Source organism: Anas acuta, chromosome 9 (genome assembly GCF_963932015.1).
Source record: "Anas acuta chromosome 9, bAnaAcu1.1, whole genome shotgun sequence".
Classification (NCBI taxonomy): Eukaryota; Metazoa; Chordata; class Aves; order Anseriformes; family Anatidae; genus Anas; species Anas acuta.
In genome coordinates this window covers 681,696-823,331 of record NC_088987.1, presented here as the reverse complement: position 1 = coordinate 823,331, position 141,636 = coordinate 681,696, and the positions used below count along the sequence as shown (strand labels likewise).

The 141,636-nt window shown below is 51.6% G+C and overlaps 3 protein-coding genes and 2 long non-coding RNA genes across 22 annotated transcripts in view; all 5 read right to left on the bottom strand.

The window, feature by feature from the left end:
- P2RY1 (purinergic receptor P2Y1) overlaps positions 1-3,362 on the bottom strand; it is a 3,652-nt gene extending 290 nt beyond the window's left edge. The window contains exons 1-2 of one of the 2 annotated variants that reach the window (XM_068691990.1): positions 3,129-3,362; positions 1-2,624 (exon numbers count right to left, since the gene is read on the bottom strand). The exon at positions 1-2,624 is cut by the window's left edge and continues 290 nt beyond it. In XM_068691990.1, coding sequence (XP_068548091.1) covers positions 1,465-2,556 — 1,092 coding nt within the window. In that variant the 5' untranslated portion in view covers positions 2,557-2,624; positions 3,129-3,362 and the 3' untranslated portion in view covers positions 1-1,464. The remainder of the gene's footprint in view (positions 2,625-3,128) is intronic. The other variant, XM_068691991.1, reaches the window with a different exon arrangement.
- A 25,614-nt stretch (positions 3,363-28,976) lies between these two features.
- MBNL1 (muscleblind like splicing regulator 1) lies at positions 28,977-95,291 on the bottom strand. Of its 16 annotated transcripts, none has more exons than XM_068692443.1 (11): positions 94,894-95,277; positions 73,921-74,500; positions 54,089-54,259; positions 50,605-50,805; positions 45,159-45,416; positions 44,277-44,330; positions 43,120-43,273; positions 38,125-38,160; positions 37,335-37,429; positions 33,966-34,040; positions 28,977-32,375 (listed from the first exon to the last, which is right to left on the bottom strand). In XM_068692443.1, the coding sequence occupies exons 2-10, from the start codon at positions 74,092-74,094 to the stop codon at positions 33,984-33,986; spliced, it is 1,200 nt and encodes a 399-aa protein (XP_068548544.1). In that variant the 5' UTR covers positions 74,095-74,500; positions 94,894-95,277; the 3' UTR covers positions 28,977-32,375; positions 33,966-33,983. The 16 variants fall into 16 exon arrangements, with proteins under 16 accessions (XP_068548544.1, XP_068548543.1, XP_068548542.1 ...); XM_068692442.1 differs by lacking the exon at positions 94,894-95,277 and adding an exon at positions 86,982-87,263; XM_068692441.1 differs by lacking the exon at positions 94,894-95,277 and adding an exon at positions 86,751-86,915.
- Positions 95,292-106,999: 11,708 nt separating this feature from the next.
- On the bottom strand, positions 107,000-113,981 carry LOC137861280 (uncharacterized). The gene is made up of 3 exons (XR_011099514.1): positions 113,733-113,981; positions 110,061-110,283; positions 107,000-108,493 (listed from the first exon to the last, which is right to left on the bottom strand). It is a non-coding gene; the product is annotated as an uncharacterized lncRNA (long non-coding RNA).
- A 15,792-nt stretch (positions 113,982-129,773) lies between these two features.
- LOC137861053 (uncharacterized) lies at positions 129,774-131,519 on the bottom strand. Its single transcript, XR_011099342.1, has 2 exons — positions 131,218-131,519; positions 129,774-130,854 (listed from the first exon to the last, which is right to left on the bottom strand). It is a non-coding gene; the product is annotated as an uncharacterized lncRNA (long non-coding RNA).
- Positions 131,520-134,865: 3,346 nt separating this feature from the next.
- On the bottom strand, positions 134,866-139,945 carry SUCNR1 (succinate receptor 1). Of its 2 annotated transcripts, XM_068692013.1 has the most exons (3): positions 139,468-139,945; positions 138,787-138,828; positions 134,866-137,561 (listed from the first exon to the last, which is right to left on the bottom strand). In XM_068692013.1, the coding sequence occupies exons 1-3, from the start codon at positions 139,468-139,470 to the stop codon at positions 136,620-136,622; spliced, it is 987 nt and encodes a 328-aa protein (XP_068548114.1). In that variant the 5' UTR covers positions 139,471-139,945; the 3' UTR covers positions 134,866-136,619. The 2 variants fall into 2 exon arrangements, with proteins under 2 accessions (XP_068548114.1, XP_068548115.1); XM_068692014.1 differs by lacking the exon at positions 138,787-138,828.
- Positions 139,946-141,636: the final 1,691 nt, after the last annotated feature.

The window sequence follows — 141,636 nt, the reverse complement described above, 5'->3', positions numbered from 1 at the left end:
AATATTTTACTCTTACTATGAAGACTGGAGGAATGAGGATCTGCTTAAATCACCCCTAGGATTACACAGAACTTAATTTTGTACACTAAATTTATCATTTAAAGCATGCCTTCATACTGCTTTTAACACACAATATTTTCAAACACATTTCTTAAAAATATGAGAAATGAATGACTGCCCATGTAAGGTTTCATCTGTGCTCTGATCACTAGCTCTTGTATTACACAACATTTCAGCTTGACTAATTTTAGATGACCTATTCCACATTTGGAGAAGATATACAACAAACGGGTAGATTTAGTCTGTAGTATATTGCAACATCTTGTTAATACAGTAATTTGTCACAATACCAAAAAATTAATTCCCTCCCAATTATTTATACATATATATAATATAAACCATATATATATCGTTTTTTATAGGTATATTCTTGGGAAACAACTTTCATGTTCTCTGTAAAGATTGCCAGGAACAGAAATATTCTGGCACCAAAAGAAACCGCAGGTGACTCGGGTGATGTAGTTCCACTCCTCTACAAGGCACGGCCAGTCCCAGCAGACATGTTTCTGGCGCTCTACCCGTAAAGACCTGCAGGACGACCGCAACCACGAGCGGCCAAGGGCAGGGGCTGCAGCACGCAGTGCCCAGGCAGGATCAGGCCGCCGGCCCCTGTGCACACACCGTGCTCCAGCAGCAGCTCACGGAGCACACCGCTGCCCGCGGGTGCGAGGCAGGTGCCTGCACCGGCTCCCGGAGCCACCCACCCGCCCGCGCGGCGGTCTGCTGCGGGTTCCGCGTCTGCCACGAGCAGCCGCCGTGAACTGAAAGCATAATCATGCACACACGTCGGCAAGCCTATCTTTTGTAACACGCTGGCATTCGAAGACTGAATCATAAACGTTACCAAACTACCAAATAATTATCAACACTAGAAGTAGATGAAGAAATAATGAAACCGTAAAGGTGTGCCAGCCGCACCAGGACCGTGATTTACACACTTGTTTACAATGGCAAGCGAGCGAAAGGACAGCACCGAGGCTCAGTATGTGGACTGAGCATCAGAAGAGAAGATGCTGCTCTTTCTTACTTTTATTTCCTATTTTTAAAGGGAGGCTAATGAAGATCGCTTTGAGTGTGGGAGACTAAGTCACTGAAACAGAAGCACTTTGATTGCTTTCTTCCTTTAGGGGATTTACTTCATTTTACTTTATCTGACACAAGTCAGAAAGAAACGAGAACATTGTAAGGAGAAGGAAAGCTGAATTTTGACATGTTATTCTCCATTAAGATTAAAGTTCTTCCACTTACTTTGTTAAGTTTTTTTCTAAGATCAGAAAAAGAGGCTTTATCTAAAATGAGTTTGAGAGACTGATAAATTTTCCTCACACACTTGTAGCACTATCGCGTCCTACTCTGTCAAAGTGGAGGATTTTTGCAAACCGTTCCCAAATCTTTCGCATTAATTCACAAACTTGTATCTCCATTCTGCTTATACTCTGATAAAATATTGAGAGTCATTTCCTCACTTTTGGACTGCACATTGTGTTCACTTCTTCGGGAGGATTTCCTGGTTGCCCTGGAAAGCCGCCTTCGAAAGGTGTCACCTGCCAGGAAATAAAGAATGGGGTCTACACAGCTGTTGAGGCTGGCCAGACCCCTCGTCACTTGGTAAGTGGCATAAACCTTATCGTTGAAGGCACACATTTGTGGAGTCTGAAAATCCACCCTGGCTCTTAGATTTAAGGTCTTCATCACGTGGAAGGGAAGATACGACACAGCAAAGACTGTCAACACAATAATAACCAGGTAAATCGACTTTCTCCTAAGAGGAGAGTTGTCCAAATCTTTGTAAATCAAAGCTTTCACAATTAGTCCGTAACAGCCAAGAATCACTATGAACGGGATGCAGAACATGAACACCGTGGTGCACATGCTGTAAATGAAGTAACTTCTCAGGTAATCATCGGTCGTGGTGTCGTAGCACGTGATGGTTTTATTTCTCCTTATCCCCGTTCCCGAGTAGAAGAGTATCGGCGAAATCACGGCCACCACGATGACCCAGACCAGGGTGCTGATGTAAACGGCGTTCTTCTTCTTCAGCCTCCCCAGCGACTTCAGGGGGTGCACGACGCCCGTGTACCTGTGCACGCTGATGCATGTAAGAAACAAAATACTGCCATAGAGGTTCACGTGGAAAATGAACCTCTGCAGTTTGCACATGATATCCCCGAAGATCCAGTCGGTTTTATTGAAGTAGTAAAAGATGAGGGCGGGCAGCGTCAAGACGTACAAGAAGTCGGCCAACGCCAGGTTGAACATGTAAACTGAGATGCCGCTCCAAGGCCTCATGTGGAAGACAAACATCCAGATCGCCACGCTGTTTCCCAAAAATCCAGTGATGAAGACTAGAATGTAGACGGTGGGCAGGTAGTAGAACTGGAAGCCGGTTTTGGTCAGGGAGCACTTGGTGGTGGCATTTCCCGCCGGCCAGCCGCTGCCGGACAACAGGTTGGGTTCAGTTCCATTCAAAGCAGCAGAGATGAGGGCTTCGGTCATGATCTTTCCAGCAGGGTCACATAAGCCTGAGGTGAAGCAGCAAAGTCTCTACAGGGCCAGCGGCGCATCTGAAAGACAGCGACACAAGCGCAAAGGGAGCCTGGCGGGATGCACGGGCTGCCGGGCCGCCTTCCGAGCGCTCCGGCCGGGGGAGCCCACGCGTGCGGCTGGGCGCCGGGCTCGGCGCTGGGCTCCAAACCCCTCCCGGGGGGCGCCCCCTGCCCGCCGCGGCCACGGCACGGCTCGGATCGGATGGGATGGGATGGGCTCGGCTCAGCTCGACACGGCGAGGCTGGACGGGACGGGACGGGACGGGACGGGACGGGACGGGACGGGACGGGACGGGAGGCGCGGAGCGCGCACCGAGAGCGCAGCGGCGGCCGCCCCGGGACGCGGCGCAGCTCCGGGCGGCGGTGCCGCGGGTGGGGGGCACCGCGGGTACCGGGGATGGGGGCACCGCCGCTCCGCCCGCGCCCCTCCGCCCCGCTCCGCTCCGCTCCCCCCCGCAGCCCCCGGGCAGCCGCCGCCGCCCTCGCCCCCCGCCGCCCCCCGCTCCCCCCCGGCGCCCCCACCTGCCTCCCGCTCGGCTCCGCTCTCGGCCGGGGCGCGGCGTCCCGCCCGCGGCTGCCATGGCCGGGCCGGTCCCGTGTCGGGGCCGGGGCTGCTGGCGGGTGGGAGGCCGGGAGCCGCGGGACGGCCCCTGCCTGGCGCCGCCGCGGGGAGCGCGGCCGCAGCCCCGGTGCCGCGGGAGGCTCCGCGCCGGCCGCGGGCGGGGGCGGGCGGGGGCCGGGGGGGGCCGGCTCCCGGCGCCGGCTCTGCCCAGGGGCGCGCCGCCCGCCCCCCGCACCGCCCTCGCCCGCAGCCGGGCGGCGCTCGGGGCCGCTCCCCGCCCTCGCCCTGCCGGGGCCGGGGCCGCCAGGGGACCCTCCCCCCGGGCAGGCGGACCCCCCCTCGGGACAGACAGACGCCCCCCCGGGACAGACAGACCTTCCCCCGGCGCCCCTCCCGCCGCCCACCCACGCGGGACACGATCGCGGGTGGGCCCGGCCCCGGCGAGCCCCCGGTGCTCGGTGCTGCGGGGGGCAGCGGCTCCCTGGAGCCCCCGGGGGGGTCCGGCCGGGGCAACCTGCTGGCTCCGGCGCACCGAGCCCCGGGCTGCTCCCAGCTGAAAGCTGCGCCTGAGCCGGAGGGCTGCTGGTGCCTCATGAATATGTATTCCTCTCAAACTTTTGAGGCTGCCTGAATGATAAAACTACTTTGTCGGGAGAGCTTAATTGGGAAATCAGCTGCGCATTGTGCCCCTGTAGGAATATGCAAGTGGCTGCAGATGGAGTCGCCAAGTTGGCATTTACTCGGGGCCAAGTTACGCAGACTACAGCTTTGAAGCAACTTCTTAGATTTTGTAATAATAAGACCTTTTCTTCTTATACATTCATGTTTTTTCTTTTTGTACTCATCCACTGACTGCACATTTACCGTGAAGAATCGTTTTAGTTTTAATACAATTGAATATGGAGAGAAAGGAAGGCTAGGGAGGGACCGAGACAAGCACAGCAGCACCTGTAAAGAATGGATTGTAAAAAAAAAAATAATAAAAAATTGCTAAACTGTTCAGTGGTGCCCTCTAGGATTTTAAAGTGCTAACAAAAATTACTCCTCAGCCACAGCATTGCCACAAGAGAAAGCGCCCAGCCCACAGAGCAGACATGCGAGGAGCACAGTATAACAGGGTCAAGCCCACAGTGCTCATTTATAAAAACATCATCTTGCTCCCCGGAGAATCAGCTGCACGGCCAAAACCAGAGTTTATTTGAATAAAGGACTTGGATTATCGTGTTAAAAATTAAAATGGAACAAACAAAGCAATGTTATTAGCACACAAGAGGTCCTTCAGTTTATCTTTCGCTGTGCAATTGTTATTTCATTAGCGATTTTGTCAGGCCCATTGCTAACGCCTCACTTCTTTTGGCAGCTCTCGAATTCTGTCTTGAGAACATTTTGAGTCATGCTGAAGCAGCACTGATAGCATCAGTAAACACGCACCACGATCTGCAGCCTGCTTGCTGCTGTGAGCTGAGCAGCGCCGGAAAGCCAAGCGGCAGAGCCGAGAGGTCAGTGCCCCAGCGCTGCCCAACACAAACCGGGGCAGGGGCGGCTGCTGGTGCCTGCCCACTGCGCTGCCGGACCCTGTGCCCGTGCTGGTGTGCCCCAAGGAGCCCAGCATCTGTTCTCATGGGGCCTTTCAGCCTTCTCTTGGATTAGGCTTGTGAGCAGAGCTGTGAAAGGGGCCGTGGTTCATTTACACGAGACCCTGAGATGCACGAAGTCAGCAGCGCGGGGGTGCTCAGCAGCGTGTGCTCATGTGTCCTGTCTGCCCAGGCACCCAGGGCAGTGGTTCCACCAACACCAGGTATCCAGCTCCAGCACAAAGTCACGGCTGTGTGGAAGTGGCACCTCTGCTGGTGTGATGTTCCTGTAGGGCTGGAGAGCATGTTAAGGAAGGATATGAATAACCTGAAGGTCAAAGGGAATCTCCACCAGTCATGCTGCTTCACATCACCCGGCTACAGCTCAGTTCATCCATTTCTGAGGACTCCAAGCTCACATTTACAATCTGGTCTGAGAATCTGCAGTGTCTTTTCTATGCCAGGGCAGGATTTTCCAAGATACCGGCCTCATCCTTCTAACTTTCTTGAGTGCCCCCTCATTTTTCAGGGCGGGAGCTACAGCGATGCAAGGGTGCTGCTCACGTGCATTGTGCTGCCGCCTGCCCTGTGGCTTCTGGCAGCACCCTCAGGGTGCCCACGCATGGCTCCGGCTTCTCCTGGTTAGGAGCCTGTGCCAGCAGCTGGCCAGGTGCTGCCACGTGCCACCAGCAGCGGCACCTTTCCAGAACAGCACTTGTCCTTGCTCAGAACATGGGAAGAGACGTTTCCCTTCTCTGCACATTTTTTAAATCCCTGGCATTCTTGTCTCCTTTATTGCTCCTGCTTCATCCAGGCTTCCCTTTTCCCTTTATACACCCCAGTTAAAGCAGAGGCTCGATATCTGGCTCTTTGCTGAGCGTTGCCCACCCCACCTGGTAGCTCTGCCTTCCTTACTTTGCCCCTCTTCTGCCAGCCAGGGGCCAGTCCCACTCCTGATGGGGGGCAGAGGGAGGCAAGCACAGGGCGGGGAGGCTCCCTCCTCCGCTGCTCCTCGGCACCACGGACCTGCCAAGGACACTGCCACTGCCCTGTGCCACCAGAGGTCCACGAGCAGCCACTGTCCCTCCTGCTTCATCCCCAGCCCATGTCTTGGCACCTCCCTTCAGAGCCTGGCAGTGCTGGGAGTGGAAATCTCACGTACTGCTAAGTGTGCACATCCTGCCTGCAGTGCTTCAACAGTTAAAGGTCCAAGCTCTTAAGTGAGTAAAGAAAAAGGCATATTTTTTAGCAGCCATACTGTTACATGACTTCATCTGCAGCCAGCAAATTAGCGTCTTCCTGCTTGTATCACTAATCTGTTCTTATTTTGGAGCACAACCATAAAACATGTTACATTAGCACCTTTTCCTCCATAACTCCAGCATATGCTTTTGTAGCTGAATAGGTTTCTAGCTGGTGTAGCTGAAGCTGAATTCCTTCCAGCTTTGCCTCTTAACGCACTTTCTGCAAAATCTAGGATTTTATACCACTGATTTCCATTAAACTGAATGTTTTGTTCTTTTAACAGCTGATTTAACTCAAAGGGATGATGTATCCCTAACCAGAGAAGAAAGCACGCTAGCGAGCAAATGGAAATTCCCAGTCAGCCCAATTAATGCTGAACTATAGCAGTGTGTGGGTGTGCGAAGGGAACGGGCTGGACATAAATCCAGCTGTTGCTACCTGTTGGTTTTGGTTAGCAAAACTTAGGCACAGATTTCAGTATTTCAGTGTGCCAGTAAGAAAAATGGACCCGAACCAGCCTCGGGCTGAGATCCATAGAAGATCACTGCAACACCTGCTTGCAGCGGAGGTGAACGTGCGTGCGGACACACACAGGAACATCCCCCCATGTGGGGCAGGTGGGGACAGGCACCGGGGGGCTGCCAGCGCCTGCTTGCCCTGCCTGGAGAGGAAGCCCCCACCATCCCCAAGATCCAGATCCCCAAGATTCAGCCCCCCCTTGCTGCCTTGGCAGGGGCCAAGCGGTGCCCGGGCTGCCCCACACACTGTGTGTGCCCCACAGCCACGGCAGGCGCTGCCCGAAGGCTGAGCTGCCCCTAGTCCCTAGCCCCACATACCGCCCGGGTGCGTGACGTGCTTGCCAGGCGTTATTTTTTGTCTCCGTGTTCATGGCTCCCCTTACCTGCTGTACTTCTGAGCAGCCGCCTGCACACAGCTGAGAGCTGGGGAAATTTTGGCTTGAAGGATTCGGGCAAATGCATCTTCGTACAAAAAAAGGGAAGCTCATCCTTGTCTGTCTAAAAATACCTTAAAATACATAGAAAACAGACTGTTAGCAATGGCTATTTACACCATCTCCTGTTTTCCTGCCAGCTCTAGCTTCGCATGCTGAAAATGCCCAGGTATGGCCTGAACTTGTGGGTGAACGTATTTGGAACATTTTGGGGGTGAGCAGGTAGGTACGGGGAAAGTTGCTTCTGTGCTGAGTGTGAGCAATTCCTGCTGCCCTCCTACAGGAGCTTGTGGCCATTAGCAACTGAGGCAGAAGGCTGGAGGCTGGCAAGGAAGCGGTGTACAGGACAGAAATACCCATAGCACTGCAGACAAAAGCAGTTCTGGCCGTGGTAGCAGGCACCGCAGTGGAGCCCTGCCCGTGCACACTGGGTGGGGAGGGCTGTGCCCGCTGCGGGTGGTGGCTGTCCCTCCGTGCCCCGGCACAGCACCGCCAGCAAGACCCATGTGTTGTGGGCAGCCCGGCGCCTCTCCTGGCCCACCACATCACACTCCTTCACACTGGGTGACGTGGGCGAAGCACCTGTCTGAAAACCCTGTGTGTGCATCTCTGAACCACTTCAAACCCTAATCAGTTTTGGAGTCACGCATTTTGCAGGTTCACTTCACAGAGGCTTGTAAAATCTCCCCCAAGAGGTGCCTAGCGCTCCTTTTCCCACCCCAAAGGGCTGTCACGGTGGGTTTCTGTGCTCTGTTGTGGTTCCAGCCCCAGCTCGCCCAAGCAGAGCAGGGCAGCAGCCAGCTGGATGCAGCACACGAGCCAGGTGCCCCGAGAAGCTGGGGCAGGGGCAGCGGGTGGCACAGACCCCGACCCCACACTGCTGCAGCTCCAGCCGAGCCCTGGCACGGTCACGGGCCCTGCTCAGCCCTGCAAGCCTCAGCTGCCTTTGTGTGCCCTTCCTTGGAAAGGAAACCTGGGAAATGGCAGTTGAAGAGCTGATAAGGATTTTCAGGCATGTCTGTTGCAGATATGACATGCACTGCTGGCTGAGAGCGAGCCTGAGCTGAGCTGCCGCCCCGCTCACAGAAACTGCCAGCAGAAGCCGTTCCCGAAGCTCAGCTGGTGCTTTTGCCAACAACATCTCTGCTTCTCTGCTGCGCTGCCCTCTGTGCTTGCTGTCCCTGTGGATCAGAAGTCACCGTCCTTACTGCTGCTCGTGGAAGCTCGGTCCCCAACTGGGGGGTGACAAAATCCTGCGGTCGCAGGGTCCTGGAGGAGATGCACCCCAGCGCGTGCTGCTCAGGCTCAGAAGCTCCTCTCCCCCGCCCCAGCGAGAGGAGAGTGCGCCTGTGTGCATTTTTAATATCTGAACTGACATTTTGCTGTCTTGAAAACAAAAGCTGTTCACGGGCTAATTAGCGAGAGATGCACACAGCAGAACGCAAGCCCCAAGGAGCTGCAGAGTCCCAACAGTGGGTGAACTTTGGAAGACAGAACGACACAGTGTTGAGCACGAAGGGTTATAATTTCATATTTATGGTTAGATTATAGATAGATTGTAATTTTATAATCAATAAAGGGTATGTCATGAAAGGAAAGCAAGAGAAATCAGAGTGCTTTATCTGTAACCGGAGTGCTTTATCTGTAAGGCCCAACAGACACCCAGCACGACTCTCGTATGTTCCCACACAGATGAATTATATGGCTTCTCTTCTCCTTCTTCGCCTTTAGTAACGTTATAAACCAACTAAACCTTCTTAAAATTATGAACCGAAAAAACCACTGAACTGCCACGCCGGAATGCCTTCTGTGTTTCAGCAAATGCAAACGGTTTCGGATCAGCCCTGCCGCTGCGATAGCCGTGCGGTACAGCCCGGCAATAACTAGAGTTAATGGCAGTGACTTACCAGTCCTAGCTGAACTGCTACACGTCCGGAGGCTAAAGATAACAGTATGCTGGGGAACTTGTTCTAATTACAGCAGGGAGCATCTTGCCTGCTTTCTGTATTGCCATTTTAAATTGAAATCACTATTCTCCAAAGAAAAGGTCTTTTGTTCAGCTACCAGCCACGAGAGACAATTCTACTGAGCTTTAATAGTGCGTTAACGCTCGCATTACGCAGTTTCCTCAAATGGCCGTAAGACAAACAGGCAGGAAACAGTGAAGATCGCAAAATTAAGTATTTCAATTAAGCACTTGCTACCTCATGTGCCGAGGGGAATGAACGTGGCGCTCGCTCTGAGGTGCTGCAGTGAAGTGCATGAGGCCACGAGGCAGGTGTCCCTGCTGCAGGGGCAGCCCGGGGGGGGATCAGGGTCCCTTTGGGTGCCTGCTGCCTCCTTCCAGCCCTGCTCGGCTCCCCCAGAGCCCTGTGCACCCCCACATCCACGCTGCTGCTGCATTGGGACCGAATTTCTCCATGCAGCCGAGCCCCTGCGCCTCCCACCCTGGCTCTGCTGCAGGAACTGGCTCTGGTTTGCACCGAAGGCAGCTTTGGCACAGGTCCTCACCTCCTACCCCAGGGCAAGTTTCAGCTCTGCTCTGCCCGCCGGGGGTGCCTGTGTCTGAGGGGTAACAGGCACTGGTACCAGCTCCGGAACAGAGGGAGGCAATCATTATTTAGCAAATACCTGTAATTGCATCGCTGGCAAATCATGGCAATGGTAAACAGCATCTGCTAATGTTTAGCAGATGTCAGAAAATATGATAATATTGGATTTTCAGTCAAGTTTCCCTTTTGGTATTTCTTTATAAACCCGTTTAAGTGTAGGCAAAATTGTTTCTTGACATTTTTATATGGTATTTGGATCAGGTCATTTATGTGGTTAAAATAAATTTTATCAACATTAAAATTAGAGGAGTTCTAAAATCAGAAGACATTTCCAGAGGCCAAACTTTCTCACTGTGTATGAAACACCAGCAAGAAGATTTTAAAACCGATCTGAAAAAAAATTGTAAAAGCCAAGGTTAAAAAATCAGAGAATAATAATAATATGATAGGCGAAAATCCAGTGTATTGTCTATGGATCAGAGGGAGCAACAACAGCAGTTTAAAAGGAGCAAGTGAACTCTTGTTGCTGGTAGCAAAAATTACACAACAGAGCCCTTCTGGGCTTTTATCCACCAGCTTTGCTTTGTTTTGTGCCCGCATTTTCTTTCCTGATCAGTTCTAAATTAGTTGATGGTGACAGAAGCAGGGCCCCTGGGAGCAGCCCCCCCCCCCCGCAGGCTCCTTCCCGCACGCTGCTGTCCAAAGGGCCTGACCCAGGAAAGGAAGGGCCTCAAAAATAGCACTCATGGAAATGGAAACTAAGTTATTCAGCTTAGTGCTGCTGCGTCATGAAATCCAGGCATTTTTAGCTTTCTTGATGCCATTATTCTATTTCATTTTATTTTGGGAATATGTGAAAGCACAGTAATGACGAAGAAGCGCCAGGAGTTCAAGCTAAGTGTTGGAAGCCTCTCTTTTTGGACTCTCTCGTGACAGGTTTGAAGCAGATCAGGGCAGGAGCACCCTGAGCAGTAAGGCTGCTCCAATGCCTGGGCTGGCAAGCCCTCTTTCATGCCTCCTGCAGCTATTGTTGCCGTTCTCATTATCCTGCCATCTCCACCTCTCGCAGCCACTCCAGGCTCCTTCTCCAAGCACTGCTGCTCCGACACAGCCACCCGGCTCCTTATTCCCCGGCTGTGTGGGTCGCAGGCACCTCCAATGGCTGGGAGGGGAGACCTCGCAGCTGTGTCCCCGAGCACCCCGACGGCCGTGGGCCCGGCAGTCCTACACAGCTCCAACACACCTCTGACAGCTCGAGGTAAATCAGGCAATTCCCACTGACAATTAGCAATAAGGTGATGCTAAGGAATCAAAAAGAGAGATATCAGTACCTGGAAGGGGGGGGAAGGGGGGAAGTGGGGGGGAGAAAAAAAAAAAGAGGGTAACAAAAAGGAAAAAGCAATGCCAAGTGGGGCATGCTGATAACAAATACCCTGGCAATCATTACTAAGGCCGTTTCTAATTTAACGTACAGTCACAGCTCCGCAGCTTCAGATTAAGCTACAAAAGCCGGAGCACTGTACTTATGGTAGGAAGTGGCAGTGCTGCAGGGACTTTTCTGTCACCAAGTCCCCAGCTCCCTTGTTTAAATCCTGCCTACAGACAGCCTCACCTGGCTTCCACCCGATGGGAGCTGCAGCATCTTGCTCCACGCTCGCCCTTCCTGCTGTCCCCCTATTGCAGGAGCTGGCCCTTTGCTCAGGAGATGCCTGGGGAGAGGAAACTGGTGTTGGCCATGGAGACCCCCAGGAGAGGGAGATAAACGAGGCCTGGAGCATCCAAACCATGAGGTGCTCCCCTGAGACAGTTCAGGCAAACCAAGCAGACTTCCCGTCCCCTCCGGTGACTCTGGGGCTCTTTTCTCCCCCCCCCGAAGAGCAGGTCAGCTCACCCCGGCCGTGCTGCAGCACGCCGATGGCCAGCAGTGCCAGCTCATCCCCTCCTTTCTGCCTGCACCCGCTAATGCTTTCCATCCCCGTAATGAGCATTTATTGAGCTCTTAAGGGATTAACCTTTGGCTTTCAAAATTGGAGCTTCAGAAGCTTATTTCAGGAGCCTACTCTAAAAATATACCGGAGAAAAATAATTGGAAATACAGAATCTGTTTTATAATCTCTAGAATTTATCTAAAGAATCTGTCATCAAGGAAAAATACCTCTGTTAATGTTCAAACACGAGTATGTTTGTTGTTGCTCAGACCTTTTAGAGTTATTAATGATTGATTTTAATGTCTTGTATTTAATGGGGGGAAGATCAGCCCTGACTTAAAAACATAATGAGCCTGTGTAGAAAGGCAAAAAACTCTGAGTGTTTCTATCTGCCACTTTGATTCCCAACACGATAAAGCCAAGAACAAAGACGGGTGGGTGCGGGCAGACAGCCCCCCCTCCCAGAGCCGCGGCGGGGTCCGTGCCGCAGCGGGGCAGGCTCACGGTGCTGTGTGCTGCAGGGGGCTTGGGAGGGGGCTGGGGGCCAGCAGCAGCAGCACCCCCAGCCTGCAGGGCTCTGGGCTGCCCCCAGCACGCCTTGTCCCCGTTCTGCTGCTCCCAGGGCACTCCTGCCCTTGTGCCTGTGCTAGGGATGGGACAGCGAGGACTCGGCTGCTTTTGGAGCTGGGGGGACTTGGATTGCGCCCCCAGACTGCACCCACCTGCTCGCCTCTTTCTTCCTGTACCCGTGACCCTTAAGAAACTCTATCAGCACACATAATCGTAATTTCTGCCAAATCTTGGTGTGACACAGTGGTAAACACTGAGAAAATGAGAGGTCTGCTCCCCACAGCTGCGTGGTTTTACAGGGGCGAGCAGTGAATGCAAACTGCTTCAGCCTTGCCGGGCACTGCGGTGTGCGGCCCTGCCAGCGCCGTGCTGCCGCGGGCGTTAAGTGCTGGGCTGAATCCCCGCTGTCTGGACGAGGGAAGAGCAGAGAAACTATTCCTGGTGATCGCTCCTTCGCTCAGACAGCCTGGGCGTTGCTGCCGGCTGCTTCTCCCCTTATCTCCAAGCGAGGAGAGTCACGGTGACAAAGGGGGGAAAACAATTCCTGCAGCCTGATTCACTGAAAAGGAAGAAAAAATGGCAGTGGGAGGCAGAGAGAGGTCTGCATGAAACAACCACACAGGCAGTAGGATGGCACGGTCCCGGTGCACAGGCTGACACCACTCGGTGCTCACGCTGCAGGCGTGCCCCTGCCCCGGTGCAGCCGTGCGAGGCTCTGCCCCCACCCCATTGGGGCATATAGGGCTTTGGGGAGTGCTGGAAGCTGCGGTGTGAATGCTGGCTGAAGGACGGGCTTGTGACAGGGATGGGAGGCAGGGGAAAACTCTGCAGTGCCCGAGGGGTGGTGCTGGGGTCCCCGGCTCGGGGCTGGGGGCACTGCACACGTGTGGGGTTAAACCAGGGGGGCAGCACGGCTTCAGCACACGGTGCTGCCCCACACCTGAGCCCTTTCCCCAGTATATGGGGGAGGAAAACTGATGCCATTTTCCTACAGCCCAACTGTGCTGGGGCTCAGGGTCAGGGCCCTGCACAGCGGGCCTTCTGCAGCCCCTCCCAGCACCGGGAGACCTTCTGTCCCTTCCACGGCCGCCCTGTCCCAGCCCTGTCCCCAATACACCGGGTGTCCTGAGCCCTGGGGCTGGCCCCGCTCAGTGCTTTCAGCAGACGGAGTCAAGTAGGTGCCAGGCGACAAGAGGAGCTCTCTGGGCAGCCAAGCAGGACGCCGTCTCCCAGCGTGGTTGTGCTGTTCCTGGCAGGAAGGCACCCCCAGCTGCCCTAATGGAAACAAATACCTGCCTGCTACAGGTGCTAATGAGGCTTCGCGTGTTTGGCTAAAGAACCTGCTGCAGGATCCGTGCCAAGTCCCCCTGCTCCTGGTTGCAGCAGAGAAAATAGCAGCCAGGGCAAAGGCTCGGTGCTTTTGTAGTGTAAGGAGAGAATAGCGATCACCTTGCCAAGCTGACTGGCCAAATAATGAGATTGAATCTCCGAAGTCATAATTTTGTGGTTAACTGAACAGGGCTAATTCTGTGTAAACTGACTGGTCTAATTACTGGCCACAGCTCTAGAAAAGCCTGCGAACATGTGGCTGGCAGCCTGTCCCAGCAATCACCGTGCCCCCCCTGCCCTCCCCGGGCTGGACCGGCGGTGAGTGCTGTGCACCCGTCCCCTCGCCAGGAGCACAGCCTGGCACTGTGTGAGCAGGACCTCCCAGCGATGTTATTCTGCCCCAGATCATGAGCACAGAGACTGGGGTTGGCAGCCCAAAACGCTTGCCAGTGTCACTGTTCCCTGCCACCAAGACACCACGCAGCAGGACGGGGTCAGGAGCGTTCCCCCATGTGCCCGCCGCGCTGCTCTGCAGGCAGACCTGGGGAGGCAACCCGAAGGGCAGGGCAGGAGGAAACCCATCGATCTGCAGCCTCTCAAAAGGCAAGGTGACACGTCTGTGTTGGGGAGGCTAGCTTGCTGTGTGAGTTATCTGGGTCAGCTCTTTCAGGCCCAGCATTTAATGGGTTCCCCCGCACAGCTCGGCTGTCGGCGTGGCTGGGCGGCCGGCGCGTGCTGACGAGCTGGAGCGCACCGGTGTGCTCAGCTGGATGGAGCCAGGAATCAGAGCTGTGAATGTATTTGCTCAGTAACGCAGCAGCTCCTGCTTGCTAGCACATTGAAGGATCTGTCAGGGAAATTTACGCTGCGCTGTGGCAGAAGCTGATCGTGCAGCACCTGTGTGAGGACGGCCATCGGGTGGGATACCCGGTGCAGGTCGGTGCCGCAGCACCTGCTGCACTGTGCTCAGCAGGAAGGAAATCACAGCACAGCACGAAGACGCTGGTGTTTCTGGAGGCTGAGACAGGCTAAACCTCAGTCCTTGGCCAAAAACGAGATGCAGAGGCCTGACGTGGTAACCGGTGACTGGTGAGCACGGTGCTGCGGGCCTGGGGGTGTCCTGGGGCTGCAGGGCTGCACGCTGGTGGGGTTGGGCACGGCAGCACTTGCAGCCCCTCCGGCTGCAGGCCTCCAGCCCTGGCAGCACAGCAGAAAATGGGCGGCTGTGTTCCCTGCATCCCTCCGGGTCTTGCACGAGCAGCATCTTCAGGGCTGAAGCCAAAGGGATTCATGCTCAGGTGACGCAGAACCCTAGAAGGCCCCCAAAAGGATTTGAAACCTGGCCACTTTTCTTTGACGAGTTTTCTTCAATATTCACTATAGTAAAACTTGCTGAGAAGGTGGGGAGAAAAAAGCTGGATGCCCAGACTGCCTGGCTCCAGCGGCTGCCCCAGCACCCGAGCACCGCGGGGCTGCCAAGGTGGGGCCCCCCCAGCCGCTGCCAGGACCTCAGCCCTCGGTGCCCCCCTTGTTTTCCTGAGCCCCTGCCGACCTGCCCCACTACTGCGGGCATCCTGTGTGCCACTTCCCACTTCACTGGTGTACTCTCCTTCAGTGCATAAAAAATGATTTTTTTAATGATTTTTTTTTTTTTTAAAGCAGTGATTAATATTAAAGTGCAAATCCTTGGGGCTTGTTTAAAAAATGGCAGAGCCTTTGAAGAGGCAAATACTAAAGTGCACCAAAGCACGCAATTTAATTTATACTATCTTGTTTAAATTAATGCTGGGTTTTAAAAGGATGTTTAAAATTGGGACAAAGAAGTCGCTGGCAGTGTTCGCTGTGGCACTTAGGGTTAATAGGCTTTTGTCAGAAATGTAAAAATAAATAAAAGTTCTTCTAGCGGTTGCACCGATCATTTCGTAATGAAACCAGGCAGGCAGACGAACTTCCTTTCAGTGAAAATAGAGCACAGAAAAAATGACAGGCTCGTGGTTATTTGCTTTAGATTTTGAGATGAAATTATGGCAGCTATTTTGCTCTTCAGAACATGAGGCCTCGAATTAATAGAGTTCATAGAAGATGAATATTCAATTATCCTGGTTTGGGGTTTTTCTTGTGGCTGGGGCTGCAGCAACAAGCAGCCGCTCCTTGTGGGAGCCTCCTCCCGCGAGCACGGCTGTCCCGGGCACTGGGTGCCAGGTGCCCCTGTACCAAACGTGGTTTTCCAGCAGGGACATTTTTCAGCGCATTCATCCAGCCCAGGATTTCTCTGCAGAGCCCCGGCCCCGCGCCCTGCCAAAATGCAGGGCGCGAAAACCGGCAGCTAAACGTGGCGGGACAGGGAAAGGAGTGGTTGGCCGGGGGCACAGCCAGCTCGGGGAGCTCATAACAGCAAGGTCATTTTTGTTTTGGTCTTGAAAGTGAGAAAATACCATCTGGGAGTTATTAAAAGAAACGGATGTGAGAAAGCGATCGTTGGAACAGCGAAAAACACAGAAACCGCGGCAGGGAAGCGGGGCACGGCGCCCCTCACGCACCGAGGCTCCCGGGGCTGCTCGCCCCTCTCTGCCCGGGGCTGGCTGCTTGGGAGGCCGCTCTCACCTTCCTCCCCTGCAGCTTCAACATCCCCAATTTAAACCCAGACCGTGCCAAAAGATGTGCTTCTGTTTGCCTCTCACGTGGTGTTTCTTCGTATGGGCTTCATGGTTGCCGTGGCCTGACGGAAGGAGGTCTTAGAACAGCACGAGCTAAAACGCTTGCGACTTCAGGTTTAATTTTGAAAGTGTGTTTTCCAAACTGATGGCTAGATATTTTCAGACCGTTCCAAAGTGCTTGCTTTTCTTTGTATAGCTTCTGCTTCATTATTCTAATTTAATAAAACCATAGCTAAGGCAGAGAGCAGACTCATTCTGGCTAATGACAGACTTCGATTTGTTTGTGCTTCTTGTTATAGATTTTTCCTAATTACAAGCATTTTTCAGAGGCAGTTGAAAAAAATAAATGAGCAGCTGGTTTGGATGTGCAACCTATTATTGTATTTACGAGAGCTGTGGAAAAAGTATTACATTCACAGTAGGACTGTTTTCAGCAGAGGAGGGCAGAAGGGATGCTTTCCAGTTGGGCATACAGCTCACGTGGCCTCACGGAGCCCCCCGAGCCCCTCCACGCCAGCCCGTACAGCAACTGGCAAACAGGGGGGAAGCACCTCTGAGGGAAACGCAGGCGTTTTTCCAGAGCAGCCGACGCTACATACTGCATACACGATTTGAAGTCGTGTGCAAGCTCTGGTGACCAGTGGGCGAGTTTCTGGCTGTAGGCAGCACCAGTGTCGAAGCAAACCTTCCTCACCAAGTACAGTTCTACTTTGGCAAATCACAGTTTTGGACACCTCTTGCAATGTAGCTCATTAGAAACCATGCACGTTATAAAACTATTGCTAAATGCGCCATTAACTCATCCAAGCCAAAGTCTCTGCATGTTTGATTCATTCTCTGAACAAAGACTGGTTTTCCTGAGAAAACAAACCACTACATGCTTTTCTTCACCCCTTAGGCAAGATGATTTCTGGAGGATTTTTTTTTTTTTCTTCTTATGATAGCATCCTTTATCAGAAAAAAGCATTTTAAGACTCAAAACAAAAGAGAAACAAGATTAGGAACCTATGATATTTTCTAGGGCAATCTGGAAAAGTTGTGTTTAAGTCAAACATTCTCCATTGGCAGCGTGTTGTAAAAGGGCTATAACCTCAGAAAAGCCAGCCAAAACTTAGAAAGGCTGCCTCTTATCTGCCCTAGTTTTTGCAGAACAGCAAAGAAGCACGGCAGCGATTACCAAGATAATGATGTCAGAGTTCCTCCGTGAATTCCCCGGTGCATTGCTGCTTGCTGGAGCAAGGTGCATTAGGTATCTAATAGTTTTTCTAGATACCAAGGTGCGGAGAAAATGCTGAGCATTACATAAAGGAAGAAACTTGATAGACTTTTGTGCATGCATTACAGTTGCGAGTCAGCTATTGATTGTGGGGTAAAAGCCTGCCAGTCCTTTTCGTGCTGAGCATGGGGAGCGCTGCACTGCGGGCCGGCACGGTGCTGGGGCTGCTCGCCCTGGGCCTGGGTGGGTTTTTGTTGTTTGTTATTTGTGCAGTTTGCCGGCTGCAGGATGCTGAGGGGATCGAGGTTTATTTCATCAGGGTCTGTGCCTCCTGCAGGGAAGGCTTCTTCTGCAAAATAAGCCTTCCAATCTCGATTCATGAATTTTTTAGAATGGTTCCTCTAAAAGGAGAACTAATTCCAGTGTGGTTGGCCATGCAGGGCTTTTCTGATAGAAACGTGGAGGCAGGGTAGCTGCAGGGAGGGCAGGAGGCAGCTGAAGGGCAGACCGGAGCTCTCCTCCGGCTGTGACCTGCTTTGACATGGCACAAGGGATGTCACTTGCCCCTTGTCCCTTCGGAAAACGGGGACAAGCAGAATTATCTGTCCTTGCACAACACAGGGATGTAGAAATGAGAAGGGCTGTGAGAGAGCTGAACCTCTTGCAGAGGGCCACTTCAACATTCAGTGTTTGTTCTGTTGCACAAGAGAAGTGCTGCGAACACAGACGGGCTCCACTGGTGGGGGCTGCACCGAGGAAAGCCGCAGCACCACGCGCCGGGGGGGGCTCGAGCAGGGCGCAGCGCTCCCAGCTCCCAGCCCCTCAGCGGGGCAGCGACTGGAGGAGGAGGAGGAGAACTTGGAAAGCCACTCTGAGGGCACGCAAGCAGTGTTAGAGCTCATTCAGGTCATCCTTGGCTGTCCTTCAAGCCACGTGTAGCCAAATTCTTTGAATTTTTTTCTCTGGAAACCGTGCTTGGCCATCAGGTGCCTCCGCTGCCAGCTCTGGGGAGGGCTGGAGGGCCCGGCCGGCAGCACGGCTGCGGTGCAGCTCTCCCACGAGTCTCCCTCTAGGAGAGCAAGAGAAACCTCGTCCTCCCTGCAGCACCCGGAGCACTCGAGCTGCCCCGCGAGGCCGGGCTGTGAGGGGCAGGAAGCAGCTTTGCACCGCGTGTGGAGGCCTCCGTGAGTGCTGCGGCCCGACCACAGCCGCCTTACAGATATTTTCTCCTGGCTTACACAGAAGAGCTGACATCCAGCACAGCCAGCCCGGTCAGGACGGCAGCACCACGGGGTTTCTGAACCTGATTAATGAGGTCAGTTTCAGAGACAAACACGGTGTTTAGCTGGCGAGGCAAACAGGCATTATCTCGTGTGTGTGAGGAGCCTTTCTGCATCCCTGCTCACATCACCCTCAGCACCTCCAGGACCTGCAGCGTTCGTCGGCTGCGCCTACCAGCCCTGGCAATGCATTATTAATGCCAGAAACTGCTGTGTGCGACGCGCCTGAAGTCAGCCTGACCTGTGATTACAGCCGGTGGAAAAACAGGCAGCTGGCTGAGGAGAGGCAGCTCCCTCCTGGAAGGTGAAGCCACGGGGCGAGCCCAGCAGCGGGGTGAAGCAGCCCGGCAGGACGCAGGGCCTTTGTCCTCTGCTGCTCTTTGATCTCCCTGCAATCCAGGTGAAGGAATTTGCTTACATCCGTATGGGGCTTTTTATTACTTATTTTATAGCAGATCTTTTCTGTTACTTAAACAACCACCGAAGGCTGTGCTCTCCGCATGGCTGGCAACCACACTTGCAGGTGCCCATCCTGGCCGTGATGTAAGAAATGCCGTTTGGGCTGTACGCTTGTGGTTCCCGCAGTCCAAAACCACACTTCTGAGTCAGCTCCCTCCCTGCCACGACCCCTTGGTTTTTGCTCTGCTGAGGGCTCGGCAGGGCCCCAGGCTGGGAGCTGCAGGCGCTGCCCCTGCACGCACCTCATGGATGGTGCTGGGTGGGAGGCACCCGGAGCACGGAGCTGAGCTGTGCACACACGGTGACCCCTGAGGTTTCACGGGCAGACAAAGCTGGGTTTACTCTAGAAGAAATCCAAGCTGGTTCTCAGAGGCTGAGAAAAGGAGTCCATAAAAGTTCCTGTTTTGTTTGAACTTTTGGCCATTCCTAGCAGAGCCTTTGTTTATGTTTAATAACCTTTTTATTTAGAAATGTTCTTTCCCCCGCAGTTTGCCGCTCTGGAGAAACAGATGCTCTGCACAAATAGCTTTGCAAACAGTGCCATATCTGCTCGGCTAAGTTATCTCCCTGACCCCGGACACATGTCTGCTCAGTAATTGATGACTCTTTCTCCTCCTGGAATGCTGCTCAGATTCCTCCCGTGCGCTGAAGGCAGGAAAGCGCCCGGCGCTCTGAATTTTAATTGGAGCTGACAGATAAGGAACCAGAGGGAGGGCGAGGGCGAGGTCCAGCAGGAAGCTCTCCTCTGTGCTGCTCCCTGGTGCTTTCCCTGCGGCCACCCAGGGCTGGACGGGGCCCTCACGGCTCTGCTGCTCCTTGTTCAGGTGCAGCCAAGGTGGGGCTGCAGCCCTGCCCTCGCTGCCACTGCGCCCTTTGGTCCTGCCCTCGCTGCTGCTGTTCCCTGGGGACCTGCAGGACGGCGTGGGGAAAATCCCGGCAGCCTGCTGCAGGCCCGTGGCAGCCCCGCCTCAGAGACCTGTTACATCTGATGATTAAAATCAGAGCTGGTCAAAAACTCGGTATTTCTGTTCCATGGGAGATTGTGACATATTTTGAAAAGAGCTGTGAATTTCTAGCATTCGTATTTGCTATTCAGTACGTTGAGTCAAAATATTAATTTTTTCACATTGAATGGTGTTAAAACAAAAAATGCTAGAACATGGCAGCGTTTCAAGATGTTGACAACGTTTCACTCCAAAATGTTCCTGTAAATAGGAAAGACTAGACAAAGTATGCCATATTACTCCATAAAAGTAACCTATGATCATCAGCAAAGCTAACAGGAAATAAAAGCCCTCCCAACCACCACTTCTTTCTACACTGTAAGTCTTTGGAATTTTCCTTATTTAACCCTCTTTTTAAAGGACTGAAAATTTTCACAACTTTTTCAAAAAAAAAAAGGTATAGTTTTGCAGAGTGATCTACAAGGATTTTTCCTCTCAAATGGTGTTTTCTCCCAGGCTAGCTGTGGTCCCTGAAAAGAGATGGCAGGCTTGAGATTCAGCCTAGCTGGAAAAAGAAACAAACACATAATCAGAGCTGCTCCTTCCCAGGCCAGGTTTAATACAGCTGCCCCAGGCGGTTTGGCCGTTCTGTGTTGATGTCCTTCAAGCAGCCAGGAGAGCACCAGCCTCTTGGGAGGCGCGAGAAGGGGCGTCTCTTCTTCCCTGACAGACGCATCACATATTTTTATTTTTATTTTGTATTTTATCACAGCGATTCTGCATGGATTTAACATCCGTCATGCTACAGGAGTGGAGCTCTGACTGAGATCTGGCGTTTGCTGTGCAGTTCTGCACAACGCTGCAGAGCAAACCACGTTCCCGCTGCTGCTGCAGGGCGGCAGCTACAGAGCCCCTGCCCCCAGGTCCGGAGGGCGCTGAGCAGAGCTGGGGACCCGGCCGTCACCTCGGGGGGGCTGCCCTGTGCTCAGCCTGGGGCTGCTCGTGCCGTGCGGTTCCTTCCCGACACCCACAGCAAACAAACCTCGTGTGCCCTGCTCCCTGTGCCACCCCAGCTCTGCCCAGGCCCAGCACCCCCAGCCCGGCGGCAGGACCTGCCCGTCCCCCTCCAGTGCAGGAAGGCAACGGGCTAATTAAAACATAAACTCGGCTCCCGCAGCCTCTGTGACCCGGCACGCATCTGGCAAAGCAACAATTAATTAAAGCAAATCCCCACACGATTCGCAAACAATCTTTTTGTTTAATTACAGTGCGTTGCCCCCCAGGGTGGGTGTGTTTAAAGGATTGTACGATACCGGGGCCGTTCCCCACCAGCCAGGGACCCTCGGGAGCCCACCATAACTGCCACAGATCCCTTCTAACCTTCAGAGACATTCCCAGACCAAGCCTGCCGGGACAATCAAGCACCTGCACACAGTGGTGATGTCCACAGGGGCTCGGGTGCTGCAGGGCCCGCGGTGCCCGCAGGACCCAGCACGGCACCGCCGCAGCCCAGCCGGCTCCATGCCCGCGGTGGGGCCACCCCCACGCCCCTCTGGCTGCAGTTACACATGGCCAACCAACACCAGCAGCTTCCCAATGAGAGGGGTTTGAGCAGTGTGGGGGTCGCGGGGCCACCGGTGGGACATCCAGCATGGTTTTAATGATCATCTCCCCTCTTTTTCTGGAGAGAGGCATGCCCATGGCCACATTCCAGCCCTAATTAAACCCATCCTAAATATGCACCTCCAGCAAGTGACCTGTGAGACCCTGGGCATGCTCCTGGTACGCGCCGTTCTCGCAGAAACAATGTGATTCATCACAGAGTGAGACGCTGCCACGCGGGGAGGCTGCGCAGATGCCCCGTGCCCAGCGGGGAGACGGCTGCGCCCCGCCTCGGCGCTGGGAGCAGGAGTGTGGCTCAGCCCCGGGGACAGGAGCCCGCAGCAACACGCTGACCATGGTGCCGGGGACACACGGCACAGGGGGCACAAGGCACAGAGGGTCCCAGCAGTGGCTCTGGGGGCTCTCGGGGTCCTGCAGTCCCATGGGTGAGGGCAGCGGGTGTGGGGTGCGCTGAGCACAGGGCGCGAGATGTTCCTGCGTGCTGCGCGGAGATGTGCTTGGCAGGCGCTGCGCCTCGCAGAAATACATTACCAATTTGGCAAGGTACGCTGCTTTTCAGACATGAAGAGACACGAAATTGTTGACACATTTCTTCCTGTTCCCATTCAAAACCGAACTGCAAGTGGTGCTGCTAGAAAATCATGTGCCTTGTTTAACAGATTTCTTTCCAGAATGAGTACTCATCTCAGAAGGGTAAGGCATCAGGGACTGACAATTAATAAATATTCTGTTTTGCTGGGAGGACTGTCACAGCATGCTTGAAACAAGGTGCCAAATTCTTCACTGATTCCTGCCCTTTAGTGGCCTGAATTGATGCCACTTGAAAAGCAAGAGGCTTAAGTATCACCTCGATTTGTGCCATTATTAGTATCTAAGCTACGGGGGATGAACATACAAATGAAAAACAAGAAAGCACGACCAGCCATCCTCGGTGGATACCTTCAAACTGCAGCACCGCACATCATTGTCAGGGGCTGGAAATAAAAAGAGGAGAAAAGAGAGAGGTGGGTGGGGGATGTGTCAGGTGGGCAGGGAGCGGGGTCTGTGGGCAGGGGGCACGGACAGTGCCGGGGGTGGGAGCTGGTGCCAGGAGCAGGGCACCCAGAGGGGCAGCTCAGGAAGCTGCTGAAACAGGGCGGCACGCAAAGTGCCAGAAAATAAATCAGGAACTGGCCAGGCCTGCATCCTAGCGCTGAATATGAAATTATGCATAAGAGGCATGTGAAAAGCAGGGTGAGGATCTGTCGTTTGCTGACGTTCGCTGCTGCCCATGGGACATGGCCCGCGTGCTGGGGCATCTCCAGGCACGGCACCAGCCCCGGCCTGCCCCGGCCTGCTGGGGGAAGAGGCAGCGCTGGCCCCACAGCAGCGCCCAGCTGCCCCCACCGAGCTCACCCTGAGCCCTGGGGGCTGGCGAGGGCCACGAGGCCGCCCCAGCTGCCAAAGGGCCGTGGGGAGCGGGGCTCCTGCCGGTCTGTCAGGGGCAAGCCGTCGGCTGCCGGTGACCAAGTGGTGCCCGCATCTGTAGGGCAGGGAGATGCGTGCGTGTGCGGACTGGCAGCTGGGTTAGGTTTGGCTGCCCTGAAAGCAGAGCAAAGCCTGAATTCTCGAGAAGGAAAACAGATTGGGAAATAGGAGATTGCCCAATATACCAACCGGTGAGTCACCGGGCTCGCCAGCAGCAAGGGTTTTGTTCGACTGCTGCATGCGAGGGGGCCGCTTGCTGCCTGGGTAGGGACCGGGACAAAGCCGAGCCCTGGCTTTGCCAGCGGGTGCAGGCACAACGAGGCGCTCACACGCTGGGTCCCTCGCACACCGGGCCCCTCGCACACCAGGCCCCTCGCTGGCTGAGCTGCACTGCTGGCCCCACACAGTGGCCCTGACCCCTGGCACACGGTGGCAGGCGGGGTGACAGCGAGGGAGGTGAAGCGGGTGCATGGGTGCTGTGCTTGCCCGGGCTGCTCCAGCACTTACAGTAACCAACCAGGGACTCACGGCGGCCACTTCGTTATTGTCATTAAGCGTTTATTGCCGCGTGTCGGCACGCAGAAGGCTCCCTCACCCACCTGGCCATGTTTGCCAACAGCCCGTCCTTTCCCCTACCCGAGGTCCCTCCAAAGGAAACCAGCCCGGCTCAGTCTGAGCGTGCTGGGCGTTATTCAGCGCCGAGGTGGCTCCGAGCACAAGCGCACGGAGCCTGCACGGGCTGCAGTGCCCTGGGCAGCTGCGAGGCAGCACGTGGGCAGCACCCGCACAGAGTCTGGGTGTGCTGGAGGTGCTCGGCAGCCAGCACCATGCGCAGCCCCTCGGCAGCCCCACGGGAGGTGCCTGGCACCTGATTTTGGAAGGAAGGGCCGGCAGGTCGGCAGGAGGCTGCTCTGCCCCGTGGCTTCCCCGCTGCACGCCGGCGGTGCCAACCCTCGGGGAAACGAGCAGCGGCTTGGCACGGAGGGCCTGTGCCCCAGTTTCTCCCCATGATAAACAAAGCGGCACTTCTTACACCCACTCTGCAAATACTTTTTTTTTTTTTTTGTTTCTGACTGCCAAGGCATTTGGCAGCTGAGAGCCATTTCCTGGAGCCTGCCGGTGCCCGGTGCCCGGTGGCAGGGGCTGTTGGGCGTGGAAGAGGGGCAGAAGCTGGCCACGGACAGCAAGGGGAGCGTGCATGGGGGCTGCTGCAGCCCACGGGGCATGGACGGACCTGCAGCCAAACCGGGGTGCTCAGGGCTAGCCAGGGAAAGAGACAGGGAGAGAAAAGAAGGCTCCAGAAAATAAAAACAATAATAATAATAAAGGCAGGAAGGAGTGGTTTTCATTTACAGCTCAACATGCTTCTTCTCTGAAAAAAAAGGCCAATAAAGTGTGGGAGGCCAGAGAAGAGAGGGAGAAGGCGGAAAGGCAGTGGGGAGCAGGGGAAGGGGAGAGGGAGGCCAGAAAGGTGATGGGTAACGAAGGGGAGGAGGAGGCTGAGTGAGAGGGGGAGGCCAAAAGAAGGGAAGACTGAGAAAAGGGAAGGACGAAAAAAAAATAGACAGGCCAGAAAAGACTGGGAGGTTGAAAAAGAGCAGGATACTGGAAAAAAGTGGGGGATGAAGAAACCAGCTGGAGGCCGAAAGAAGAAGTGGAGGCCAACAGGCAGTGCTGAGGAGCAGGACGGGGGAGGCAGTGCCCGGAGGCCCCTCAGCATCACCACCAGCGCTGGGGCCAGCCCAGAGGCAGGGCGCTGCGGGCTGCGGGCGCTCAGGAGGCCGCTGGGTGCCCGCAGATAAGCAGACGGGGGCCCTTCGCCAGCTGGAGCGCAGGAAGCTGCACCGGGGAGGGAGGGGATGGCCGAGCCCTGCCAGCCCCATGAGCAGCCGTGTGGGTGAGGACGGGGCCGGGCACAGCGGGGGCATAACCCCTGTGCTGGGGAGGGGGGCGCAGAGGTGCCCAGAGCCCCCCCAGCTCCTTGCAGCACCGCGCGCTGTGCCACATCGCTCCTTCTGCTCCGGCCCCTGCCAGGGAAGCCGTGCCCCGTTCCTGGGTTACTTCAGATGAACGATGAAGCTGCTTGATCTGCAGGTCCCCCGCTCAGTTATTTAACTCCAGGACAGGGCTGTGGGTTAAAGGCTGTTCAGTCTGGGGCTGTATTGGATTTCCTGTGTTCAGAAATCCTGGGCAGTGCATGCCCTTAGCGAGAGTATGATAGGTAAAGGACAACAAACATTTTCTCAATTGGTTTTGGCAAATTCCCTAATGTATGCACTTACTCTCGCCTATCTACTTTAGAGATAAATTCCTAATTCTGGCCTTTCTCCAAGCAGTTTAAGCTGGCGTGTCGAAGTCAAGCTCCAGAATTTTCTTTATAAATAGTAGAGACCAGGGCAGTTCTCTACACCACGCACCGAGTGTGAGCTGCGTCTCCAGGAGGTTTTCCATGCGTCGGCTGAGCGGGAATGCTGAGGAGCCTCCCGGTGGCAGCACAGCTCCCAGCTCCAGCAGGGAAAATGAGAACAGGGTCATGCCTTACGTTACAGACTATGTGGGTAATATGCACTGAAAAATCAAAACAAAAAACAAAACAACAACAAAAAAAAAAAAAACAACACAGCAGTGGGACGGCAGCAGGACAGCAGGATGGTGGCAGGACGGTGGCAGGACGGTGGCAGGACGGTGGCAGGACGGTGGCAGCCCCTGCAGAGCCCCTGGTGCCCGGGCAGGGCAGGCACGGCTCCAGGAGCACCAGCGTCACCGGGTGCGTTGTATCCCCAGACAAACTCCTCACCTTGCAGCCTCACCGAGGTCTTCCAGCCACCGGAGAGGGTTGCTCGTTAAGGAATACGTGTAAATATTTCTGTTGTCACTTGCATCTAGACATTTTGTCAGCAAAGTGAGAGTGTCAGGACAGAGAGCATCACTGCCGCTGCCGTGTCCCGGTGCGCTGCCCACCTCCAGCTGGTTCCTCTCCATCTGCACACCCACCGGAGAGCCTGCAGTTGGCTCCGGCCCCGCCGCTCGTTAATGACTGACTCATCAGCAGCACCGCCGCCTGACTCACCAGCCCATGGCACTCAGCTGCCGGGTCCCTGCGCTCATGGTGCCGCCCCGAGGTGCTGCTGCCCCTCCGTGCGCTGCTGGGGCAGGGGCACCCCGCAGCCCCAAAGGCCCCCCGGCAGCTATTGCCATCCACCAGGAGCACGCTCTGTCTGCACAGAGCTCCCCTGGGCTGTGTGCAGGATTTGGGGTGGAAGCGCCGCAGGACAGCACTGCCAAAGAGCCAAGCGCTGCCAGCCCCGGCACGTGGCTGCCTGCGGGGCGCGGGCACCTGGCGAGGGCTGCCCAAGTGCCGCCAGCTGTGGTTTGGCAGCTCCGGCCTCTGCTCCCCAAACAGCGCCGCTCAGGAGCCCTCCCCCGGGTGCAGGCTGCCCGGTGGCCCCAGGCACCTCTCTGGCACCCCTGGGCTGGCACCTGCATGAGCTTCGTCACCTGTCTGCCACCATTGCACCCATGTGCAGCGCCTACCACCCGCTGCTCCAGCACATTTGTGCTTCGTCCTCTGCTCACTGTCCAGTCTCAAGACCAAACCCAAACAGGCAGCTGCTGATTTGGCCCTATAAAATGTCATCAAGCCACAGGCTGCAGGGAAAGCACGGAGCTCCTGAAACAGGCCACTCCAAGCTGCAACCAAAAGGTGAATAGAAATAATTCCATTGAAGACTAAATGGAAATTCCTCTGCAGCAGCTACTAGAGAACCAGCACAGCTGCAGAGGAGCGCTCTGGCCAGGCACGTCACCATCCCGGCACATTACAGCCTCTGTAATTTCCCTGTAGCCGGCCATGGTCCATGCGGCCCTGGCAGCATCCTCAGAGCCGCTGCACAGGGCTTGTCTGAACGGGACCTGGTGAGTGAGCCACGGCTCAGCGCTGTGCGGGGCTGTGGCTGTCGGTGCCGCGCAGCTCTCACCGCAGGCAGCCGCTGCCCACGGTGCCGGCTTGGAGCTTGCCGACTTTGGAGCTTGCAGCAGTCACTGCAAAGCCATTTGGTGCTCAGGGCAACACAGGTAGGAGTGAAACAGCCCCAGGGCTTGCCCCACGCTTCAATGATGCACGTTCACCAAACAGCACAAGGTTGTTTTATCGAATGGATACAGCTGAAGAGATTAATGTACCTGGTTTTAGGAAAAATTAATGGAGCAATTAATTGTCTAAGTGACCTGAGGAGGGGATGCTGAGAGAAGCAAAGCAGCTCCCGTAGCCAGCTTCATCGGGCAGGGGGGATTCAGATCAGTTCCCTCAAGCTCCCCTCCGTGCTCCTTTCTGTTCTGTATCTGCAGCTCTATTTTAGGAGGAAAGTTTCAATCCAGCACAGATGTTCAGAGCCGGGTTTCATGCAGCAACAATCTTCACATCACTCTGCTTTTTGCACTCCAGATTACTAATGCAGGAAGAGCTGCAGCCAGAGCTGGCTGTCGGTGGCTGGAATGAGACACCGAATACATTTTCCCCCTTGGATGAGCGCTGCGGGTGCCGGCAGGCCCAGGATACCCTCAGTCACCTTCACGGGCACCTCCTGCATCCCTCCTCCCCCAGACCAGCTCTGGAGCAGTGTGGCACAAGGAGGCCACCCCCAGACACACCGGGCTGGGCTCCAGCAGCGCCCGGTGCCCCCCGGCCCAGCAGCGAAGGGAAGCCCTGGGGGAGAGATGGTTTCCTAATCCAGGAGAGCCCCCGGCCAGTTCCCCAGTGCTCGGCCCCGCTGCCCACCCGGGGCTGTGTGGTGCTGCCCGTGCCAGCTCGCAGCATCGCACCGCACGCAGCCAGCCCTGCAGCTCGGGAGCGCAGCGGCTCTCAGTGGCTGGCTCCGGTTTTTATCCTCTGCTAAAGAGAGCGCAGTGACTGAGGGAGCTGGGTACTGAGCCAGGCCTCTCCAAATGCTTCCTTTAATGAGTTCAGCACTTCTCGCACTTAGGCTGCGGTGAGTTCAGCAGCCACGGAAGGCAGGAGCAAGCTGGAAGCCTGCAGGCACAGCTCCAGCCCGGCCCAGCTCCAGCCCAGCCCAGCACCTCAGCGCTGCTGCACGGCACCGGGGTGCTGCTGGCCCTGGGGGGCACACAGGGACCCCCCGCCACTGGCACACGCATGCCCCAGGGCACCCTGTGCAGATGAGAATCTCCTCCTGGTGCTTGGTTCTGCACAGGGGGGGCACGAAGCTGGCAGGCACAGGTCTGCCTGTGACCTTACCAAGCTGACTGCCTCGGCTGGGACCCAGCCCTCAGCTCAGGGCAGCTCGTTGCAGCGGGAGCATCCCCTGACGCTGCGTGCTCTTAGTACTAACAATGAGGTGCACAGCCCATGGAGTATAAAGCTTTTAAAAGCCAGCGATGCTGAGAGGAAGGTAGAAAGCGCAAACTTCCTTTTCCTGGACTAGAGGCACGCACAGCACACCTCTCAATGCCTTTTCCGTGAGCTGCTCCCCGGCTTTGCTAACACCTAACACAGGGCAGAATCGGCTGCTGTGTGTGCCAGAGGCCAAGGCGTGCACTCAGGGTTAGCTTTTTGAATTTGTGATTTTTTCAGTCACAACTCTGATGAGTTTTTTATGGGAAGGAGCCGAGCGCAGGCAGGCGGCGTGGTCGGGCTCCCTCTAACGTCGGCCCCGGCTGCTCGGCTCCGCTGCGCCAGGGCTGGGTGCGTGCCCAGGGCACCGTGTGCTGCTCCCGTCTGGGACGTGCAGCCCAGAGGCTGCTCTGATCCACGCTGTCCCCTTTCTCTACATTTACCCTCTATATTTGATATAATAACGCCCTCTGTACTTACCATTCCCATCACGCAGTCTGTACATTTATCACAGCACGTGCTGCAAAAGAGAAACCCCCGGTGTCAGCATTTGGCCTTTTTCCCCACAAATAATGTCCCTGCAGTCACACAAATACACAGTAAAGTGACAATGTACACAAAAGGAGGTGCTGTGGTTTTTAACGTGATATAGAAAAACATAATTAAGAAAGAGAACTTTTATTAGGGCAATTTCACTTTATTTTTCCATACAGCAAGGTCAACTATAGCAGTAATAATAAAATAAGCATAAAAACAAATTGCAGCCCAGGACAGAGTACATAATTTGGAGCAACTACAAGCAAAAGTAAGTCTGTGATTACATAATAGTAAAACCAAGCACATCTGTCCTTTCAGCAGATGAAAGTTGCGGGGTTGCAAATAAGTGCAACTTATTCGTTATTCAGTATGAGTACTGGAGATCAGATAAAGGAATGGCCCGATCGCTTTTTCTTTCCAGCTTTGGCATAAATAATGACAAGGCGTCTTGAATGCTTTCCATTAAAACTGTAAAATTTCTTTTTTTTTTTTTTCTGTTTTTTTTTTCACCTGCTAAAAGAACAGGACCACTACAGCAATAAAAAATAATCACATAACAACTACAGCTACGGTGTGCTGTTTGGTTTGCCTGTTCATGATTCAACTTTTTTGTGAAAGTCAGTATTTGTTTTGAAGAATCTTTTTTGTGAACAATAAACCACTGAAATTGTCAGAAACTGGTTTGAATAGTATATACCTTTAATATATTTTTGATACTTTAAACATGCAGTAGTTTTTGAATAATGTACGGAATATTTGATCCATGATTTCACCTTGATGGTTTGAAGTACCTGCTTTTTTTTTCTTTTTTTTCTTTTTTTTTTTCTTTTTTTTTTATTAATGATTTTCAGGCAGATTTGAACCAGTGGAGCTTTTGTCAGTCATGAGATCTTGGAAGGATGGCATATCTTTCCAGCTGAAAAAATCCTGGCAAACTACAAGCTGTCCACATAAAGCAAAGCAACTTTTTTGAAGGGGTATGGAGTGCTAACTCTGTGCCACTTTTGCAAGCAATTTTGTTCAGCCTGTCATTTTATTAGCCTTAACAAAACTCCTTGTAATTATAGACATTTTTATTCAAAATAAGATCTTACTATTATACAGGTTTCTCTCTTTTTTGACTATATACAGAAGTGCAAAAAGTCAACCTTCTCTCTATACGTTCCCACATGCTAAACTGCAGCATAATCAACCCTCAAGAGTTTGCACACACACACTATAATTCTTGTTACGTAAACTTTGAGTATTTGGATTATCAACAAAACGTCCCTTGATCTATTGATTATGCAGCTTATTTATAACAAGGCCTGATATTCAGGGATTTCAAAAAATATTTAAACAATATTTTAACATTTGAAATGGATACAGTAGAAAATAAATTTTATTCTAATATCTAGGAACTAGATTTTCTCATAATAACTAATTACAAACAAAATAAATCATCAAAATATTACTCAATTGTCTGCCAGGATTGTTGCGATAGCAACAACTTAACTTCTTACTTAGCAATGATTATATAATTATAAGATATCCATATAAAAGATCTTTGTTCTTTTAATGAAAACTAGACAAGAACTAACAATGACTGACATTCTTACATTGTAATATTAAATCAGTAAAATATAAATCATTTAGTCAACAATAATACGAATATTCATATGACACTACATGTAAATTCAAAACTGAGTATGTTATGAAGAACACTACTTTTTTTTTGTATTTTGAAAAATTCATCAGTAAACTCTAATAAAACAAAATTCTATAAACTGAAATGGTATTCAACTGGTAATAGAAAATGAAAACAATCTAATAAATGTAAGAAATAAAAACTACACTTTTAACAAGAAAAAAATAAGTAATATTCTATAATGTTAAGTAACTACAATAACATGTGAAGTCACCTATACTTTCTTAACACGATTGAAATTACATTGGTATGGGTTTTAACCCGTAATGTAATAATCTAAGGCTTTAATAGATGTACAGTACAATCAGTAAAATCAACACATCATTCTTATACTATAAAGCATCTCTCTCAAGCATAAAAACTTGCAGTAAACTTGGAAGTATGGCGAGTTCTACAACCGAACTCGCGCTTCTTCCACTCCACGCTATGCTACCAGTGACCTGGCCCCCACTTCAGCACTTTGCTGAACAGAGCAAAAATATCCTTTACTAGCTGCAACATCCAAACCACAAAAAGGAATTCCTTTGGATGAATCCATTCTTAGAACTTGAATGCACATCTATTTTTTTGTTTTTATTTTGTAAAGGCTTTCTAAGGCTATAAGCAGTTAATCTGAACAAAAAAAGTCACATATAAAACTCACCCGAGTATTTAACCCACCCAATTTCTATGCTAATTAACATCTCCATTTTTTCATATTTTGGTTTGTCATGCATCTGATGTCAGTGCTTCTTTCGTCTTTGTTTAGAGTCACTATTTAATGCGTGACTTTGATGAAGTAAAAGTGAAACCCATCTCTGCAAAGCATTTATAGTCCTTTTGACTTTCGACAGAGGCTATAAATAGAAGCAAAAGAAGTTCCTCAAACATGTGTTACTGTGTCTCAGAAATGGCTTTTCCCTTTCATATATCATGTTATACAGTAAAATACGCATAAATATTACACTATAATGCCTTAAAATAGTTTATATATATGTCCAGTATGGGTTAATTTGTACGGCTAGAATATCTCTCTTGTGCTGTCTAACGTTACTGTAAGGAGTAATTGGCCATTTCTGAGACAGCTTTGGTTTTGAAACAGAATGGTGCCCTTTGACTGATTAGTACTAGTAAAGTAAGTGAAAATGTGGTTCTGAAAATAACACTGCAGAAATAATACTCTAATCTGATGTACAGTCTATGGCACTTCATGAAAATCCTTAACAACATGGTACTTAAAGCCATTGATGTGCTTTAAAATATACACAGTTGTGGTTTTGCTTGGCACATTCATCTCTGTCAGATACCTCTCTTACCACTTCTTACAATCTATTACATTAAAAATATTACTCTTAAACAAAAATTACTGTGCATGCACGCTCTCATCTATAATGGCAATTTTAAATACAAGGTGCACCTTTGTTATTTGTAAACCTTGAAAGAAATAAACTTACTTTAAAAAATTATATCTTGGTCTACAGACGTACCAATACATAATAGATTTATGGTTACACCATAGTCTGTCTTTTCAAGGTGACATACATGATTATGTAGGAAATAGACTACATATGCATATCCAAATACATATGCATACTTCTGTGCTAGAAAAGATAGACGATGTTGTAGTTTTTAGACAATAAGATCACCTCAGCACGAATATCAATTAAATGTACAAAGTATATAGGCAACAGTGTGCAGTGGATTTCCAAGTTCTTGTTTCATCTCGTTAACATGCAATGTGTGGATGTCTTACTGCTGAGGGAGTTTCCGAGTGTTGCTTGACGGTATATACATTATGGCTAATGAACTTGTCCTTTTCTCAACCCAAACACACTGTCCTTTTCTCCTTAGTTATGATCTGGAAAGGAAGAAAGATAAATCATTTTCAACACTTTCAGATATTTTTTTTAGCACCACATGAGCCCAAACTTTGTATTTGCAATGAAAGGGACATCTGCCACTGAATACTGGGGAAGCGTGCATCCCAAAACCTTCCGGATTTGCCTTCAATATGCTCTTGTAGCAAAGGCTCACTTTACACACAAAATTTGCAGTGATAAAAGCACACAAAAAACTGGCCTCCCGGTGTTCCTGAGCCTACAGCTGCTCGATCAGAATCTGGGGGGAGTTTTGTAGACTCCAAAGCCCAGATCCCAGAAAGCAGAGATCCCCCCCCCAAAATGTTGTGTGAGCACTGCCCAAGCAGCCAGGTGCTCCTCGCTCTCCCCAGGTCCTGTTGCCTTTGCCCCTGTACAATCTGGGAGCCCAACCTCTGTTTGAGAGGCACCTAAACTTCGTTGGAAGTCTGGGCCCTCCTTCCTGAACCGCCCCTCTCGGGTGGCTATTGCTCTGGTCTCTGTTGACTACTGCATGGGACACACCTCTAGGGAGGAATTCCTCCTGCAGTGCAGGACGGGCTCTGGAGCAGGAGCGCTTTTATTGCCAGCTGTCTGCAGAGGGAAGTTTGGTAACAAGCACAGCCTGCAGAGAGGCATCCCACCTGAGCACTTAAGCAGTTAAAAAATGTTTCTGCTTGGCTGAAAGGAATAATGATTGTCATAAACCCACTGTGGCAGATCGGTTAATATTCACCTTAAGTAATAATTCCATTATGGTCATCAAGCCATTCAATGAAAAACACAGCAGAAATGGAGCACAGGAGAGAGAAGGGTAATACAAATCACAGGGTATCCCAGAGGAGGTGATGTGTTGCTGATGGTCTTAATTACAACATGCAAATTAGTGAGAGTTTGGAAACTACAATTTACTCGCAGGAAGATACAGGGGAAAAAATCTCTCAAGCTTCGGCACGCTGACCTTCAAGCTCTGCAGGAAGAAAGGCTGCGGTACAAACACTGACGTGCCCTGCCTGCAGCCACAGCTCAGCCCAACACGGTGCGAGCGTGACCTGAGCGTGCTGTGACCTCCCTTTGCCATGTAACCTACGCCAGAAACAAACTGCACGTAACGCATCCGTATCTGACGCTCTGCTCAGAGGAAACCAGGCTTCAGCTTGCTGACTAACCCTGCAGTTTCACAGATGCTGGCTTCCCAAATTTGGAGATTTAAAATTAGTTCTTTCTAGCTTAGCATTAACCACCTCTCACCTAGAGCTGCCAGCCCTGGCTGGAGCCATCACCCTTTGTAAACAAGAGGCAAGGCTCTAATTAGAGTCTCGGTGCTCAGAAGCACACCCGGACGTGTAACACGGCCTTTCTGTAGATACACACACGGCACCTGGTCCCAGAGGCCAGCTAACGTGGGCGCTGCTACCTACGGGCTCTCCTTTCAGAGGAATTTGTGCCAGGGGGAGCTCAGCCTCTTCCCCCACCCGTATCTCATCAGCTTTCTTTGAAAGAAAATAAAAACATGCTCTCCCTGGAAAAAGACAAGTTATGCACACACAGTAAGAACGAAAACTGCAAGCAACAACGTGTCGGAAACTTACTGTTTGATGACAAAATGTCTACATCTGTGTAACATACTTGTGGCTAGTCAGATGTTCGGCAGATATTATGGGTATCTATAGGTAAAAAATTTAAACAATGAATAACACGTGCAATGAGCCAACCCAGACACAGCAGTTTGCTACAGAACAGAACAGTTTGGAACAGTGAGGTTCAGCTGTGAGTTGGTGGATTTTATATTGTAACTATAAGTTAAAAGGCAACTGAAGTGCTACAATGGCAACTTAAAACTGGCAGACATTGTGTTAAGTACTACTGACAAATACAAATATTATTGGTCGTTCAGGAAATAAGAGAAGTTACAATCTATAAAAGTCATGCAGTGCAGTAATTGAAAATAGCCCTTTTTGTTGGCCTACACAAAATTCTGTGCTTTCAGCGTAGCGTTTAGAATGATAAATCCTACAACAGCCTGGCTTCAGTCTGATTTTGTGAAGTGTTCACTGCTTTCCTGGTCTTGTTTTTTGAGTGCCAAACCTAAAATGCCCTGAGCTGGATGCTCACGGCTGGGGAACCCCCCGCAGGGAAGGGCTGCGCACAGCGCCTGGGGCACCGCGGCTCAGCAGCTGAGGGGCGAGCAGTGCCCGAAGCAGGGGAACACTTCTCAAAATCTCAGCCTGCAGAAACAGAATTCACTACATGGCTCTCTGGAAGTGTCCCATTTCCCTTTTTTTTTTTTTTAATTTAAATCACAGCAGATGACAAGCAGTACAAATAACAGAACTATTCTGCACCTCATTTTTGGGTCCCAGTCTTGCACCCCTCTGGTGTGTGGCACACAGACTAATGTCAGTGTGAGGGAGCCTAAGCAGACCGTGCAGGTCAGGCCCTTAACAAGGGAAAACACCAACGCACACAAATACCAGGAGAGCTGTGTATGATCTTGCAATGCGCACAGGACAAGGAAGTCCAGCTGCAGGGAGCAAGTAGATGCGCTCATGTACAGCAGACATGCCTGGGCACATGACACAAACTGCTTCGGATCGTCACAAACAGCCGCTGCACTTGGAAAGCCTTTTTCTCCTAATGGGTACTACAGTCATCTCTCAACCCGCACAGGGAGAGGCGTGGAGAGGCTCACTCTCAGCTCCACCACCTGCAGGCCGTGCTCTTGTTTCCTCCTCCCTTCGTGCCCTCTCCTCCCCTGCCAGCTTTGCACATCCCTGCCACATCGCCAACTTGTACAGAAACGTGCTTCGAGGGGAATGAAGCTTCTCATACCATTTTTGTCTACTGCTGCAGGACAGGCTGGTGCACCCAACTGTGTAGAAGCATCAGGGATAGTGCTGTCGAGACATACCAAGGACCTTCAACACCAGTCAATGAAGATGAAGGGCCAGATCTTAAGACTTTCGGCATGCATGCACATTGCGTCGCGTGGCATTAAGTCACGTCAGCATCGCTCACATGGCATATACATATATGAGCTATATATGTATATATGGTTTGGCTGCAGTACTTTACTCCGTGTGTTATGAGGCTCTGGGAGGGGGATGCGTGAAATGATCTGATTCTACTACAGAAAGTTTCCCTCTAATCTATTTGGGAAAGCGCATGGGAATTTGGACAAAGAAGATTCGTAAAAAATAATGGTGGTTTTCTGCGGCTTGGCTGGTTCTTGCTACTCTGTGGACTTATGGAGAACGTAAGGGGAAATACTTGAATTAAGTGTGCAGGGCAGCAAATTACAGTACTGGGATCCTTTGATTCAAGGACTCGTTTGCTAGGGTGATGTGTACGCAGAGGTAGTCACACCTCTAAGCTACCTTTCCAAAATACGAAGTAATTCTCAGGCTGGTTACATCCAGGAGTGATGGGGGCAGTCGGCACACGCTGCCCACAAGCAGCGCTACGTGGTTAGCACAGTGGGCTGAGGTGTGTTTGGATCTGTGAAGTACCCAGGCCCTTTTGGGATGTGCGCACCCCTGTATCCCTGCAGCAACGGGATGGTTGGAGTAATATTTCTGAGGGGTCATGAAGCAGACAGGTTAACCAAGGGCGTACAGCTGGGCTACTGCAAAATGGTCGTGCTCAACAGCTGAGGGTGGAAAGGCTCGAACTCAGCGGGAGCATGAGGAACCCTCTCGGGGCTGTGAGCACCCCCGGGCACAGAGGCACAGGGCAGCAGGACACGGGCACGCACCCACTGCTTCACCTCGGGTGCAGACCTGGTGGCTGCACCATGGGAGCTCAAAACTGCTCGAGGGGGCAGCCCTCACGGCTTCAGTCAGAGCTGTGGCTACCTCAGGCGAGCCCACCTTGAAATCGGACCTTTACTGCCAGAATTAATTACAAATGCTGAGCCACGCTTGCAAAATGCTAAAGGTAGTGCTCAGTTCCCTCCTCTACAAGGCACGTGGGGTTCCCACTGAGCTGGGAGCAAAACCTGCACCTCAGACCAGAACTGACACGGTGACAGAAGGCACTTCTCAATTTCTAGTAAAACTCGCAAAATCATTTGTTTTTCTAAAAGAAAAATGATGGTCTTTTAAAACTTTTTGTTGTTGCCCTTTTAGCCAGATGTACTACAGGAATCTGCACTTTTGACAGCCCAGCTAGCTAAAATCATGGGGCTGCTCTCAGGAGCAGCTTCAGCTGGCACGTGTGGGAACTGCAGGCTCCGGCCCCGGTGCTTATCTTTAGAGCAGAGCTTGTGGCTTCTCTGGGAGGACTTCTGATTACTTATTTAGTAAAGCACTATTTTTTTTTTCCCTAAAATACATCCAAACATGGAAATAATTGGGGCAGCTATTTAGAAATAAAACCAGATTTTAAGGGGCATTTTGTTAACTGTGGTTTGTCTCCTGCAAAAGGCAGCGAGCTGTCTCCTAGTAGGATCACAGGGGGAAACAAAGGCTTAAAACATGCTTCTGTGTGGCCCACGCTCAAATGTTTTTGTTTTGCTTTTGGAAGAGCTGAGGAGAGTCAGAACATGTTCAGACTGCTAAATTCAGACTGTTAAAATTCTGATCCTGCCATCCCTCTGCACAAAAGTTTTACTGGTTTTGATTGGACTTCTGCGTGAAAAGGAACCGCCGGCTCGCGGACAGAAATAGAAACAAATAATGGGTTCCGTGTATTATCCCTTTTCTCTTTACATCTCTGAGAGCAGAAATAAGCAGCACAGCCCATAAATGTTAAGACTGAGTCAGAAACTCTATTATCAATTATTTTTAGCATCAGAAATGGAACTGCAGCACCTTTTGAGCATGGATAGAGGCTTATTAAGCTGTGCTGCAGATCTTAGAGAGAATGTGTAGGCCAACAAGAGGTAAAATCAAAACCCCCATGCTCATTAAAAGCACCAATTTCAAGTTGTCTGTAAGGAACAAAGCTGTAAATTAGCAAACCTGGTTGGCTGTGGCTGTTGCAGCGAAGGGAACACTTGTGGCAGATGTTGTTGCTGCAGACACAGTGGCTGGCGTAGCACCGTGCACCATGGGAACTTTCGGAAGGAAAATCATATAAGCAAACATACAGAAGAGTGTAGCAGTATGGGAACCAGAGCGACATGTGGTAGGATAATTGAGCATGGTATTTATCACAGCAAAAAGCCCGAGACATCATTGCCAGCGCGTGACATGCAATCACAGTGCAAAGCAGGACAACATTCCAGGGAGAAAGAGGGGAGGGATATGAAAGAGAAAAAAAAGGGGAAAATGCTTGTTACCATCAAATCAAGAAAATCGACACAAACAAGCTTAATCATTTCAATACCAAAATCAACAGAAGAATTTTAAAATGCCCTTATATTTACAATGCTTTGTCTTTACAAAATTCAACCCAGATATTTACTGCAAACAAAAATTAATCTTGTTGAAGGACAGTATACTTCTACGTCGCTATAGAAAGGTACAGTCTTTACTTAACACGATAGTTTCTAAACACTGGAACTCATAGTCCAATCAAAATCCACCAAGGAACAATGTGCAATTCAAACAACTGCTGTACAAAATTAACAACATCCACGTTTCCGTGTCAATTAAATAAAACAATGGCATTTAATTGACAGGTGTTAGTGCAGGAGGCTAAGGGAGATGGATTGGCACGAGAGCTGAAGTTAAATCTAGCAGTGGATTTTGAGGGTCCGTGAGCTGCACCACAGGTTTAAGAGAATCAAGAAACAAAGCTGGCACCTACCAACACTTGTAGCGGGTGTCATGCACAATATTGAGCCTGCCCATCATGCATTGCAACAGGAAGGTGGATTTGGAAAGGGAAAAGAATTAAAACAACCCATCACACGTGTCATTAGAAACTTCATTTGAACAAAGAAGAAAAATTGTTATTATGGGAACAGTGGCACGTAACCGTCAGCACAATCAAACCACACAACAGCACAGTGATCCGGCACAGCTAGTGTCCAGCGCAGGGAGGGCGGCCGAGCTGGGTGCTGCTGCACTGCCTCTGGGACTGAAACCTCAGCGTGGCCAGGGCAGCTCCTGTAGCTGTGCTGCACAGCCCTCTGTGTTGTTGCTCTGCCCTCTGACACAAGCTTTGTAGGGGCTCTAACGGGGTCGCTCAGACACAGCACGCTCACAGCTGCAGCCGCCTGCAGGGCCCCGACGCCGAGCAGCCGGAGCAGGGGCCGAGCATCGCTTTGGCCATCGCTGCCCAGAGCTGCCCCGAGAGGCAGCGTGAGGCTGCTGCTGGCCACACAGCGACCAGGGGGCTGGGACATGGCCCCTGAGCTGCCGAGGACAGCCACGGCGCTGCCCGGGGAGCCGCTCTGCCCCCGCGCAGTGAGACGATTGTACTGATCTGTTACTTGCCGTCTGGAGCCCAACGTTTAGGTAACAGACAGGGGAAAAAAAGGAAAGGAAAAGAAAAAGAAGTGACTTCAGCATACAGTGTTTTTGTCTTATCTGGGTGACCCCTGTGAGCTGTCGGTGGAGTAGGAATGATTCTGCCTGTCTCCCTGTCTGTTTGCACGTCAGAGGAGTGACTGGGAAGCTACACTGCCCCTGCAGCACACGGCAATGCCCAGGACTCATTCAGCTTTTTTTCTACATTATGGGACAGATTTCAAGCTGTCATAGTTTGTGCCCGTAACCTGCAACCCTCCTTAGGCTATACAAAGGTGCTGAAGGGACAGCACCTTCAGAACCCTTCCCTTCAACCACACAGCCAGCAAAGTGTGGTGTTTTAGAGACATCAAGGTACCTGTTTGTCACTGAGCTGTTGTTTGTTCACGTTACATAGCAAAATGCCTTCTGCCAGGCCAAACTCAGATGTTTCTATTTTGGTTAGTGATGTTTCAGAACAACCCTTTTTACTAAAAGATTTACTTTCTATTTAATAAATATCATTTACTAACAACGCTAACTGTGCCCGATGCAGCAGAAACTAAAATAAGCCCTGAAATCTGGAGCAGAGAGTGAGCTGGGCAGGGGAGCAGACCCCGGCAGGCTCCCCGCGAGCTGCTGCGGCACCGCTCCGGGACGTACCCAGGGGCACAGGGAGCTGGTTCAGCTGGAGCCGAGTACTGTGGGGGCACGAGCAGCAACCTCAGGAGCATTTAACTACGCAGGGAAAAAGTCAGTCAGTGGAACTACTGCTGGGGACAAGGTTATTCTGCCATCACTGTATCTGTAAGGCTACAACAAAAAGGGAGTAATTCTGTTTTCTAATTACTGCTCTGTTTCTGTGCCATAGAGAAGACTGGGGATGTTCACAAAGAAAGGTTAAAAGGAGGGTAGCCTGCCTGACTTCCCAGTATGTGAACCACTGCTGAAGTCAATTGACTACTTAGAAGATTAAAGAATGGAGCAAAATTTGGCTATGAATGACTCTGAGCAACATTCAGTCCTGCTTGTGACACTTAGGGTGTTAACGAGGTTGTACAGAAGAACCTTGGAGTTCTGCCTCTCCACAGAAGTGCCCTATTTATAGGTAGCACAAGCTTCATTGTGTCTGGAATACTGTGCCATCCCCTGCATAATTAGGTCTACACACTACAAACAAGTCAGATTTTTGTAATGATTCTTTGAAACACCCCCATAAAGCTTTTCAGCTCAAACCCGTAGCCTGAGTTACCACCACCAGCGTTACAACCAGTGCCCCAAGTTCTGAACGGGAACTGCACAAATGAACAGAAGCCAGCAATGAAGATCCTAGCTAGGGTGCAATAACTTGCAAATACAAAGCCATTCTGCCGTATGACCCTCTTACTAGTCATAACAAGCTTTTTGCTATGACCTTAATATTCATCCTGACTTCAAAAGCTTTGACTGACTAATAGGAAAGCATGAATAATAAATGCCCAGTTTCAAACATTCCCTAGTTTTGCAGCACAGGGGAGAATTTTAATGCAAGGATGCGCTCAGTTAACTCCTGATAGCCTCCCTTACAGACTATTCCAGCAGTGCAATAAAGCTGGTTTGATAAATATTCTAAGTTAACTGGTGCTTTACGCAGTTTCTCCTCTTCTCCCTCTCATATTGTTTCTTTCAGTCTGCTCTGTCCAGTCTACAAAACCCTAGTGAAAAATACCTCAGCAGAGCACAAGCACTCCTGGCTGGGAGAAAATCGGAGACGGTGCCCGGTCCTTCCCTCCCTGGCACCCTGGGGTCCCTGCTTCTGCCTCCCACCCGAAGCCCCAGGGAGGGAAGTGCCTGAGCAGACATCTCTTTGGGGAAGTATCTTTGGGGTGCACTCGGGGCCCGTACAGCAGGTGCCCCTCTGCGGGAGGGCTGCTCTTCTCCGCAGCCCTTCAGGCACCCTGTGGCTCGCCCAAGCCAGGACCGGCTGCATCAGCACAACCGAGGAGATGGCTGCCTGTGGAACGGGATGGGAGCGAGCACTGGGGCAGGATTTCCTCCCGCTGCACATACAAGCTCTGTGCCCTGGCCAGCTCACCGTGACCACGGGACAGAGCACGCACAGCAGCAGGCTGCAGGGCCAAATGTTCACCCGCGTGGCTGCCAGCAGCACAACACACAGAACCAATTACTACTTTGTTTCATTTACTGGTAGTTCTAGAAGAACAAAAAAAAAGCAAATGATTTTAGACAAAATCTTCAGAATTACGTAGGGCAAAATTCTGTCATGTTTGGTGGGTCATAAGGCCAAAAAGGCGTTTACTCAATTCAATTTTTTAATGAACAATATTGGATGCTCGTCTTCATCTACGGCAACATAAAACTTAGTGATATTTGTTCTAGCTACTTAAGACTGATGTAAATTGACCATGTTTTGGCCAATCTGAAATTACTTTTTTGATTAAAACATTCAAATTAAACCTTCCTCAAGAGCCCTGCTGGGTTCAGAGATGGGAATAGAATCTCAGCTCCATTTTTCACATTTCTCCTTAGCCAAGAATGTGAGTGAAGCAGCACCCCACAGCATTGTTCCCTACACAGCTGCAGCTATAGCCTCTCCCACACAGGCCCGCCTGCCCCAGGGAGCAAACCTCCTGGCACCCAGAGAACAGGTCCCCTCCAGGGATGCAATGGCACGGACAGTTCCTCACTGCTCTGCCCCTTACCCTGCTTGATGCACATACACTACACTTCAGTGGCCAAGAAAGTTGAAGTCAGGCATCAAGAACTATGAAGCAAGTTCCTGCAGCTTTCAGAGCAGATTTGCTGGAGTCAGAACAGGGGCAGGCTGTACAGGTGAGCTCTGATGTACACGAACTATCACCCGAGCTTCTAAGGTTGAAGGATGTGATTCAAAGCAGTTTGATTACTTCCAGAAATGATCCAACCCTCGTTGATTTAATGGAAGCTGGAAAACTCTTGTCATTTACTAACTACATCGGTTAAGCATTGCCAACAAATCTGAAACTGCTAAATACCAACAGAAGGTACCGTGATCACATGTGCATTTCAGCATGTGTTCTGGTACAGGGGCTACTATACGGCCCTGACCTGGAGCCTCCTCTCCCAGCCCTTCTATCGACTCCAAGGAGCTTTGCAAACAGCTTTGACTGATATACCTCAGTGGCTGCAACGAATTTTTGGAACCCAAAAAGTTATTACCGCCCACTACATCAAGCAAAGCAACTGATTTCTGTGCCATTTAACTTATCCTATGCTGGACTGTACCGTTAAGAAAGAATCATAGGCTCACCAACTGGTTTGGGTTGGAAGGGGCCTTAAAGCCCCTCTAATTCCACCCCCGTGCCATGGGCATGCACACCTTCCACTAGACCGGGTTGGTAAAAAGCCCTACACCAATTTCCTGCAAACACATATGCTAAAAATGTTTAGGATAAAACATTGGTGAAGTTTTCCATCCTCCCCTCAGCTAGTCTGCATTACAAGGGGCTGTCCTCATAGTTTCCTTCAAATCCTTTGGGTACGGATCTGCATATGTCCTCTGCTTTTCATCATTTACCTCCCAGAACGATAGTGCTGTATCAATGTGGGGTTCATATGTAAAAAACTAACTCACCAGTGTTAATGCAGGCATAAATTCATCTACCATTTAAACTATGCTTCCGCAGGAAGTGTTCTTTGCAGAACCAGAGCATAGATTTAAACTTGAAGTCCCATTTACTGCAAAGGGAGTTCTGCTTATGTGCATAGCGCAGGCATCAATTCTTCAGCAACTACGTTAGGACAAGGGTAAATTTGGTCATTCTGGAACAAAACTAAGCACACCTCAGTTCCTCTTAGTCTGAAATCAGCTCTGGGGCTTTAGTGGTAGAAGCCTGAATCTTGATTTCTTGTGTAGGTTCATGGTTAGTTACCCGTGACACTGCCTGTCTGTGCCTTTTATGATCGCTGCACCATGACTGGCATCAAAGCCTTCACACCTGGCTCACAACTGCCTCTAAGCACACGAAGGCAGAGGGGTCTCACAGCAAACAGAAACAGAAACCAGAGCTTCAGAGGTGTGTAACGGAGGGAAGTTAATCGAGGCAAAGAGGGAGGAGAGAAGAGATTTCCAGTTCTGATTTGGGATGACAGAGCACGATGCTGATTTTTATGTTAGAGTGGAGAACGCCCGCCCAGCCTCCGAGACAAGCACAGAGAAGCCAGCCTCCCTGCACCAGCGCCTCCTCCGCCCGGCACCGCCTGCCTCTGCCCCGCACGGGGCTGCGGCCGGGACAGACACAAGGCTGCTGTCCTGCGTGCTGGTTCGGGACACCCCTCCTCCCGCCCCGAGAGGCGAACAAGCAGCACTTACCTGGTGGGAGAAAGGCTGTATGCTGCTGCAGCTGCATGTTGGCAAGGGCTTGCTGGTATTGGAAAATACCAGTATTAAACACTGCGGTGGCACCATTGGTTTTTTCAAGCGCAGGCCTCTTTGGTAATGGGGGAAGTACAGCTTGAGGAATTCCCTGAATGGTGGATGGGCATAAAAATAAAGTCCAGTAAAAAAAAAAAAAAAAAAGGGGTGGGGGTGTGGGGTGTGGAAAGGATGGGAGGGAGACAAAAAGGAAAGAGAGAAAAGAGAAAAGAAAAATCAGTAGAAGGTAAAAAAATACAGGCAGCACCATGTTTAACCATGAGCAAGCAAGCAGCGTAGCAGACTTAACTACCAAATAAAAGGCGAGGTAAAAGCTTCACGAGGGAGCACTACTTTAGCCTACCAGTACAGCGATACAGGTAGACGTGCCGGAGCCGCACGTTATAGGAACTGGCGTAACCATTACGCTACGGTAAAGCTTGGGGGTTTGGGTAAGGAGCGAGGCTATCGGGGAGGGGAAGCAGCACTGCTAGCTCCATGAGGATCAACACGTAGAAGCGATGTTAATTGTCACCGTCCGGCGCGGGCGAGGCGCCGCCGGCACCGACCCGCTCCCCCAGCCCCAGCGCCTGCCGGGCATGCAGAGCGCCGCATGCCGGCTCCCCCGGCCGCCGCCGCGCCGCAGCGCCAAGCCATGCCAACGCGCCCTGCGCCCGCCGTGCGCAACGGGGCCCTCGCCGCTCCCGGGGACGGGTGGGGAGGGGAAAGGGACGGGAGGAGAGGGGAGGGGAAAGGAGTGGATGGGATAGGATAACGGGACAGGACGGGACGGGATGGGACGGGACGGGATGGGACAGGACGGGATGGGAGGGAGTGGATGGGATGGGACGGGATGGGATGGGGATGGGATTGGGATTAGGATGGGGATGGGACAGGACGGGATGGGGATGGGATGGGAGGGCAGGGCAGGGGGCAGCGGGGCCTGTGCCAACCAGGGGTTTTTCTGTGGCCCGGCCCCGCTGCCCCCGCTGGGCAGGGAGGGAGGGAGGGAGGGAGGGAGGGACACCGGGAGTGTTCCAGGTCTGCACATTAACCCCCAACTCGACTCTACGATACAGCTACATGCCAAGCTAAAAGGTGAAAGGTCATAGTACCAGGTCAAAGGTTGCCTCGAGGGGTCGCTTCAGTGATTTGACAGCCGACTGAGTCTTAATTAGCAGGCAGCGAGCACATGATGGCAATGGCCAGTGGGGTCAAGCGCATTAACATAAACAGCAAGCAGAGGTGCATCATGGGGGCAGCAGTGCATTTGGGTAGGTGAGAAAAAACAAATAAAAACAAATCACCGGATGCCGTGTACAACGGTAACAAGACTAGGCATGCACAGTACGGCGCGGGGCCGCGGCGGGACGCAGGCGGGACGGGGCGGCCCCCCCGGGCCACCCTCCCCGCGCCTCCCCGGGGCCTCGGGGCGCCCCGCGCCCCCCGCGCCGTGCCCCAGCTCCCGGCCGCGCTCACCGCACCTCGCGGCCTCGCCGCACGCGGGCCGGAGCGCGGCCGGCACCTCCTGATCGGCTCGCCACAACCAGCCCCGAGCACCGCCGGCGCTGCAGGCAGCGGGCACGTGCAAGGCGGGCGGCCGGTGGCTGCCACGCACGCACCGAGGTCGGTCTCAAACTAGGGCTCTACGCACACGGCCTCGCACAAACACGGGCTCATCTGTCTGTGCCACGAGATAGACCCGCGCCTACCCACGCACAAACACACGACACACGATATATACACATGTGCACGCACACACACACGCACACGTATGCACACAGATATGTACATGTGGGTACTCCGTACACCGACAGGATCAGTGGGACACCGTCACGGCCTGAGACCACCCCAGAGCAGACCTGGCAGCACAGGCTGGGAGAGCTCGCTGTGCCGGGTACCTCTGGGCCCCGCACACGCGCCAGCGGCTCCAGCTAACGCTCTGCTTGCTCCCTCGCCAACGTACTCGTACCCTCGGATGCGTTTCCCAAACTCACCATGGCAGCTGCCGTCGCTGCTGCCTGGGCAGCTGCAGCCTGGTTAACCTGGTACTGGGCAGCCTTGATCTTGGCTTGCAGATGTGCCGGAGGGTGGAAATATTTGCACTTTTCCCGTGAGCATCTCCCTTTGATGTAATCCATGCAGACCGTAACGGTGTTATCGTTGGTATCGATCATGGCGCTGTCGGCGGGGTGGGCGAACCGGCAGTCGTTCTCCCCCCGGTTGCAGTTCCCACGCTGGTACTCCCGACACACCTGCAACACCGGGAGAAGACAGCCGCTCAGTGCGGGCCCTGCGCCGCGGGGCCTCCTCATGGCACGGCCGTGGGCAGCGGGCTCGCTGCCTGCCCGCCAGGGTGCTTTGGTGCCAAGGGACATCAGAAGCTCTGCACAAAGAGCCGCGCACTCCGGAGGCCTCCTTGTGGCCGCAACTTGGCTGCCCCCAGGGCTGCCGTTTGCTTTCTGAAGAGCCGTGCTCCTGCCTGATGCCCAGAGGCCACCCAAGGCAGGCGGTGCTCCGCAGCACTCGCCCTCTGCCATGACCCGGACACCCCCGAGCCCTGAAGCCGGAGGTTACCGAGCGCTGCCCAGCCGCGTGGTGCCCCCAGGCCCACGATCCGGGTGGCTGCTGCGAGAGGACAACCCGAAACGCCGCGGGAGAAGGGCAGAGGGCACGGGCAGGCCCGACACCCCTGGCACGGCCACGTTGCGCAGGAGGAACCCACATGGCCTCGGGCACTACCTGCAGCATCACCACCGCGTCGGCTCCAGCCCGGCAGCCCTGGCACAAGCAGTGCCACCGCCGCACAACACCAGGTCCCTCTGCAGGCCTTGGAAAAGCCCCGTTTAAGAAACTGACGCACGCTCTTTTCATAGGCACGAACCACAAACAAGACGTGTTTGTCACTTTGGTTTCCAAAGGGCTATAGGAAACAGAAAGGGCCCGAACCAAGCACGTCTGTACAAAAATACAGCCGCTGCAGCGGGTGGAATTTCCTTTTAAAGGTGGGTGCCCATGAGCCTGGATCATCAGCACTTCCTCAAGAACCTTGGCTCCGATCCCTACACCAAACCCACCTCGGTTGTTGTTTGGTTTCTGTGCTAGCACTTCAGCTGCTTTTTAACCCCTGTGCCACCCTACGTGCCAGCTGCCCGCTGTCCACGGCTTGTGGCAGACACCCTGAAGGACAAGAGCAATGCCACTGGTGAACCTGCCCGCAGGGAGCACCCCTTTCTTCACGGCCTTTCCAGCACGACCCTATTTATAGCCTTTTTCCATGCGGTGACAAAGACTGGATGTATATTTGGCAGCAAACACACTGGCCAAATAAGCCAGCTGAGGCACCTCCCTTCCTCTTTTTATCCCCACGGCCCTGCTGCTCAGGGCTTGCTGCTTGTGGAGCCGTTCTCGTAGCACGCGGGAGGCAGACTGGCCAAATAACCATTTTCTTGCTGGGAACTTCTCAGGCGGACCAGTTCCTGGCCCAGTCCCTGCGCAGTGCCACGCGCTGCTCTGCCACAACGCCGGCAGGGGCTGGGCCAGGAGGTGGCATCTCTTTGAGCCATCACCAAATACAAGTTTGCTCCCCGGACCGGCCGTGTGCTAGCATCACCCCTGCGCACTCCTGGCCCCCGGTCTGCCTGCCTCGTTACGCCCAGGCATGCACCAAATGGAGCTGCCAGGTCACTGCTTCCCCAGACGTGAGCTTGGTCAGCCCTGCACTATGACTCGGTCTCTTTTATTGCTACAAATCCTTCCTGGGCAATAAATCATTGTCTTCTACCCAAGAACTCCTCAATTAATAAGCCAAAGATGATAAAAGTAAATTAGTATGCATAGATACACACACACACACAGAGAGGCGGAGAAAGAGAACACATGCCGAGGTAAGGCGATTTTATCCCAGTTAAAAGCCAAGAAAACTGCCCAGAGAACTGAAACAGTTCGGCAGATAAACTCTGGCCCACACAGAGCACATTTTCACAGGGCAGTCGTGCAGGCTGAGATAAAGCAATGAATGGCTCTCTCACAGAGGTCTTGAGCAGATCTGAGTGATGGCTCACAGCAGACACAAACCATAAAACCACTAGTCCTTTTAATCAGCATGACCTGCGATGGCTTTTGAAGCACTGTGATGCTAGCCAAGAGTGTTTGCAATTCTTGTTTGCTTACAAGCAAGCGCTGAAGATGGTGTTAGCTCTTGCCACAGGCAGGCAGCAATACATCATTCATCTGCTTGAGCAGAGAGAAGCACGGAAGCATGATCTGTGCTCTAGCCTTTCAGATCTGGAGAGTGTTTATTTGTTTGTTTATTTGTAGCCCTGTAATTAGTATCACAATTTTCCACTTGGTAAGGGAAGAAGCGTAACAGCAGCTAAGGAGCACAAACTGAACCTAAGAAGCTGGAATGACCGCATGATGCCGGGCCGAACTGCTGAGTTAGGGAATGGAACCGGCCCTGCAGGATCAGCCAGGCATCACCGTGAACTTCACTTGTTCTAATTTGGGGCCGGGTTTATTTTGATTGCCCTGCTGGGATCCCAGCTGCCCACCCTGGCGGAGAGACAACTGCCCCGAAACCTCGGCCGTGGCTGAGCCGCTCACCCAGAGCTGGACGAGGCTTGGCCAGGGCACATGAACACAGGGCGACATCCCTGGCCTTTCCCGAGCAAGTTCCACCTTTTGCCTCCTTTGCACTGAATTCAGCACAACAAGTATGCTGTTAGCCAGTACATTCTGCCTGCTGGCAACAACATGGCACATACGAATCACGCAGGAAACAGCAGCTTGATTGCAGCAGCCTTGACTCTCGAATACTTCTAACAGCAAAGGGCGGCATGCGAAGGGAAACGTGCTCCCAGAGCAACCCAACACGCAACGCCTTTCTCTCTCACTTCCTCGTCCCTTGCGGGTTCCCCTCTAGTTCACGAGAGGAGCCGTATTTTTGTTCACGGTATTTCTGGCAGGGGAGGAATGTGAAGAAAGCTGCAGGAAAAGTCTGAACCCTCAACATTCCCACCCTGAGACCCAGGTGCTGTAGGGGAGTGCCTGAGCACACCGAACACCCAGGCACCGGCGCGCTACCGGCACGGTCCCAGTGCTTGTGAGCTGCATCCCGCTGCTCGGGGCAGTGAGCAGCCGTCCCGCGAGCACTCAGAGCTGCTCAGGACACCAGGCTCAGCGCCTGGCAGGTCTGTGCTGCCTGCCTTAAAGCCCTGCTACATGTATGGCGAGATGTTAGCTGCGTGTTGGTCTGCTTCAGTAGCCCAGAACATGCGTGCTAATTTAATTAAGGACCCGGTACTTTATTCTTGAAAATAAGCATTTAAAATTCTAAACAGAACAAATCATATTCCAAGATTAGCTACTAACATCACTGCAGTTATTTTTTTTCAGGGGACAGTTCATTCCAAGGCAGGGAGAGCTAAGCCATATAAAGCTCTGCAGTCCTGCAGTAACAAACAGCAGCGAGCTCTCTCCAAGAGCAGGTAGCTACGTGGCAGGCAGAGCACACCCCCTCGGAGAGGTGAGGGGCAGTCCACATAAAATCCTGCAAATCAGTTTTGCACTTTTGTAATCAAAAAACTATACAAATGATTTGTTGTTCATAAGAACTATGGCCTTATTAGATAAGATAGATAAGAACTATGCCCTAAATCTAGAGACCTCTGATTAAATGACCAGGCACTGCAAAGCACTGGCCAATTATCTTCTCACCTGCGTATCAAACTGCTTAACCTGCATTTGCTGCGGGGAGAACAGGAGGAGGAGAAGCCCCCCCCCACCCGCAACAGGCACTATTTTTGTACGAGCGGTTCCGTGTGGAATCGCAGAGCTGCTGGGTAAACTGCAATGTGCTCCCGATCCCAGCCAAAACAAACAGCGACGCTGAGCAGCTGGGAGGGGGGCTGAAGCTGGATGTCTGCGAGTGATCCGCACAGCTCGGGCACAGCCAGGGGAAGGCCCTGTCGGAAAGGCAGGGCTGAAAGCAGAGCGGGCAGGGACAGCCCTCCTTCAGGAGGGGCTTTTTGCGGGCTTTTTCTGGTTGTTAAAACCTCTTCTTACTGCAGACCGTGCCTCTGGGTGTGCTGTGAGAGCACCGCTCACAGCTCCCCTGTGTGCAGAGCAGCCTGGCTCCGCAGTCGAGCATTTCCCCGAGCAGCTGCACAGGGACAGCACAGAGCCCCTGGAGGACCAAATCCTGCATGTGAAGGTTCCCCTGCCGCAGCCCAGCATCCAGTAGCTCCCCGCACATCTCAGTCACAGCCTGAGGCCAGCACAGCCTTGGCTCCACGGGCAGCAGGCAGCCCCGAGGCTCCCTGCTCGGGGAGGCTGGGCCTCCTGTAACCTGAACACGCTTGGGGAAACTCTTTCCTCGGAGAAAACAACTCTAAAAGGGGAAGTGATGCGATCCCGCGGAAGGGGAACCTGCGCTGATGTAAGCTCCGAGAATAGTGGCGGCGGTGCTGGGAGGGCTCGCTGCCCGGCCCTGCCCCACGCTCCTGCCTGCCTGCAGCCTGCTGCCCAGCTCCTCAGCCGGGGATGGAAACACCGAGAAAAAGGAATGAATTTCCCTTGTAAGCACACACAGACCCCACTGCTGCAGTGTGAGAAAAGCCCTACCATTATGACCGGCTGCATTTTGACAGATCCCTGTTGCTCCTCCCACCGTGCTCCCCATGTGCTCAGGGACCATCTCCAGGAACCCAACCCCACAGCGCGCCCCCAGGCCCCGCTGCTGTCCCCACAAGGACCTGAGGTCCCTGAGAGTGGCCGGGCCCTGACCCCACGCCAGGCCCGATGCACGGCGCTCACAGAGCAGGGACAGCAGCACCAGGCTGCCCAGCGCCCAGCTCGCCGCGCTCCCGAGCGCGTGGCACCGCCTGGCCGCGAGCCCTCGCTGCCGCAGCGCTGATACGGTGCCGAAAACAGGGCCAGGCCTTCCCGATAAGAGAGATTCAGGGCAAGGGAGAGTAACAGCTAGCGAGGACTAGCACTTGTCAGGGCTGTAGCGAAGGATGATAAACAAGGCGCGGGAGGCCGCGGGGGGAGTGCCAGCAGCATGTGGCCAGAGCACAAACATGCCAGAGGCTGCAAGCGAGCTCCCCCCCGGGCGGCTGCAGCACGGCCCTCGCACCAGCTCCCGGCGCTCGTTACCCGGCCCGCTCGTTAGCAGCTGCTGGACACACAAATGCAATCTTGGGGCGCCCCTGCAGCTACCACGGCCATCCCTCAGTGCTCCCGCTTCCTTCCGAGATGCAGGGCCAGGAGCAGAGCTGCAAGCATGAGCCGTGGTGGCACGCCCCCTCCATTGCCAAGACAGGGCGTTACCGGCTCCGGGGAAGCTCGCGCTGTTTTCTTTCACAAGCAACACATCGTCTGTCCAGGAGACACAATACAGGAGATAACTCGTGAGGGTAAATCGTGCCTGGCGGCTCCTACCTCCAGCCTGTCTGTCCTCATGAGCTTCTGGGCGGCAGCGGCAGCGGCGGCAGGGACCGGGACGCCGGGGTTGCCCGCCACCAGCATGGGCGCGGTGGGCAGGATCTCCGCCGGGACCAGCCCTGGGGACACGGGCCCCAGGTAGGGGTTGAAGGCGGCCGAGGCGTTGGTGGCTAAGCTGGGCGCGACTGAGAACATCGGCTGCAATCAGAGAAAAGGAGAAAGGCACTTAAACACCCGTACCCACCGTGCTGCCAGCAGCACAACCTCTTGGCCATCACCCTCAGATGGCAAAGCGCGTCCGAAACGCGCAGGCAGCCCCTCGGTGCGAGAGCAGCCTGCACCAGGGCCCCACCACACCGCCAAGCCACACACACCTCCATGCCAAGGACAAGGGCACTTCCCACCCTGATCCCAACCTGCCCCGGCTCACAGGCTGCGGAGGTTCCACACGGGAACAAGAGCAGGAGGTTGCAACCCGTTAGTTTTGTAAAATCGGGCGGGCTGGCCGTGCAGACACCGCAAAGAAGCACCGGGGGGATGCTTTATTTAGACTAAATCTTTGAGCCAGAGAGAAGCCATGCAAATACTGTGGGCTTTTTTTTGTTTGTTTGTTTGTTTGTTTTAAAAAAAGAACCAGCTGCCCTTGCAGGCTGTCACATGTTGTGAAGATAATTAGATGGAGAAGACCGAGCGGTGCTGTAAGCCCCAGTGCAGCGCTGGTGCACTGCAGTGAAGGTTAAATCCTGCTTCTGCCCCTCTGAATCCAGAGGCACTGTGCTAGCAGTGCAATTGCCAAATTAAACTTCGGCCGGAGTGTTTATCTTCAGTATCTAAATAAAGTAGTTACTGAAGGCATTTAGATTTTTCTTCCAAAGTAATTTTTAGAGTGAAAAACAACAACGAAGTTAATGCAGATCTTTTGCTGTTTCCTATCTCGCTCAGCCAGACAGCACACAGCACCACATGTTTTCGTGTTTCTGAGGAAATGACTGAATTGTTTGGAAGCAGGGAGCAAGCCCATTGGAAACACTGGACAAAAACACATGCAAAGGTTACAGGAGAAAAAAAAAGCCTGAAACTTGTGTAAATGGGAGTAGTTTCTTTAGTGTGTTTGCCTTTTCATCCATGTGAACAACAAAAAAAGGGAATTTTTACAGGAAATAAAGTAGTATTATTAACTGCACTATCAATTAACCGTACTTTGCATTGTTGTGTTATCATCTGTGCAATAATGAACGTTCAGATAAAACTGGGAGACTGTCAGTGTGTAACCTGGGACCTGATTTCCATTTGCCTTCAGCCCAGTGAGCCCAGTAAGTACAGCACCTGAGAGACCATCCTGCTGATTTGCTACCAAGATCACTTGATGTTTGTGTAAATACCCCCCAGCCTTTCGGCCACCACAAGGTACCACTGTTCTTACCCAGCCATTCGTGTTCTGCCGGAGCTCGCAGCTATCCTGCAGCCAGCTGCACACGTAGAAGCAGAACCTCAGTTTAACCATTACCCTGATGCTAGCCTCTCTGTATAGCAAAAAGGACTGCTAACTCTGAAGCACTGCACTAACTATTTTTTCATGTTTACCTAAACATTGCTGCCTATCTACACGCTGCTTTGTATAAAACCACGGGAGATGCATTGGGTTATCATTTATGAAACAAGCAGACCAAAAGGTAATAGAGAAGAACAGGTTAATAGGGAAGGACACGTGAAGTAGTGGCTTTTACTGTCTGCAGCACTTCGACTGTTCAGCTTTGTCATAGCCCCAGTATGAGTTTGCTGGCACCAGTGCTGCATCGCTGTCCTCAAACCAGGAAATAAAATAAAATTGCGGCGTGTGTACACGTCTGTTTAGAAATTGAAAAATCACTTTGAGGTTGCTCTGAAGTTAAGGCACGTAAAGTACAGCCTGCGTCTGAGCTGCCTGGCCGCACACACACCCCGCTTGGTTTCTGATCAGGAGGCAGCGAGCAGGGGCAGCAGCCCCGGCAGCAGCGCGGTGCCACCGCACCCGCAGCTCATGCGCTGACGCCGCCTTAGCTCACTTCCTTCCTTCGGTGCTGCATGAAATTTTGTTTAACAAAAAGATGGCCAAAATGAGAAAACAACACACCCTCTCTTCTCATGCTGGTAACTGATGCCAACAAGTCACTGCGAAGATCCCTCCAAAACATTTCTGCTTTTCTCCCCCTCGTACACTTCTTCTTGAACCAGACGAGGCATAAAGCCCTTTGGAAGAGTAAGTCCGCATTAACTAAATCAGATGGGCTACAGGATACTTACTGGAATTTGGTAGACCCCCAAAACATGGGGCCAAGTCACTATTTAGCACAAATACGAGGGCCATTTCTGCTCTGCTGATTTTTCCTAAGCATTTACTCTGAGTACAACCTGTCACAAATGAAGCAGTGCTGGAGAGCTCGCCTAACGGAGCACGTTTCCTCCTGGAAGGTGTCTGCAGGTAGATGCAACTCCCCAAGTCCTAACTTCTCCAGCAAGGAACCAAGGAACTGTCAGGGAAGTGCTAACGCAGACAGAAATATAATTTATTTCCCAACTCCCTTCTCCCGTGCTGCCATTTTACCCGTCAGAAGGCAGAGCTCCAGCGGGGGAAGCGCTGTGTGACCTTTACGCAGAATGCGCCAGCCTCCCCGCTGCGTTATTCGGTACCCTACAGTGTCTGAGCTACAAGGTTGTGTCCAAAGCTTGCTGGGCCACCTTTACCCATAGGTTAGCTCCATCAACCTCTCTGGACTGCGTCAGAGAACGAGCACAGGGCGTTCTGCTCTGCAGTGTGGCTGGCTGGTGGGCGCCCACCACGGTCACCGCAGACCGAGCCCCATCCCTGCGCTGGCGTCAAACCCAGCACTGCGCACGCGTACCGGAGAGGAACACGCGTCGTGCACTGCGTGATTACACTGCCCTGTGGCCAGATGAGAGGTTGCTGATAGCCCTTTTCCCCTGCTTTGCCTCTTCTAGGCAGTGTGGTTATCAGCAGGCGCTGCTCCCCCTGCCCAGCCCGATCTGCCGGTGGCACACAGCGGCCCGGCACACGCCGCGCAGTGCGGGGCAAGCTTTGCTCTCTGCTTACAGCGGGCTGTAAAAACCCAAGTCCAGTCCAGCAAGTAACTCTGAGAAGGTTCCCCTGAATGAATGGAAAACATCCAGTGGGAATCTTCTCAAACCCAGGAATTTCCTCGGGCACAAGAAATTGCAAAGGAAACGTCTGTTTGCTACACTGCCACACAGATCGCTCACTTTCTCAAAATTAGGAGAGACGTTACAAAGATGAATTAATTCAACAAAACATGAAGCAATGTTGATTCAGGCAAGGCAGAATGAAGCAGTACAAAGACAGACTAGCCTCTCGCTGTTTGATTTCTCCACCAGTTACCAACTTTTGTGGGCTCTTACAGCCACCCGTACCCCTTCAGCCTACACCAGCTCGTGGTCACCGCCCCAAGCCCCAAAGCGCACGTACCACAGGCTGCAAGGGGGCTCCAGGCATCATGGCATTGGCAAGCTGCATCTGCTGGGCCAGCATGGCCATGTTCTTCTGCTGAATCAGGTTATTGCGTCCATTTATCTCCAGCTGCGTTTTTAAGTGTGGTGGTGGGTGAAGGTATTTGCAGTTTTCCCTTGAACATCGACCCTGAGGAAGAGAATGAACAGAATTGGCTCAGGCAGTTAAAGGCAAATCTTTTTTGTTATGTCTGACCCAACCAAACCCAGCAAGCTCTGCAGGGCCCGGGAGAGGCTCCAGCTCCCTCCTGAAATGCTCACGTACCGATGGGAGCAGCTGCACAGCTCTGGTACCAGCTCCTTGCTTCACGTTTCCAAACTACACATTTCTGCAATACAACCCTAAAGGAGCAAGGAGGCCCCGGAGCCCAAAGTTCCCCCACCAGGAGCACCAGCGGGGCAGGGCCACGACCCAGCGAGCCGTGGGCTGGGAGCACCCCGCTCCCTCCTGGGGAAGCTTTGTGCACTAACTGGTCCTCACGAGTGTAGCACTGGAGCCCCAACTCTCACCAAAGGGATGGTAAGAAAAAGAACAACAAACAATTATAAAAGAGAATTGAATCCTTTTCTGGAAAAAACATGTCCTTTAAATTACAACCCTTTCCCTTTATTCATTCACCTTTGAAATAAATCCAACCAGGAGCAATGACAACGCAGCAGACAGCTGTACTTTCAGCAAGGAACCATCTTTATCGGGAACCAAATTAATTCAATACAGCTTGACCTTCTCCTGCAGCCTTGCTCAGAAAGTCGGGATGTCTTCTTGCTCCACGGTCCAGCAACCTGCTCTGTGCGCCCGTTTCTGCCCCCAACGGCCAGCACAGACGGCTCCGTGCTGCCTGCCTCCCCGCTGGCAGCCCCATTTCTGAGCTCACTTCCCCAGGCAGCGCGCTGATGTCGGGCTGATAGAACCCCGCTCAGAGACAAGCACGCACAGCTCTGCCGGGATTTTTGGCCAGGCACGCAGGTGGCACAGCCCTGGTGGCACCGCTGCGCAGGCAGAGCCCGGCGCTGCTCTGTTCGTGTCAACTCTTCCTCTGATACGAAAACCCGCGCTAATTATTGGTACCACTAACGAACGTGGGGCCAAATTACAATTTACTGGTTGCCTGGAAGATGATTATCCTACATTAGCACAGCGCAGAAATCAGGTTTAATTACTGCTAAGTGCGCCACAAGGAGCTGCACCACGTGTTCCCTGACTCAGAGGAGCAGTTCCCGGACTGACCCAGGAATGAAACTGATCTCAGCTCTTACTTAGCGGTGGGCTTTAGGCTGCTCCGTGCTGCCCCAGGCTCAGCCTGGAGCCTGGCATCCTGTTTGGTACCCCATGGCCTTCCGATGGATTTCAGAAACCCCAGCCTTGTCGGGCCAGAAGAAACCACTGCCATGACCTAACGCCATGCCCGCTGGCTCCCGGCAGGGCAGGAGCCCCCCTCTGTCTTTGCTCAGCAGCTGGTTGTAAGGAGGACAGGAGGACGATTTACTTTAAGGCCAAAGCTACAGACACACACCCCTGCCCTGGGTGAGCCGTGCTCACGCTCAGCTCCCATTACTGCAGCTGCCAGCCCGCAGCTTTCTTCCTGCTGCCTTGGATCCTGGTGCAGCCGTCTGCCTCCAACCATTCTGCATCTTCAGATCCCAACAAACTTTGCAGAAGAAGTGCAGGCCTCTCTGTTTGGGAACAGGCTTTCTGTTCTTGTTTGCATTCTACAGACCTTCAGAAATGGTCCACAGAGTGCCCAGGAGTCAGAAGCCACAGGCCAAAAGCCACCGCCAAAAGCCCTGCCCCAGAACAAGGACTGCAGTAATCCCTCCTGCGCTGCGAGCAAGTCATTTCTTAATTACCTTCTCATTACACCCAGCTAACTTCAGACAACAAAGTTTAAGGCAGACTTTCACCCTCTCACCCCTCAAATTTTTTTTTTGTGGACCTTTTCTGACCCCTTTTCTGCTTTTTCAAGCATAAGAGCATCAATACTGCAAGCAAGCAGGTGCTGAGCAGCACAAGCTGGGCACACTGGCACGGCCTTCGTAACACTGCCAGCAGCCTGGCAGCATTTTAACTGAATCCTACTGGGTTAAAATAGGTTTTATTAAAATACCTATGCTCCTGCTACGTGCAACACTCTATCTGAGATCCCGCCTGGAGAACCAGCCGCCGTGGGAGATGAACGCGCCTGTGCCTGCGTCCCTCGTACAGAGAGGCAGGAGGAAAGCCCCAGAAACGCCGCTGCTCCAAGCAGGGCGCGAGGCAGCCCGCTGGGGCTGGTTGTTTGGGCTGCTTCTATAACCGAGCAGCACGGCCCGCGTTACACAGCACTCGCTGCCCCGCTCGGCCGCTGTTGCCACAAGGACTGCTCACAGACAGCGGGCTGGGGGCTGCCTGGCGCTCAGAAGGCCGCTGGCCCCGTACCATGGAAGCCCCCTGCAGACGTGCAGGAGCTCCTGCTCCCGCCCTGCCGGCGGTGCCGATGCCACGGCGGGGCTGCGGGCACTGGGACACCCGCACCGGGAGCTCCACGTGGCCGCCACGTGCTCCCGCCGGGAGGATTTGTACCACGCGCTGCTGCTCAGCCAGGGCCTGGAGCCAAATTAATTCTCCAATTAAGAGCTGTCGCTCAGCGGCAGGGCCCCGCGGCAGCACCACGCAGGGTGCCGCGATGGCCAGCGGCAGTGCCGGCATCAGGAGCCCCCGCGCCCTGGGGAGCCCCGCGGTGCTGCTCAGGCTTTTATTGCCTGAACACAGCAAAGCAGCAGCAGTCCTGGCGCAGAGCTGCCGCAGGTTCGGGGTTTGTGACTCGAAACACACACAGCTCTCTGTTAGGGAGCATCAGTTCCTCCTGCCAGCAGAGCTCAGCCACTGCACCCCAAGTGGGAGGGCGGTCGGTACGGAAAGCCCAGCCCCTGCCCGTAAGTGATGGAACTGCTCGTACAGATGCACACGAGTCACGCAGGAAAGCATTCAGACATCGGCTGCGTTTTGCTTTTTAAAACACACGGCTCGCGCCTGCTTTGTGGCAGTAGCTGTGCTCCAGCCCAGCGAGCACATGGTCAGAGAAGTTTTGGAAATATCAAGCAAAGAGTTACTGGGAGGGCTCCACCGACCCGACCTGACAGATTCAGATTCCAGCCCCGGTGAGTCAGTGGCTGTGCTCACCCCAAACCAGACAGCGACCCACGGCCACACCTCTGGCCAGAGCCTTCCCAACCATTTACGCCCCTGCCCGATGAGGAGACGGCACGGGCTGGGGTGCTCCCACACAGCTCCGGGGCACAGCCAGGGCGTGCTGGCTGGCGATGGCCACTTCTGGTTCCACACAGCACGAATCGTCCCGAGGATCCCTCCGTCACACCTCAGGGACACCGAGCAGCTCCGGAGCTGTAGCAGGCGGCACGTGCCGAGATGGGACAGGCAGTGCCTCGTGCCCTGCTGGCAGGGATGGAACCCGGCTGCATGGCTCTGTTTCTGCAAGTGATTCCAATGTCTAACATGACAAAAAAACAAACAACAACACAACACAACACAACACAACACAACACAACACAACACAACACAACACACAGCCAGCACAGCACAGCAAGGCCCGGCAGGCCCTGTTCCTGCTCTGAGCACGGTGCCGTGCTGCGGGAGGAGACCCGCGGCGAGCTGGGCTGCTGCACCCGGCTGAGCCCGGGGCTATTGCCAAACACCTCCCAACGATTGCTTTGTCGCCTGTTTCTTTCTGCGGCTTTATGGCTGTTATTGCAGAAAGGAAAAGGAGGAGGAAGAGGCCTTGCTGTGCTGCTCCGGGTCACGCTGGGAGGTCCGTGCCAAAATCAGCGCTGCAGGACCAGCAACAACACGAGTCTCTCCAAGCCTGGCGCCACAGGGCACCCAGTGTGCTGCGACTCCAGCACCGAAGGGCCCTCGGCAGTGCCCCCGCTGAGCTCCTGCAGCAGCAAACCCAAACCCGTGGTCCACGTGCAGTGTGCTTTGTGGCGATGCCACCCAGCCCCATAAACACTGGGTTTGCCCTCGGGTGGCGCAGGAAGAGCCCCAGCTGACGGCACTGCCCGTGTGGTGACGTTCTGTCTCGCCTTGTTTTGGCAGGATGAGATCCCGGGTACAAGAATTAAATGCATTCAGCTACCAGTTTTCTATTTTTTAATGACCTCTGCGCATCTTCTCAGATCCAGCACAGCCATAAAACACACTGAGGTGGCCACATGATGACAGCCTCGAGTGTGCACCTCACGGATAAAAATCTCAAATCCTCCTCACTTATCACCCGTGCTGATTGCGTTTGTACTGGAAGACAGGCCAAGGATCTGTCTCACTGTCCTGAAACTCAGCAGCCTTAAAGAAGCTGAGGAGTGAGCCCACCCCAGCCCCGGGACAGGGCCACCTGCAGTGTCCCCACACAGCATGGGGCAGCCCCAGACCCCACATCCCCCGGCCTCGCCGCACCCCAGGCGCCCGGCCCCGCACAGCGAGCACGGGGGGCACGGGACGCTGCTGGGCAGGATCCCAGAAAGCCTGTCTCTGAACTCCTAAAGCCATCAAATCCTTTTACAGCAATCTCTGGTAATCCGCATGATCCTTACTCAGGCATGTAATAACCGACGCTCTGGGGGAACAGGAGTTACTTGCTGCCAGGAGCAGCTGCTCAGCGCCGCAGCTCCACGCAGCGCCAGGCGGCCGCACACGACACGCAGCTGCAGGCACGCGGGAGTCCATCCGTCCACATCCCTGTTCACAGCTCCTCGTGTCCCTGCCACTGCCTCAGCCAAGGAGCAGCCTCGCGGCCCCCCAGCCACTCCCCGCAGGAGCCGGGCAGTTCCCAGGTAAGCGGCTGAAAGCAGCAGGAAGCGGGAGGCCCGGCAGGTTGCCCTGGCACAGCACGGGGATGTGCTGCAGCACCGAGCAGCACTGCCAGGCTTCCACCTGTGCCGCTGTTACAGGGCAGGAGGCAGGTGAGTTGTCAAGCCCCACGTCCGAAGGGACAGCACGCAGCCCTTGCTCGGCACAGCTTCGGGAACGGTTCGGGTTCTCTCAGCTGGACGTGAAAAGGGAATGCCACAAGAGGGGCGACACAAGGAACGTTACCACACACTCTCTGAAGAGTCGGTATACTTAAGAATTGCCTTTTGCCTTGGCAGAGCAGGGTGTGAAGCCCTCAGCAGGTGATGAACAGCTCTGTCCCAGCTCACTGCCCGGGTGTGCAGCGCAGGTCCTGCCCTGACAGCTCCAGCGGGATCGCTGCTGCTGCCCGCACACCTCATGTTCCCTCGGACCTGTGGGCATGTGCCATACCAGAAAGCAACCCTGGCTGTTAAGGTAATGAAGTAATACATGAATAGAGAGGACTAAACAAATAGACGCAACTGTTTCCAGTAGTTTTTGCAGTGCGCTGATACTTTAAAAGGCTCCTCTGCCTGGTGGAAGCCAGGAGGTGGTGGATGGCGACCTGAACTGGGCAATTTGCATCCTCACCCCCGAGGAAACACGCAGGAGCAGTCTCTGTTATGGACGCTGTATTTAAAGCGGAATTGCTGTTGTTTAAAAATAAAGCCTTGCTTTTGTGATTTCAGGAGTGCAGAGGCAGCCAGGGGAGCTCTCCCGTGCGCAGAGCAGCGTTTCAGCTCTCCCGCACACACTGGGCCCTGCTGGGGCGAGCCTGGTGCGTGCAGGGGGCAGCCGGCAGCATCCGAGCCCCCGCCGAGCTGCAGGGACGTGGGCTGGGTGAGACGAGGACGCAGACTGCAGTGCCCTCTCTGCCTGGCGGCCGCTCAGCACAGCAGCCTGCCAGCGCCGCACGGCCCCTCTGCGCTCACGGTACGGTCACTGCTGAGTAACAGCAAAACCAACGGCACGGCAATAAATCGGGCCCCGTGCTCACACAGCACACCCACCGCCCCTCGCCACAGCTGAAGGGCAGGGACGGACAGGAGTTCTGTCTGTCCGTACTGCAGAGCGGTGCCGGTGCGGGGTGAGACCTGCAGCCGCATCCCCCACCCCACACAGCTGGGAGCACGGCCCGAGGATGCCACCGCACCCACAGGGCGTCAGGGACGTGGCCTGCACCACAACTCTGAGATCCTCTCCTCTTCTGCCTTGCAGACTGAGTATTTCAAACCTTGCTATCCCCTTTGTAGTGCTTTTCCCTCCTCTTACCAGCACAGTATCCAAACTATTTTAAATACAAATGGAATAAGTTTGTCAAGCAAATAGTTTACTGATTGAAAAATAATGAGTTTGGATTGACCGAAACCATTCCTAAATTATACCCAAAATTACCCAACCGTATCGGTGAGGGAAACAGCCATCAATATAGCACTTTGATAAACTAAAATTAAATGGCAAATGCCAATTGAAAAATGGAAAATTACTAATTTCAAAATATCAGTTAGCTCTGCAATTCTGCACAAGTGAGACAAAACTTCCCGGGTCTGTATTTTGTGCACGAAGTGGGGAGCCCAGGTACAGCCCTGCAGCCTGCCCCGCGGCCACCCCAGCACCCCGACCCCAGCACCACCTCTGGCACTGCCCCGCTCCTGCGCCTCTGGGCCTTCAGTTGCTGCTCCCAGCAAAATCTCTTTCAAGCAAATTCAGGTGTGAAAGGTGCCTGGCCAGGTCCGTGTCCGCACTGGCACCGGCCACCCCATTGCTGCGTGCCCCTGCCCTGAGCCAGCCAAGGTGGAGGCAGGTGGCTGTGCCAGGGGTCGGCTGGAGGCTGGACCCAACCCGCACCTCCTGAGCTCCCGCTGCATTTGGGCACTTCCAGACAAGGGACAGCGCTGACCTTGGACTGACCGAAGGAGAGCTGAGCTCTGTGGGTGCAGCCGGCCCCAGATCCAGCCAGGGCCTGGGGAAGATGCAGGCCTTCAGAGCCTTGGAGGAGACACTCAACGCTTGGCAAGACTTATCTGCATCAACCCTGCTGGACTCCCTCGTTTGGCAAGGATCCCGCTGGTACAGGCAGCTTGCAGCTGATTTTGGCATCTGGCAGCTCCGATGAAAAACTGTCTGATGTTCCAGTCAAAAATTGGAAACTTGTGCTCAGGACCCGAGGCCCTCTCCCACTCAGGCGGCCGCTTCCACCACTGCCAAGGCAGCTGAGGGAGGAGCAGCCGCTCTCCCTGTGCGCAGGAGCTGACTGAGCACACAGGAGCCGAGGGGCACGGTGACCACAGCCTGGCTTCAGCCTGTTTGGAGATGGCCGAGCTCCTTCAGCGCTAGCACTTCTCGGCATCATGAAATGCCCCGTGAGGAATACATGTGACAGCTAAATTCAGCGCTGACAAAAATGCAGAGCCACCAGATCTCCCCAAAGCCTGCCCCGCTCGGGCCCCCCCAGGCAGCCAGCAGCACGCTGCCTCCGCCCTGCTGGATGGGGGCGAGAAGCCGGGCTGGGGAAGGACAGCGTGTGAAACCGGCCAGGGCCTGAGCTCCTCGGTATCGACAGGGAAAGTATTTCCAGGTACTTAAAACGTTCCCCTGAACTCAAGGTCAGTCACTCAGATGCGAGCTCTCTGCGAATCGATACCAAAGCCCAGAGAAATTATTTTCAATGCATCCCACTGAGCAGTGCTCTGAGACGCTGCCTTCCACAGGCAGGCTCACTGCCACGATCCCTCCGAGAGCTTCACCAGCATCCTCGCAGCCCTTCAGCCACGCGGTGCTGCAGTCCCTGCTCGCTGCAGTGTCCCGGAGCTGGCCAGCACCCGCAGCCCCTCAGCACGCCTCGCCCCCACCTCCCAGCGCAATCCTTCTGCCAGAGCTCCCCTGGGCACCACAAATCACACACAGGAGTGAGTTTTAGGTAAAGCAGCAGTCAGGGCACGTCAAGAAAAAGCCGGGGGGGCTGGCTGTGAGACACACCTCTCGCAGAGCTCCTCAGGTTAAAAATAAACGAGGTCAGCACCTACCACAGCGTAAGGCAGGCAAAGTCAGGCAGCCTTCCCCTGCTCCTCACGGAGCAGACACTTGAAGGTACCTGCGCGAGCCTCTCCCCCCGCTGCAGTGCCGCGAGCTCCTGCACCACCAGCAGCAGGCCCCTGGGGAAGCACCCCCAGGACACAGCAAACGCAGGGCGATGCTGCAGGCGGCGGGGGGCAACGTCCTGCACGGTGCTGGGGGAGCTGGCGCACGGGGCCACCGCCCAGCTGCAGCACCAAAGCAGCCCGGGCTTCCCGCTCGCTCCCCTTGCTGGGCTATTGTGCGTGAAAGGAAGGGAGGCGTTCGGACACCAGAGGGCTTGCTGGAAAAAAGAGAGCACACCTGAAATGTGAACCGCGAGGGACATGCGTTGAGTCGTGCTGCTGGGGGGCCTGGAGCCCAGCCCTACGAAACGCCCCAGGAACGTGCCCAAGAGATGCCCTGGTGACAGGAACGGGGAGAGCGACCACGAGCCAACAGCAAAGCTCTGGTCAAAAGCAGCGGTGTTATGGAAAGGGGGCAAGGAATGAAAAGCAAAGAGAAATGGCTGGTTTAGGTAGGTAAGATGAGAGAGGAAGGAGGAAAAGCACCGCGGGGAGCACACCACGAGGAACGCAGATGAGAAGGAAAGGAGAGGGACCCACCAGGAAGACAGAAGGCTTTGAAGACGAAGGCGAGGACAGGAGGGTGCATGGGGCTCAGGCTCTGCCCCCGCAGTGCCGAGGCCACCAGCTCCGCTCCTGCAGCCCTGCAACGTGGGCAGCGACCTGGACGGCAGCGGTGGTTAACGGGATCACCCCGTGTGTCCTGCCATGGCCACAGACACAAACCCCCATCACTCCCTGGCCAGCCCCATCCTGCCCCAGCACCACATCCCCGACAGGCACCAGGGAGCCTCCGCCTGGTCTCCTCCCTCCACCCTCGCCCTGCCCAGCACCCCCACGGCAGGGAGCTGGGCCCCATGGCTCACCGCCACCAAAGGCACCATGCCCTCACCCCCCGCAGGCAGCACACAGCCGAGCACGGCCCCGCAGCACCCCACATCCTCAGGCTCAGGGCTGGCTGCCCGCAGGGTGCTCCGTGGGGCTCCCACTGCCCCACCTGCCCTGCCACCAGCCCCAGGGCAGTGCCCGTCACATCCTCACCTCCAGCACCCGCCCGCCACCCCGGTCCTTACCTCCAGCAGAGCACGGGCGCCTTCCTCTTGCTCTGGCTCAGGTGCAGGAGATGGGCACGGTTGGGGTCCGCCCGTTTGCCACGTGGGGAGCTGCAACGGGGGCCGCAGCAACCGCACAAGCCAGGGCAGGCGGGCGGCAGCTCCTGCAGCGCCAGCCAAAGCACGGGGCAGCTCCTGGCCTGGCTGCGGGCGGCGAGGGGGCTGGCACAGACACCCCCACGGCAAGCAGCAGCGCTTCCCTCCGACCCGCAGCTGCTCAGCCCCCCGCTTGGCCCCGCCAGCTGCGGTAGCTGCGTGCAGCCGCACGACCCCGAGCGCTCGGCGATGGATGCGGCACGGAGGGGCTCTGCTCCAGCCTGGCGCAGTGCAGGTGGTTTAGCTGTGCACGTGAAGTGGGGGGAAGGTAAGCTAACATACAGGCCTGGGACAGGCAGCTGCGGCTCCTGGAAGCCTTACCCACTCTTGTAAATGAGAATCTCTGGAACTGGGTAGGGAAAAGGCCTACAGAAAACGAGGAGTGCCTCATTTATGGCATTGCTCACTGCCACACAAACTATGGGACTTGTATGGGAAAGGACACATCCCCGTGTGCCAGCCAGGCCGTGCAGCAGGAGGCAGCCGGCCCCGCACCTCGTACCCGAGGCCTGCAGCCCCGCCGGGCCCCGTCGCTGTGTGCACTGGGGGCACGGGGCAAGCCCCGAGTGTCCGAGCACGGCGAGGCCATGAGTCACCGACATGTGGTCACCCCCCAGACAAAAATAGCTTGTTTACGGCTCCGCTGGGTTATTTTTACGCACGGGCAGTGCTGGGTGCCCGCGGTGGCTTGGTGCCGCTGCCCTGCTCACGGCGGGTCCCTGCCAAGCCCCCAGCCCCATCCCCACACCCACCCCAATGCGCCTTGCCCTGAGCGTGCAGTGCCCGAGCGTACTGGGTCTGGCAGGACCCATCCCCAGGGACAATCACACCAGCACACGCTGCGGGTGGGCCCAGCACGGCTCTAACACAGCGACAGCCCAACTTGCCCTGCCGCGGGCCGAGAGGTGGCTTCCTCCCATGCACCCTCCCAGCGCACTCATGGAGTAACTGCGGGAGCTCTCCCGGGCTGGGTGCTCGCTGTCAGCGCGGGGTTTGGAGGCTCTGAGCCCAGCAGAGCGCAGGGGAACACCCGCACAGGCTGCCAGCAGCAGGGGCACGGGGGAAGCAGTGGGGCAGCGGCCGAGGAAGCTGCTGGCGAGTGAACATTGCTCAGCGAGAGCCGGGTGTGGGGGAAGCAGCGACAGCCTGGGATAATGGGAAGCTCGCTCACTTCGGGGCACCCCCAGGGAGCCTGCGCCCAGGGACCAAGGGAGCCGGCCGAGAGGATAACAGCACCAGACGTTAGCAGGGGACAATGCTAGAAAAATGCAAATTTGGTTATTTTACTACAGAATCTAGAGGGGCCTGCACGCACGGCGGAAAGGAAAGTTTAAAATCATTAGACAACAGATAAAGCAACTGGACCAAGCCAGAAGGAAGAGAAGCTAGATGGATAGTTTTTTATGGCATAGGCAAATACGGGAAGAAAAAGACATAACGAGCACATGGTTAAACAGCAGAGAAAAGAAAAGTTAACCAAGTTCAGAGTTTAGAAATTACCGCACCGAGCTGCCTGCACGCGGTTCAGCTTTCGGGGCAGACCAGGAGAAGCAGTGACAGCGCTCTAGATAACGCGAGGAGCGGGGGGTTATGAGTCCTTAAGAAAAGAACCCCATAGTGCAAGCACGGGTAGCGAGCAAGCAGCGTGGTGGGCAAACCCAGGCTGACACATCGGGATTATTTTAACCAGCAAACGTGTCCAAAGGCTTCCCAGCAGGTGGGGACCCCCCAGCCCCTGCAGCAGACCAGGCTGTGGCACAGGTTAGGAACAGCCTTACCACACGGCTGGAAGGGAAATCTTTAAAACAGAACTCTTCCAGGGGAAGTACTGGGGGGAAAAGGCACTGAGAGCTCAAAGAAGCTTACGAAATACACAACAATTGGGTAAGAGGAGCAGACGAGAGATGTAAACAGCAGAAGGTGCTTTTGGTGTGTGTAAGGCCCTGCAGCACGCCCGGGCTTTGCGAGAACAGACGTGAGGCTGACTGCGTCCTCGCTGCTCCAGCGACGGCCAATGGCTACGGATTGGTGGAAAATGCAGGCGGCGAGGTTTATTTTTCTAAAGTTAGAGAGTCACAAAACCTGCCAAAATAGTGCTGTGTGGTCAGAAGTCCCTCTAGCTGCTTACTGGAGCACGGGCACTGACAGCCGAACCATCCCGGGCCCGCAGCAGCACGGCCGAGGCTCCAGCCCGGGCACCCCCAGCACACTGCGGCCAGCAGAGCAAGGGGCAGAAGCTGCACAGGGGGGACACGGCTTCAAAGAGAGCAGCCAGCCCAGGTGCCCTTCAAAATCCCTGCTGCAGACCGAGGGGTGTTCCGGACACCCGCAAGGAAACACAGCCTTGCTCTGCGCCCTGCAACAAGCAGCCGGCAGCGCTCACCCAGAGCTCCCCAGTGAGAGCAGGCAGCTCCGAGAGGCAGAGGCGGTGGCAGAGGCGGCAGCCTGCCCCACGGGCATGGTGTGAGGAGGTTCGGGTGCCGCTGGGGGGGCCCCGTGCAGCCCCAAGCCCCCGGCAGGGCGCTGTGAAGGACCGGGCAGTGCCAGCAGTGCCGCTCCCCAGCGCCACGCTGCTGCGGCTCGGCTGCACCCGGCTGAGGCTGGCAATGTCTCCGGAGGAAGTGGCATTGGCTAATGGCAGTTTAAGTTCGTTATTAAGACATTTCAGCAGTTCCATTACCTCTCCCTTATGCACGAGAGAGCAAACAGGCTGAGCAGATAACATCTGCAGAGCACAAAAACACGTCTCTGGCCTGGAGACTCGAGCTGCTCTCGGTTGAAGCGAGAGCCGTGTAGCTGGTGGGGAAATTAAAATGTTTCCATGTGTGGGAGCCTTCCGAAGTACAGAAACAACCAGCAACATTCAGCAGCCCAGCACATCGGCTCCCTCGAGAAGCCAGTTTTCCCCAAGTTCAGCACGAGCGAGACCATAGCAGTCACGGAGGTGAAAGCATCGGCCTCCTCCTCCTCCTCCTCCTCCCTCCAGGGACACAGCGAGACCAGGGAGCGAGGCGGTGAGGCAGGCACCCTGCCTGCCCCTGCCTGCCCCTACCCTGCCCCTGGGCGCTGTCAGCAGCCCCGGCCCTGCAGCAGGCCCCAGACACCTCCTGGCCCTGCCCCGGGCCCTGCGCTGCTGCCTGCCCCATTCTGCCCGGCACTTCCCAGCTCCTGGGGGCCAAGAACATTTTCCAGCGATGTTACGGGCAAGGTGAGCGCAGTAATTCCTCAGATAATCCAAACAAACCTTCGGTAGTCACCTGGTAACATTTAATTAAGGGTCATTTAAATGGATCAACGCCTGGGCCAGCAGCAGCAGCACGGCGCTGGACACCTGCCCTTCAGCTGTGCCCAGAGCGCGGGGACGCCCGGCAGCGCCGAGCAAGGCTCACAGATTAAACGCGGGGTATTTTTAGCAACCGATGGTTTCTCAATTTGTATAAGCACAAAGCAGACTTTCTCAATTCACAGACGGCCTTTCCAGCCGCTGGAATGCCCCTGAAGGCTCCTTTTTACACAGACCCAGGGGCACGACAGACACCCAGCGGGCTGACAAGACCTGAGCGGCCGCGGGCAGCAGGGTGCAGCTGCTGGGATGCGCAGCGAGGCCAGGCTCAGCAGGCAACACCTGCACACACAGCAACCCGGGGGAAGGCACCACAAACAACAGCTTCACTGCAACACATCCACACGCGGGCAGGAAAAACCGCCGGGAAAGGAGCATCTCGGTTCTAGGAAGTTACTGGAATCTGTGGTGGATAAAGCAGAAAATTGAGCAAGTCGTCCTGACAGCATAATTACACCACAGAGATTAATTTTTAAAAATTGTCACATGGAATAAATTAGATTAATGGCAAGCTCAGCCATTTTTCAAACCGCTGCACTTAATAAGGGAGAGGAACACACAAAGTCAACAATAAAGTACTTGCAGGGATGTTTCCCCTCGGACAGCAGCGCGCACACCAACGCACCTCCAAACAGTTTGGCATCGCCCTGCCCACATTTCGGGAGCCCTTCACATCAGTGGCAGCCAGCGCCATCCTGCACTGCTTCCACAGGCACCTACAAAACACAGGGCGTGTGCCGTGCCCCTGTAGGGACGCTGTGTGGGTACAGGGACAGCGCGTCTGGCTGTGCAGTGCCGGGTACAACTCAGCTCCGAGCCTTACAGCCTCAGCACACGCTGCACTCCTTTCCTCATTGCCTCCTTACTGGGGCAGCACGCACCTGAAACCATCAGAAACACATCAGGGATGTGCGTGTGCTAACTGAGAGGCGTTACCAGAATCTTCAGGACCAGCCTGCGATACCGGAGCCAGTCCCTGCCTCGCTTTGGACTTTGGGTGCCTCAGCTAAGGCACACGGCAGGCGCCCAGCAAGGCAGAAGCAGCCGCATCTCCTCCACACCAGTACTAAAAATCCTTCTGTGTGTTTGCTCCCTGCTCACACAGGTGAAGCCCCAGCAGAACCCTGCTTGTCCCCAGCTACAAACGCGGTCTTGCAAAGAGCTGCTAGGGGCTGAGACCAAACACGTGTCCTCGGGCTGTGTGAGAGCCCTTCCGTGCTGCTGGGCCCAGCGAGCTCCCTGAATATCCCCTTCTCCGTCTCAAGCTCCCTGAATATCCCCCTCTCCATCTCACTTTACTCTCCCTTTCCCTCCCCACCTGCCTGCTCACCGTGCCCAGCCGCTTCTCCCGCAGTGCCTGTCAGGCTGTGCAGCAGCACTGTTTCCCTCTGAGCTCTGCCTTTCCTCTGTTTGTCTCCCTCACCTCCCTTTAATTCCCCTCCTTTGCTTTGCCCTTTTTCCAGCCGGAGATGGAAGCACCTTCCTACCCACTTTCCTGCCGGTGGAAGCACCACTGCAGCCAGCACGCTGCATGCTGCAGCTGCCCTAAAGCCCCTCACCCCCCTGCTCAGCACACCCAGCTCAGCAGACGCAGGCACGCAGCCCTCGGCCACCACGCTCCCCTTCGCCTCAGCTCCGCAGGCTCCCGCTGTGCACGGAGCTCCCAGCAAAGCCCAAGGCCCCCGACCTGCCCAGCAGCCACCCCACTGATTGAGGGGAGGGCACTAAGGGTGTTGTAGGGCCGCACAGGCAGCTGTGCAAGGTGAGGGTGCTTCGGCTCCCCACCCCAGGCACCGTTACTACAAGTGGCCGAAAACCTGCCAGGCTCCTGTGATGCAGAAACCTCCCTGTTTAACCTTAAACATTTCCTCCGGGAAACCTCTAAAATTTCCTCCGGGAAGGTGAGCACCGGGGCCTCCTGCCAGCCCTCACCCCATTGCCACAGCCGCCTTACACAGGGTCAGCCTGGAAGTGCTCCCCTCCACCTCGCTGCAATCACACCAAGGCAGACAGCTCCGCTCCCCTGAGAGCCGCCCCCTTCCTCACGCAGCGCCCGCTTCCCTCAGCAGCCCTGGAGCAGGATCCTTCCCATCACCAGCACTTCCCCACGGAGCAGCACGAGCGAGCCCAGCATCCCCTCTGCAAGGCGAGGCAACTGCCTTGGTCCCGGCCCGGGCAGACAGCTCCGGCTGCAGGCGCTGCTCCGAGCCCTGAAGCGCCGCGCAGATTTCTAAGAAAGACGCGGGTTTTATTTCCTAACCGGCAGCCAGCTGGGCTAGTAGCACCACGCAGTCCCAGCGAATAAACAGCAGCTTCTCCAAAGTCAAAAACCAGATGTGATCATTCAGTCCTGGATGTAATCTGCTGCTTCCAGCAAGTTTAAGGGCGAGCCTTGGCAACCAGGCAGCTGTATTCAGAAAACCCGAGAAACAGAGACTTGCGGTCATCCCAAAACGGACAGAGGCCTTGCAGGCGGCTTCCGATCGCTCATTTGAAGATGTAGGACAAATGACTGAATATTTTGGAAGTGAGCTTATCTTATTTTATGCCACTTCAAGTTTTCCCTGCAAATCAGTTCAGAAACTCCTCATGGTGCGCGGAGCAGCAGCCCCGGCCATACCCAAGAGGAGCCCGCCCTGGCACGGGCACGCAGGCTCTGACAGCTGCAGTGTTGCAATGCAATCCTGTCAGTTTGCTTTAATTCTTTTTTGATTTCTTCCTGCAGGCGCAGAGCTTAAGCTGTAATTTGAACTCTGCACACCTTAGCGAGGCACAACTCCTGTTTGGATATCCGATAAGACTCTGAAATGCCATTTCTGTGCCCCCAGAGGAACACGCAGTTCCGACTCCTTGTTTTCAGAGGGCCACTTGCTGCCCAGCCCCACGGCCCCACCACCTTCCCAGCCCGTGTGCCCCTTCGCTTCCGCTGCTGGAGCTCAGCCCGCTGGCAGGCTGGAGGAGAAAAACCTATGCAGCTACAGCCGATACGGCAAATCAGATCTGACTGAGGAATCGGACCACTTTGCACTGCTTTTCCTCCTCTTTTCCAGGGGTTACTGCTTTATCAGCTCCCCGGGAACCCCCCGTGTTTCCCTCGTGCCCAGGCCCACCCCGCAGGCTGGGTGCTGCGGCACACCATGGGCAGGACACGTTGCTGGAGTCCCCTGCCAGCACGCTCTCTTACCAATTTTCTGGATTTCTTTTCTTGCTTAATTAAAGGTGACGTAGAGCCAACAATCTAACGTTACCAACAATTCTAACATTATTAGAGAAATGCGTTCAGTGGTTTTCTTTTCTTTGCATTGCAATCAGTGGGGTCCTTTTCCTTACGCAACTATAACAAAACAGTCAATGATGGGTGAGAAACTTATTCCTGTTTTCTGAAGCAGTGACAAAGGAGAGAGATTTAAACAATTAACAACAACATCCCTGAGGCGTCAGCAGTAAGGCACTCACCAGGTTCAGCTGTAATTATAACACCTTTATATATTTTTAAGGCTACTCGATAAAAAGTGAAGTGTCACTATGAGAAGAATTCAGGAGTTTCCTTTTGGAAAAGCAACTCCTGCAGCAGGCAGCAAAGCACTGACATCCTAACAGGTATCAGTGGGACAGGTAGGAGGCACCAGAGCTTCCCACTGCCCTGCTCAGTGGGCACACCTCAACCTGGGGCTCGGGGCTTTTTCTGGGTTTCACAAACGCAGCGAGACACAGCGTTCATGGCTTCTGTGCTGAAGGCAGAGGAGGATCGGGCTCCTGCATTGCAGCGGGACACCCAAGTAATGGGCAGTAGCAGCCCAGCAGCAGCGCAAGCCCAGGGGAACGACAAGGTACCCAAAGTGTCAGTGCGCAGAGCACACACCAGCCCCGAGCAGAGGAGGGGGGCTCAGGCCAAACTGCAGAGCTCAGCGGGGCCCCTGGGAGCTCGTGGAGCTCTGTGAGCAGCCCGTGCAGGAAGCACACCGCGGGTGCTGGGGAAGTGCCTGCCAGCAGCAGCACTGGACACGGCAGCGACAGAAAGCAGCCTGAGCCCACATCCCTCCTACTCCCTCCTCTTTCCTCGGTGCGTTTACAATTTCAAAAATATAGGTACAAAAGGCAGCGAGGCAACCGAAGGACGCGGTGTGCAGAGAAACGGCATCCTGCTCGCATGGGTGTCCTCAGTGCACGCGCAGCCCCCCCAGCCCTGCCATCCATCCCTCCATCCATCCCCCCATGTCGGGGCATCTGCCTCGCGGTGCCCAGGAAGCGGCAGGTGACTCAGCCATCGGAGCATCTGATGAAGTTAATGGAGCTTCAGAAATGAATCCTGCTTAGGCATTTTTTTTTTCCAAGAAAAATTAAAAAAAAATCAATGTTTTAATATTATGCTCAAAACAATTTCTGTTCCTAAGTCAGTTTCCTGACTTAGGAACTCGATAGCTTACTTCTGCTGCAGACAGTTTGACAGACTTTTAGGCATCCAAATTTAGGAAGAAAATCGGATAAATTTAAATAATGCAAGCCACAGCTAAGGCTGACCCAGCTTTAGCTGACAATTCGAACACACTGCATCATCGTTTGTGTCTTCAACCCCCCCTAAAATTACCCGCAGGTGAGATTATGGCACACACACTGACACTGGTCAGCACAGAGCCCTGAGTAGCCCCGCGGTGTCCCCAGGCCTGACCCGAGGCAGGGACTCACTGCAGGAGGACGGGGGCTGCTCAGACCGCAGCGCAGGCCGGTGCCGTGCTGCAGAGCCCAGCAGCCCTCCCGCATGGACACCACAGCCCTAGCGGCTCCAGATGAGGTGCCCCCCTCACCCATGGCCTGGGCTGCCATCTGCAACCCCTGCTCATTTCCCTCTTTTCTTTCTTCCCTGCGAAATGACAAGCAAAGGCAGCGGCCCCAGGCTGACCGCTCTGCGGGCACACCAGGCCGTTCCCCGGGGTGCCAAGGGCTCGTAAGGAAAATCGCAGCGACTAAAACCTGGCTGTGCCTGGGCACCATGCAAGAGCAGCCAGTCAGTGCCAACACTGCCAGCAGGCACATCCCCGGGAAATCAGTTCAGTGGGATGGTAGCTTCTGGGTGCATCCTTAGTAAAGGTTTGCCTCTCAGGGAACAGCACAAACTGCCTCCACGTGTCCGCATCAAAAGCCTCCTATCTCTTGGTAAACGACTCATTGACCTCTCAGAGCGGAGATAAATCCGGTACAACACTTTCCTGAGTTGTTTTTGCATAACATCTCGTGTTTGTGATAGCAGCCGTTACTTTGTTATGCTTTCCCCACTTGTTTAGCTTAGCGCACGCAAAAACCTGAAACAAAAACAAAACAGCGACCGCCCGGCCAGGACAGGAGCCTGCACCGACACGCTCCCGCTGCCCTTTATCGAAGGGACTCACCCCACAGGCAGGCTCCTTCACTAGAGGACAGCAGCAGGCAGGAAGGAGGCCGCACTCCCCCGCCGGGACCCACGGCACGGGGAGGAAGCCCCCAGCCCAACGCAGGCCCCTGCTGAGCGCTGTGTGTGTGATGTTAGATATGGCCCCGGCCCCCAGCCCAGCAGCTGTGCTGACTTCAGGTGGTGCCGGAGCCTGCCACGGGCACTCCGAAGCCCTGCAACAACGCCGGCTATTCCCTACAGCTGTAGCCACAGGCCTCGCAGCTCCTTGCAGAGGTGATAATTACCTCCTTCCTTCAGAGGATGGAAACAGAACCCCGCTGATGGGAAGGGCTCCTCCAGGCGCTGGTTTCTGACGCCTCGGTAGCTCCAGGACGCTGTCCTACAGCGAAGGCAGGCGCTGTCCCGCTGCTGACGGGATGCCCATGGCCATAATGCTGGTGTCCTGGTGGCGGTGAGTCTGCCTTGTGCGGAGCAGCAGCGGCAGTGCCGGGCTGCACGCCCTGTGCCACAACTGCCCTCGTGCCCCCCATGCTGCGCCCGTGCCCAGCACCACCAGCAGCCGGTGTGATGCCACCGGCTCTGCCCCGCGCCGTGCCCTCTGCTAACTCCCAGCACACACCAGCGCTGCAGCTCCAGGCTTTATAATGTTTTTTATTTCCTCCTGTGCATTGTAATTGCTGTCATTTTAAAAATAAAAAAATCAGAAGTACATTAACGAAAGCTTCTCACTGCCGTGCGCTGACACAGGCCGGGCGGTGGGGCTGGGGACGCTCTGAGGGTTGGCCTTCCTTCCATCCAGAGCTCAGCAACACGCGTGTCTGAAGGCAGAGCGCAGCAGGATCCCCACAAACCCCCTACAGCCCGCCTCCTGCCTGCACCAGCAACCTGCAGAGCTCGCTGCCGTGCACAGCTCCCCCTCAGCACGCTCAGCAATCCCCCGCTCTGTGGCTGGCTCCGCTTCCCAGGACTCATCCCAAGAAGAGATCGTGCTGCAGGACGACACTGACACCCTTGTTTCCCAGCTTTTGATTTCAGTGACCCTACTGAATTGAGGTACTGTTTGTGGCACAGGTATTTTAGACGCTAGTGTAATTTAAGTTGTAAAAACCAAAGAGAAGGAGCTGGAAACCCACACGTTCAGCACCTATCGCTGAAACCACAGCCCCACACGGAGAGGGCCCAGCTCAGAGGCAGCCCCAAAAAGCACAGCAAGGCTGCCAGCACCCTGTGCCCATTCTGTAGCCTGTCTGGAGGCACCTTGCCTGCTGTGGGGAGCTCTCCCTCCCTGAAAGCTGTGCGTTTGCAGCAGGGAAAGGCCAACCACAGAGCCCCGAGCACAGGAACACAACCACAGCGTTCAGGGGCACCCAAACAACGCGAGATGGAAAACACTTCTCCAAGGTTCACTCCCCCTGTGCGGGGACACCACCAACCCACTTGCAGTTACAGGGTGGAAACTAATCATCATATTGCTTACGTGGTCTGTGCTATTAAAAACAAAGAATCCTCACAGTGACTTAGCTGTTTCTACGTGAAATGCCCTTTATTCTATCTACACGCAGGGAATCATTTGGAGCCAAAGGACCAGGAGCTGCAGCCGTGCTGGACGGTTCCAGCCCCGCGAGGCTCATCTTCCCCTCATTCCCCCCGTTATCCCTTCCCCTTCCCCCGAGGAAAAGAGCAGAGCAGAACAGCGAGCATGGACACAAATCAGAGCAGCAGAAGGGCCGGCAGGCAGCAGCGTCTCCCTTTCGGGCTCCGGGGTTTCTGTGGCTGCCGCCGCTGTGGTAACCGTACGTCCTTGGAAATAATGAAGAGTTACTCACTTTCAATGAATCAAAGCAGGCGATTACGCGTCCGTTTTCAACTTGGCAGCTTTTCGATGGGTGTGCAAATTTACATTCCGTGTCTGGCCGTGAGCAAGTCCCTCTCTGGAACTCCCTACACACCTCCAGCGTGAGCCATTTTGTGTCCCGGATCGGCGTGACGCTCACAGCCATCTTTGGGCCTTACGGGGCCTTAAAGCTCTCCGGGAGAAGCGGCGGGCGGGCGGCCGAGCCCAGGGGCCGGCAGGGCGGAGGCGCCCCCCCCGCTCCCTGCCGCGATCCGCCGGCTCTTCAGGGCTCGGGGCCGCTCATGGGCGAGGCGCCGGGAGCCGGGGCCGGCGCGGGGCCCCCTCAGGCACCCATGGGCGCCGGGCCGGGGGCGGCCGCGGGCCGGGCGCGGGTAGACCTGGCGGCTCTGCGCGGCCGGGGGGGGGGAGCTGCGAGGAGGCCGGGGGCGCCGGGGCTAGCGGCGGTCGTGGCGGTGCGGCGGGCAGCAAGCAAGGCAAAAAGCGGCGGCGGCGGCCGCTCGAGCAGCGGGGCCCAGCAGCGGCGCGGCCGTCGGGGGCAGCCCGGTGCCGACCTGCGGAGAGAACAGACACGTTACACAGCGCCCCGCGCCGCGCCCCGCAACCAATCGCCGTGCGCCTTGCAGCGGGACGCCGGGCGGCGAGCCAATGGCGGCCGCCGTCTTATGCGAGGTCGCGCCTGTCAGACGCTCGCCGCCGCTCGGCGCTGCCTCAGGCGGCCCGGCCGGGAGGGGGGGGGGCAGGGGGGGGGGCACGGCCCGGGGCGGCCCCGCGGGCACCGCCCCCACCGGAGCCGCCCCCCCCGCAGCCCCCCGGGACCCGCAGCCCCCCCCCGGCCCCCCCCCAGCCCCTCCCCGCCACCTGGGGCTGCCCGTCACGGCCCCGCGCCCGCCCCGTCCCGCCCCAGGCGGCTGCGAAGCTGCACGGGGAGAAGCCGCAGCTCCCACCCAGCCAACGGGGGGGGGGGAAAGGGGGTGAAAAGGGGTGAAAAGGGGTGAAAAGGGGTGAAAAGGGGCGCCTCGGGACGGCTGCACCCCGCCCCTCCCGCCCCGATGTGCTGCCCCCCGTTCCCGGGGGGGGGCTGTCAGCAGGGCCCGCAGAGCAGCGGGGTTGGGATTTACCCCTCAGACAGACCCAGAGCTGTCAGCCCTAACACAGCCCTCCTGCAGGAACCGACCCGCTGCAGGCCAGAGGAGGTCACAGAACCCTCCCTGGTCCCCACAAGCCCCGTCCCGAGCCGATGAGGGAGGCTCCAGCGAGCCCCAGACCCCACCAGGACACCCAGGTGTGCACAAGGCCAGCACCAACAGCCGGGGCCGCTCCTGGGGTGTCCCCGAGCAGCTCGGAGACACTGCAACAGAGCCAGGGGGGGGACTGTAGGTGAGAGGGGCTGAACGGTTTGTTTCGTTTTTTAATTTATTTGCGGTTTATCTGGGGGCTGGCAGTTTCCAGAATCTACCTACCAGCCCATTCCATACTAAAGGTTTGGTTTTTTTTTTCCTACTTGTCTTGGAACTGCTGCAACATTGATTTGGCCACAGCGTAACTTTGTATTCACTGATTGCTGGGAATGCAAACGGACACAGAACCAGATACAACTGAGGAAAACTAAGTTAGAAACATTGAAAGTGGATTAAGGATGATTCTCAGAACACACAAAGCAGATGCAGAGAGCAGTAGCACCAAGCAGTCATTCCTTCAGGGAGTAACAGAGGTGACTTTGCTGCCTGCTCAGCAGGGTCACTGAAAATGATTCAGAAACAGCTTCACAAATTAATGACAACGTTACTTGAAAACACCCAGGAAAGTGAAACTACCCCGAGAAGGGCCACCTGATCAGGGTGTCCGAGTTCTGGTTCAATATGCTCGGTTTTTATTACTTCCCGCTCTCGCCATGAAGAAGCGCTGTGCAGCTGGGTTAATGGCGTGTTCCTCCTCCTCGCTACAGCCCCTGACACAGACGCAAGGCATCTGAGCGCGGAATGGAAATCGCTCCCCAAGAGCCATTGTTTTGACTCTTCCTGTAACTGGGCTTGCTGGACGTCCCTGCCTTCTCTATCTCAATTCACACACGTCTCCCAGAGCAAGATGTATAAAGCTGGACAGTCAGAGAGCACGACAATAAAGAAGAACACGGCACTGAAGAATGCTATTTTTATGCTCACAGAAAGTGGAAGCTGCAAAAGCCAGTCTCAATGACATGGGAACTGTCAGCAAGAGCAGATAATTACACAACATGAATCCATCCTCATGACAATGACTCTAATGAGATAGGAAATGGAATAAAATCAATATTCTATTTACACTGACAGGACAATCTCAAAGCTCAAAATTGCCAAATAGCTGTCTTTTAAATAAAGAAATACAAAAATTACCGACTGCCTTAGAGTATTTGCAAAACACCTCTGCCAAATGTAAAGTTTACCAATAACATATCTCAACATAAATTTGGAAAGGACACAGCAATTACTCCACGGCAGAACCCAGAGACGTAATTATAGCGCTGTCACAAAATTAAGCCGAAACAATGAGCTAATTAACAGCCTGGCCGGTAACAGCGAAGGGTAGGTTACAGAGAAATAGCCTCTCGTAATCTCTGCTGCTGAGCAAACCGAATCTGTCTCGCGCTCTCACCGAGGAGCTGCGCTGGCCGCTCCGCGTGCGGGAAGCAGGGAGACCCCTCTCGGCCCGGGACTCCGAGTGCTGCCGGGCAAAGCGGTGTGCGAGGCAGCGGCACGGAGGGGCCACGGAGCACAGTGCCCCGCTGCGGGGCTGCCCCAAGGGTCCTCACAGCTCCCCCCTGCCCAGCACCCCGTGACAGAGCCCAGCAAGCCCACAGGCACGCGTTAGCGTTCAACTACAAAGCAAGCCCCGCACCAGATCTGTGAAAAATCTGCCAGCGTTACTTCTGTGACCCAGATATTTTGCATAATACACGTAGTTTGGGTAGTAGTAGTACCAGCAGCGTTTAGAGGCTATTTCTGTGCTGTTTCGGCTCTGACGGAGTAGCTGGGGAAGGCAGTGCCACCTCCCACTGCCTTCAGTGGGCTTCTCAGGCAGCTCCTCATCGTGTTTGTCTCGAGCACGCTGCACAGCCTCTGAAACCGCCTTAGCAGAAACACCTCAGTGTGACATCACATTGGAAGTTCAGGCGTCCAAGCACACTCGGTTCATAAAATTTGGATAAATAGCAAGGAAAGAGGCAATGTCATGGAGTGTGTACCCTAAATGCACGCGCGCTACCACCTTGGGCAGCAACAAGGCACCTTCCTGAGCTCAGTTCTCCAAGCTTTGTGTCCCTAACCAAACTGAAGCGACTCCCAACAGCAGCCAGGCCACTCCAGCACTGGCGTTCAAATCCCACAGCCCAGTCCTTACTTTAGAGTAATGCTATTTCCGAGTCAGAAAGCTATACTGCAAATTACACAAACTCCATTTTCCTTAAAGAAAGCAAGGTTACGAATTAGCCACTGTTACTGCAACTGAAAGGCTTCAAACTAAAGAAACACGCCAATTGACATTTTTTTCCCTCTTCCCTTTTTTTTTTTTTGATCTATTGCATGTATCAAACCCCTTCTCGAAGCTGGCAGTACTTCACATTACCTGAGAGCATTAAATGGATGGGTATTAATAACCGGGAATAGGCAAAGGTCAGTGTCTGCCTCTAGCCCAGCAAGATGTGCACATTAGCTGCTGCCCTGCTCTCAGCTCGTAGGCCAGAGACACAAAATGGCAGGAAGGACTGCGCTGCTTTTAATCCATTCTGCTATTGATTGATGTGCTGCGACGCACTCACGTACCCATCGCAGCATTAAAATTGCAGCTGCTGTTCCTGGTAGTAAAACCATAGCCATATGATAATTCTTTTACCATAACATTTACATAATATATGGTACAAATGGGCAGTCACGTATTTTCCTGGGAATTACAGGGGAAATTAAACCACGGAATAAGGGCCATTTCCCAAGCGAGTCTAACAAGAAGCTTGTATCTTTGAGAACAGAAGTAACCCAGTGATTTGCCTTAAATCTCTGAGAAGTATTTTTCAATTGAAATAACAAAAAGCTCTTTTATTCACCAGAAACGAAACACCCAGAAGTTGTAAGAACCAACAGCTCTTTCTGCTACCACAACCCAGAACCCGACGCGCTCTCCAAAAGTAGCGAGGTTCCTCATTAATCAGCCCCCTGCACGCTGAGGCCGCCCTGTTTGATGAGCTGCAAACGGACACGCGCCACGGGCTGTGGGGCCCAGCGGGATGCCCCTCCACGCAGCGGGGGCTCCTGCACGCCTGGGGCAGGAGCGTGATGGGTACGGCTGCCCCGTTTCAAGTAAAAAAGGTTTCTTCTCTCTCCCCTAGCTCACACAAGTGCCTGATTTGTTAATCACCTGTTACTCCTCAATGGGACGGGGACGGAGGTGCCCGCTGGTTGCACAGCCGATGTTAACAAGAGTGTGCAGCAAGCAGCATTTTGCGGCGCTTTCCTCAAGAGCACGGCCGTGTGAGGAGCCTTGGGACACAGCTCCCACAGCTGAGGCTCAGAACCGGGAGGTTTTGGTAACAGCGGTGGAATTACGACACGGAATGACACCGTGTACAACGCCTTCCACATGGGCAGCGACCTGCACCAGCACAGGGGTACGCACACGTGTTCGGCACGAGACACGCGTAAATCCGGGACGTGGGTACTAACATCCACAGGAACTCCTGCAGAAATACAGCCTGTCCGTGACTCAGCAAGGGAAGCGACCGCTGCCTCTAACAGCGATTCAGCTGATGCTGGTGCTTTCAGGGAGGACAAGTGACCTGCAGGCATTGTCACTGCGCGAGATGCAGGCACCCGGCCTCGAGGCCTCTCCGGCTACTTCAGCGCAAAGGAGAGCGCGTTGGCACCCCACTGCAGCCCAGGCTCTACCCCAAAGCTGCACGTAACCTCGGGAAGGTTGCTGGGTTCAGCACCAAACCTGTACCGCTGGTCACCGCCCTTCCCACGGCAGCACAGCCGCCTGCCAGCAGCGGGCACAGCGCGGCCACCAACCTGGGGAGCACCCGAGGGACACGGCCCCAGGCTGGGTGCTGACGTGGCCGTTTCACCCTGCAGCCTGCGAGCCTCCCTGCTCAGCTCCGCTCCCCTGCCCACCCTTCCCTCGCGCTTGCCGGTCACTTTGTCACGGCATCAACCACAAACCAGGAGCCTGGGTGCAACCCTCAGATCCTTGCACACGCCAGATTAATTAGCGAGATCAAATCTGAGCTCAATTACCAGGCATGGAGAACGCTCCTCGTGCCACCTCCCCGCGGCGCCATGCCGCTGCTCCCCGCTGCAGGGCACAGCACGGCTCCACTGCTCCCCGTGGGGGACAGGCACAGCTGAGAGCTCCCCACACCGCGTCCCACCAGCCCAGTGCCTGCCACGTGCCGTCTGTGAGCATCCAGCGGCCCCAGCACTGTGCCCGGCCTCGCTGTGCATCCTGCTCGAGGGCAAACAGAAAGGGATGCCCCTCGCCCCTCCAGGCACCCGGGGCAGGGCAGCCTGCAGCAGCCCATGCCGTGTCAGCGTGGGTCGCGGGGTGGCCGCAGTGCTGGGGCTGCTCCCGCACCTGCTGCGAGGTCAGAGGCAGCACCGGCAGCACTCCAGCCTGTCCCTGTCCAACGAAACCCTGCGCAGAAAGCAGAGAGCACCCTATTTTGAATACATTCTGGCCTTACATTTAATTTGTAGCAGGCGTATTCTAGCATAGCGAAAACACAGTGCCCAGGAGCACAGGGACACTTGTTGTGATTCAGTTCAACATCTGAACAGTCTCAGGCAAGCCAGGTAACCGTGTGCCTCCAGGTATCACGTAAAAGCTCCAAATTAGTCAACAACAGCAAAAAGGAGCAATCAGAACTGTGTGACTACGCTTTACTCTGGGCAAGAAGTGCAGTGGCTCTGGGGCCATGCTATTTAAGATGGCCAAGCCCTACGCTGAGCACTCGCTGCCCCCAGAGCCCGTCCCGTCCCGGGGCAGGCGGCGTGGCACAGGGCCCGCTGCCAGCACCGAGCGAGCCTGCAGCCTGCGGGGCAGAAAGCACCCGGAGATCCCGCACTGAAGCCCGCGAGCCCTCCGGCCATGTTCCAATTAACGTTCCTCGTGCTGCGTGGCAATTTTAGAGGCTTGCATAATGCCCCAAACATCCATCAGAACTGTCTGCCTCCGCTATTTTTATCAGCTTTCCCCTCGTATTTCCCACGTGGAAGATTCCTCTCTGCCCTCTGCTCAGCATCTCAGCTTACCTCCTCTTGCAGCAACACCTGCGCAAGCTACCGACGTTGAACCACGCAGCGAGGCGCCTTGAAAAAAGCTCACAAAGATCACTGCTTTCCCTGAATTCTCACTCTTACCTTTACAAACTCATTTAAAAATAGTGAGCATGAAAGTTAAAAATCCTAGTCATAAAAAAACAGAATATTTGAACAGAGCTTCTGAAAAGATTTAAGGAAAATGAAGTAATTTCTACACTTACTGTGACAAAAGACAGAGTGCTTACAAGTTGTAGAAAACAAAACAAAAACCCCAAAGCAATAATTCTGTCAGTCATGCAGAAAAATGAGTGAAAGAAGTTCAAGCTACTGCGCTCAAGACGCCACCATTAGCTGTATTTAATTAGAAGAAAGGAGCAGAGCTGTGCCTACTTTCCGCAAAAAATCACATCATAAAGGTTAATTTATGGAATAGATTGGCACAAATAAATACAGGGGCTCAGTAAAATGCTGATAAACAGCAAGATACGCTTCCGGGGGCTTTCTTCTAAGCAGCTGGCAGAGCTAAGCCATAAAAGCAAGTGTCTGCACCCCCAGAAGAACATTTTTAACTGTTACACATCAAAGGCTGAGGAGCACATAATTGCATTATTAATATCACTGATTCACTACCTTTTCTTTTGCACTGCCTGGGAAGAAGCCTCAAAGTCATTTTAAGTTCTGCCTACGTACCGAGCACCGAAGGGTTCCCACATAGAGCCACATATAGAAAGGATCGCACTTCAAAACAAAGGCACACACCCCGAGACAAAGCCCCCGTTCAGGCACTAACGAAGCTTCCAAACACGGCAAGAGGCAAGTTTTGTTTGGATTTTTTTTTTCCCCAGTTTCTGAGAGTCACAGAAAAAACAAACTACCAGTTTGTTTCTCCTGAGTAAGCCAGGCCGTGTTTCTCAGCCCGCGGGGCTGGCAGGAGCTCCCTGGCACAGAGAGCAGAGGGCACGGCACCGCCGCAGCAGGAGGGAGAGGAAGGGCACGCAGAGGAAGGGCACCTCCGGGGCCATCGGGCCGCCTCTGTGCGGGCAAACCCAGGCACACGCCTGCACCCCAGCGCTCGGGCACGTGCACTCACACAGACACGTGGTGCATCTGCTGCTTGTTTGGTTGGGTTTATTTGTTTCTGGTTTGTTTTCTTTTTCTCCAGTGAATCCAGGCCTAATTACGGTTGCCTTCAGCTTGGCAACCTGCTTGGAAAACCTGACAGATGTGCCTGCTCCACCGAGCTGCCACAGCCTGGCAGACTCCTCGGTCCGCACGGGTAAGGAGGGATTAGAGACCTCGGATGTGCCTCGACCCTATTAGTGCAGCGAGCTCTGCCCTCTCCGACAGCAGCTGCCCCCAGCGGGGGAAGCCCACCCCGGTGAGGAGCCCTGCTCCCGGCACTGCCCCCGGCCCACCATCCCGCAGGGCTGGGCTGTGCGGGCGAGCCGCGGCCGCTCTGCCTTTTTTAGAAGGAACGATTCCCATTAACTTCTCTGGAAGGACTGGGCCCGCAGCCCAAAGCCGGACTGGGTTCCCAAGCCCTTACTCAGCCTCCGGAGCCAGGCCGGCCCTGGCGGCAGCACAGCACAGCACAGCACAGCACAGCACAGCACGGCGCAGCACAGCCCCAGCCAGCAGCCGTGCGGATGGGGCTGCAGAGGCCCCGGCCCCGCTCCTGCTGCTGCCGCTGGCCCTGCCGGCACGGCGAGCCCACGGGGGCTGCGCAGGGAGCGGTGCTGTGCCGTGCTGTGCTTCACGCCCGTGGTGCCCAGCAGCGGGCACGCACAGCTCCAGCACTGCTCTGTCTCGGCGTGCGGTGGCTGCAGAGCGCACACACATGTGCCATCGTGCTCCCCATGCAAGTGTGAGCTCACAAAGAGCCACCCACCCAAGTCAGGAAGTGTTATTTACAGGGTCTGCAACATTTTAGTCTTCTTTCCAAAAAATACCTGCTCTAAGTTCAACCCCAAGGCCTATTGTGCTTTGCCAGATGATCCGTGACTGTCTCATGACTTATTACGTTGTTATCATCACTAAGCTTAATAAACAGGGCTGCTAAGTCTATTAATCTTCTAAAACACCAAGGCTGAAACCGTAGAAACAAAACATCTTACTACGAGATACGTAAAATGTGGTACAGTGTGATAAGGGGGATGCTCAGTGTGCGCTGCTCTTCTTTGTATGCAACTGCAAGCAAGAGAGGCACTTCTGCAAGAACCAGCTCCGAATGTAACCATACTGACAAGTGGTTGAGTGGAAAAAAAATTCCTTTTATGACAAGTATGTAAGTGAAAAAACCTTCCTTTTACAACAAAAGCCTCTGTGGGAGGCAGGCAGCAAGGTGTGCTTCCAGCAGAAGAACCCGGGCTGTATTCTGAAATTTCAGCTGCCACCTGCAGACCCAGACAAAGAACCGACACCGTGCGGCGAGCCCGGCGGGGCGGGCTGCGGGACACCTCGCTTCTCCAAACAGCAAGCAGCACGCCGCTCAGGCCTTGAGCCACCCGGCACTTCTTGCTGTTTGCTGTGCTGGAGCTCACCTGATGCAGCTACCAACGCGCACAGCGTGCACATTCACACTCCAAAACGCCTCTGTTTGGTGTCTGTGCCGTGCCGTGCCTCGCGCCCCTGTCCGCCGGGCTCACCAAAAGGAGAACGCGGCTGCGGAGAGCTCACGTGCCTTTGGTTTGCCCTGTCCTGGCTTCCTCAGTTTTTCTGCCTAATCTGTAGATTCAAACGCAAATTACCTCTGAGTGCACTCCTCAGCATCCTAGTGACATAAGTACGTCTTTAGCTTATAAGCCGCTGCCTCTAATTAATAGCAAGCAGCAATCAGCCCATTGAAAACTGAGCTGCCTTCAGCGAGCACATGCTTAGGCCTCAGTGAGAGCTAAGGGATGAGATCTGCTGCAGGCTTTCCCTTTAGAGTACATTGAAAAGGGAGCTCTCCCAGATACCTCAAAAAAGGACTTTTCTAACATCCCCACCTCAATTGGAAACATGGGCTATCTCACTGGGTAGCGCTGACAGCACGCAGATATTTTCAAAATAATTGATACCAGAGGAAAAGCGATTCTCCTGATCCAGAGCTGGACTTCACGCCGGGGTCAGCACACACCAAGCCCCATGAAGCCATCGAACAGCCCAACAGGCACGGACAACCTCACGCACCCTGACCTGTACCAGCTCGAGTGGCCACCAGAGGCTGAGGGGGGATTTCAGGCCAGCCCCCGAGGCAGAGGAGTTACTGCTGCCTCCGAGCGGGGCACGGCAACACGTACCAGCAGTTAGTCCTCTGCAACAGGAGCTGCCGCTGGCTTCGCTCACTTCAATGCCTGGCCAGGAGCTAAGCCCCATCATGAACCGCACCCCCCTCACCTTCCAACTTTTTGCACTAAACATGTATTTCGTTGTCCTGGGATGCACTCAAGTTCCACACAACCGTGATGCAGTTTTAAGGGTCCTTTTCTCTGTCCCTGTAAGCTGCTCCAAACTTTCGCTGCCACGATGGGAACTGCAATCGCACACCCTCACGGCAGGGCAGGCTCCAAACGTCACCAAGGACAGCACCAAAAAAGCACTCACATGTTTATCCTTCTGGTAAATAATTACGGGCTCACAGGAAGGAAATGCTGCTTACTTTGCTGCATTACTTGGGAAACTGAGTTTACAATATGTAATTGTTAATAAAAAAATCTGGGGCAACTGCTCTAAAGCCCCCAGAAGCACAAGCAGGGGGGGCTGCTGTGTCCACCAGCAGGGAGCAGCCACGGAGCTGACAGGGGGATGCTGTGCAGCGAGGAGCCACCGAACCTGGGGCAGGCGTCCCTGCCAGCCCTCTCCCCCACAGCTGCTGGCCCTACAAACCCATTCATGAAGCCTGGACCCGCACACGGCAGGGATCCGGGCCCTCGTGTGGTGCTGCTGTGCCATGGGGTGCTCCAGACCCACACCACCGCCAGCAGCTGCCCGCCGACACAGGCGTCCTTCCACTCACACTGGAAAACCCTCATAAAAAACACACAAAATACAGCACAGTAAAAGTTCTTCTTGACAGCAGTGGCAAGATTTTGTTGATAAATGCTCATAATTACAGAAGTCATCCTCAGCATGGGCAAATACTGTAAAAAAAATAGAACTGACAGCAAAAGGGAACAACTTTATGCAGCTCTATCTTAACGAGCTGATCTTGGTTAACAGCAAAATTACCTTTCCATGGCATTTGCATTTAGAATGTGCATAATGCAAAGGAAAACACCCATTATGCCTTTGAAGGTGATGAATTGTTACTTGATGGTGTCTGTTATAACCCAACGTGTGCCACTTCCTTGGTGTTGGCTCTGGCAGAGAAGCGAGGGCCCCAGTTCATCCACACAGTTCCCAAGCAGCAATCATCCACTGTTCCGGGCGTCAGGAGGCGCTGAGGCTCATCCTCCTAATTACAGGCATCCCTGTGCTGCTGCCACCCCTGCACTCACTCCGAGGAAGCAGAATAAAACAAGTCCTCGAAGGAAATAAAAATCGAGAGGATGCAGCGAGGTAACGCGGGCAGCTTGGTGAAAGAAAGCACCGAGGGTACGGGCTGCTCTCAAACGTGCATCAGCGTGGGATATTTGTCACGGAGGGGCCAAAAAACGTCGGCTTATTCAGTCCTTGGCTCACCACAGGAAGCAGAATGAAGTTAAACTCGGTAGTTATTACCAAGTATTACTAGTAAATGATAAACAGCATCTCTGACTTCATGCAGCGACCGAGGACCGGAATCCAAGAGGTGGAACCAGGCAGGGGAAGCCGACCTGCCTCCAGAACTGAAAACGAAAGCCTACAGCTCAGGTTGCAGCAGCTCCTTTCACACTTGCTTAATCTTGAGTACCTCCCGTAAACTTCCCAAAGCAGGATGAATCAACGTCAGCTCCAGTTTAAGGAAAGTCAGCAAATCCCCCGGAGATTTTTCCGTGGAATCCCAGACCTGCAGGCACGGCCACGCCACCCCCACACAGCCCCAGAGAGGCAGCGGGACCTGGCGCTGCTCCTCGCCCCGGGGCCAGCCCGGGGAGGTGCCCTGGCACAACCGCCTGGCACCCTGCTGCCTTCCCGTTCGAGCACTGTGCCCAGGAGGAGGGTTTGGTGATCTGCGTCTGACCGGCAGGCCCCCACCCCAGCAGCGCACACTCAGGAGCAGGGCAGCCCTTGGCCACATGTGCCCGCAGGAGGAGGGGGCACACAGCCTGCTCTGCAGCCAGGCAATCACACGCCAGGGAAATTTCAAGGTGAAATTCCCTGCTTCCACCAACCGAAGGGATCTGCTGATGCTGCTTAGGGGAGATGCTCTCTGTTACTACCTCTGCTGATTTGCCGGACTGAACCACCAGACACTTTCTGCCACGAGGGTGAGGCGGGGTGCTCGATGTGCCCAGCAGGCTGTGCAGAGCCATCAGGCACACCTGAGCTCCCCTTTTCTCATGTTTGAGAGATTTCAGACCAGAAAAAAAAAAAAAAAACAAACACACAAAGCTTGTGCCTACCCAGCACGTGGCTCAGCTGTGCTTCACGACACTTCTAAGACAATGAACTTACAGGAGGATTTGCTGGATAAATGAAATTAAAAGCACCACTGTTCCCACCGCAGGGCACCCCCAGTGCTGTGCGGTGGGTGTATGGGCGCGATACCCTCGGTGGCAGCTGGCGGGAGCTTTTGCAGGACGGCTTCTGCACTGCTTTGTGACTCGAGTGAATGACAAATCACTCAGTTTTGCCCATTCATTCATCTGCCTCATAGTACAACTAAGCATCCCTGGGCTCAGATCCTCTCCTGCCAATCAAAACAAGGCGAGTGTGACAACAAACGAGCCCCGTGCCTTTCCCTCTCTCGTATCAAGCTCTGTATCTGTTGCCTGTGCACTTTCTCTCGGTACCCACGTAAATAATCACACAGAGCTGTGCTCTCGGCTGTCATGTACACCGGGCGGACTCCACAACTCCATAAATCCATGCACACAGCACAGCTGGGTATGTTGAGCCTAGAGACTAACTGGCTGTAAGGCTTGAACTCACCGTTGTGCCTTGTATTTAAGCACCTTTTACTCACACCCAGCCCAACCAGGCCGTGCTGCGGCTCCTCCAGCCCCCGGGGAGCCCCGCTCGGCTTCACGGCGCCTGGCCCTGACCCCGCAGGAGCCGTGGAGGCGGCGGCAGCGCCCTGCGCCCTGCTCCCCTCTCCCTGCTCCCCGTGCCCCAGGGGCCGCTCGGGGCTCCCCCCGGGCCCCCCCCCCGCAGCGCCGCCCTCCCGGCACCTGCTCCCCCCGCAGCGGGCCGGGCCGGGCGGCAGCGGGCGCCGGGAGAAGGCCCCGATTTTCCAACTTTCCGCCCCAAAAGGATACCGAGAATCCTAACAACGCGGCCGGGAGGCGGCCGGCGGGGAAGGGCGGCCGCTGCCCCCGGGCCCAGCCCCGGCCCCCCCCCGGCCCCGGCCTCCCCGCGCCGCTCCCGTCCCCGTTCCGTTCCCGTCCCCGCTCACCTCTGTCATGCCGGCGGCCCGCTGCCGCTGCCGCTGCCGCTGCCGGTGGTGCCGGTGCTGGTGGCGGCGGCCCCGGCCCCGCTCTCCCCGCGCCGCCCCGGCCCCGGCCCCAGCTCCCGGCTTCCGCCGCCGCCCCCCCCCCGCCCGGAAGCGCGGCCCCGGCCCCAGCCCCGGCCCCGCGGGGTCCCGGAGCCCCCCCCCCAGCTCCCGGTCCCCCCCCCGGCCCCTCACCTCAGCCGCCCGCGGTCCCCGGGAGCGGGCGAGGCGGCGGCGCGGCCTCGGGAAGCGGCGGCGGCGTTGCGGGCCCCCGGTGTGCGGGGAGCGGCCTCCCTCAGCCCCCCCGCGCCCGAGCGCCCCGGCGGCTCATGAGTCACGGTGCGGAGCCGCCGAGCACACGTGCGCCGCCGCCCCCGGGCTCGGCAGGGAGGGGAGGGAGGAAGCGAAGGGGGGGGGGGAGCCGGGAAACGGCCCCGCCGCGAGGCCTCCGCGGTCCCGCCCGCTGCTCACGGGGCTGCTCCGGGCTCCTCCGGCACCGCGCGGCCTCACGGGGCTCCCCCCGGATTCACCCCCGGGCCGCCTCCCCTCGGCCCCCACCGCGCCCCACAGCCAGCACCCGACAGCCAGAGCCCCATAGCCAGCGCCCCACAGCCAGCACCCCACAGCTAACACCCTATATCCAACACCCTATATCCAACACCCTATATCCAACACCCTATATCCAGCACCCCTATACCCAGCACCCCATACCCAGCACCCCGCCCAGGGGCTGCAGCTCAGCGAGGGGCAGGCGACCCCATGGGCTGATTTTCAGCTGTAATTAAAGCACTGCCTGAAATTGCGCAGAGCGTTCACTAGAGGAACCCCGGCACCCAGCAGGATGAGCTCTGGCCCGGCTGGTGCCGCTCTGAGAGCAGGTGGCCAGCACCCGCAGGGCCCTGATCCTGCGCTGAGCCCCCTCGAGCAGCCCCTTCCCTGCAGGAGCCCGTCCTGCAGGGCACACGGGGACAGGGGGACAGGGGGACACTGCCAGCAGCGGGGCTGTGCTCTCACAGGAGCCGCTGCAGCAGCGCTGTGCAGATACCGAGACACCAGGGCCTGCAGGCCACCAGCCTCACCCCCAGCCAGTGCCCTGATGGAGGACACAGCAGCTGTGCCTCACCGCTAAAAGTGCCTCGTGTTTCTGCAGCAGAGGCCTGGCAGCGCTATTGAACAGAATTAGTCAGATGTAACTTAAATGTGCCCCTTCCCAGGGCACTGCTGGCCATGCAGAAGGGAGCTCCGTGACAGCTGGTCACACCGAGCTGGGACACGCAGGGTCGGCCCCAGAGAGCACACAGACAGCAGGAGGGCAGGGAGAGCTGGAAGTGTTCTGGCAAAGCCAGGACTGAAGGGAAACACAGCAACAATCTTACAAGATTTAAGGAGAGCATAAAGAGCAGGGAATGATCTTGTCTCTGCATTTATGGCAGGGAGGACAAGAAGACGGACTTAAACTGCAGTGAGAGAGACTCAGGCTGGACCTGGATAAAAAAGACGACTGCCAAGGATATTAAATCAAGGCTAGACACTCGTCTGGATGAGTGATTTAGGTACCTGCGTCCTGCCTTGGGGCAAGGGAGTGGATTAAGTGACCATTTGTGGTCCCTCTCCCAGCCCTTTCTGCCTGTAACCTCACTGAGGTTTCCTCTGGATCCCCACTTCTCTGCTCCATCCCCAAAGCTCACAGTTTACCTTTTATGTTCTTAATTCACTTTTTTTTTTTTTTTGACAGTTTCCATTAAATATTCCCATGCCTTTGAAAAACTTTTTTTTTTTAAGTTCTCTACTTTGTATTTTGCTACGTTAATAAAATCAAAGGCAGAATTCCCTTTGTCTTTTGATATCAAAGCACCAATCATGTCTGAGCCGAATTTAAGCCAAAACCCTATGAACGTTTGCACTGATTCCTGCAGACAGTTTGCTTAGCTTTGTGTTTTAAAATATTGTGCTCTGTGAAACACTGGAACATTGATAAGAGTGAGTATATTTGAATGGATCCAAGCGTGCATTCTCAAAAACCTCACTTTCAGTTATTCTTTCGTCCCTCAAACTTTCAGTTTCTGGTTTCTTCCACGGGGATGAATTCAGACCGTGTCACCTCATGGCAAGTGCTGCAGCAGCTCGTGTACCTCCCAGCCCCTGGTGCTGTAGCCGCTGTGAGCACAGCCCTGGCCTCTGTGCAGAAAGCAGGGTTACAGCAGGAGGTTTCCGCAGGGGCTGCCTTTAGATTTAGAAAGCGTCACAAACAGTCACCGCTCCGCTTCCAGGGAGCTTTCTACTTTGAAAAGTAATTCATCAGAGCATGGATATGTGTGGTAAGAGTCCCGTTCTGCCGCCAGCATGACTCAGACCACGCCACGAGGCACGGCGCTGCCCAGGAGGAGGCACACACCTCTCCTACCTCCCTGCCTGCTGCACACCCGTCCCTCGCCCACGGGGCGTGCGGCGCCGCAGACGCTCAGCGATGGAGTTGGCCACATTCACAGGCCACACGAGGAGCTCGGTTCCACGTGCTACAGGAACCAAAAGACAAAAGCTACACAAGGCCCTCATGTCACGAAGTTTTTGCGTTTGGCCTGGAACTGCTGCTGGCTCCCCACCGCCTCAGGTCGCTGCTCCATCGCGGGGCAGGCACCTCCCGGCGGGGCTGTGTGACACCTGCACGTGCGGGCTGGGATTGAAATGTTCGCACACCTCTTCCTGCCTGCCTTCTTTTGGCGTGGAAAAAACGGCTTCAGGGAACGCCAGGTGCTCCTAGGTGACTTTATCCTGAATCCTGAGCCCTGCTACTACTATTTAAATGTTACTACACCCTGCCGGATGCTTTCGCCTTGAAGCAAACGGTTGCCAGAGCAACACGCTGCGGCTGGGTGCTGCCACAAGGCGCCACGCTGCAGCGGTGCCTGCTGCTAAAAAATAAGCCCAAGTGCTCGCTCACCCCCCTGACAGTCTCCCATTTTCAGACCTGGTTGAATTTCAGCCTGCTCTTGTTTCCCCAGACTGGGATTCCCGACCAACTTATTTTCTTATAAGCTCTGAGACTGGTGTTAGTTCACAGCCAAAATGAATAGCGAACTACAGGAAACTACAAGGGAAAGCAGCATCAGAGAAAACAGTGAAAAGACAAAGGGTTTATCTCAGGTACCAGGCATGGAGGTTTCTCCTGTCCAGTATCTCCATCAACAGACACCTTGGTTCAACTTTTTTTCGCTACCAAACACACCAGGTTTATGTAGGTGTGCTAGAGCTTTGCCTTTCTGTGTTCTCCCCCTCAGCCTTGTCCATTTCCCCCTGAATTGTGCACTTTGTGTTTGTAATTCCAAGCATCACTTGCTATCCATACTCAGTTCCAGTATATGTTTTTTTTTTCCCCATTTATAAGGTAAAATTAAAAGTACTAAAGTAACATCTATTGCAATTGAATGCTATTTTTGGTCATTTATTGATAATGAGTTTCTGTTGGCTTCTGAAATTTCAAGTGATTGCTCAGAATTACATCTTTCCCATCCTTTAATCTTAAACAGAATAAACCAAATCACTTGGCTATTTGCTTGGAAATTTATCAGGCTTGGGGACAACTACAGGAACTTGAATCTGCCTTTTCCCCCATCGGTACTCAGGGCTGAACTAAGCAAAGTTGTGTTGTGAAATGAGCTGACAGTGTGCTTTTCAGCTTCAAGGAATAATTCCTTCACTTTGGGAGAGAAATGGTAACTTCTTAAGAGATCTGAACTCAGTTGTTTCCTTCTTACAGCTTTTTGTTCTATTGTATACTCTGGTATTAATTAATTAACTTTTCATTTTGTGTGCTCTAATCACACCCCACAACAGGCCCACGCAGCACTGCTAAACCCTCTGTGAAAAATGACTCGAACGTCCCTCCTTCGAAGCTCCCAGACAGAGCAGCTTTGGGGAAGCATCCCGGAGTACTGAATGCACAGGGAAGCAGAGGCCCTTTGTTGGAAGGGAGAGTTTCTTGGTATTTCTGTTATTTACCTTCTTTTACTTTTTCTTATAAAACCTGAAAACTGAAAGGATATAAAGAAATATCATTTTCCTTTTAGGAAAGCGTGCCATGAACTTACGTGTGTGTTTCCAAGAAGCTTAATCTAGAGCAGTAAAAATGTTGTGACAATTGGTGTCCCATCTTATTTTCACATTTGCCTGACTTGGATCACTTTGCCTGTTGATACGTAAGGCAAGGGCACAGATGCACCACTCAGATAACTGCGGCATTGGCTGCACACGCCTTGGTAGTGTCTGGGAATGAATATTGGAATGGATCATTTGTTGCCCTTCCTGTTTCTGTTCTATCACAAAGGAATACGTGAGTCTGTTTCCTCTCCATACGCTTACATCAGTACACTGGGCATTTACAAAGCAGTTGTTCCGGTCACAAAGTTTTCTGCACAAACTCTTTGTTGCCCAGATGTCCCCCAAATAACCGCAGTAGAGCAGCATCTGTACAAATGATCTTTTTCATGCACAGAGCCAGCTTTAAAACTTGCCCAGTGACTAAGACGTGCCTCCTCGCACAGGACAAACGGCAAAGTGAGTGTGTGGCCACCGAGATGCTCGCAGCCCTGGCATCTGGCACGGCTGCTGCACAGCCCCCGCTTTCCCTACCCCATGCCCCCTCCTCCCCACAGCTTTAAAGGTCCTTACTTCAAAGCTGTTACTTGGTTGCAGTGGCACTTCAGATTTACTTAACTTCATTTTCCTGTCATTTTCCCATTTTCCTGTAAGCACACGCTGACCTGCAGCCGCCCGAGCCAGTCCTGCCCCATTGGGGACCTGCCACTGCTGGCCGTGTCCCCGTGCTGGGCCTTGGAACACTGCTCCTTCAGCAAGATACAGGTCAAGTTTGCTTTGTCATTGGTTTGGTGCCTAATTCGTATGTGATGTGGTTTCTTGCTATATCCTACAACTTGGGTATTCTATTTTATACAGGTTTCATAGGTTTCAGCAGATTCAACTGCAGAGCACTACTTTGAGATACCAAGTGCAGCTCTGCAGTTAGCAGATGTCCAGGCAGGGCACGGTGGAGAGGAAATCGTAAGGAAATCTCCGATTCAGCGGTCTCCCAGATTATCATCTGGGATACCACACAGAACAATGGACTAATTATCTTCCCAGCAGAGATGAAGAAATATTTCATTGTATGCTTCAGCTTCATATATCATTCAAAGAAAAAACTATAAATTAGGAGATGAGGGAAAAAAGAAGTATATTGTGTACACAGAAAGTATTCTGGAAGACATTTTCTGCTGTAGAGTCACTATGTGTTACTACAACTGGAGCAAAAAAGAGGAACCCCTCTCTGGCTGAGCTGACACAGGCCTCAGCACTGAAGTAAGATTCTGGCCTCTGATCGTTGTGAAACAGCTGCTGCCCTTCCCTCTGGAAACCGCGCTGCTGCTGTCCAAGCAAGAACGGCTGCAGTGCTCAGAATTAAGTTCAGAGCGGCAGACGCTCTACAAGTCCAGCATTGCAACACCCGCATTTCCTGGGGGTTATAACTGAGGATGGTTATTGGCATCTTCGCAGCTATGCCTACAGCAGAACATAAGCACTTCCCACTTCCAGAACCTATTTCAGAATGACCCAAAGGGAAAAGTTTCAAGGGAAAACTTTTGAGCGATGGTTTGTCTTGTAACAGCCACGTCACTAGGGACATAGCATGAAAATATCTTTAAACTTTCTCTTTGTAGTTGCAAGTTTCTTACTCTGAGAGATTATTTAAACCCGTAGAACATGGTGGCTCAGATGAAGGAAGCCTCACAGCCCATTTCTAGCCACCCCGCAGAGAGCAGTTTCTCAAGACATCCTGTATGGGCAGGAAGATGCCGCCAGCGATGCATGAAGCGCGCCTGTTGCAGCGCCCGCGCGGCAGCAGCTCCTCGGTCCCTGCACCACCAGCGCAGCCATTTTAGCCCGCGGCTCCCTGCAGGGCCACGGGGTGCCCAGAGCCAGGTCCGGGCCCGCTGCAGCTGCAGCTCACGGCCACCGAGTGCTGGAGCTGGCCAGCAGGCTCACAGCACACAGCGCCGAGCCGAACTCCTGGCTGAGAGGGAATGGGAAGCAACAGGAATCTTGCTAAAGAAGTTACAAAAAAAGAAAACAGCAGCAAAGAGCACGATTTGGTTCAGAACTAGCTGAACAGCTCCCAGGATTTCAGGCAGATGTGCAATGCACGTCCGTCTCCTCATCCATTTAGCAAGGCCAGCACCAGCAGTGGATGAGCCATGAGCACAAAGTTTTGTTCAGCTTCACAGACACTTCCCGCTGTACAGCTGAACGTGAGGCTTTTCTCCTTAGTATTTATCATAGCGCATCACTGAAAGGACAAATAAATTAAAACACCCTGAGTGGCCTTAGGAGCCTCCCTCAGGATCCAGGCAGTACCCAGGCAGCACCAGGTTGCTGCTCACGGCTCAGCTACTGCCAGGCTCGCAGCTGTGGGACTGCAGCGTGCTCTCACTTCTCTGTTACAGAAACAAAAATTGCAGTGCCAATCAATCAAGCTTGAAATATGCCTTGTGGTTTCAGTTTATCGCACCAAATGGTTGAGTACAATAGTTACAAAATAAACATCGGGCTCTAATTTTCCATTTTTTTGCTGGCCATTACAAAAGGTAGATACACGAGTTACTTCAAATGTAGATTGAAACGATTGTGGCTCTCGAGAAGCTATTCGGTTCCTGATGTTGTTTGTTCAGCACTCATAAAACTTACATTCTCCAAAAGAGTCTGACATTAAATTTCAGTGTTGCCAGTAAAGAAAGTAATTCTTACATCTCTTTTATCAGAGCGCAAATTCTTTGGTAAAGAACTTCCGCTTCTGTACAGCAACATGGAGAAAATCGATCTCACACCACAGGACTGAGAAGGGTTTCTGTTCTTTTTACTGGTGTTAATTGCCTGTACATTTTCGTAAAGACAATGTACGGATTTCACACTGGGCACTTCCACTGCACGGTCCTTTTTATTTTCAAGCTTTGTGCAAATATTAAGTGATAATATTTTACTAAAAGTAATAAAATATTTTATTAAAAGTAATAAAATATTTAGACAAATCTCTACAAGCCTGAAAGTGTATAAATGAGCAAACTCCACCCTGCTAATTTCACAGCAAATAATTATGATATATGCTCTGCCCTCCGTGTTCTCTATGAAGACAATTTCTTCAACGCCTTTTAACCAGTGGAAGGGGCCCCCTCCCACTTACTGCGACCTCTGAGATGAGAAGCGCAGGCACTTGGTCCAGGTGGGCTCTGGCCTGGATCCAACAATATTTTATCAGGGAGAACCGGTGGGACCCGCGCTGGCGGCAACGCATGTCATACCACGAGGGGGTTAGCGCCATGTTAGTTAGATCGGGTTCCACAAGCCACCCGCTGCACCAAGGCCACGGCAGCTGCAGGTCCCCGGTTCTGGAGGCCCGGGGAGGATGGGGCTGCCCGGGGCCAGCATCTGGGCTGCATGGAGCAGCCAGGTGCCGATGCTACGTGGCTGAGGCGGCAGTGTTACAGGCACAAACCCCTGACTGCATCCCGGCTCTGCTAACCGTACAGAATGAGCCGCTGTGAAGAAACTGACCTGGCTCCCTACAGCACACCAAAATCTTTCCCTCAGCTTTTCCAGAGAAACAAACCTTGGATGAGACAAACTGATGAAACATCAACAAACAGAACGCGAGAAAAGACAGAGAGGCTCCCACTGCGCCGTGGCTGGGTGCATGGGGCCAGGCGTGCCGCTCGTATCCCTGCCACACGTCCCACCTCGTGCAGAGCCCACAAGGAAGGGTCTGCTTGGCAAACAGCTTGGGAGCCCGACCCTAAGGCACTACCGCTGCTTCAGGGATCCTAGGAACTGCAGAGTTTTTTACGTAAACTTTGCAGAGCAAAATTTAAGTTTAGTGGGTTTTTTAGCACACTATCTAAATCTTCCCCAACTGAACTCTTAAAGTACGTGCAATAAGATGCAGGCATAATAAAACTCTTCAGCTTTCTAAATGACTTACCATAACCTCCTAAAGCACCGTGTATCATTCTACCATGAGTTTGCAAGGGCTACAGAGCGGGACAAAAAGCGCAGCTCTTACCTGCCTCGCCTCCTGCGTGGCTTTCGTCTGAGCACGGCTCCAGCGCTGCGACGGCGCAGCCACCGCCTCCTCCGCGCCGGGCCCGGCGGCGCGGGGCTAATTACAACATGCTCTCTGTGCAACGGCGGGACGGTGGCCTAGCTCGAGGGGAAATGGTGAAAGGCCAAAATAATTGCGGCTCCCGAACCCTATGGGTCTGCGAATGTGAAATGAGCTATTCTCGGTAGCATTCAGCAGTAACCATGGTGACAGGCTGCAGTTTGCATATATATTTTCTTAAAGAAGCAAAAATTACTGTCAGCTAATAATAAAAAAAAAAAAACGTTAGGGGAAGTGCTTTTGCATTGCAGGCACGTCCCTGATGACAGAGGCTGCTGCAGCGCGCGTGGCTCGCGCCACGGGCAAGGCTCTTGGCTGCCGGGCACGGCCGCGTGTTTCAAAACCCCCAATGGAAGCGGCGCAGCCCGGCCGGCTAATCGGGCACCGGCACCTGGTGCTGGGGACAGGCGCTGGCCGACCGACAAGGCAGAGCCTGGGGGTGGGCAAGGGCTGCGGGCGGAGGCCCTGCCACAGCAGCCGCGCTCCCTTCCTGCGCCGGGCCCTGCGAGCCGCAGATAACGGCAGCCACACCGCCACCAGCACCGGCCTGCTCTGCTGCGGCACAGCCGGAGAACCCCGGGTTGTTTCTGGGGTGGGCGCCCCAGCCCCGGGCTGCTGTGCCGGCAGCCGGTGAGGAAGGAGGATGTGCCGAGGGCCACAGAATGTGCTGGAAGCACCCGCTCGTTGCTCAGCCACGAGGCAGACGCTACCCGCGGCTGCAGCTGTGCCTGCCCCTGTCACAGCGCCAGGCAGGGCCGCGGGGCTGGGAATGGCCGCCCGCACCGGGGTGGCACCGGGACGGCACCGGGACAGGGCCCAGGGTGCCAGGGGCAGCATGTGAGGAGAAGCAGCGCGGGCATGGCTGTGGCGGAAACGCTGTGTGGCTTCCGCTCCGCTTTTTTAAGCCATTTTCTGCATGCAGGCCAAGAGGGCTGTGTGCTTGTGGGGAATGGCGAGCAGGGCCTGGCCCCGCCACGCTGCCTGCCCTGGTGGCTGCGGCCCCGCCGTGGCCGTGCTCCGGCCCGCATGGCTGGGGGCAGCGGGGAAGGCTCTGCCAAAGACAGCATCACGGCCGGCATCTCGCAGGCACCCATTGTCGGGATGTAAGGTGCAGCTTTCAGAGCAGATATAAATAGTCTGCTTAGCACAATACGTTTACCAGACCGTGGTTGCAGCCATTTCGCAGGTGGAGGGACCTAACCACGATTCCTACACAATGAAGCACAAACAAAACCAAAACATTTTTTAGGGAGCAGGATGTTCCAGGTTCAGTACTTCAGCACTGTATGTAAGAAACATGTTCCACCTTCATACCTGGAAATTAGGGGATGATTTACAAAATGCTGTCATTTCATTACATTTAAAAACATTTAATTTCCACATTAGAAACACAAGCAAAACCTGTTAATTAAATATACCTTCATGTGGACAACCTTAGGAAATGTTTTCTTAGTGATTTGCAAAGAGGCATTTTGCAGGGCAGCTGTAGTTTAATGTCACGTTTCAGGAAACATACTCTCTTGTGCTACACCAAGTGTTATCAGGCACTCCCCTCGGACAACAAGCTCTGCTTCTGTTAGAAAGTGATTTAATGAAGTTGCCAAAACCTTTGCGTGGATGCTATTAAATTGCACTAAGATTACTTAAGCTGAGGTACACAACGGAATGGGGTGCAGGTGCCGTTAGCTGCAGCAGTTCACTAACTGTTCATGGGAATGTTCTTAGTCTGCAGCAACTGCTGTGTAGTTTAATTTAATTTAATCTTTAAGTGTTAATTGCTCTTTAATATATTAAATTAAAATACTTCCACTATTTAAGAGAATCCCTACCACAGACATAGAATCATAGTATCATGCAATCATAGGTTTGGAGAAGACCTCTAAGATCTAGTCCAACCTTCAAACTAGTACAGACACGTCCAGCACTACACCGTGGTGCTGAGCTCTCCATCCACACCTTTCCTGGAGACCGCCAGGGGTGGTGACTCAACCTCTTTCCTGGGAAGCCTACTCCAATGCCGCACAACCCTTTCAGTAAATAAACTTCTCTTAATACCCAACATTGTGCAAAATAAGCTGCGAATTGTTAGGTGATGTATTAATACAGCTCACTTGTTTCGGAGGACATAGGCCAGGCCCACAAATTACACGTTTCTAGGTTTTCAGATTGAAAACATTATGGAAATGTACACTGCATAGGTTATAACTTATCTTTAAAAATTATGGGTGTAAAAATGCAAGCTGTTAAACACAACTGCAGGAACAGTGCTGAGGGGAAGAGGCACCACTAGAGGAGGCAGGTGAGAGAAATGCTGTCTGGCCCACAACCTGCAGCCCCAGGAGGTAAATAGCTCTTGTATGCTGACCCACTAATCTCATCTAATCAGTGTTAAAAGGATGTGACTTGGAGTGTTCCCGTCTCTTGGTCTCTTGCCCTTCAGAGCGCTGCCAGCTGTCACGCCGCTTTTAGCGAGACACTGTTACCTACTTCACATTAGCACTCCACAGGGCAAGGGCTTTTAATTCATGGAGTGCCTCCCGACCTGGTGCTCACGGTGCTGTGCAGGGCACACCTCTCTCCCCGCCTTCATGCAAGTGTGCGCAAGGAGGGGGACATGCTGTGTGCCTGGGTATGGACACACTTGGGGCACGCACCCACGAATGCCATGATGCTTGATGCTAGCACAGCAGCGTGTGCCATCTCCACGCATGCCTTTAGCAGCAAAGTCCTCCTCACAAGATAAAAGTCTGACAAATATTATTACTAAGCAACTTTGCTTGCGCCACCAGACGAGTTAAGCAACCAATAAATTTGAAACTGGCCTGGTGTGCGCAAACGATTTTATGCATTTTTTCAATAACATAAGGCTTTTTAATAAAAGAACTATCCCATCAAAAATCTTGCGTCTCTTCTCGTTTTGGAAGTATCGCAGTTACCCCAAATCTACCAGGTTCATGTAATAAAGGTATATTCTTTGTTATTAGATGTTCTATGAGGTATACAGTAAATTTTTTTTTGTCATTTTTTACAAGTAAAATCTTCCAGTTCCAGTGTTTGCATTATTATTTTTAAACTGCTTATGTTATTAGCATAGTAAAAGTATCAGGAAAAATGTAGTTACCTTCTCCAGCAAAAAGTATTACTCTTCCTTTGGTACTAAGCAATCCTTCCTAGATAGGGAGTTCAAATGGAATGTTTGCAATGCTCTTTGCAAGTCTTGTGTCTCAAATTCGATTGCTAATAAGTAATAAAATCAGTATAAATCACAGAATTTAAGTGTTAAGGTGATTTGATCGGCTATTATTTGGGTTTATGACAGAGTTAATTTCATTTTACCTTCCCTTTTTATTTTCTCTTTCAGTTGGTTCTAATTCAAAAACCACACCGCTGCAGGATTCCACTGCAAGCATTGAAAAGCTTCACTATAATCCAATTTCTAAGCAAAAGCATCCATGTAAAAGTTCATCAGTATCTTAGAATTTCAGTTCTGTGAGATCTGTAATATAAAATTAAGACCTATTTCATGAAAGCTTAATTCAATTATTTGAGTGATTTTAAAAGACTGCAAAACCATCCTTCACGAGGCAGATACGCTGGCTAAGGATGCTTCAATGAAAGCATTATTATTTTTTGCAAGAGAACTGGGAAAATTATTACCATGGGTAGCCACATAACGAAGCCAGAGCTGCGGTGCGACCAGTGCTCAGCACCCAGGCTGATAACTTTCATGGCCATGGGGGAGCACCCGGCCAGGTCAGGGTACAAATGGGACCAGGAAGCCTTTTACTGGAAACACTCAAGAAGCCCCCAAAGCTGTTGAAGGGTCATTCCTCAAGACTGGAGGAGTAAGTGGAAATACTGCAGCCACTGACTGACTCTCTTAGATCTCCCAGCCCAGGAGGACCTGGGAGCTCAAAGGGCCATGGGGAGACAGAAGAACCACAAGGACACCAGATTTTAAACGTTGAGAAACAGCATTTAAATGGTAAAGGCTTACTGTAAGGCAGCAATATGACACAGCTCTAGAAAAGCAATTGTGGTCTTGCATTCACTAGCCAAAGGACTGGTGGCTGAGGATGAACACGCAAATAGCACTTCCGAGAACGTGCCTTTCTTAATCTAGCAGCATGGAGAGTGGAAGAGAATAATTTTAATGGAGAAGTTTGAATATTGCAAAATAACACTAGGATTTTTGAAACAGTCTTCTAAGAAATACCTATTCTTAATGTGGACTCTGGGGCATTTTGGCAAAGATGTGGATACCGTGTGTGACAGATCTCCATTTTCCCATTGAAAAGCTTTTCTCAGACACCCCGCAGGCACTCTGCCCATCTGCCTGGGTTCTGCAGGCATTCACCAGCCTGGACAGAGCACAGCCTCTGATGAGGGTGCAAGATACCCAGAAATTTCCAACACAGGGGTACACCACATTCACAGTTTAACGTGTGCCAGCAGGAGGCCCAGCACTTCCTTGAGACCTCGATCAGAATTAAGGCACCCCGGGAAAGCAGACATGTTCTAGTCAGAAAGAAAATCAAGACAAAAATGACAGATGTTTCTCACTGATCACACAGTCCTTGCACAGCTTGGCATAACATGCTAGTAAATACCGCCCATTCTTATCTCTTCAGATAATTTAAATTGGTGTGATATTAATATATGGGTTTATAAAATATTGAGAATGGGGCCAGTGTGCTTCTCCTGCAGTGCCAGATACACAGCTGTGGAAGTGTTCATGCTCTGATGAACCAGCGAAACAATTCATTAACTGCTAATTACAGATGAACTTGTTGGCACATTTTTACTCAGATTGTTGTTTGCTTTGCTGTGTTGCTTTTGTATCAAAATGAAGTGTCACCAGCACCACACTGCTTAAAGAGATTTATGGTAATAGGTCAGGCAACAATACTTTCTGTCTAGCTTCTTTCCTTTTCTATTATTATTACTTCCAAAGAGTTGTCCAAAGCCTGAAGACCTCCTTAGGCCTTATTCAGCTGTTAATAAAATAACGAGTTCCTGTGGAAGGGCTTTCTTCTCTCTTAAGCCTAAATTATCTTCAGAGGGAATTCACCGGAAGGAGGACAGACTAAAACCAAGCAAAAATGTCACTATCTGGCTTTTGCATCCACACTGTTGCTTGGCAGCTCATCAATGCTTTCTACATGTTCCTCAGCTGAAGTCATAGTCCTCTGTTTGTGACTTGTTGCTGTGGAGATAACTACCACAACACGGGAATATGATTCCAGAGAGCAAAACAATATGCAAAAGCAGAAGCTGAACAAAATGCCTTTTTTTTTTTTTTCCCAAAAATGTCATTAAGAATTAATAACGCTGTGGAGAGAAGATCTTCAGAGAGAACCGTGACTTTCTCTTCCTAGTGCCGCACACGGAGGGCCGTGCCTGTGGCCGTGGCCACAGCTGTGCAGCAGGCAGGCTCTGCGCACACGTGGCCAGCGCCGTGCTGCAGGCACGCAGCGAGCTCTGTGCCGCGGGCACGGCCGCCGGTGCCACACAGGCAAGGAATTTGCTGTGACTTGGTTTTTCCAGTTTGAAAATGTAAACATGTTGAGACGTTCGATTCATAATTCATTCGACGAAGCCTTAAAGAGCAACTGGGATGGCATGACAGCCATCTGAAAGCCTCCGAGTCAGAGCAGCACGTGGTGGGGCAGGTTTTGGTTTTGCTCAGCCAGCGAATGCACGAGCTGCAGCTCCAACAGCCCGGTGGGAGTACTTCTGTGGTGGGGACTGCTTCGCTCCGGAGGGCTGTGGAGATCAATAAATTCAACATTGCTAATACAGGGCTGAACACGTGTCACATAGAGGGGGTCCGGAATTGTTTACTGTCATAGATCAGCACTGTACCTTTAATTATTCTGCTTGGGATGCCACTTCATAAATGAATCAGGGTGTTTGAAAATTAGAGAACTATGACTTAAAGATTTACATTTTGAATACTGAGAATATATTTGATTAGCAAGGTATACAAAAGCAAGGTATACAATTGCACAGTTTGTATATAGTCCTACCGTACTTAATTTTTTGAATCAATAAAATTACATTATTATGCCATTTATAGCAGCTTCAGGACAGATAAAAAAAAATCACGAAGCAAAGAGTTCTTCTGAAACCAAGTATCTTCCACAAACCTGAAAGATTTCATGTTTTCTGTCAGTATTTTTTTTTAGATGGAATTTCTGCTTTTGGGAGGTAAAAACTCTCATTAATACCTTTTTGCTCTTAAAAGACATTTGAGCAAGAAACAGAAATGCCAGAACGTACATCTATTTACTTCATAGTATACATGGTCCAGTGGAAGGTGTCCCTGCTCATGACAAGGGGGTGATGATCTCATAACTAGATGATCTTTAAGGTCCCTTTGAATGCAAACCATTCTGTGCACCTAGGTTACAAACACTGTAACTGGCTATCGCTTGCATATATGGTTCTGTAAACCAGGAAAAAATATATAATTTCCCAATTAGGATGTTCAATATTCAACAGAACAGGACCAGAAACAGAACAGAATATCCAAGAAGTAGAAGAGCTTAAACTAAATAATTATCTAGGGAAACTGTGCGCTAAAGTCAATAGGGATTCAGCCAGTTCACTGGAATGCCAAGTGTGTTTGCACAGAAGGCCAACTGAAACAGCAAACGTCTTTCTAAAATGCATCAAAAATAATTAGAAGTGCCAAAAGTGGAAAGCTGCATATACACAGCAAACCTGGATAGGCTCCTTATCCAACGGTATTTCTCTGTGCCCAGTTCGTTCCTACGATCTCACAAAGTAGCACTAGCCACTTCTGTCACAAAGCTCATTTATAAAACTTCCAAATTCAGTATAAGATCTGAAAGCTGCTTGGCTAAGAAGAGCTAGAAAGGAATGCAGACCTTTATGCTATATATAGCCCCCCTAAAAATATCAATGCTGTCTTACACTGGAATTTTGGAGATGTTGGCCAGTTTTACAAAAACTGCGTTGCTTTTTGACAAACATGCTAGGCACAAACTGCACTGGTACTTCAACAATAGCACGTATGGGTCTGATTAGGAACAAAAAATACAGAGCTCTCTGAACTAAATTCCAGTACACAGCTCCACCAGCGTGCAGCTTACCAAATGGTATTCCCATCACCGCTATCATCCATAGTTACAAGAATTATGACAGCACAGTACAAAAATGCTTATACACTACATGATCCTAACCGCCCGATCCTAACTATATTCTTGCTAGTGACCTTTGAAGACAGGCCTCTTTCCCAATTTATACCATTACTGCAGCAGAGCAATTTACATTCTCCTTTCTCCCGTGCCCAAGCCCCAGAGGGCTGCGCGGTGCTGGAGGGGTGCAGCCCCCTGCCCGCAGCCCTGGCACCTGGGGCAGCCCCACGCAGGGCACAAGGGGCTGTGGTGGGCACCCCACGTGGCCAGCCAACACCTCGGCCCGCAGATGCTGGTGAAAGACCAGACTTGCTTCAAGTAAGGAAAACAAATTGCTAGCCCCACTGCGGATCACAGAGACACCAGTGCTGCATCTGATTAGATAGGCAGCCATCTGGAAAGCGCATAGACTGGCAGGGCACAAGGAGGAGAGGGTACATGGCCCGCTGCTGCAGGCAAAAGCCTCACAACTCAAGCTGATTTTTTTGTCTGTGGGATAAGAATGATGATGAATGACAACGGGGGGCGGAGGGAAGGGGGGGGAGAGAAAGGAAGTTAATATGTTAAGCTGATGCCACAAGTTCATATGCTGATCTAGTAAAATATAAAACCAAGAAAACAGTTGGAACTTCCTGAATTTGACTTTTTTCCCAGTAAAAAAGCAGAAACCCAACCCACTTCCATCAGAGCAAAACTGATTCTACCATGCGATTTGCTCTTTCCGGGTTGAACGTTTTGTGTTCTGACTATATTGATAGCTTTAGTATTTTCTTATTAAAGCTGACATTTATTCTTTTTCATTATTTTTCTGAGTTTTATTTAGGTCTTTGGTTCTATTCAGAAAAAAAAGAGATTCTAAAAGTTTTCAGGGGCAAGGAGCATTTTGTTTTGTTTGAAAATAATAAGAACACTGATTAATTTGGAAATGGTTATCTGAATCGGAGGAAATGTGGGAAACATATGGACAATCTCTTTTCTCCCTAGCTAGGAGATAAAGTATCCTCTCTGTTCATTTTCATCTCAGTGTTTGGAGATAACAGCTTTGTCTTCCTGCTGTATATCATGCCTAACAGATCCAGACTTGGAAGCAAAGTTCTCTTTCCTGATACGGGAACTAGTATAAAACATATTTATATTAAAAAAATATAAAACATTTATATTAAAAAAAAAACACATTTTAAAAAGTGATTTACGATAATAAATGTAGGCTGCAAAAGACTCTTTCGTACCTCCTTTTGTTGTTTAGGAAAATTTTCTGTTTTTTTCTGTTAAGCTACACAATTTCATTAGAAATTTCTAATTTCTAATTCCATTAGAAATTGTGTAGCTTAAATGCACATCGTCATACATGTATACCCATGCTTGCTGTGAGTTTTGCTATGGACATGCTGCCGATGTTTTGGTAAAGGCTGGCAACAACTACAGTATGGCAATATACGTGAACCCCATGTGCTGAAGGAGGAGGTTTGCTTGAACAAGTAAAATATCTAATTCCTGAATATGTAAGATGGGAACTATACAGATGAAAAATACACGAGGAAAAATGACTAATCCCTACTTGGCTTCTGCGTTTTCCCATTGTGCCTTTCACAAGTTAAATCTTAAACCATGCTGATAGCTATTAAAACACTTCGGGGTGGATTTTTTTCCCCTTACTCAATGCACGCAGTCATACCGTAATACTTCACAGAGGTGGCTAGAATATCTTTTGAGCACATGAATTTTGAGCTGGGGAGTGTTTTGGAGAGCAGGCTGAAAAGTCCTGCAAGCAGCTGATCATTGCAGCCCGTTCATACTCAGAACTGGTTCACTTTCACTTCAGTCCTTAACAGCTAACAGTGTAAGCATGGCACTTACACAGGCAGGCCAGCCAGGCTCCTGTGCATTGCGCTCAGTGACACAGGAGAACGCCTTTATGTCACCTTCTGACTGACTTGATTTGTGAATCTGAAACCAGAAATATTTTCAGTTTTATCAGGAGCAGTTGTAAGGTGCTCCATTAACACTGAGGTACCTGCTCATCCCCCCACCCTGACCTTCTGCTTCCTGAAACCCCTTTTCTGGTACAAGACCTGTGACAATTAATTGTCTCTATGATGCTCTTTGACATTACTTTCACCTTTTCGTTCCATGCAACTGGAAGAATGAAGATCTCGAGTCTGAATATACCCTTCAAAATGCCAACTTCTTCCAAAGATTCACAGCTGATTTCATTTCTCCTGAATCCCAAGGACTTTACTCAAGTGCATCACCAGACGTAAGAGTTTGTTATTCCCTGAAGAGCAAGGTTTTGTTGTTGCAACAATTCTGTTATTGCTGAACTTTTGAAGGACAGACTTCTTGACAATTTAGCAATATAAGCCTCACTCACATGGCACAGAAATGCAGATGCCTAATACAGCACAGAGCTGCAGCCTTTTAGAAATGAAAAAAAAAGTTCCTCTCTGTTTGCTAAAGGGAAGCTATAGCTTTCTGGTACATTTTCTAGAGCTTCGTTTAGCTGTACATTAGCATGCCTCTGACGATGGGTTCATTATCATCTCTCCAGGCAATCCTTCTGCAGCACAGTACACTGCAAGGAAGCTTTCTGCAGATTTTAAAGTCTAGTACTGTTGTGCTGTTTTATTTTTATTTTTTTCCCAATTCTACCTGTTATCAGTCCCACTGTCTGGCAAACAGCCTACAGAACTCCTTGCCTTCCTTGCTTTTCACAGCCTCCATATTCTTCTAGAGCAATATCACATTCCTGTCTGTGCCAACCCAGCCAAATTAAATATTAACTCCTGGAAGTGTTCCTCATTTCTCTCTCCCATTTATCTTTTGGACAAGGCTCTTCCGAAGCTCTGCAATTTGCCAGTATCGCGGTGTTTATGCTGCTGACATGTTCCCGGTGCCACCCAGCAGCTTTGCAGAGGAAGGCTCTTGCCCCCGGATGTATGAGCTGTGTACATGTGTGTGCGCAGCCAAAGATACCTGAGCTGCCTTGGCTGCTGTGTGGCATTACAAATTAATACCTAACCCGCTGTTTACCCTTACATTACTTTTTCCAGGTTTCTCTTTTCCATGGACTGCTTGCGTTAACAGTTAATTGCCAATGGGCACAAATGATTTTTTTAAGCAGATTTTTAGCTTGCTTCCTGGCCTGCACCTATCAGTTCTTCCCCGACACACAAGGATGGCGTTGTGTTTTGTGATCCCTGCCCAGCTGGTGTCATCTGACAATGCAATTATCTTTCCCTTCCACATCCTTAATTATACTAAAATAGATTTAACTTGACTTCACTACTTGGATATCATAATGATGAGATATCTGTTACTGACCTCCTTTAACAATCCTTCATCCTTCCTAAAAACTCACACGCAACTGTGTCTTCGATTCAGTTTGTAAGGCACACTGTCAAGTGCTGTATCAGTGTATAAAACTAAATTCATCTTAGACCCTCACTGGTTTTAACTTCTATCAAAAGGTTCATTTTTTATTTCTCCTATTATTTGTTCCATTATTTTAGCAGTAGAACTGGAACTGAATTTACTATAAAGGGAGATTTTTTTCCTAATCCAAGGCAATAGTGTACAAATTCCTCAGTGAGGCTTTTGAAAACAACCAAAAATACTGCTATAGCATTTACAAATGTCACTAATCCTTAACAAACTGAGATACACGTCATCCAGCCTTTCCGGCATGTTTCAGTTTCACAGGCATCCTGCCCTCATGCTTGTCCAGTACTGGTAGCTTATTTGGGGAGGTCTGTGTGCGCGCTGGATGGATTTTCCAACTACATACAGGACCAAAGCAGAAGGTCAGCAATATGCTCTGTGTATAAGAGCTTTCCTTATTCTCTTCATTCCTTACAGACCTGTTTGCCAACGCCTGCTACATCAGCCTGACACCAGCAGCACCTCACAGCAGTCCCTACCCTGTGACTGAAGCAAGTGGAGAGCCCTCTCTCTGCTAACCGCCCTACCGTGCTGTAGATGCAGTGACCGGGATTTTGGCAGCTCTCCCCGCAGCACGTTGCAGCAGTCGAAGCTGTGGCAGCGAGGAGCTGCCGTGCTGCTCAGGCACGTTGGACCTCTGCATCCTGCTGAAGCCACTCCGAAGGGAGCGGGGCCTGGGGAGCTCTGGGGTGATGGCCCCCACATCAGCGCTGATGCAGCTTTTCTACCCAGGAATGCCAGACCTTTAAATGTGCTCCACAGGCCGCTTCACGGATCAGAGCTCGAATAACCATAACTTCAGACGCTAGATCTACTACTTCAAGTCTTAGCTCCCTAGTTACAGTGTTTATGAGAGGCACTCACAGAATCATAACATCAGAGTATCCCAAAACCACAGAATCATAGAGTGGTTTGGGTTGGAGGGGACCTTAGAGACCATGCAGTGCAAATACGTAAGGTTTTAAATGATGACTGGAGTTAGGAATATCTGATATTGGAAGCTAACCAGAAGTAAAGACTGCTCTGATACCTCTATCTTAGAACGAAATGTCTTCAAAAAAGAAAGAAAAGTCTTATTCTCAATTTTTCTAATAGGGATGCCCATTAATCCAACTCTTTATATTTTATAACAAATTTTTGGTCGGACAAGATGTAGGTCCCCAAGTCTTTATATAAACATATTCAACAGCCACTGAGCAGCTTTTGCACATCTACTAAAAAAGGAAAAAGCCCAGCAAACTACCACAAATGTCTATTTGCCCCAAGCCAGCCTTCGTTACTTTGTGCCAGACACCACTCTGACACTGTAAATTGGCCCTCATGAGCCAAATCCTGGTGCTCTTTTTCATCTTTAACTAGATGCAAAGTATTAGGCACGCATGCTGTTTTGCACTTGAAGGCCTACATGATTTGCACAAGTTAGGCCTTTCACCTAAACCTAAACTAAAACCATGGTATTTTATCACAGAAATATTCCTTCCAGCTTTCTTTCTCTCCCTCCAAAGACAACAAGTGCGCAGTCCGTATATTAGGAACAGCACTTACTGTAACAACAAAGTATGCCCTACAGTCAATTTATTTAAAATAAACAAATAAATAAATAAATAAAATCAGGAACTGGTACCGGTAACAAAACTCTCCCGTCAGTAAGTGGCAGAGCAGGCATGGTGAAGTGGGATTTGCCTTCCTCACGCAGCACTAACTGCGCTCCAGAGCCTGCACCAGACCCCCTCGTGAGCTCAACAGCCACACGGGACAACCTGGGGTTGTCTTCATGCTCTGCTGACTTCTCTTTGCTCAGGGGATCCTGCTGGAACAGGGTGAAGGTGCTTTGCTGCCCCTGCTGCAACAGTTATTTTCCTGTCTTCCACCCGTCCCCCCAGGAAAAATAGCATTTATGCCAAAATACTATAATAATACAACAGCTTCCATTTCTTATGTCCTAAGTATTACATTTTAATTTACTCCAGCTTGTTTGCTTGAAATGAAAGAGGCTGAATCAAGCAGGGACCTTGCAGAAATTCAACTCCTGGCCACGGAGAGTTCTGCGAGGCAGCAGCGGGCGATCAGCGCCGTGCCACGGGGGGAGGGCTGCGTGCTGCCCTCCCGCCTGCACCGAGCCCAGAGCCTGGCACCAGCTGCCAGGAGCAAAGCAAGAATCCTCTGAGGGATAACTTTCTGACTTCCTTTGCTAACTCTCATCACTGTTTACGAAATAAACAAGACGCTGCCGTATGCCGCAGAAAGTAAATGGCATTTTGAACTGCGTCTAGAGCAGAGGCATTAAATACTTGAACAGCCACGTTTAGAAACTAACAAATACTTCATGGAAAGATGCCGTAGCCAACTGCTTACTAGTTGCTTTTAATATTTAACTAGAAGTACGTTCGCTGCTGTGCTAACAGAAGCAGTAAGCGCTAATCTGTTTGAAAGCTCTGGCATTTTGGCATTTTATCAAATTATTTCCTTTGCTTCACAAGAGGGCTATGGATACATCTGTGATACAAAGCAATCACATTTTAAAAGTATTTTGTTGCAAAGTTGTCAAGTTGCACAAGGGGAAGTACATAGCAACTATTCCTTCACAAAGCATCCAGCAGTTCCAGGAGCCGAGATGTTTTTTAAAGGATCACAGCTCCGAATCCAAGGGCTAGCCATCATTTTTTCCTAACATTTGTTACAGAAGCATCAACCGATCAACAAACAGTACCTCGCTGCAGCGCTGTCAGCTGATTTGTACTGCCCAAGTACAGATACCTATGAATATTTTTGGATCACTTTTACACTGCGAGTAGCAGAATGCCTACAGAACAATACGCAGCATTTCGCGCAGTCCGGCTATGAGTACTTGCACGATGCTATATGATAGGAAGGGTGAGATAGGACACACGGCTCCTCTCCTGCCAGTGAGGGAGAGAAAAAAATAATGTTTGAAAGTCAGATTGTGCTTTGATGTGAACATGGAAATTTACTGAAGATTAGCCTACACATGCACTTAAATAATTACATTATAATGAGCATAACATACATGAATTTGTGTCCTACTTATTTTTAGCCAAATAAAGAGAGTGATGTTTTTTAAAATTTTTAGGAAGAGGTTTCAAAACTCTGGTGACAGTAACGAGCTGGTTCCAGCTAAGTGCCTCGTCACAGTGCCTTACACATTTTTGTATACTGCTATTTTGTTTCACACCCCTTCTGTCAGCTCCGGCAAAAACAAATTCTGTTTCACTCCCGTTTTAGAATTTCAGCACTATGAGCCAACAAGGAAATTATATTCCTTTCCTTTTATGGCTCTCTGCTCAGTCCTGGCTTGAACAGGCGGCTTTTGGTAGATTGTGATGAATCTCCAGCAGGCTCATGTGAAATAGCTGAAGCTCCTGTCTGCAACACATGCCTCACCGGGCTGCACAAACACCCGCGTGCCGCACAGAAGCCTTTGCAGCGAGAGAGCAACACAACAGCACAAACAAGGGCTCCCAAAAAGACTTCAAAGTCTCTTTGTCTGCTACTGTAGATGTCATTTCATAAATCTTTCAACAAATAGCCGAGCTTGGGCCAGCAAACGCCCTGCCCTCCCTCCATCTGCGCTGCATCTGCTGGTCGGGGGCTCCGCGGGGACGCGCGCAGCCGAACCCCGCCGGGCGCGGGCACAGCCCCACTGCTCTGCTCCCGCTCACCCAAAGAGCACAACGCAGCCCGTGCTGTGCCAAAAGAGAGTTTGGGGAACTCTGGTGCCCGAGTGTAGCCGTAAACATTTAAACAGAAATTCATGTTAATTGGTGTTCTGGGTTTGCCTTTTTTTTTTTTTTTTTTTTAAAGAGGAAATGGATGGGGGAAGAGTGGTGCGAGGCAGGGCGAGTTCCATAAAAGGCATTTGTCTTTAGATATGCATTTGACCAATGACACAATTTATTACAGGGAAAGGAAAAATGTGGCAAGTAGATTACTTCCACATTTCAACTTCTGCATATTTCCTTTGTCTTCGGTGGGGGACCGCCAAACACCCCGGGTGAAACGTGCTGCAAGCTCTGGCAGCCCTCAGGAGGGGAGGGCAGCTGGGAGGCTGCAGGGCGGGGGGCAAGGCGAGACACCCGGAGCAAAGCGGCAGAGCCATGAGACACAGGCTCTCACTATCCCCAGTAGTGAAATCTGTTAACTTTCAGCTGCAACTACTTCATTTTATTTCATATTGCTTCTCTTGATGGCTTGGCACGTATCATTTTATTTCCCATCACTTTTTGTTCTTTACTGGTGTTTAAAGTTTTCCTCCCACCCTGCAAATTTAAGTACTCAAATCAATATATCTTATATATCAATATATAAATCAAAATATTATAAATCAATATATCTTCTACACATGCTCCATTCCATTTTTTCCTCCTTTATATGCCTTTTTTTAAAAATAATAACCAGCTCAAGTAACACATGGGTGGGTGCTGCAGCAGACCACGCGAAGTGCACTACCTGCTTTTTAGAAATCCCATAATTTGGGGACAGTGTCACTGGGGACAGGTGAACGCACGTGGTTAGCACGGTGATGTCCGTGTTCCCAGGGCTGTGTCCTGCTTGCCCTGCGGCTGACGGGGATGCTGTACAAGGTATCAGACTTTCCCACTACTTCCCGCTGAGGCAGAACAAGATTTCGTTGTCTCCCAGCCACGCAGAGTTGTGGCAGCTGTGACAGGAGCTGGAACACCACAAAAGCATGACCATGGTCACAAGGACTGACCGGGGCTGCTCAGGCCCTGGCACAGGAGCACCAGGTGCTCGCGGTGCAGAAGCCCTGCAGGGTGTGCTCGCCCTGCTCCCACAGCCAGCCCTGCACCGCTCCAAGCAGCAGTTTCACTTCAGTTGTTGCTTAAATAGCCAAAGAAAGGTCAGTTTTATGGCGTCAGACACTGCTTCCTGCTTTTATTTCTGTATGTGACAGTTATTTAATGGTGGTTTGTCTATTTTAGTTATTAGTCACTTGGCCTACTTCTTAAAACCCTCGGTTTTCAGCGTTGCAGTAGAAGGAAGAGGCTCGCTGAGTGGATGGGCACTGAGATACAGTGAGACTGTAAGCTTCAAAAACACAAAAAAGGTCTTGTATAGAAATGAGACCAATCTATATCCAGTGCAGGAAAAAAAAAGACTTTGCATATTTAGGGGAAATGCGATAGCACATTTGCTCGTCCCTAAATGACTAAGATGAAGAGCTGACAAAACCTGGGGGAAGTCCTGTCTTTCTGTTTACGTAAGTGTAGTAAAACTGAGGAGCGTGGCCTCCAAGATACACAACAGCACCTCCTTGGGGCCCCGGAATTTTTAAATGTTCCAATCATGTTATTAACAGGAACCAATCTGACCAAGGCTGGCATCCATCCCACCAGATGGTGCACACCGAATGGACCCCACGCGTCAGGACACCAGCCACCACGGGGCTCACGCGCCCACGCAGGGGAGATGGGGACTGTGGAAGGATGGGCCTGGTGACTGTCCCTGGTGTGCAATGAATCACAAACACACAGTCTACCTACAGCAACCACCAGAGCAGTGCAAGAACTGAGACCAGCTCCCGGCGGGGACGTTCTGCTCGCAGCAGCAGAGGAGCTCTGCTCCCCATGCGTGTACTTCACGTGGCGGGGACCTCCTGTGCTGCACTTCCCCCTCCGGCCTGAGAAGCAGGCAGAGGAAGCCGCAGATGATATCAGGTTGAGCAGCAGCATCGCTGAACCCCTGGGATCCAAACGCTTCTATACATTCAATATTATAGCAGCTTTCATGAAAAATGGAACAGGACTGCAATCCACCAAGGCCACATTGCCTCTGCAGAGTAGCTCAGCTATCTTCGCAGAGCTATGTACTTCATTTCAGCCCCGTTTGGTTTCAGAACACCTCTCTGCCTTCCTTATGGCCCCCTGCTTGGCTGCAGGGAGTCAATGTGAGAAAGGGAATGCATTAAATGGGACTTACCACCCTGGCAGACACGGGAGGCAGCATCTCCCTGAGGCACACTGTCAGCACAAACTGCAAGGTCACAGCAGCTGATCAACAAGTAGAATTCTACTCTGCCATTCCCAGTTTTCAGGCCTGATAATTTTTTGCATTTTGAAAATTACTTCAGCAACAAGAGTTCTTGAAAACAGACATTTCTGTCATCAATTAATCATTTTTTCTTGTTTTTAATATTGACTAGGAGTACTGGGAGTATTGATGCTCGCCTGAACACGAGCCAGCAGTGTGCCCAGGCGGCCAAGAAGGTTGTGTCAGGAGCAGTGCAGCCAGCAGAAGCAGGGAGGTGATCATCCCCCCGTGCTCTGCTCTGGTGAGGTGGCACCTCAAGTGCTGTGTTCAGCTTTGGGGCCCTTACTGCAAGAAGGGCATCGAGGCCCTGAAATGTGCCCAGAGAAGTCCTGTAAGTCCTGTGAGGAGCTGCTGAGGGAACTGGGGGTGTTTAGTCTGGAGAAGAGGAGGCTCAGGGGAGACCTCATTGCTCTCTGCAACTGCCTGAAAAGAAGGTGTGGGGAGCTGGGGGTCGGCCTCTTCTCACAGGTAACTAGTGATAGGACCAGAGGGAACAGCCTCAAGCTGTGCCAGGGGAGGTTCAGGCTGGAAGTGAGGAGACATTTCTCAGGAAGAGCAGTCAGGTCTTGGGATGGGTTGCCCAGGGAAGTGGTGGAGTCACCGTCCCTGGGGGTGTTTAAGGAGATGTTGCACATGGTGCTTGGGGCCATGGGTTAGTGGGTGACATGGGTGGTAGGGGGATGGTTGGACCCGATGATCTTGGAGGGCTTTTCCAACCTTAGTGATTCTGTGATTTTAAGGCAAAAAGAATAGTTTCAAACACTGAAATTAAATGACAAAAATGACTACCTTATCTAAAAAGCTAAGGACTTTTCATAAGGTTTTAAGGGTAGTGCTCTAGACCACAGAACATTTTGCTCAAGCTATTTTTTCTTCTAGCAGCTGACAAAACAATCAATACAAAGTTGACCTCACCATACACAGGGCATTTCAACCCACGAGCCTGTATTAAAACTCCTAGAACACGAGGCATGGAGAAGGAGGGTTTTGCCCTGCCGTGGTGCTGGGTGCTGGCCCTCCAGCAGCGGGTGGGACACGTCTGCTGCCAGCCCGCGGCTCCACCGTGCGCTCTGTGGCCGCGGGCACCGCGCCTGCCCTGGGTGGCACCGAGCAGGCACCGCAGGGGCTGCGCTCTGCGGGTGAATTCACTCTGCCAAATAAGACCCTCTGACCAAATATTCCTATTAACACAATGAAAAATCTGATTGTTGAAAAATGTTTTCTGCATAGGCTACAGAAGGCTGCACAAGAACACAGGGGAAATTGCTGACTGCATTACTTCAGACAGTAACGGAATTACTCTCCAATTATTTGTAATTAGGAGCTACACAACATTACCATAGTGATTAGGTCCCGAAAGGACAAGCAGTCAAAGCTCTATACATTCTGGACACCAATTTCTGAGTTTCAGAACAGCGCAGCCGCTGTTCCCACAGGTCAGAGGTTCCCTTCTGCACTGACGAAGCACGTGCCCAGCATATGCACTGCCCTCGGCAGCTTGTCCGCAGAGCCTGCCCCCCAAAAGGTGCCAAAGTGGCAAGAACTAGCAGCCTGCCTCTGGGACCTTTCAAATTAAAGTAAATAAGTACATAAGTAAATAAATCTATGCTAAATCCAAGGCTCTGTTATAGCAGGAGTAAATAGAAACAGCCCTCACCTGAATGTGCTATGGCATGTTAAAGAGATAAGAACAAGGCAGAAAAAAGGAAACAGGGATAATTCTGTACCTAAGGAGCACAGCAATGGATTACACATGCTCTGGAGCAGGCTGTGTACATATTTTCATTTCGGGGTGGTGAGCTCTAAGGCCACCTGACTTAGGACTGGATATTTTTCACAAGCGCATTTCTCAGCTCACAAAAGAATCCTTCGTGGCCCGGGGCCAAACCAGCCATTTACACGTAAGGTAGAAGCTCTGCAGATGGACATAAAAGCATACTTTTCTGGCCCATAGCAAAAGAATGTTCTTATAAACAAAATTAATGCAAACAGTACATTCTCCACTCCATCATTTTCACTTATAATCATCTAAAGAAAAAAAATCACACTTCGGAGTCCACAAAAACACACCTTAAGGACGCGGAAGCTGAAGAGCGAGGAGGTGCTGGGGAAGGAGACCTTTCTGCCAGGGGGACCGGGGAGCCTGGAGCTGGGTGAAACCAGGCCAGGGCAACTCGTGGCAAAGCTCCTGCATGTGAAATACAGGAGCAAAGCCTCACAGCAATACGGGAACATCTCCTAAGGAAGATTCAAGCGGCTGCTCTGGTCCATATAAAGGAGGAGGCAGAGCACCTGCCAATGATGGGGGCCGGGGGCCAGCACTCTGCCCTGGGCTCACAGCAGGAGCTCGTTTGCTGCTAATGTGATTCAAGGGTAGATCTAAATAAAGGAGGCATCAAGGTAATGTGACAACCCTCCAGCCTAAGAGTGGCTTTGTGAAATGCACAGCTGCTGTAAAGCAACACAGCTGCCTGTGAGAAAATCCAGCACCAGGGGCAGGACCCAGCTCCCCGTGGCACGAGGGCCCCGACCCGTGCCTGGGTGCTGCTTGCCCCGCAGCCCAGTGCTGCAGCGCTCTGCTGGGTGGCGCACAGCACAGAGTGGGATATTGTGGCTTAAACCAAATATTTAGATGTTAGTTAAGCATACTATTAGGGGTTTGAAGAAAAGCTTCGCAGTGTTATGACTGCAGCTACGCTCCTCTTCCCAGGGATGCCAGGAGTCAGCTGTGGCTCCCAGTGGAAAAGTGACATCAGAATCTGCTGCGTGTAGGAAACTTCTCGGTCATTTCTGAATGCAAATTCCAATCCCAATGTATTCCAGCTCACACTCCCCTTCGCGCAGAGATCGCTACTGCCTCGTCCCTTAATAACCATCTCTTAAATAAACCATAGTCCTTGGTATCTTTGGAGGATGCTGTTAATTCTCCTGGGTCTAGTTCAGACCTACTTTCCAACACATCATCTGCTATGAAATGCCCTCCAAACAAGCATTTTTATAGTGCATATTTTCCCAGTCTGAGGAATTAAGCAACACTGATCAAGTATTTCTGGGTTGGAGCTGGGTGTGCAAAACCTCTCGAGGCTGCACTGCCGTGCTCCGATCAGCCCAGCACTGTTTGAGGAAGAAGCGATGGGCAGAAGCAGCGGCAGGGGAAGGCAGGTCACCAACCTGCACCGTGCCAGAGGCTGTCCCTGCCGCACCGCACGCCTGGCACAGCTCCTGCCACTGGCCCACACTCAGGTGCATCCCTTCGTGCCCAAATTAAAAGCTATGGAAGTAATGTCATTTCTGTCTTCCTCTTGCTTGGGGTCTGATTCTGACCACATCGAAGAAAAACAATTTCCAGGCTTTTTCTGCAGCTGCACATTGCATGAGATCCTCAAATGGGCTCACGTACCTGCCACTTGGTCAAAATGCAGTGACAAACAGAGACCGCAGCAGACAGAAAATACACCACTCTTTTTACACAACCCAAAAATTCCATTATCCTTTCCTATGACACAACTGTTTGCAGAGAGTCAGCCTGTTCGTAAATTGAGCGGGCTAATGACCCTACTCTGGAAACGCTCGCTTCACAGCGCAAGCTTTTCCACCACATGCCATCCCATTTAAATAAAAAAGAGCAGCACTCACCTCAGTAAAGTTCAGTTGATGCAATCATTACAAACTAAAGGACATAATAGGGCATAGGGCAATATCTCCATAGCCTTGGGTTAATGATTATCTTAATCCTTAAACATAAGCTAGAATTTCTAGCTCAGTATTTAAAGATGTACTCGTTATACTTGCACAGTAAGCACTGAAGCATGTCATAAAAATCAGACTTCAGGTAGTCTAATATGGCTTTTTGTATTTTTTCCTAGTGAAAATGGAGCTGGCCGCTGGGGGATGGCCACACAGACCCCCATGAGCTGTAAGGCCCCACGTGGCACCACTGGGGACTGGGCTGAGGCTGAGCTCCGGCTGCTCACAGCTGGGCGATTACTCAGTGTGCCAGCACCAGGGGAGGTAGCTTCAGACATTGATAAAGAAAGAAGAAGTAAAAATTAAATAAATAAATAAATAAATAAATAAATAAATAAATAAATAAATAAATAAATAAAAGAAGGTCAAACTCTACACCTGGTTTTAAAGATCGCTTTAACTGAAAAGTCGGACTTGGTAAATATCACATCTGGGTTCAGCTGAGTAACAGGTTTGGGAAACAGGACATTGATACAAAACTGAGATGATAAACAGTGGAAGCAGAAGCTCAGGATGACAAAAGGATGCTGAATGTGGGTTCTGCAGCTCCAAAGGAGCTGCAAAGAGCAGAACCCCACTCGTGGTCTCCTGGTGCAGCTGCCATGCTCCTGGAGAGAGCTCAGAGCTCAGCAGCAGGGGCAGCAGCACCTGCAGAGCAGCAGTCAGAGCTTCCAGCAGGGCTGATCCCCTCTGCATCTCGTGCGGCACAGCACCGCAGCTGTCTCCAGCAGAGTCCTTTCACCATATCCCTAGCTGACCCCCAGGTGTGTTACAGTTGCCCACAGTTTCGTAACTCGCTCCAGAATGAACTGAATGTCCAGCTACAGAAATGACGATAAATCCAACTACAGAAATGACTATAAAACCTCGTCAGCAACCCCTGCAGAAGACTGGCTGACACGGGAGCCTGGTTGTACCAGCAAAGCACCGAGGGCAGTAGGCAGGGAGGTGACATCCATCAAGCTTACTCCAAAGCTGTGCAGGATGTGTTGGAGTCCAGCAGTCCACCTGAAGGGGAAAGACTTTCATTTGAAGAATGAATTATTCACTGTCTTCAGTATCAGCAAATCAGTTTGTAGGTGCATGAGCACACGGTCTACTCTCAGCAAACAAAACACCTTTGCTTCAAAAAGGAATCTACTGCCTGCTGTTTGCTTATTTCTTTGCAATGACCACAGGAAGCCTTTGCCCATGGAAAGCTGAGTTTTAAATGTGACAACAGAGCAAGGGACATTGGAAGAAATGCTGCCATGTAATATGCTTCTCGTGTTGGTGTCTGGCAGCACGCAATTTTTACACAGGGTGAAATCCTAGCTGGTGGCAAAATTCCCACTGATTGCAACAAGCAGGTCAGGATTTCATCCATGAAGGACAAGCACTTGCGAATATCTGAACCAACAAAAAATCCATCCATAAAATGGTCCCAAGAAGTAAAAGAAATTAGCATGAAATAAGCAGCTGTTCAAGATCTGAGTGAATGGGCTTTAGATAGATTTCTGTCAATATTCACTAGGCACACAATGCTACACTAATCACGCAGACTCTGAAATAAAGCACTGCAGAAAAGAGGAACCAATCATTTGGAATCACTTTTAAGACCAGAAAAGGAAAAACAGCATTTCACCATGAATTAATTAATGAATTAGAGAATGATTCAATTTTTAATCCCATGTCTGACTCTTTTTTGCACTTGCAGAGGCACTTGCTATGAACAGCTTAATTTGTAGGAAACCATAAACACAGACTATTCGACTCTTTAAAAGACACCACGGTCACAGAGCGCCTCGCAGGCAGAGCTGCTTTCCCAACCAGAAGCGAGGGCTGACGGCTGGCAGGCACCAGTGCCTCCAGCAGCGTGCGCCTGTCCAAAGGCGCTGCCCGGCCCCCCTCAGCCCCCTCCGGGTGGGCAGTGCTGCAGCCTCCAGCCCGCAGCATGATGGTGAGCTCAGCTTCTGGGCTCAGCACAGGTTTTATTCCACCTAACCGCAAGCTGCTACCCAGTTGCTTCCCGTGGCAGCAGCAGCGATGGCTGTGAAGTGCATTTACCTATCTGCTTCCAAGGTCAGAAATGACAGCAAGGTAGAAACACTGACTTAAAGAAGAAAAATAAAAATAAATTCCTTTCAGATTTCCTTCACAAAAAACTCACATTATTAGATAATATTAAAAGCAGAGCCATTGTTGCCAACTGTGAATTTCCATTTCAAGAACGTCGAGCTTCTCCATTCCAGTGAGAGTGAAATTGCCAACGATTTGTCAGGCTCAGTCTGCCCTGGAAAGGCAGGTCCAGAAACCAGCGTAAGGTGGAAAATGAGCTGACCAGTAGATTGGGCAGCATTTTTTGCTGGGCTCAAAAACTCTTCTCCAAACTGAAAATAAATTCACATCTGGAATATAAGTCTGGAGCACGTTCTCATCTTGGTCTGTCCCCAACCCAGGGGCTGCAGAGATGCTGGCTATCACCGAGAGCAGTGTCAGTGCCATCAACAGGGTGCAAAGGAAGACAGCAGAGCTGGGCTTCTATTTTTTCTCTGAATACTCTGTTGTGAAAGATTTTGACATTTGGGGAAAAACAAAGGTGCATCTTGTAAGGCAATGTCCAGCCTTTGAGGTGTGTGGTCAGCAGCAACACACAGCGAGGCCTGCTAAATCCCTCGGAAGTTGGTTGCATGAGCACAAAATCCTCGTGCTGAGGGGTCACCGTCACAGGCTCCTGTTGCAATGGCACGGAGAGTGGTGCAGGAGCCCAGCTTCTGATCCACCTGCACACAGCCGATGGATGGAGGAGTATACAAAAAGTATGGCTGTCACAGACACATTATGTTTCTTGCCCACAAGATAAGTCAAGCTTCTGAATTCTGCATTTTCAGCCAGTTTCCTTTTGCTGTTCTAGGCTGTTTTGTCTTGTTCATGGCGAACTCTGCTTCTCTATAGATAAAAATCACATGCAGAATACACCAAAGCACGTAGGCATTTTTTAAATTTGTGCCTTATGTTTTAGAAGTAGATAAAAGATATGAAAAATCAAATGACAGAAAGATAAAGTACACATCCAGACAGCAAGTCAATTAAAACAGATATACAGATTGCTTGTATAAACCAGAAACCTCCTTTAAAATAAGATGTAAGATGTAAGTCCAGTGCAAGGAATCAAATCAAAGTACTTCATGCTAAGAAATTCTGCTTCAGAAAATGATCACTTTCAGTTTTAAGTGTATTATATAACACATTGAATCATTATAATGATATACAGCAGCTCTCAGGAGAAGAAAAAAAAAATCTGATTTCTCTTTGATGTAATTCTAAGAATAAAGTGGCTAATAGGAAGCATTTAAGACTGTTTATTTTGATCCTTGTCTTGTGTATAGCAATACCGAGGTGTACACAGCAGTCTGAAAACCATCTGAAGAAGCATGCAAGTTTGTTCTTTCTTGCTTGCACAGGCTGTAGGTCTTGAAAAGCCATTTTCATAAATATAACAAGAGTCACACAAAACTCCTTGGAACCTCATATATTTTACAGTAATCAGAGGAACTGTTAATGAGAACAGGATAATTATAACTAAACATTAATTCCCCTCTATTTATTTTGGTACCAAGGTCAATTCTGATATTATTTCTTCCCTTGCCAAGTTGTATCAAGTACTATGCCCAAAGGTATTGTAGCTCAGTTAGGAAGAAAACAAAGGATGTATTAACCTCTGATGGTAACTGGAAAATTAATTTCTGGCTTCTTTGAGTACACCACTGAAATCACACTGGGAAATAGCAGAAGTTAAAACAAAGGAGAGGGCCTCACAGAACGGCTCCACAAACAACACCAGGACCAACGATGAAAGATGCATGTCTGGTCCTGGGTGAGAGAGCTTATCCTAAGGCATAACCCTTGTCCTAAGGCACACAAACTAAAACTGTGACTTTGAAGCACTTTTACAGAACTAAATCCATCTAAAATGACTCACGATTCTCAGGTAGGTGAAGCAAAATGTGAGGTGAGAAGCAGGGTGCTGACGGTCCTGCCCCCGGAGCTGGGCCGCCCCATCTCCGCAGCCCAGGCTGGAGCACAGCCGGGATGGGACCTGCAGGCTCATTTGGGCACCTGCTACCATGGGGCCTCCAGAGAGCCGTGTTCCCACTACGTACACTACTCGTTGTACGTCATGCAGCTCGCTGAAGACCAAAAAATTTCATCAAGCAAGGCTTCTCGTGCACCCCTACGAGCTGTTACACACCCGTACTGTCCAACAAGCAGAGGGTTGGGGAACACAACGCAACAGCACGCTTATTCCCCCACGTTAGAGGGCCTGCCCCGAGAAAGGAAGGCCTCCTCCACAGCGCTGCAGCGGACAGGACAGATCAGACACATCGCTCCGGCCAGCCCAGAAACGCTCATTTTTAGCCTTAGCGCACCACTACGCTGCGCGGGCATTTCCCCCATGGAAGCCCTCGTTTTCCTCCCCCTCTGCTCCCGGCACACAGACCCCGTGCAGCACATGCTGTGCCCAGACCGTGGCTCCTTGCGTCCTGGCACAGAGCAGGGCTCCCACTGCCCTGGCCAAGCTACACCCACACGCCTCATTTTCCTTATTTTCCAAGATATTTAACCCCATCTGACACCTGTAAGAGGTCCAGGTTCTCTGCGAGGTAATGAACACACTGCTCCCTGAGGGACAGCTGAGCAGCTCAGGCAAAAAAGAGAAGCCTGGAATTCTGAGTAACTTTTTTTTCCCTAAAAAAGCATGGATTACTAGTTACTGAAGCCTAACACAACTATTTTGGCTCCTTTATTGCCAGATTTACTTGTAAAAAAATCAAAAACTTCTGCCTAAGTGAGAAACGAAAGAAAAGGCTTCCTCATCAACACGCAGACAGGCTCAGGAATAAGCAAGTGACGTGCTGCGCAGAGCAAACCCGGGCCCACCCGCAGCCACACCGCGCTCCCCGCGCCCCACGGCTGCCTGGCCTCGCTCTGCAGGGCCGCGGGTGGCAGGCGAGAAAGCGACCAAAGGCAGTGTCTGCTGGGGCACTCGGGCAGAGAAGGCTTTTCGGGGAAGCTGCAAACACCAGATGGCTCCCTGGGAAAACACAAACAAACACAAAACCACGGCGCACAGCGGAGCCATGGGCTGCAGATCGTGGCGGCTACGTCAGGGTGCCGGCAGCTTCGTGCTGCCTCCCAGTAACTACAGCACGGCTGCAGACAGATGAATACAAATGCAGCTTCCGTGCTGCCACTGTGGTCAGAATGACACCTTGTAAAAGCATGAGTGACTCCAGTGATCCGCTACCCAGGGACATGAATGGAGAGCGGCCAGGCGGGGTCCCCGCAGTGCCAGCCCCGCTGGGGCAGGGGAGCTGTGCCCGCTGCCAGGGCCGTGCCGTGCTGGGGGTACCAGCGGAGCAGCCCCCGTTACCCATCGCTGGGGATCGGTTGTGCAGACTGCAGCTTGCACTTGAAACAGCCCAAATTCTATGCTTACAGCAGCAGCAAGCAGCTCAGCTGAAAAAACTTCCCAGGTAGTCTGAGGAAAGAAAAAATTCGCCTTCAGTACCCCATTACAGCGCTCAGGTCGGTGCCCACCACATCACCCTGCTCAGCACGCATGCGACCAGGCATGGCGGGGACACTTGTGCCACAGGACCCATCAAGCGGACACAGCTTCTACCACAGGAGGAGGCATCCCATTTTTCAAACACCTTAGGAAAAAGGTGTTTGGCACTCAAAGGCAGCATCAGGTTTCAGCACTGGCTGCCAGAATTTTTGCAAGGAACTGTCCTTCAGGCTTTCCATGCACCTCTGTTTTCCGTGCACAGAAGACTCTGAAGTTTTCCAGGAGAACTCCCTAAAGAAGTGCTCCTCTTGTTTCCCCTTTCAGCTGATCCATGCCAAGAACAAGCAGCATTTGCCAAGACCAAAATTCCTTTGCAGGGAGGCTCCCCTGTGACTCGCCAGTGCCGCGCTCCGTGGGCTGGTGCTGCACCTGCCCTTGGGCAAGCTGTGCCCTGGCCTCACGCTGCCTGCACAACCCTGCAAACCTGAGCAGGGAAGGAAAAGCACCTCCCAAAACCTCCGTGTGAGTATGCAGTGTGATGCTAAGCTGATGTCTGAGCCTTTGTAAGATCAAGAGTTGTTGTTTTCATGCCGTTCAATCCCAATTTAGCAGTGAATTATTTCCTACTCTGTATACATTCCTGTTGCGAAGCCACCTGTAGCTGTGGGTACCATTGCTTGCTTCATGCAAATTTCAGTAAAGCCACCCAAATCTCTGGCAATGACGAGGAAATCATACGCAGCAGTGAGCTGACGTATGAACAAAGCATCCCTGCGAGATCTCCATCTCACATGAGAAGCATGAACTGCGGGCGCTGTGACAGGAACAGGCTTTTGAAGAGCTGACCCTTGTTCCCCCCGCAGGACCTGGGGGTCCACCCATGGCCAAGGGGCAGCAGGCACCCCGGACACGTCCTCAGGCAGGGAGCGCTGGGCCAGGAGCTGTGCCCGCCTGCCCCAGGCTTTCCCCATGGCTGGGACCCACGCCAGCACCCACAGGCACCGGGGCAGCCGTGGGGTGCCATGGCCCCAGCACCACTGGGGAGGCACAGCCAAGTTCTTGAGGAGAGCCTGAAACTTGCCGTAGGGTGATCAAATGCATTGGGTGGTAATGTCATGAAGATCTCCCTAAAACGCACAGAAATTAATTGAAAATGAGATAAGATAAAACAACCTGAGTATCCAATAGGCACTAAAAATAATTGCTTTCCCATATCAGGAAAAAGCTATTTCCCCACAACAGAACCACATACATGAAACCTCAGACAAAACAACCTTGCTTAGGGTAGCAGATTCATGAATGATTCCCAGCAAACACACTAATACATTTTGAAATACACAACACAAACCAGAATTTGTCCCTGTACCATAAAGAAAGAAAAAAAAATTTTAGAAAGGTAATATATTTTTAAGCAGAGAAAAAATATATTATTAGATTTAAAGTTATGGTAATCTGAACTACATACATAATCTTTTTAATTCAGGCCTTTGTAGCAATGTACTATAACAGGATAATGTTTGTTTTTACTGGCTGCTACTTGCCCTGCAGAAATCAGGAGCCATTGTGCTCGTTCAGGAGGAGGATTTCCTCTAGTAAACTTGCCAGTACAAAAACAATCACACATTCCGATAGCTTTATTTGGTTATAAGAATGGTAAACTCGTAAGGCAGTATGAGCTATTCCATAGAAAAAGATTAGATGTAGGCAGCCCAAGGTTCACCCATTTAAAGTAACATCAGTTCGAAAGTTTCCATTAGCTGATTATAGGAAATAAGACATATTTATTTTCTTGGCTTTTTTTTTTTTTTTTTTTCTTAAAGGAAAAAAGAGAGTCCATTTTTTTTTCTAAAGCTAGCTTGCACCAGCTACCACAAGGCACATGGAAATGGCACATTTTAATGATTCACACATTTGAGTCATTTGCCTTATAAGCAGAGGATCGAGGTGTAACACAGCCCAAGCTCCCACGCGTGCATTCCCCTCGTAGCCTGCTGCAGACTGGCTCCTGGCTGGTAGTCTGGGTTACATTTGATTCCATACTTTCATTTACACAGGACATTTCTGAGCACTTCTGCTTGTAAACCAGCTTTACAGTATAGTATTTTTGCACATTATCTCACATTTGCTGCATCTGCAACAATTTATATGACTAGAAAAGGGAGACCTTGTAAAAGCTTATTGATTTGAATAAATATCTGAAGTACACTTCAGGGACCTGTTGCTGAAAAAGCAGAAGGAAGCAATATAGCACATCAAAGCACTCCTATTTCTAATTTTATATTAAATTTGATATTGAGATGCTTATTAAAGCAGTATTTTCCACTGCAAGATACACAGTATATAATTTTCTTTGAAGAAGTTCTAAACTTCTCTAAAAACCCTCTAACAGCTTGCTAATGCTTAGCATGCAGCTACACGTTTTATAACACACACTCCTATAGAATCCCTCTGAATGTATCTTAGCAAATCGCTATTAATCATACATAGCACGAATAAGTAGCAATCTTGTAAGCTGGATACAGTCCAATTACATTTTAATATTCACTCTATTAAGGAAAAAAAATCAGACTGAGTAGAAACCAGAGGAACCCCCTAACAAATCAGTGATGCTGCTCCGACGTACCTTACAGCGTGGAGCTGAGTGTTTCCCTGTTAGATCGACAACACGACAGTGTTACACCACGATGGGGCCTCAAAGCAGCCAAAACCCACGGGAACAATGGTCTGAGCTCCCAGGCAGTCTGCATGGTGCCCATCACAGCATCGCCCCAGTTCCTCAGACACCCCACTGCTGCTTCTCACCTTGCAAACTGAAACCCCTTAGGGAGAGCGGCTCTCTGCTAAGCTGACAAAGCCCAAGCCGTGCCTGTGGCTGCAGCTGGAGACATGCAGGCAGTCCTGTCCGCAGAGCCAGGAGCTGAGCCAAACACACTCCCCTCCCTCTTCACCCCTTCCACCCCACCAAACCCACGGGTGCAGCTCCCCAGCCTGCCCCTCACCCTCCGCCGCCTGCTCCAGGGCCCTGCACCAGGGCACCACCGGCATTTCCTGGCCATCACCCACCCAGGGTTCCCCAGTTCTCCGTGACACTCTCATAGCTCTTCTCTTGCTTCCTGAATTAGGGATTCTGAAGCTGAATTTTAACTTTATACTGCATAGTGTCACCTCAAAGGTATCATAGCCACCATACTATGTCAATCCTGGCACTCCGTAAATTCTGGGTTATGGACCAGTTAGAGTTTAACACCTTATGCTGTGAGAATGAATGCTGCACATGTGTACCACGTCTTTAAAATTCATGTGTCATTTAAAAAATATAATTCTCTACAGCTGAATTAGACAATGATTTAAAATAAATAATTTCAATCTGTTCCTGCTAACACACATGTAAGGCTCTGCAGTCTACAGAAATAAAATGAAAGCTAAATGTGAATGTTAAGCTTGAGCCTGGGGCAATATTTTCTCCCAGCTAATTTAGAAAACTATAAAGGTAATATTTTATTATGGAAAGAGTCGTGTGCTTTCACCACTAGCTTTACTGCTGTTGTTTTTTTGCTTAGTGCAGCTCTTTTCTAAACTTTCTCTCATGCAGTCTCATGGGCTGTATGTAACACCAGCTCTGGCTTCAGGTTCAACAGCCAACACGTGCCGCATTTCACCTCCTTTCTTTCCCTCGCGGAGGAAGAGAAGAGGTTTCTCATAGCAGGCTCCTGGATAACGACCCTGCCTGGAGGGCAGCCCCGGCAGAGCGTTCGCTGCAGACACTGCGGTGGGAGCGAGGGGAGCTGAGCAGCTCCAGGAACTTCACGGGAGCCTCATGACAGAAAGCAGCTACGGGCCTGGAAAGGAGCACAGCCTGGCAGGTGCAGAAGAACGAAGGAGGACGGGTAGAAGCAATTAGGAAAGCGAAACAACTGCACGGCCCTGGAGATTCTTTAAAAGCTGTATGTATATAAGGAGGCGGTGGAGAACAGCGTTACCTTGCAGGGGCGAGGGACTCATGTTCTGCTGGGCCCCGCTCAGCACGCACAGGATGCTCGGAGCCTCCACGTTCCCCAGCTCACAAACGCAGGTGGCATTTCTGAGCTTGGGACACACACACACAGCACACACACCTCCAGGGACAAGTATGCACTGTATGACACCAAACCAATGGTAAGAAAAGTCTACAGATGCACACATGTAAAAAGCCTTAAGGGAAGAAAAGAATTAATCTAATTATTACTACCAGGTATTTACATAAAGAATGGAAGGGATAACAACAGTAAGTAGCTGTTAAATGACCTGGTTAACAAAAGCTTGGTGGGTTCATTTTTCCGTCTCCTAAGGATCCCTTCTATAATGCTACTGGTTGTAACAGATGATATTAAAGGTCACATTGGCAACAATGGGTTTTTAAATCATGCTTTATTACAGTCCTCCAGTTACGATAATGCATTGTGGCCTGCCCTCCGCTGGGGCACGGTGGCATTCCAGCTCTGACTTCATTTAGAGCACAGTGAAGAATCGCAGTTTAATTTCGATGCAAAAAAAAAAAGACTTCACAAGGCTGATCTAAAAACACAGTAGCATGTTTCCAAATTTCAGGTATGAATGTTGGTAACTTCCTTCAACAATACTGAAATAAAAGGTGCTTTGCATTTATATGTCACTGACCCCTCATCTGTGTTTTTAGTATGTGACATGCGATTTGCTTATCTCATTCTAATCACTTGCCATCTGCTTAGGGATCTCCTTTGCTTCATTGCTGTCATGCTTTCAGAGTCACAAGGTAGTCTTGACAAAACAGGAGGAGACCATACACAGACCTTCAGAGTCTGTGGACAGAAATACATGCCTTTAAAAACGTCTGATTTACTCAACATCAACTACTCATACAAGCAAGAGTATTGCTCATGCTCATATGCTCATCAAGTGAATTTTTAGTCAATAGTTTCTAGCCTAATACTATTACTCAATTTTGTTTTTACATTTCATCATCTGCAAATTCAGTTTATTGAAGATCATGAAAATTTTCCCCACTTCCTGACCTCAGTGTTAGACAAGTCCAATAAAACTAATTTGTATGCCACAATGACTTCTTCCATTTGAAATTAGCTCAAAAGACAATTGTGTGGGTTTGTAAACATAGCAAACAAATTAAATTGGTACAGAAACCACACTCTCCTGCGAGCTTACACATCTGACATGCTGCAAGCATCACTGATTGCAAAGAAGTAAAACCACGTTCCAGAGATGAGCTTCACCCTTTCTCAGGAAAACCACATGGCCCTTGCTGCTGCCAGGCTGCCCACGAAACACTTCGCCCAGCCCAAAGGGCAGCTCTTGCTGCAGCCCCAGGGGAGAGGGCTGACTGATGGAAGCAAAGAGGCAAGTGTTAGGCTTGGGACAGGCTGAGTGGCATTCACCCTCTGCTCAAATGAATCAGTCTAAGTATTTAAATGTTTCATAGGGTAGACTCCCTTTTAGAAGAGATTACTCAAAGTCGAAGTAAATCCATGGAAATAAATACTCCTTTCTACTCTCTCTTTATCTGTGATAGTATCTTCCCAAGAAGCTATAATCTTACAGCCACTCATAGTTCAGGTGACAGTTTCTTATTACAGACATTATTTTCCAGTAGCTTTCACTATAACCTCCCCTCCCAGGCACAAGCATGACATTTAGCTTTGTCATCACTCGTCTGTGGAAGAGTTCCATGGGGATTTGGAGGAAGACAGCCAGTGACTTACAAAGCAGTGCAGCACGGACATTTCTTATTTTACATCAACTACAAGAGAGGAGGCATGGAAGCAATTGTAAAGCAGACAGCAGGAAACTGAGGCTGTCATTAAGAGACCAGTGTGCAAGTTAAATAATTATTGCATTGTTGTTGCAGTGGTGAGCATTTTCCTTAAACCTGTGCAGTTATACAACATGTATGTAATAAAATTACTCTTATTTCTTCATCTTCTAAGACACTGTGATATGCTGCAATAAGCAGAAGCCAATGTTTTAAAATAAACTGATGACACATCACTAAAAAGAAAAAGGTCAATAACCAAGGATGTTCTTAAGCAAGTTCACATGGTAAATCATGAAATGACCAATACATTAATAGCTCAATGCTTAATTTACTGATTTGGGCATTTATAATCCATTTTAAGCATTGGAAAATGAAATCCATTTGAGCTCAGATTTTTTTTTTCCAGATCCTGGATGCATTTGCTTTCACTAAAATCAATATTGTTATGAGGCTGCTGTTCATATATATAAGCTTATTCCAGCTCCAAGAAGATGTGAAACTGAACATAGCTTTTGTCCCATAAACTGCCACACAGATTGCTGGGAGCCTTGCAGCCCACTCTCACCAGAGGCTGAAGCACAAGCACATCGTATGAAAAACCTCGGTGTTAGAGTGGGAACTCAGGCACTTGGGCTGCACACAGCCGGCCGTGGAGCCTGCCTGGCCCTGCAAGGCCACCACCTGGCACAGACAGGTGGACAGATGGACAGACGGATGGATGGTTGGATATATGGATGGATGGATGGACAGACAGCTGCTCCTGGGCACATAAATTTATAAATATAAAATTTATATTAAATATTACAACAAAATGTTACATAAAGAAATGGCAGATTTCAGCACCGTATTCTGCCTGTGGAAAAAAACCCCAACTCTCCAAGAAGCATTCACATTAAAGCATTCTTTTCTTCCTAAACTGAGTGGAACATTCCATACAGCACAAATATTTTTAAGTCACCTTATGCCTATTGTAAAGGTTTGCTTTTCAAAGTACTTTAAGTGACCTTTTGACATAACTCAATATTGCATCTTTTAAATCACCAAAAGCTACACTTGTGCAGCTGCTCCAGCCTCTCCATTTCCCAGAAGCAAAGTAACCAGGCTGTAATCATCTCTGCTGATCCTCAACAGTCCTTTATTGTCAGTCTCTATAACCTGAATCTGGATCCTTAAGAATTATAACAGTTTTTAAACTTAGTGTTTTAATTTCTCAGCTTCACAAACAGGAAGCGTTACTCGTGTTAGCAAGTTAGCAATTTAAGTATGTCATTAGGCAACATCAAAGGGCAGGTTTTGATCTGTTAATATGAAATCATAACACATGGGATTAGCAAGATTTAGGTTATCTTGCTGTTAAATCAAGTTTTTTTCAGAGAGCAGTGTAGATAGAAGCTGGGTGCCCTTTTCAGAGCTATCCCCTCTATGCTCTCCTCTTTGCAGCACAGACATTTCACCATCTGCCCTTGCTGCTAAGCAGAAGCACGGAACCACTGCCATTTCTACACCACTTGCTCTAATCATTTCTGAGTCTAAAGCACTTAGATTTGCACAAGGCAAGCATCTGTAGATAACATCAAGAGAAAAGCCTGAGAGCAAACACCACTGAGCAGCCAATGTACCGAGAAGTGTTTGTATCGCATGTTTCTCCAACAGCAGCGAAGTTAACGGTGGCCGGCGGCTTTGAGAGCTGGCAGAGCTGCATCTAAACACGCTGCCTGACTGCTTGGGTGCCTTGTGGAAATCGAGCCCGTTCACAGCTTTCTGAGACTCCATACAGTGACAGAAAAGGCGGTGTCCAAGGTGCTTCCATGGCTCGGGCCAGCAGAATTCCTTCCTGGCCCCCCAGGTGCCCACACTGCCAGCCTCACACCCAGTGTTGCCCCCGCCCCGCTCACCCCACACCACAGCGTGGGGAGGTGGCACCGGGTGGCAAGGACGGGCCCTGCTGGGACACGGTGAGCCCTGGGGCCTCGCTGCGGGGCTCGGCAGGCAGCCTCTGCCGCGGTGCTGCTCCTGGTGTTCCTCGATGGATGTTGGCTTCAGCCGCTTAGCAGCGAGCATTAATCTCTGGTCCTTTTCATTCGCTACAAGCCCGTTTTATTTGAAGTTGCTTAATGCTGTGATGTAGCGTTGGAAGACTAATGGCTTTACAGTTTCCACCACATTTGCCTCAGGAAGACATTAAGGAGAGGATGCTGTGAAAGGAGCCATCTGAGCTTTCATGCATCAAAATCGTGATTCAGCCAGCACCAAGCATTAGCGGGAAGCCACGGACGGCCTGTATTCCCACCCCACGTCTGCTTCCACAGCACCACGCCTCAAACCCACCCACCTGTGGGACAGGCAGCATCCTGCTGAAGGCCGTTTCTTTTACACTGCCACATGAGCACTGCGTGTGTTTGCCCATAGCTAGACAAACCCGACCGAGCCACACTGCTTCTCTGCAGTAACTCCTGCATGTCCTGGAGCCGAGGGGCTGCAGTGGGGCCCCCATTCCTGTGGTGCAGCCACCCCACAGCTGACCCCGCAGTAGCGGGCTCCCCACAGCACAGCTTGGATGGAAAAGCTGGATTTGGTTTTTGTAGTTTCAGGTTTGAAGCTTTTCAAAAAGGAGGGCTATGCATGGCCACAGCCTTTCTCCTTCCTTGCGAGGTTAACGGTTGAACTTTATGATCTTAGAGGTCTTTCCCAACCTAACTGGTTCTGTAATTCTTCCCACCAGCAAGAATAAATCCAGCTGGCAGCAGGTGGGACCCTTCATTCGCTTCTCAACAATACTTGCCAAAACAAAGCAAGTGCCTAGAAAGGACAAAGATATCCTAAAATCACACCTTACAGTAGCTGAGAGGGCACAATTTATTTAAAAAGTCCCCCTGCAAGTTGCTGAACTGCTTTTCTTTACCAAAAGAATTATTTCAACTGGAAGCTTATTTGTGAGACTCTGTCCTGCAATTCTTGCATGAACACATCAGGAAGTGAAGTAACAGTGCAGAAATGCATAATCTGAGAATAACTTGAAACAAAAACAGCAGTTAAAAGTTCAGCTTTACTTATATGGACTAGCATCAAGACAAGACATAGAAAAGTAAAAACATTAAGCCTAGCCTTGCGGCCTCCTTGCCTGTGACATCGTCCATGTGCAACATCTTATCCTCAGGGTGAAAGTTAAGTAGCTAGGTCAGACCCTGGTGTTCCTGATGACTTGCTGTAAAGCTGTTTTGAACAAATAAATAAAAATGTAAGTATTTAAGTGTGATTTACCGCACACTTCATATGCCATTCTTGGACCTTGGGGTACTGTTGAGGTGATAAACAAATAAAAGAGTGCATTTGGCTGGCTTTCAGGCTCTTAAAGAATTAAGTTCCTCCTGGGCTTCACAAGGAGTATTTAGCTTAAATACTTTTAGAAAGCGTGAATCAAACTGAAAGTAAGCAAAAGTCAAGTGAATTAATATCTCTGTCTCTGTAGAGGTCAGCAATTAAAAAATGGGCTGGCTGCACCAGCTGAGCCATGAGGGGCACGGTGCTGACCCTCGCCAGCAGCGAGGTCTGAGAGGTCAGCTTCCAGACCTGTCCCCAGCTCCGCAGGCAGCCGGCCTTCACCTGGCCCAGCACTAAATCCCCAGCCACTTCGGGCATCCCATCCTTCTGCAAAGCTGGCCTCGTGAGGGACACTGCTGGAACAGCACGGCGGTGCTCTGCTCCTTCTGCCCCACCACACGTGCCAGTGGCAGTGGGCACAGCTCGACCTGCAGCTGAGCGGGGCCACGGCCCTGCTGCTGCTGGCCCCTGGGGACGGGCAGCACCCCAGCACCGCCACCGCCACCACCACATCACCTGGAAGTGGGGCACAGCCCACTGAAATACCCCTCCCAAAGTGCCTGCCCCAGTCTGCACAAGAAGCATGTTTGGCTGTTACAACAAAACTGGTTTCATTCTCTTCTGCCACTCAACAAGTCGGACGTGCTGGTCTTCCAGGAGTCTGCTCCTCCGTGCAGCCACAGCTCCACTCGTCACCTCGCAGCCCTGGTGGCCGCCTTGCCAGTGCTGTCCCTCCACCGCTGTGCTTTTACCTTCAGCACCGTGAGCTGCAGGGGGGCTGAGGTTTGCTAGGGTTGAAAAAAAAAAGTACATTTGTACATTTTTCAGGCATCTGCTCTGATGGTGGTTTTGGAGTCAAGCTATCGTTTCCCCCGCCCTGCAGCCCCCGTGACCGGGACCAGATATGCCCCCCAAGGCAGACCCCGCTCGCTCCTTCCACGCTGCCACAGCGCCAGCCAGCGCAGCGAGCCCGCGAGTCCCAAGGCAGGGCCCAGCCCAGGCCGCTCCCTTCCCGTTTTGGAGAGCCGAGTGTCCCCGGCTCGCGGAGCTGACTCCTTGCTGGCACCGGCCTCGCTCACTGCACGGAACATTTATTTTTAGGTCGCTGACCGCCATTAAAACATACTTGGACTATTTTCAGTCTGACTCACCACTGAATCGCTGTTCTTCTGGAGGCCAAGCTCTGTCCCCACCCAAAGTGAAGGAAGGCAAAACAAAACGAAACGAAAAGAACTGGACCAGGACCAAAGCCCTTCAAACGAGCCTCCAGCCGCACCAGCGCTGTGCCCAGAGCGGGGTCAGAGGCACCCAGGGAGGGCCCACAGCCCCAGCACGGCCACCGTGGCAGCAGGGGCGACTCGCGCTGCTCGGCCCCATGTCCACAGCACCCCCATCACGGTCCCCACCTGAGCTGCCAGAGGCTGCCCACGGCCCCTCTGCCACGTACCCACAGCAGAAGGCACGGCAGCTGTCCCGCCTGGTGGCTGGGGCACTGGATGGCCAGAGGCCGGTGTCACCGTTTGTCCCCTCACACAGCCCCAGCAGCGGGTGGGTGCTGCCGCCCATGGCTCCCTCCCGCACATCGCTCCTCCAGCAATGGTTCGGTTTTTAACTCAAATGGGTTCGTTTTTTAACTCAAATTCGTCTGTTAACTGCTCAGAATAATTAAACGGAGACCACGCACACATACACTGCTTTAGGATGGAGACATTAGTCTTAGCACCATGAGTAGGAGGGGGGATGAAGCCCTCAGCACCAGGGGACGGCTGACACATGGCCCCGAGGCAGGGCAGCACATGCAGAGCTCCCCACCTGGCCTGTAGGGTGAGACACGGTCATTCGCGAAGGGCATTGAGCTCTGCCCTTCGAAAAACACAAATGTGCATCTGCAGAGAGTAACTGTATAGGGAGGGAAAAATTCTCCTCATATATTAGCCTTTTCGGAAAGACACTTTCATGTTTTCTAGTCAAATGCCCTTTATTATTTCATTTTTGCTATTATTAACTTAAAGACAAGAAGCACCATAGTAAGACGTCCAATGATCAGAATTTTCACTAATTGGCTGGGGAAGATGGAAGTAGTTGGGGATTTTTGACATGCTGCTTAACCCACAGTAGGAAGCGGGATTATCTCAGCAAGAGAAAGGGACCAGAGCCTAAGGGGTCACAAAATTACCTGAGGTGCCTGGGCTTTGTCTAGGAGCACCTAAGCTAAACAGAAAATACTTTTGCCAAGTCTGAGAAAATGGTCAGCGTCTGCAGCAGCATCAGAAATCAAAACAGGCTAAGTGGAGCCAGCTGTGGCCACTCATGCAATATTCAGTTTAGGCTAGACAGGACAAAAGCTGCAAATGGGCACAACATTGAAATATCAGGGTTAGAATTCATATGCTTTGTTAATCAGTATCACCTAATCAAGGTAAGAACAGACTCAGAAATAGAGCTCCACTGGAATAGTGTTTAAATATTCACTTGAAATACCTAAAAGCTAAAGCAACTCACCTGTCCCAGTCTCAGTCCCAGTCCCGGGGGAGCAGTACCCCACTGCTGCCAGAGGTTGGTTGGCTCTTGGTCAGCTCCAAGAAAGCTCGGGACCTGTTTGGTTTTGCTTACCTGAACTGCTTCACCCCAATGGGAAGTGCAGAGCCACCTGTCCTGAAGCACGGCTGGCTAACAAATGCCATCCAAATTCCTCTCCAGGTTTCTTCAGCTCTGTCACTCACAGAGGCGCCTTGCCCCATGTTGTCCCAAAGCCAGCTCTCACCGAGCTCCGCAGCCCGCGGGGGGCCATGAGCCCAGCTCTCGTGCAGGGGGCAGCGGCGCTCTCCTGGGGAGGCCTGTGGGACCTGCTCCAGGAGCTGCAGGCAGAATAGATCCACAGGTAAGGTGCATCCTTAAAACGTTATTGGTGTCTCAATGGAGAAATACCATTTTCCTAATTTAACAAAGATTTATAACTGGAAGAACAAATCCAGAAGTGGAGAACTACAGCAGTATCAAAAAAGTGCATTAACCATATGGAAGTGGCTGCATTCAATCATAAAAATTATTCACTTGTGTTCAGTTGCACAGACTTTAGCAATATAATTGTGAGACTATTGAACTTTATTCCCTCTTGCTTTTGCTCTAAGTCCAGTCAAGCCTGCTGCAATGCTGTTTCCAGCCACAGGAGAGCACAAAGATCTCGCTCTCTGGGAAGGAGCTGAGCAGACCAGGCAGCGGGCGCTGGAGCCCAGCCTGCGTCCTGCAGCCAGCCTGCTCTGAGCCGGGGCGAGCCTGCACGAGGTTCGCTCACTGCGCTACGCGAGCTTTCCCTTGGATCCACGGTTTAACACGATTATTGCCATCTCTTCTGTCCCCTATGCGTCTAATATTAGCGATGTGCATAGCACAAATGTTCTCTGCCAGATTTTCCTTCTAGTAAGAACAGTCCATTCTGCTCAAGATGTATAATTCATTGTTCACTTTCATTCTAAACAAAACAATTCTAAAACTTAGTTATATAAATAACATTTTGTTTGTTTGGCTATATGTTTTTATGCCTACTTCTTCGCATGCAGTGAAGTGAGACTTGCCATTCATCGTTACTGTCGATATGCTACTCTGACCTCACCAGTCTGCCTTGAGCAGGAGGCTGCTTTAGGCTAGCTCCTGACGTCCTATTATAGCATACTTTCACATTATGAGGTGGAAAACATTTCCTGGGATTAAACAAAAGCTAGTTGCTTTTGTACAAAAACAAAACAAAACCAAAACAAATTAAAAAAAAAAAAAGGTGCAATATATATATTTAAAAAAAAAGCACAACAACAAATACCTGTCCTGAGAAATCTCAGAAGATGCCAGTTTTACATACGGCCTGGATCTGTGAATGCTACAAACCTGTACCATAAATAGTGCTGGGAAAGGCAGTTTTCAAAAGCATTGAAATGTATAACCCTGATTTTCAGAAGTTTTGGGGTGCCAGTCACAACACACAGGCTGCCGGGGGAGCTCCATCGCCGCCAGCTGGGCTGCTCGGAGCCAGCACCCAGCCCTCAGGTCACCCACCTCCCGCAGCTACACAAGTCAAAAGGTGATTCTCTGAGAGGTGTTCCAGCGTCACGGGCACTGTTGTGAGTTTTTTTCCCCAGAAGAAAATTCAATACATTTAACCCTAAAAATGGAATACTTAACCCAGTCGTGGATGTTCTGGTCATAGCTTCCTTTGTTCCAGGCTGGGGCTTTATAACGGCACCCTCAGCTGAAAAATTACTACTTAGTGGTATGTACAATGGTCCTTAAAAAAAAATAAACAGGAAATATTTGTAATGGAAATCCAAGTGGAGCCTTATCTATCCCAAGCCATGCTGTCATAACACACGATGGATCTTTTTTCCATCACTGACAGAGCAATTTAGAGATTTGTGTGTGCAGATTTGTTGCACGGCATACAAACAAAGAACATTTTAAGCTCATTTCCTCCTAGTCAAAACGCAGGTTAACAACTTGCCACACACCTGGGTTCCAGGGCAAAGGGTAGGAACAAGGTGGGAGCCGATAGCTGGGCACCGCTTCCCCGGGGCAGGCTGTCCCCTGGGCAGGGATGGGGACACTGCAGGGAACGGGCACAGGGTGAGGCCGACCCCAGCACCGCACCCGCTGCAGTCAGCTGGACCCTGCAGCACCCCTGGGCTCCTGCAGGCAGCTGGGTGCCCAGTCCCTGATCTTCCCCCCCCATCTCTCCCCCATTTAGCTGAACAGGGAAACTGCAGACATAATCGGCTAATGGACATCAACAGCAATAGCACAAAGGAGGCTTCTGTTTTTTAACAGGGTGCAGAGTTTATTATCAGGCAGTTGTCAACGAAACATTTGCACATAACTGACACGCTGGAAGCCAGAAATGAAGTTGTCTCTGATACGAGGATGGCTGGGGGGTCTCCCTTTGTGCCCACAGGTGTGGCAGCACCGCCGGCACCCCAGGCTGTGCTGGGAGGAGGGGGCTGCCCGTGCCCCGTGCCCATGCCAGGCCCTTCCCACGCTGCCAGTACTGCTGTGATGGGCCCACGCCGTGCCCCTCTCATGATGGAAGAGTGGAAGTCACCAAAATAGCACATCCATGATGCCACCAGCACAGATCCAGCAAAGCAACAGGGTCCACAAGTGCGTTTTCACTTCATGTGCAAACACTGCATAAAACACGTTCTTCACTTCTCTTCCCCCTTTTGTTTTTTTCCAGTCGTCATTCATTTCACACGTTGCTGGTTTTCTTTACACTTTGATTGCATCAGTCTCTTCAGTATCTGTTTTCTCTCTGGTAGATTTCCTGTAATACTTTTAGCATTTGCTCCGCCTCCCCCCCAGCCCTGCCCAGACAAGAGCAGCTGTATTCACAAAAGCAAACATCCCATGCTCTGACCGTTTCATAGCTTTTTTCACCCCTTGTATTTGAAAGCAGGTCAGTCACTGGACAGCAAGTTTCTACTGCTTTTCTTCTTCCCCACTGCAATGATTTTGCAGGGATACCAGGCAGAGAACTGGCTCCGCATCAGCTTCCATTTCATTACTGGAACAGTTAACGGAGTCCTAAGCGTGAGGTCCAAGCACTGCTCCGAGCTGTACGTTCTGCTCTCACTTAGAGGTAATTACATTGAAGTTAAGTAAATCTATACTTTGACTTTAAAGCTAGATTCAGCTTGAAGAAGTAAAAATAAGAAAATGTATTGTTTTACATCTTAACTAAGAGTTGCCTTTTTGCATCGCTGGGACCTCAACACCAGCCACCGCTGGCATTTTGGCAGTCCCTGCTGGCAGTGCGAAGGAACCTGCCTGCGTGCACACACAGCATCACAGCCTCAGCGCTTCCATGAAATGCCTCTAAGTCCAGCAGCCAAATCTTATGGCTCTGCACCCCTTGCCATCATCACAAATGGAAATAGCAACCTGGTCACCACCAACAAAACTGGCAACACCAACAAAAACTCCACCTAGCTGTTTGCATATCCTCCTTTCTTGCCACATCCTAGATGCAAGCCCAAACCAACCAGAAGCATAAAGTGGCTCAGCTTTTTATTCAGAAAAGTAAACCTCCCATGAGCTGCAGAGTTTGCAGAGGGGGCAAGGAAATCACTTATGCAAACAAAACTCAACACTGAGCCCCAGTCAGCGTTGAGCCAATATCATTGCTTCCAGGACATTTTATCCAAGTCTAGGTCCAGTTCAGCATCAACTTATGGGTCACAAAGAATCTGTAATTGAACAATTTTTTCCTCTAAGAAATGCCACAATGATATTTTATTTGGAATATTAATAGACCACAGTGTACTCTGTTATGAGAGTACCGTGTCCTGCTGTCTGTTGTCATTGACATTACTTCTGTCCTACTGAAATTAAATTAGCAGCAGGAGGTTTGCTGTACACTAAGGTAACAAGTGCATTTAGAGAAACACAATCAGCTTGTGCATATTCTATAGTCTAAATACAGCTATCTACAGAAATTGCACTGTACATTGGTGAAAATTCTCCCAGTTTTCCTCCCCTGTCTCCCAGCATGAGAGTTCTCCTTACTAGTTCATTTGCTGGGGGTTGTGAACCTGGTCAGGAGCTGCATTACTTTTGCCATCAGCATCTCTCTGAAGTGGTCACCCATTAAGAAATAAAAAACAGGATTAATGGCACTATTTAAAAATGCAATGGGTCTTGTGACAATGTAAATGTCTTTGATGATGTTCTGTGTGCATGCAGACATATTCAAGGCTGGTATTCGGGAAGCAATTCGGACATTGCGCATTATGTGATAGGGAGCAAAAAGCAATGAAAAGGTGGCCAGTGCGAGAATGACTAAGGTAAGGGGTTTTTCAAGTGTCAAGAAAGAACTGATTTGCTCTCTCCACTTTTTGAGAAAAAGAAACATCTTCACATAGAAAAAGCACATAATAGAAAGAGGGATGAGGAACCCAAAGATAGTCAGAAACATACTATAGATAAGGCTTTTTCCAGGGTCTCCAGAACTTGCATAATCTAGACAATTATCGGTACTCTTTTCGGTGTCCAGGAAAGCCATCAATGGCAACAGTTCCAATATCACCAAGATCCATACGGCAATACACACGATAAAGGCTGTTTTCTTCTTCTGCAGAATATGTTCTCTGAAAGGATATTTTATGAGCAGGTACCTGTCAATACTGACGACAGTAAGGAAAAGGATGCTGGTGTACAGGTTTGCATGCAACAGGAACCTGTTGCTATAGCACAGCATGTTCGACTCTACCCAGTAGCCTCTGGAGTAGCCGTTCACAAGCACTGGTAATGTACACAGAAACAATAAATCTGATAATGATAAATTAAACAGGTAGATGTTGCCACTTTTCCAGTCTTTCAGGCAGAAAATATAGCCAAGCACCACAATACTGTTTCCAATGAAGCCTAAAATGAACTCAAGGCTATACATGGTGGAAAGATAATACTTTTCTAGGGTTTCGCTGATCTCACATCTGCCTGTGTTGTTCACAGCCTGGAAAATCAAAACAAAACAAAACATTGCATTGTAAAAAATCATTGCATTGTCATTTTTATATTGTTGCTGCAATAGGTGAATATAACGCACTGCTTCCTTACAGCTTGGATGGTAACTAGATGTTTGAACTTGAAGAACATGCCTTATGCACAGAAGATTTCTACTTCCAGCTACTGACCAGGGCTACCAAACAGTTTGTGTGAGCAAAAAAACTGCACAAGGATACTGAGGTAAGAACATAACCTGGAGGCATCTGCTGCAGCACAACAGCTCGGCCAGGCTCAAGCAGGAGCAGAGGCTGGTGAGGCTTACCAGCCAGCAGCTCGTCACAGCCCTTGCTGAAAGTCATCTCTTACTCAACTTCCGACCTGTGGCCTCCTCTCTCATCACTAAGCAGAAGTCCACTTTCCAGAAGAATAAAGAATGAGCTCATTGGCAGCAGCACGGCTAAGCTCTGACAATATTTCTCAGAATTTAGAAACTGTTTATTAGATCTATTGAGCCATTCATTATGTACTTCGTATGTTTTTGTTGGTAACTCAGCACCAGAATGGCACAGGAGACGTGCAGCTGAAGCACGCGTCCCCTGCATTGCGACAGGAGATCTGAGCCATCCCTGTGGAAAGAGGGCGTTTCTGCTCCTGGGGCTTTACAACTCTTTTCTCATATCTTTCTACAAAAAGCCCTTTCAAGAATGGATGGTTAAACTACAGCTGATGAGTAATAGTTGATATGAAAGCTACTGTGGTTAACAGGACAATACAGTGAAGTCCAGGATAAAAATTTTGCTTTGAAAGAGTTTTAAGTTATTTTTGATGGGAAAACACCATGTATGATTTATTCAATCACAATTAATAACTTCTGCTAAAACCCTCTGCAAAGAAAACGAAATCCTGGGTAACTCAAGTGCTGTGCCCAGCGCATGGCGAAGCGCCCCGCGTCCCTCCCCACTGCACGCAATGGGGCACAGCCGAGCCCCGAGCCCCTGCTCTGCTGCCACACCCCTGACAAAAAGCTTTGTCTTTTTGCTCGGAAGGAACACAGTCAGCGAGTAAAAAGGAGCATAGATTCCTAGGAAGCTGCACCGCGTGTCAGTTTGCTTGAGGAAAAAAATTGTTTCTTTTTTAAGGTTGGCTAAACGAATGCTTTCATTTCAAAGAAGCAGAGCAGAATCGCAGGTGCTCACTACCCTTCCTCCTCAGGTCAATGCACACATACTCACCTGCAGCGGTGTTACAAGAGGATGATAAGCAAGAGCCTTCTGCTAAAACATCAGCAAAACAATTAGAAAGCAGGGGAAAACAAAATGTTAGAAAAAAAGGAAAAAAAAAAAAAGATTAGAGCTGAAATCAAGCAAAGTTGCAGCTCTGAATGAGCACCAGTGTGACTGCTGCAAAATCTGCTTAAGCTAGGATAATGACATGATCTGCATAGAACAAGACTTTTCAAAGTTGTTCTGGTGCCTAGAGTATAACTGAAACCACAGGTCCTGTGATCTGCCTTTAGAATAAGTACAGCACACAGAAAACTTCATAAAGCTACAAGCAGCAAAAGCCCGCACTTTCACAGCATCCCTCCAGCAGCAGAACCCCTGCAGCCACCAGCGCTCCCTGGGCTCCCACAAGCTCACCAGCAGCCTCGCACCCAGCCCTGGCTCATCAGAGCCCTGCGAAGGCGCACCAGACTTCAGCACCAGCTTAGTTATAGAAATGACAGCGCAGTCATCGGCATTTTAAATGCAAGCAATTAGAAAGTCAGTGTATTGACTGACACATTGATGTAGGTGGCTGTTAAAGACGGGCCAGACAACTTCCAAGCAGTAAGCGTGAGGTAGCACAAGAACTCCCTCGGCAGCGGTCTGGCCACAGGAGCACAGCAGCTGAGGGCACGGCGCGCAGCTTACCATGCCGAGGGCTGATCCCCGCGTCCTGACAAGCACGCGCTGACCATGCCTTGGGTCTGTTGGATCACTGGAGCGCAGCACCGCATAGCTGCTTTAGCCTCGTTTGCATATGATTCAGTCATTAATGAGTCACGGCCAAGGAGCAATTTGTTTGGCTAAGCAGCGCCCAGGGGCAGCTTCAGCGGGAGGAAGGCGCTGCAAATTTGCGGAGCCAAGAGGAACAGACGAGCACTTCCTCCTCACAGGCCCCATCAGAGCTGCCCGCAGCTCGGCAGCGCTGAGGCAGAGCTGCCGCCGGGGCTGTGCCACCAGGAGCACCTGCGGGAGGCCCGAGCCACTAATGTGATTTCGGCTGACACAATCCTGGCTTGGGCTCATCCCGGACCAGGGGTCAGGATCCGAGGTCCCCAGGCCTTGCTCCAGTGGGCCAGCCTCGTGCGAGCCCCTCGTGCACTGCAGCTCCCAGCGAAGGCGAGGGGAGCACACGGCTGCTCACAACACACCTGGAGCCTCACGGAGGCTTCAGGAGGGTAAATCCCAGTGTCTGGCCTCCTGATCAACTTCAGCATCCCAGAGAGCAGCAGAACAGGCAGGGCTTCTGCCTTTTGAGATCAATGCAACAGGTGCAATAGCTCAGTGGGGCTCAACAGCTAGCGAGCCAACTCAGATGTTTTAATTATATTAAGCATCGTGCTAATGAAAAACACCTGGGTTTTATACAGTAATACATCTTAACTTTTCCCTTTTAGCTCTGTCTCCTCCTCTACTGACACCTTGGTCACAACAGATTTAGAGCTGTTCAGAATATTGAGAACAACTTCTGTAATAAGCATGTTCATCCAGCATGCCATGGCAAGTTGTGGTTTATTCTTTTTCTGCTAAAAAACCTTTGCATGAAGCAACTGAACAAAATATTCAGTGAAAGTGGTTACAGTGAAAATAGCATCACACGGCCAGAATACCAGCTGTGCACATGGTGTGCTTCTAGGGCACCCAGACAGACCTGTGCTTCTTTGATAAGGTTTCCAACATGGGTAGTAAAGAGACTTTAATCTCACAATGTTGCCGCAAGTCTGGTACCTCTAAATACTCGGGCAACCAGTAAGTGACCGCTCTAACCTTGAAGAGATCCAGGCCTGGAAGGGAAGAGAGAGATCATTTGGGGTGAGGTAGCCTAGAGGTGCAAGGAGCAAGCACGAGCCATCCCAAAGCACTCTTGCAGCCCGGTGAGCGTGCACCACGGTGTCCCGTGGGGAATTGGCAGCAGGGGCCCAGGCCTGGATGCAAAACTCACTGACCTGGCATGAGGGAGACACATCACTCAGCTAGGAGCCCTCATTCCCAGAGCCTTGTACAGCAGTCGGCTGAGAGTGTCCTCGGTACAAACCTTTTCACTGAGAAACAACCTGCTGCAATCATCACCAAGTCAAAAAGCAATCCACCCCTAGTTATTACAGATGTACATGGTGTTTCTCGGGCAAGCTGCTGAAATGTTGCTTCCAGAGATTTAATCCTACAGCTCCCAGTCACTCTAAAGCAAACCTTCAGAAACTGATGGGCATTTAGTCAGTGATGAGGGCAGACTCGGGCTGTAAGTTAATGCTATGCTTTAAATTCATTGGATTCTTTAGCGTCCTGGAGGCCTTAAAGAAGAAAGTCAGGCCCATTTGTTGTCATTAAATACCCATTAGCTGGTTTATATTAAGACTGAGGCCTATCAAACGAGCCATGCATATTTAATGGTTTATTATGATGAATTTGCATTTGACTCACTGGAATGCGTCATTAAGGCTGACCTTGAGTGAAATGTGGTGCCTCTCCTGCAGAGGCTTTTAAACAGGAGATGCTCATCCCCACTCAGGATTTGTCCCAGGAAGGAAAACAGAGCAGGGAATTTTCTTTCAGGCTATAAATTAATACTGCGGGCAATAAATTTATACCATGCTCTGACTACTAGGAAGCCACAGAAGAGAGCTTTGTGATAACAAGTGCAGTGCCAATGGGCCAGCAACGTGTGTTGCTGCTGCACGCCAGCCCACACAGCACTGGGCAGAGCCTGGAAAGTGTAGCAGCCTAGTACTGCTCCTACCTGTGTGCAAAGAACGGGTAGGATAAGGTGTTTACTTCTGTTTATTTGTCACTTACTTGCGTTAGCCCAGCAGCACTGGG

What these genes read in the sequence shown, in the direction of transcription:
- MBNL1 (XM_068692443.1), bottom strand. Translation starts at nt 74,094, where the DNA reads ATGGCTGTGAGCGTCACGCCGATCCGGGACACAAAATGGCTCACGCTG. An exon ending in CAGCGACGGCAGCTGCCATG is followed by an intron (nt 44,331 to 45,158) that starts GTGAGTTTGGGA and finishes CTGCTAATTAAG; the next exon opens with ACTCAGTCGGCTGTCAAATC. An exon ending in CAACAGCCACAGCCAACCAG is followed by an intron (nt 34,041 to 37,334) that starts GTTTGCTAATTT and finishes TTTTACCTATAG; the next exon opens with ATACCCATAATATCTGCCGA.
- SUCNR1 (XM_068692013.1), bottom strand. An exon ending in CTCTTGTAACACCGCTGCAG is followed by an intron (nt 137,562 to 138,786) that starts GTGAGTATGTGT and finishes TTGATTTTCCAG; the next exon opens with GCTGTGAACAACACAGGCAG.